General features: G+C 50.3%; 2 protein-coding genes and 1 long non-coding RNA gene across 4 annotated transcripts; 1 reads left to right on the top strand and 2 right to left on the bottom strand.

Annotated features, from left to right (window-relative positions):
• Positions 1–12,099: 12,099 nt before the first annotated feature.
• M1AP (meiosis 1 associated protein) lies at positions 12,100–79,170 on the top strand. Its single transcript, XM_050946086.1, has 10 exons — positions 12,100–12,168; positions 18,963–19,273; positions 36,036–36,218; positions 47,295–47,475; positions 57,045–57,218; positions 62,426–62,576; positions 65,698–65,839; positions 71,782–71,988; positions 76,765–76,923; positions 77,796–79,170. The coding sequence occupies exons 2-10, from the start codon at positions 19,013–19,015 to the stop codon at positions 77,940–77,942; spliced, it is 1,605 nt and encodes a 534-aa protein (XP_050802043.1). The 5' UTR covers positions 12,100–12,168; positions 18,963–19,012; the 3' UTR covers positions 77,943–79,170.
• LOC127047651 (uncharacterized) lies at positions 54,723–77,862 on the bottom strand. Its single transcript, XR_007773436.1, has 3 exons — positions 77,776–77,862; positions 62,271–62,357; positions 54,723–56,352 (listed from the first exon to the last, which is right to left on the bottom strand). It is a non-coding gene; the product is annotated as an uncharacterized LOC127047651 (long non-coding RNA).
• A 7,145-nt stretch (positions 79,171–86,315) lies between the features above and the next one.
• DOK1 (docking protein 1) lies at positions 86,316–107,020 on the bottom strand. 2 transcript variants are annotated; one of them, XM_050946085.1, is made up of 5 exons: positions 106,914–107,020; positions 99,118–99,414; positions 92,296–92,401; positions 91,599–91,771; positions 86,316–87,986 (listed from the first exon to the last, which is right to left on the bottom strand). In XM_050946085.1, exons 1-5 carry the CDS (start codon positions 106,974–106,976, stop codon positions 86,877–86,879), a joined length of 1,749 nt encoding a protein of 582 aa, XP_050802042.1. In that variant the 5' UTR covers positions 106,977–107,020; the 3' UTR covers positions 86,316–86,876. The 2 variants fall into 2 exon arrangements, with proteins under 2 accessions (XP_050802042.1, XP_050802041.1); XM_050946084.1 differs by lacking the exon at positions 106,914–107,020 and having other exon boundaries at positions 99,118–99,504.
• Between the last annotated feature and the right edge of the window lie 10,076 nt (positions 107,021–117,096).

Raw genomic sequence — 117,096 nt, 5'->3', positions numbered from 1 at the left:
CACCAGCATGGATTTTGCTCCACTTGCCTGGTGCCTTATCTTGGCTGCTTCACTGCTCCTAATCTGCTCATTCCCAGCATGATAGCAATAGGGGTATCCCTCATTTCTGCTAGCTCATTAGGCACTGCACCATAGTCAGAGCCTCATTTTTATGCACAAGTGTTTATAAATGGGAAACACTGGAGAGAAGCATAGCTAAGAGGAGAGGAAGGAGCCGTGCATCTTAAGCAAGTGAATGAAATTTTAAACAGCTGGAGTATCAGAGGGGTAGCCGTGTTAGTCTGGATCTGTAAAAGCAGTGGAGAGTATTCTCTAGAATGGGAGAATCTAGGTCAAAGACTGATAAAAGTGTGGGTGGATTAAAGACAGCAGCAACAGACCTTTACCTTTCTTGGCTGTCACATTGGCTTTCCAAGATTAGTGACAGATGCAAGGGGGGACAGTCTAAGCTTCATTTCAAAACCTGATGAGTGGTCAGCAACAATGTTAGATCTTCAAAAGCTTTCTGGAATTGATCCTTAAAATGCTTCTTTCATTTGGAAGTAGGAAGCAGGGCCGGCGCTACCATTTAGGCAGCCTAGGCAATCGCCTAGGGCCCCAGAATAAATGATGGGCGCCATTTTGCCGGAGGGGCAGCAGGCGGCTCCGGTGGAGCTGCCGCAGTGGTGCCTGCAGAGGGTCCGCTGGTCCGCGGCTCCGGTGGAGCTGCTGCAGTCGTGCCTGCGGACGGTCGGCTGCTCGCAGGCATCACTGCGGCAGCTCCAGCGGAGCCGCGGGACCAGCGCGCGGGGCGGTGAAATTGCTGTCCGCCTAGGGCACTCAAACCCCTAGCGCTGGTCCTGGTAGGAAGGCATGCAAAAGGGGACTGGGGAAAGGTCTAAGAAAAGCCTCTGCAATGAAGCAGTGGGATAGAGTAGCTCTAGTTATAACACTGAGTATTTTCCTTATTCTGTTGGAGTTCCTTGCTGAGTGTTGGAAGAATTGTAACCTAGCCTTTGACTCCTTCCTATTGTCACACTCAATTAGTACAAAAAAGAAAAGGAAGTTCAGTCCAGTGAATGGGCAGGGTTTTGCTGAGAGCTGGAGAAAACATGGGAGCCTTATAATGAACAGGCAGAGCAATATGAGCTTGGTATCCACAGGAAGAACACTCAGGAAAGGATCTGGTAGCTGGGAACTGAAACAAGAAACCTTCAGAAAAATTAATGTCTGTTCTAAATGAGGAAAAGATGGTGCGATTGGCATGGCACTCTAAGCTAGTAGAAGAAAAAATTCCCATGGGCAAGCATGCTTCCCATCCCTGACCCACTCAGGAGGTGTTTGGGAAGAGTCTAGGTAGGAAAGCACTTCACAGACCTTAAAAGCAGAAAAGATCATTACAATAATCTAATCTGAACGCTTGCATAACACAGACCATAGAATCTCACCTAGTAATATCTGCATCAACTCCCTATTTTGTGGTTGAATTAGAGCAATGTTTTTTGTTTTTAAATAGAAGACATCCAATCTAGATTTACAATTAGATCCAGAAAGGGGCCTGAGACTTAGGGCTTGTCTATGCTACCATGAAGTTCAGACTGTGGGAGTGTGAATAGCAGTGCACACAACCATGCTGCACAGTAACTCCCGCTGTGAACACTATAGGCACATACTAAAGATTCCATCTTTCATTAACATACTCCTCTTCAGACAGGACTACATTATTGCCAGCTAGGAACCTTGGAGTCTGTGCCACATCACCCACATGGGAGAGCTGCAGCACCACACTCTGATTGATGCACACTGCTATTCACTGCAGGGCAGTGTAGACATAGCTGCAGTGTTTAAGGTTGCCAACTTTCTACTTGCACAAAACTGAACACCCTGCCCTGCCCCTTCCCAGAGGCCATGCCCCTGCCAGGTCCCTTCTCCAAGGCACCGCCCCCCACTCACTCCAACAGGTTCAGGTGGTGGGAGGGGACTCTGGGCTAGGGCAGGGGTTGGGGTGCAGGAGGAGATGAAGGCTCCAAGTGGGGGCTCTGGAGTGGGGCCAGTGATGAAAGGTTTGGGGTGCAGGAGGGGCATCTGCGCTGAGGCCAAGGGATTCGGAGTTTGGGAGGGGGCTCTCAGCTAGGGCAGAGGGTTGAGGTGCAGGATCTGGCCGGGCGGCGCTTACCTTGGGCAGCTCCTGGAAGTGACCAGCTTGTCCCTCTGGCTCCTAAGCTCAGGGGTGGCTCCACATGCTGCCCCTGCATGCAGGCACTTCCCCCCGCAGTTCCCATTGGTTCCCGACCAATGGGAGCTTGAGTCAGGGCATAGGGCAGGAGAAGCATGCAGCAACCCTGTGACCGCCCCTCCACCTAGGAGCCAGACATGCCAGCCACTTCTGGGAGCAGCCCAGAGCCAGGACAGGCAGGGAACCTGCCTTAGCCCCGCTGCACTGCAACCAGACTTTTAGCAGCCTATTAAAATTTCCTGGTTTGCTTTCAGTGGTCACTCAGAGATCTATGCCAATTCTGATAGACTCCTGGCCAATTCAGGAGGGTTGGCAACCCTAGAGTTGCATTGTAGGCACCCTGCCACCTAGTGGAATCCAGAGCCCCAAGCTCCCTATACCATGCAGGGGAGAGTTAGGCACATAAGATTAGGATTCATAAAAGCCAGAAAACTGGGCAGACAGCTGCCTACACTTGCCATTGGAAATGCTGAGGGGAGGGGTGTGGCCTAAATCCTTCCTTTCAAAGGGAATTAGGTACTTCCCTCTGGGCTGGTGGGGCCGCCTCCCTCCACTCTGGATTCACAGCTGTGAACCGCCTCCTGGAGTTAGGTACCCAAGTCAGATCAGCCCTTTTGCACAAAATGATGGTGGGGCCACCACTCCCTCATGCCCAAGTTCCCAACCCAAGGGGTTAAAGCACTCCCCTGGGATGTGGGGAACATGGGTTCACATCTCCACTTTGAGCTTCCGGTCCCTACTCTGAGCTGGCAGTCTCCCACATGAGTGCCCTAATCACCAGACAACAAGTGGGTCTCTCCATTTTGATTCAATACCTAAATATTCACTGGGCCAGAGAGTGAAAATGACTATAGCCCAGTGCTCAGGGCACGAGAAGACTCAAGTTCCAGTCCCTGCTCCAATGAATATCTAAATGTTTCATACAACTTGGAAGATCTTTAACAGGAAGCTTGAGAATGACTTACCCCTACAGTCTGATGGTAAGGGCACTAATCTAGGAAATGAAAGATCTGGGTTCACACTCCCTGCTCTGAATCAGGCAGTGTGGAGATTTGACTCAGGGTCTCCTACATTCTCTGGCTATTGAGTGCAGTAAACACTAGGTGTAAGAGGGAGCACCACCTCTCTCATGTTTTGTATGGGGCCCAGTCTGGTAGGTGACCTCTGAGCAGGCCTACCAGCTTGGGCCTTGCAGGTGGATAGCAGAGAACACTTCGCTTAAGGATCTTACTGAGGCTTAGGGGCCAAGCTGCTTGGCAGCATAAGGATTTAGGAACCCATAGGGTTAGGAGACACCTGAGTGTGAGTTTTGAGAAGCTAAATGTTGGATGTAGGTCCTAAACTGGCAATTAGGTGCCTAAATCACTTTGTGGATCTAGCCCTTAAAGACTCCAAGTGGTGGAAGATCCAACACATCCCTAGACAAATTGTTCCAATGTTACTGTCACTGTTAAAATGTGAACCTTATTTCCAGTATGAATTCGTTCAGCTTCAGCTTCCAGTCATTGATTCATATTCCATTAGATTAAAGAGCTATCAGAAATATTCTCCCCTTCTAGGTACTTACTGACCATAATTAAGTGACACATTAACTTTCTCCTGGATAAACTAAATTGATTGAGCTTTAGTCTCTCACTACCAGGTATGTTTTCCAGACCTTGAGGCATTCTTATAGCTCTTTACTGAATCATTGACAATTTGTCAACATCCTTTTAAGAGTCCTGCATTTAGGATGGAAGAATCCCATGCACTGCTACAGACTAGGGACCGAATGGCTAGGAAGCAATTCTGCAGAAAAGGACGTAGGGGTTACAGTGGACGAGAAGCTAGATATGAGTCAGTAGAGTGCCCTTGTTACCAAGAAGGCTAACAGCATTTTGGGCTGTGTAAGTAGAAACATTGCCAGCAGAATGAGGGACGTGATCATTCCCCTCTATTCAGCATTGGTGAGGCCTCGTCTGGAATAGTGTGTCCAGTTTTCTGCCCCACACTACAAGAAGGATGTGGAAAACTTGGAAGGAGTCCAGTGAAGGGCAACAAAAATAATTAGGGGGCTGGAGCACATAACTTATGAGGAGAGGCTGAGGGAACTGGGATTATTTAGTCTGCAGAAGAGAAGAATAAGGGGGAACTTGATAGCTGCTTTCAACTACCTGAAAGAGGGTTCCAAAGAGGATGGATCTAGACTGTTCTCAGTAGCAGCAGATGACAGAACAAGGAGCAATGGTCTCAAGTTGCAGTAGGGGAGGTTTAGGTTGGATATTAGGAAAAACTTTTTCACTAGTGTGTCCACAAATGCACACACTATCCAATAATAATCTCATTAGTATTACCACTACATCCAAAGATCAAGTTAGCTCTCTTAGTCACTCCATCCCACTGGGAGCTCATCTTCAGCTGGTTTCCACCATGACCTTAAGTCCTTTTCTCAGTAACTGCTTTCCAAAATACAACCCCCGCTCCCCATCCAGCAACTGTGACCTGCATTCTTTGTTCCTAGATTTATGATGTTGTATTTGGCTATATTGAACAACATGCATTTCAAGGAGCCCCATTTACTTAGTGATCCAGATCACTCTGTATAACAACTGACCTGTTCCAACATAATTTACTAAACCACCATTTTTTATGTCATCTGCAATAGATTTTACATTTCCTTCCAGATCATTGATAAAGTTATTGAAAAACATTGTGCCAAAAAGAAAGCCCTGGAGGACCCCACTAGAAACACGCCCACTGAATGATGATTTCCCATTTACAATTACTTTTTGAGACTAATAGCTAGTTTTTAAAATGTGCCAGACTGATTTTGTACACTACTACGTTTTAATCGGAAACTTGGGTGGTACTATGACCAGGTTTAGACTACAGACTTATATCAGTATAACTATATCACTCAGGGGTGTGAAATCCACATCCCATAGCAATGTAGTTCTACCGACTTAAACCTCCCCACCCCATATACAGCGCTGTCAATGGGAGAGCATCTCTCGCTTATGTAGCTTCTGGCTCTCAGGGAGGTTCAGTACCTATGCCAATGGGAGACGCTCTCCCTTTAGTGTAGGAGCGTCATCACTAAAGCGCTACAGCAAGCCAGCACTGTACATAAAGATAAGCCCTAAGTCAAATGCCATACAGAAGTCTAAGCATATTATGTCAAAATAATTATCAGTCAAACCTGCAATCTTATCAGAAAGAGCTCACTTTTTTTGCCAAGAACTTTTTTTCAGAAATCCATGTTGGGTATTATTTATGCTGCCGTCCTTTAATTCTTTACTGTCTGCATGGTGTGTTTCCATCATTTTGCCCAGGATCTATGTCAAGCTAACCAGCTTATGGTGATCTGGATCATTCTATTTACCTTTTTAAAATATTGGCACAATTTTTTTCAAGTCTTCTAGAACTTCTCCAGAATTACAAGGTTTGTTTACGAACAAACAAAAAACCCCACAAACCAATGGCTCAGACAGCTACTTGGCCAACTCTTTTAATACTCTGGATGCAAATTATTTGGTCCTTTAGAAATTGCTGTTTAACATCCTACCTAGATGTTAGAATAGAAAGAATATAATTATCACTATAAGATACAAATACATCATCATGTATTGATCAAATTGATAAACTAAACAGCAATAAGTCACCAGGACCAGATGGTATTTATCCAAGAGTTCTGAAAGGGCTCAAATGTGAAACTGTAGAACTATTAACTGTAGTCTGTAACCTATCATTTAAATCAGTTTCTGTACCAAATGACTGGAGGATAAGTAATGTGATGCCAATTTTTAAAAAGGGCTCCAGAGGTGATCACGGCAATTACAGGCCAGTAAGCTTGACTTTAGTATCAGGCAAACTGGCTGAAACTATAGTAAAGAAGAAAATTGTCAGACGCATAGATGAACATAACTTGTTGGGGAAGAGTCATCATGGTTTTTGTAAAGAGAAATCATGCCTCACCAATCTACTAGATTTCTTTGAGGGGATGTACCAATGCTACCTTTGGTGGGCCACTTCTGAGAATGCCAATTCAGGACAAATTGCTTAGAGCAGGGCAGTTACAGCCCAAGGCTGGGGTTCCTTTGCACACCAAGGCAAACTAAACCAGCCAATCAGAGAAGACTTTGGTTTTACCCCACTGGCTAACCACAAGTCACACAAGCGATTCCCTTAGACACTCCAGTTTCCCAGTATCACCACCAGTGCCACTCGTCCTGGGGATGAATGGTTATGAAAACCAATATCCCAGTAAAAGAAAAAAGGTTCTCCCGATCCCAGAGGACCAAGCCCCAGACCCAGAACAATATACAGATTAGATCTTTAGAATCTGAAATCTAAAGGTTTATCCATAAAAGGAAAAAGTATAGATGAATTGGTTAAATGGAATCAATTACATAGAGTAATGGCAAAGTTCTTGGTTCAGGCTTATAGCAGTGATGGAATAAGCCTCAGGTTCAAATCAAGTCTCTGGAACATCCACAGCTTGGATGGGTCATTCAGTCCTTTGTTCAAAGCTTCAGTTTGCAGCAAGGTTCCTCCAGAAGTAAGAAGCAGGACTGAAGAGAAGATGGAGATGAGGCAGCTGCCTTTTATAGTCTCTTCCAGGTGTAAGGACACCTTTTTTCTTACTGTGGAAAATTACAGCAAAATGGAGTTTGGAGTCACATGGGCAAGTCACATGTTCATGCAAGACTCAGTTATAGACTCATAGGTCAGAAGGGACCAATCTGATCATCTAGTCTGACCTCCTGCACAAGGCAGGCCACAGAACCCCACCCATCCAATTTTATAACAACCCCTATCCCAGGACCGAGTTATTGAAATCCTCGAAAATGGTTTGAAGACCTCAAGCTGCAGAGAAACCACCAGCAAGTGACCCGTGCCTCACGCTGCAGGGGAAGGCGAAAAACCTCCAGGGCACCTGCCAATCCGCCCTGGAGGAAAATTCCTTCCCGACCCCAAATATGGCGATCAGCTAAACCCTGAGCATGTGGGCAAGAGACACCAGCTAGCACCCAAGAAGGAATTCTCAGCAGTAACTCAGTACCCATCGCATCCAACATCTCCCCGCAGACCATTGAGCAGACCTGTCTGGTGGTAATTCAAAATCAATTGCCCAAATTAACAATCCTATCATAACAGCCCCTCCATATACTTATCAAGCTTTGTCTTAAAGCCAGGAAAGTCTTTTGCCCCTACTACTTCCCTCGGAAGGCTATTCCAGAACTTCACTCCCCTAATGGTCAGAAACCTTCGTCTAATTTCAAGTCTTTACAGGCAGCAGACATTGCTCACATGCTATTTTGAATGTTCCCAGGAAGACTTCTTATGTGGATTGGAGTCTCTCAAGGTCCATTTTCAGTTAAGTGTTCCTTGACTGGGCACTTAATTTGCAAATTCTTTTCTCAAGAAGCTGACCACATGCTTCACTAATGCTATTTAGAATTAAACACACTGAGATACAAATACATAGGCCATATTCATAACTTCAAATACAAAAATGATACACACATACAGATAGCATAATCACAATCAGCAAATCATAACCTTTTCATAGACACCTCACACAACAACCTTTGTACAATATTTGCTGCAAATATATAACAGTGGTTGCAGTTTATGTCAGTAACATCACAGGGGGTCAACAAGCATGTGGACAAGGGTGATCCAGTGGATATAGTGTACTTAGATTTTCAGAAAGCCTTTGACAAGGTCCCTCACCAAAGGCTCTTAAGCAAAGTAAGCTGTCTTGAGATAACATGGATAGTTCTCTTATAGACTGGTAACTGGTTAAAAGATAGGAAACAAAGGGTAGGAATAAATGGTCAGTTTTGAATAGAGAGAGGTAAATAGTGGTGTCCCCGAGGGGTCTTTATGGGTACCAGTACTGTTCAACATATTCATAAATGACCTGGAAAAAGGGTGAACAGTGAGGTGGCAAAATTTGCAGATGATACAAAACTACTCAAGATAGTTAAATCCCAGGCAGACTCCGAAGTACAAAAGGATCTCTCAAAACTGGGTGACTGGGCAACAAAATGGCAGATGAAATTAAATGTATATAAATGCAAATTAATGCACACTGGAAAACATAATCCCAACTATACAAATAAAATGATAGGGTCTAAATTAGCTATTACCACTCAAGAAAGAAAGATCTTGGAATCATTGTGGATAGTTCTCTGAAAACATCCACTCAATGTGCAAGTGGCAGTCAAAAAAGCAAACAGAATGTTGGGAATCATTAGGAAACAGATAGATAATAACACAAAAAATATCATATTGCCTCTATATAAATTCATAGTATGCCTGCATCTTGAATACTGCGTGCAGATCTGGTCACCCTATCACTAAAAAGATGTATTGGAATCAGAAAACGTTCAGAAAAGGGCAACAAAAATTATTAGGGGAGTGGAATGGTTTCCATATGAGGAGAAATTAATAAGACTGGGACTTTTCAGCTTGGAAAAGAGACGACTAAGGGGGGATCTGAGAGAGGTCTATAAAATTATGACTGGTGTGGAGAAAGTAAATAAGGAAGTGTTATTTACTCTCTCTCATAACACAAGAACTAGGCATCACCAAATGAAATTAATATGCAGCAAGTTTAAAACAAACAAAAGGAAGTATTTTTTCACACAACACACAGTAAACCTGTGGAACTTCTTGCCAGAGGATGTTGTGAAGGCCAAGACTATAACAGGGTTAAAGAAAGAACTAGATAAATTCATGGAGGATAAGTCCATCACTGGCTATTAGCCAGGATGGGCAGGAATGGTGTCCCTAACCTCTATTTGCCAGAAGCTGGGAATGAGCGTCAGGGGATGGATCACAATGGTTACCTGTTCTGTTCATTCCCTCAGGGGCACCAGGCATTGGCCACTGTTGGAAAACAGGACAATGGGCTAGATGGACCTTTGGTCTGACCCCGTATGGCCATTCTTGTGTTTCTTTCCGAAGACAGGAAAGAAATATTTATTGAACACTTCTGTTTTCTCTGCATCATTATTGGCAATTTTTACATCCCTATCTAGAAACATACCTACACCATTGCTAGGATTTCATGTATTCATCATATATTTTAAAAAGCAGCCATGTTGTCTTTAACCCTACTGTCTCTACATTTGTCACTGATATATTTAGCTTCTCTTATCTATTATCTGCATTTTGTAATTGCTAATTTACAGTCATTGCTATCTATTTCCCCATTTTTCCCTTCTTAATCAATGATGCCTTCTTTTGTAATTGTAGAATTGCGGGGAGGGAAGGCAGGGTCTGGCAGCTAGTAAAGTTTCCTTAAACAGCTCTTACTTATAATTCACATTGGCAGGAAAAAATTAGAACAAAACAATCAATTTTGCCCCTAATTGTTTCAGCTTTGAGAAGGTGACTCTTTTAAAACTCCATGTATATAATACAGATGTGGCCCATCTTCTGTTGCATGTAACAAACTTAATTTGGTCAGAATGAAGTCTAATATAGAATTGCCCCAAGCCAAGTCTAATACTTTTTGTGTTAGAAGGATATCATCTATACTTTTTTTTTTAATTTTTTTTTTTTTTAATTCCAAGGACATTTTACTGGTGGCAGCATGACACCTCCAGCACGTGCCTCCAGACTGAAATCCCCCCTACTAACACAATTTTATTTTATACACAATTTATACACAGGGGTGTCTGACAGGCCCTTTCCCCCATTCAGACCCACTGGTTACCGCTGCCACCTCATACATTTGTACACTGCAGATACTGGCAGCACTGTGTTTAGGGGAGGTACAAACCTATTCTTCCCATTTACCTTCCCTGCCTCAGCATGAAGGGCTCACGGGTAAGTGCAGCCCACAGAGAGAGGGGAGGTTGGATGCATGTGGGAGGTGTGTCAGTGTATTTGTTGCAGGGGGGTAGGACAACAGAGTGGTTATACAACCCCCACGATTTACCCACCCTGACTGTGATGAGCACAGCCCATGGAGTGAGGAGGAATGTGTGTAGGGGGGTCCACAGGGTACTCTACTTACTGCTGGAGCACCTCCTCCTGGCCATGTCTGGGGATTAGTTCTTCCAGTCTGACACCCCTTCATGCGGTAGCTCACTCCATCTTTCTCAGTCTTGCTTTCTTGGGACTTGACTGCCCCCTCCAGCCAGGTCACTGTAGTTGTTCCCTTCTCGGGGGGTTGGGTGTATCAAAGTCTCTCCGGACCCATTCTCCCAGGCAGCCTTCGCTTTCGCTGTCTCTTAATGGCTAGCAGGGAACCCAGCCCAAAGACCTTACAACAAGCAGCCATGGTCTGCACAGCCCTGAACCTTACCACTGCATCCCTGGGCTGCTTCCTACCCTGCCGTCTCTCCCCCAGTCCCCTGCAGCTCTCAGCACCTGGGCTGTAGACAGGCCCATCCACTCCCTGTCCAGCTGCACTTCATAGCTAATTAGCACTTGCTCTTGGGGCTTCTTGTCCAGGTGAAGCCTGGGCCTTTAACTGGCCCATGTGGGCACCTAACCCCGTCAGGGCTGCGTGGTGGCCACCCCTGCAGGATGTCAGTGTATGGGGGAAGGGAGGTGCGTCTAGGAAGGCTATAAACCGCCCCCTCCCCCCCACACTATATCAGTCTGCCTGGGGCAGGGCCGTCCTGGGCCGAGCACAGCCGGGGGCAGGAGGCTGCTGGAATGTTCCATGGGCCCCGCCGGGGGGTTTCACAGCGTGAGGTGGGGATTGCGCTGCTGTGGTCCCACCCTCCGCAGCCCCCAGGGGAGGCAGAGGCGGGTGGGTGGCCGGGCCGTACGCCGCCGCAGCCTGAGGTAAACACCTGGGAGCCTGGCAGCCGCGTGGGGCCAGGGCTGGACCTGGGCCACGCCGCGCTGAGGCAGCCGCTGGCCCTCTCCTGGAGCCAGAGCACCCGGCGCTGCCAGCAGGGACGGGTCAGTTCCACGCGTGCGCCGGCCACGGGGCCCTGGTCACGCCTGCCCTGCAGGCCCCATCGGCCCGGCGGGCTGGGGAAGTACTGTGGGCTGGGTTCCCCCACGGGCTCCAATCATGGCTGCCACAGGCAAGTTTGCCCCACCATTTTGAGACCAGGTTAACCCCGCAGGTTCCTGTCACAGCGGCTGCAGGCTAGGTCAGTCCTGCAGGCTCTGGGCACGGCCCTGGGCTAGGTTACCAGGGGAAGGGATCCAGGGCACTGCTGCAGGCTGTGTTACCCCACAGGCTCTTGTCATGGCTGCCTTTCTCGCTGCCTCAGACCAAACTCACAATCGCTCCCTGTCTGGAGAATAAAATTGAGGGAAACCCTCCCTTCTGCTAGTTCCCAGTGTGTGGATGAAGAGAAACAGACTCTTTGTTAATCAGCAAATTCCCTCCAGCTGACTTCAAACCAGCTGAGCACTAATTAGAAAACACCCTGTGTGGATTGAGCCCAGGGAAGCCACTGCTCTCAATCAGGAGAGGGTGTCAATCATCACAGTAGTATGGACACTTAAAAAATGTGTTTAACTGTGCAGCACAAAACTTTGTGTCACTTCTGTGCTAGGGCTTGTCTGCTGCAGGCTTGTATGATGTGCTGCAGCATTCTGCTCTGAGTTTAATACCCCAGGGCCACGCAGAGGGGGGGACAAGTGGGGCAATTTGCCCCAGGCCCTGGGCTCCGCAGGGGCTCCCCCCGAGAATGCCTGAGGTTCCCTCCCCGGCCCCAGCCCGCCCCTTTCCCGGAGCCTCCGCGGATCCAGCAGCATCCCTGAACAGTGCTGCAGTATGGCTCTGGAGGGGCCTGAGCTCCGCCCCGCTCAGAGCCACGTGGTAAGGGGGCAGGGCTGCGAGCTCCGGGATGAGCTCAGCTCCCTCCGCTCGGCCTGTAGCTCGCAGCCCTGCCCCCTTATCACGTGGCTCTGAGCGGGGAGGAGCTCAGGCCCCGCCGGAGCCATGCTGCAGCTGTCCAGGGACGCTCCTGGATGCGCTGAGGCTCCAGGTGAGGCGGTTGGATAAGGGGCAGGGAGTCCTGGGGACAGGGAGGAGGCAGAGGTTGCGGGGGCAGTCAGGGGACAGGGAACGGGGAGGTTGGATTGTGGGCTTTCCGAGGGTCTGTCAGGATTCAGTGGGGGGGTGGAGAGGGGTCAGGGCAGTCAGGGGACAGGGAGCAAGGGGGGGGGGGTCTGTGAGGGGACAAGGAGCAGGATGGGTCAGGGATTCTGAGGGGAGCAGTCAGGGGGCAGGGAGTGTGTGGGGGTCAGATAGGGGGCAGGGCCAGGCTGTTTGGGAGGCACAGCCTTCCCTACCCTAAAGCTCATTCAGCAGTTTGAGGCTTGCAGAAGAGCCAAGCTGTTAGCTTTTCCATTAGGGCTACCATCCCTTTCACTTCTCAAATGCCAAATTATAGTCTATATTTAATTTCAGTGCCATAGGGTGATTCATGTCAGGGGAGGGTAGCTTCATTTAAAATTAGCCACTGGGGGAGGGATCACATGAGAAGAGCAATATCCTTCCCAACCCTACCAAAGGAGACCCCCCACCCCTGCAATCCCTGAGGCTTCAGAGGGGTTATAAATGCTGGAGGCAAAGCGGGGTTTGAGGTGGAGGCTGACAGTTTGTGACCCCCTGAGGGGTTCTGACCCCCAGTTTGAGAACCCCTGGGTTAATTTAATGTTAGCCCCATGTCCATTCACATGCATGTGCTATTTTGAGCATTTCAGTTTTCACAACATAGTTTTCATCCCAGATTCTGGAACAAGCTCAAATGCTCAGTTCGTGGAGTATGTACATAAGCTAGACTAAAGACAAACCCACAATAACTGTCTCCAGTTTGTGAGGGACCCTATGGAGCCAGTCTCTAGGAAACAGATAAATGCATGGAGCTTAAGTCCATTAATGGCTATTAGCCAGGATGGGTAAGGACTGGTGTCCCTAGCCTCTGTTTGTCAGAGGGTGGAGATGGATGGCAGGAGAGAGATCACTTGATCATTACCTGTTAGGTTTACTCCCTCTGGGGCACTTGGCATTGGCCATTGTCGGTAGACAGGATACTGGGCTGGATGGACCTTTGGTTTGACCCAGTATGGCTGTTCTTATGTTCTAACCTAAATGAACCCAAAGTTATGGAGAGGAATATGAGTCAAGGAAGCCAGCAGAGTATCAGAAACCTGGAAAAATCTCTGACTGGATGGTCTCAGGTGTTTGGTCACAAGCTGAGGTGGTTCAAAAGTTTTGGACTTTTTTTTAAGCAGAATTTTTTATTGTTTCTTTAAACAATCAAACACAGCAAGCAGCAAATATTTGGCCACACACTTCTGAAACCCCAAACCATATTCAGGTTTTGGCAGACTAATTTCAGCTTTTCAATTAAAAAAACCACAACAAATTTTGAAGGAAAGCAGACATTGTCCGTGATTTTTTTCTGCTTTTTAAAAACCCCTAGTTTTCAATCCAGAAAAAGTTTTGACGGAAAATAATTGTCCAAACCTTTTAATGAGCTTTAGTGCCTTTTAGTATTAGCTGATTCTGAGAACCAGTGATACCTTGTAAAGAAGTTTTCTCAAAACTGGGTTTGTGCTGAGATGCAGAAAGTTTATTTTTCCCAGGGCCGCCCGTGGTGGGGGAGCAAGTGGGGCAATTTGCACTAGGCCCCGCAGGGGCTCCCATGAGAATATAGTATTGTATAGTATTGCAATTTTTTTTATGGAAGGGGCCCCCAAAATTGCTTTGCTCTAGGCCCCCTGAATCCTCTGGGCGGACCTGTAATACCCAAACAGTCCCCACTGATGCAGTACTGCTTTCTGAAGCTTTTCTCCTTTTTTAACAAACAAAACAGCAAATGCAAACCCATGTATTAATGTGATATTTAAGGCTGAAAATGGAAACACCAGGCAGTAAGGCAATCAGGACATTAAGATTCTCAGGCCGGTGCAGATGCTCAGTACACTGCGGTGCATTTAAGCCTTTAGGTGCAGTACAGGTCAATTAATACTATAGTGATTAACTTGCTCTGTATATTTTATATATGTGGATGGTTCTCTCCATTTCCATGAGCAGAAGGGATTTTGATCCAGTAGACTCTAATCAATTCAGATTTTTATAAAACTCTCAGTATTGCCAATCCCAAAAGTTTTTTTTAAATGTCAACCCCCAAAAAATCATGAGGGTTTTTTTTGTTTTTTTTTTTCAGAAATTAAGGCATAATTTTTGGTCTGTCTGCTGAGTTGTGTTCCTCTGCCTGCTCCCAATGTAGGTGTAACCATTACTGTCTTGTCAACATTTGCAAATTTACAGTGAATAAATTGATTTAGGTTCCTGCTGCAGGAGGACCCAACACAGTGCAACATGTGGCGGCTTGTGCTCTGGAAGCTGGACCTGAGACCCACCAAACTCATAAGATAAAGGGGACAAAAAACATCCACTGGATGGAAGCAGCTTTTAATTAGAGCAGGCTCCAGGCAGCACTTACCTGGAAGGGTGTGCTCAGAGCTTTACAGACAAGTGAAAAGCCAAGTCCCTGCCCTGCAAACTTACAATCCAAATGAAAGAGAACACAGCAAAGAATGATAAAGTGGGGAGCACTGATGACGGAGCAGTTGCAACAGGGCAAGATGTTAATTAGCATACATGCATTTTAGCTTATTTTATATTATATCTATATTAGGGCTGTCAAGCAATTAAAGAAATTAATCCTGATTAATCATGCTGTTAAACAATAGAATACAATTTATTTTAAATATTTTTGGATGTTTACTACATTTTCAAAAATATTAATTTCAGTTACAACACAGAATACAAAGTGTACAATGCTCACTTTATATTTATTTTTATTACAAATATTTGCACTGTAAAAAAAAAAAAATTGTATTTTTCAATTAACCTCATACAAGTACTGTAGTGCAATCACTTTATCATGAAAGTTGAACTTACAAATGTAGAATTATGTACAAAAAACTTGCATTCAAAAATAAAACAATGTAAAACTTTAGAGCCTACTAGTCCACTCCGTCCTACTTCTTGGTCAGTCAATCACTCAGACAAACAAGGTTGGTTACAATTTGCAGGAGATAATGCTGCCTGCTTCTTGTTTACAAAGTCACCTTAAAGTGAGAACAGGCATTTGCATGGCACTACTGTAGCTGGCATTGCAAGATATTTACATGCCAGGTGCCCTAAAGATCCATATTGTCCCTTCATGCTTCAACCATCATTCCAGAGGACATGCTTCCATGCTGATGATGGGTTCTGCTTGATAACTTTCCATAGCAGTGCGGACTGACACATGTTTATTTTCATCATCTAAGTCAGATTCCACCAGAAGAAGGTTTATTTTTTGGTGGTTTGGGTTCTGTAGTTTCCACACCAGAGCGTTGCTCCTTTAAGACTTCTGAAAGCATGCTCCACACCTTGTCCCCCTCAGATTTTGGAAGGCACTTCAGATTCTTAAACCTTGGGTCAAGTGCTATAGCTATTTTTAGAAATCTCACATTGGTGTCTTTTTTGCGTTTTGTCAAATCTGCTGTGAAAGTGTTCTTAAAATGAACATGCGCTGGGTTGTCATCCAAGACTGCTATAACATGAAATATATGCAGACTGCGGGTAAAACAGAGCAGGAGACATACAATTCTCCCCCAAGGAGTACAGTCACAAATTTAATTGACACATTATTTTTTTAACAAGCATCATCAGCATGGAGGCACGTCCTCTGGAATGGTGGTCGAAGCATGAAGGTCGATAGTATCAAGAAAGACAGTCTCATTCAAATTCATGAAATCTATGTATTTCAACACTTCATTCACCTCAGTTTCTCTCTGAAACCAGCACAAGATAAAATTCCTTTTTAGGATTTTTGACTGCATCAGCTAGGTTTTGCCTCCTGGTAAAGGAGAGAATTGGGAGGAGGGGGTGTAGAGGAGCCTCTTCTCAAAACAAAAGAATGACAACCAAAGATTGTCCTCAGAATAGGTGAGGAAGTCATTTCAATCAAAGATCTAGGAATGCCTTTGGGAGAGCAACCTGGGTATTCTGTATTTTCATATGAAATAAGATCAAGTTGTAAGTCAAAGCAAGATATTTGTACCTGCCACCAGCCCTGAAATCATAGTCTGGCAACTGAAAGTCAAGTTGTTCTCTTTCTGCCTTATTAACACTGACAAAGATCCCAGAATCTGAATATAGCAGTTTTGTTGACATTACAGTAAAACCTCAGTGTTAGGAACATCGTGGGAATGGAGGTTGTTTGTAACTCCGAAACGTTTGTAACTCTGAACGAAATGTTATGGTTGTTCTTTCAAAAGTTTACAACTGAATATTAACTGAATTAATTTAATACAGCTTTGAAACTTTACTATGCAGAAGAAAAATGCTGCTTTTCCTTTTTTTTAGTAGTTTACATTTAATAAGTACTATACTATATTTGCTTTTTTTTTCTTTTTTGGTCTCTACTGCTGCCTGTTTCCAAACGAGCTGTATGGTTGACTAGTCAGTTCATAGCTGAGGGAAATCTGGTTAGTTCCATTGGTGCCTGTAAGAAATATACTAGCATATCTCCTTAACAAATCTTTAAAAAGTACATGACTCAGCAGAATTGATCAGAAAACTAAGAACTATTACAGAATGCAAACAGGGACAGATTCTGACCAACATCACACCTCAGTAAATCCATCATAACTTAGTTATTTCACTGGAACTAATGTGCATTTGCACAACTGTAACGGGTCAGATTCTGGCTCATAGGGAATAGATATGTACAGTTAAATGGTATATTATACAATCACTTGTCTGAGCACAAGGACATCTGAATACTTTTCTATTGTTGCTATTAGCAAAATATCTTAATTTTAAACAACTTCAATATCCTAGAAGTTGCATTGCTTGGTTTGAGCAAAAACATTTACATTTAGTGAGGTAAAAGGAGATTTTAGACAGCACCTTTGTGTTCCTGATGAAGGAAGGAAAAGGTTTTTGTTTTTAACAGGAAGGTGCTAGCCCTTATGCCTAAGGTTTGTGTGTGGAGAGGAAATGGGGGCAGGGGAGGAACTGAGCAGGAATAATTTAAGAACTGCACAGGATCCTAAATGAATTTTCTGCTTTTAAGCCAAGCCCTGGAGTGTTTACTCTGGGCCTGTAGCTGTGTTAATTTATGGCACACACTTCCTGCCCCCAGCCCTCCCCTCCCTCTTAGTCTACCCGCCATTTTACTACTCCCCACTCACACTGACCACTACAGCCTCAGAAATACCTTTGCATGGTCCCTGGGAAAAGGAGAACAGTGTCGCAGAAGTGGATGAGCCCCACTTTGTAGTGTGGGTCTCCCCATGTACACAAAGGTCTCCCTGTGAGGGCACAAACTGACCTTTACAGTGGCAAAATACCTACTCGTGTCATTAGGTGTCTTGTGAGAGTGAGGTTTTCAAGATTTGGCCCTTTGAATACAAGACTCGTAATAGGGGCATCAGCTACTACAATTAAGGATGTTATAAATTAACACAAATTTAGTGAGCAAAACATATTTTAAGTGGGTTTATATTCCCATTTTTCTCCTTCAAGCGTCTGTTGTTCAAGCTCTCATGCAAAAAACCCACTGTCTCTCTAACTTGAAACACCATGCCAGTTGCAGTAAGTTAAAGGATAACATCATAAGTAGTCTGGAAGATACATATGAAAAACTGGAGTCTAGGAATGTAGGCATTAGAGATAGAAGCCCTTTTGGGTTCATCTATTCCATCTTCCATGGGCCAGAGCAGAACTGTTTTTTACTATACACTTTTCAGGACTTTGTCCAATCTATTTTTAAATGCCTCAACCCCTTTCTTTGGGAGACAATTCCTCATGTTACCAAAGTTGTTCCCCTCTCTCAATATAGAAAAATACTGAGCCTAAAATTTCCTTTTCTTCAATTCAACCCTTTACTCCTGTTGTACCCCCTTGAATGACTCTAAATGGGTTATTGATTATTTTCATTCTCAATTCCTGTACTGTACACTGGTCTCCTACCCCTCCCCTCCCCTTAGTTACCACTTAGCAATGCTACAGTTTTCTTAATAATAATACCTGGCTCATACATAGCATTTTACATCCATAGATCTCAAAGTGCTCTACAAAGGAGGTAAGTAGCATTGTTCTTATTTTACAGATGAGGGTACAAGACTAGATGGACTGTTGAGCTGATCCAGTTTGTCAATATCTGGTAATGTGGTGCCCAGAACCACATGTCACTCCAGTTGCGGTTGCACCAGGGCTGTACAGAGCGGGGCCCAGAGGAACTTAGGAATTGCCATAATGGATCAGCTCAGCAGTCCATCTTTTCCTGTATCCTGTCTCTGACAGTGACCAGAGCCAGATGCTTCAGAGACTGGCCTGAAAACTGCTGAAGGCTGATGTGGAATAAGCTGCCCTTTACATAACTATTAGGTCTCGTCTTGAGCTCTAAAAGATTGGCTCAAGCTCTGAAGTACAAGACTTCTTCCTCCCTGTCTACAATGGAAGGCTTAGACATATGCAGTCCAAACTTGCAATGTCTTTTGTTGTTGCTGTATCATATTTTAAACTCAGGTCTCGCTGCTACATCTTACTCCCTAGGCTAATCCCTCCCACTAAGGAGCTGGGCGTCAGGCTGTAGTTCCCCAGAAGGATTAGCTGCATTTTCGAGGCTAAATCGTTTGATTTTCATCTCTCTCTAGATGCACTGATATTATTGCCCTGCCATACCCTAGGCTGAGTTCAGGCTGGATTTAGCACCATATCTCAGGATGACAGTCTCACTCATTCCTGTTTTCTGTTTTTCCTTCTCAGAGGCAGATGGGTGATTGGACAGCTGGGGCGCTGTTTCTTGTTTGGATGCCATGAATTCCAGAAAACCCCTTTCAGAAACAAGGAGAGGGTACACTGCTGGCAAAGCTTATGCCACTGCACACTCATGGCAGCTCCCACAAATCCTTATTGTGGATGTCAAGCCACCCTTTTGGGCCAACACATGTTCTAAACTTTGTGAAGCCCTGGAAAACTTCTTCTGTCTAGCATGCAGTTTGGCAGGTCCCTGTCGCATCCCATTGCTGAGCCTATATGTGGTACAGAACCAGCACGAGTGCCTCCTTCCCTTTGTGGTGAGTGTGAAACAAGGGATCTTACAGACTTAGGATTTTAAAGGCTGTAACAGATAACAGATACATGCAGTTTAGCATAGACAATTATGATTAATTAGAAGGTGTTATATGTAAAGAAGTTGATCATCCTCTGAATCACTTTTTATGGGTTTCATGGAAGTGAATCTTAAAGGAGGGATTTGAAAGGACAGGGCCTAGTGGCCAGATGAAGTTGGCTGCAGCAAGGGCTGGGTTCAATATTTAGGGGCTCCTCTTAACACTACTACACAGAGCCAGCTCAGTCATCTGGGAAAAGTTCACACCAGCCTTGGCGCCTCTAAGAGGCAATGCTTCCCCTCTCGCAAGCATTGCGTCTGTGTATAACGAACGAGAAGTTTTATTAAAAGGGAAAGGGAACCAAGTATTAGTTTGGGAAAACACCACAACCACATTCAAAAACATGCAGTCATAAGGCAAACACCCTTGCAGTGGCCTTTGCCTTCATTTTTCATCTTGGGGCATGAGCCTTACAAACAAATGTTCCTTTAACATGCCACTGCCCTCCCCCTTTACTGCACCCCACTCCCAGTTGCTGTCCTTGGTCAGCGAAGACCCAGAATTCAGAGATGTGTTCATGGGAGTTCACCTCCCACCCTGGAGGGACTCGGGGAAAGGTGTTGCAGCCTTTCACTCTGCATTGCTGCTGCACCATTGTTCACTCCATGGCCATTGGCCACAGTACCGTCACTTTCTCTGCCACCACCTGCCTCTCTACTGCCACCTCTTTAGGTCCTACCCCTTAACCCAGTTCTCAGTGATTTCAGCAATTAGTGAAAGAGACTGCTGTGAGGTTCCACTGAAACACTGCCCCACACTAGGCTTAGCACTTAGGCCTGGTCTACACGGGGGTGGGGTGGTGTCAATGCAAGATACGCAACTTCAGCTACGGGGATACCGTAGCTGAAGTCGATGTATCTTATTCCGACTTACCTCCCATCCTCACGGCACGGGATCGACGGCCGCGGCTCCCCTGTCGACTCCGCTACTGCCGCTCACTCTGGTGGAGTTCCAGAGTCGACGGGGAGCGCATTTGGGGATCAATATATCGCATCTCACAAGATGCAATATATCAATCCCCGATAAATTGATCGCTACCTGCCGATACAGCGGGTAGTCTAGAGGTACCCTTAGACCTGGTTATCAGTGGTTTCAGGTCTAGTGATGACCTGAGAAAACAAATGACTCAATTGATTCTAATCAGTTCTGCCTTTAAACAGTGGAGAGGGGGAGAGTTAAATAGTGTCTAGGACTCTTAGGCAGAGCACACACCACCAGGTATAAACACCTGTCCCTTTTTCCACTGGGATTTGGTTTCCCTTCCCTGCTTAGTAAGTGAGGGTGAACCCCTCTATCAGGACAGGCTAAGCCCATTTCTGCTGCCCTTTACTAGTACAATAAGGATAACAACATTTCATTACCCCTCCATTCAATACTAATGTGATTTGTAACTCACCACCGGCCAAAATCCATCACTTTAGCAATGCAGCTGTCTGCTGAATAGGTAGTGTAGGTGTTTGTGTGCAATTATGATCTGGTTCTTAAGTCTTTTCCCCCAGCTCATCACTGATGTCAGGAGAGAGCTCATTCAGACCCTGTCTACAAAGTTATTATATGTAAAAAACTTAATCATCCTCTGAATCACTTCTTATGGGTTTCATGGAAGAAGTGAAATCTTAATGGCGGATTTGACAGAAGAAGGCAAAGTGGCTTGGAACCCCTGAGATGTGCATATGCCACAACTGAGTCCTCATGTAATTTTACTGCTGTAATCCTTATCCTTCTCCCCATCTCCTGCTGACAGTTGGGTAATCCTACTCTGTGCATCACATCCGAAGTTTGATGGCAAGCCCACTGGGCAGGGAATTTGCTTTTTCATTTGCTCTGTAGAGAACCAGGTCAGTCTAAGCACTGCTCTAAACTGTGCCAGCTAACAGTTCCCCCACAGCTAATCTGCCAGGGATCACCGGTAGAGCCTTGCAACCCAATGGACCCCAACTACAGGGATCTGGTTCAGGTCGGGTCAGTAAACAAGCTGAGTCTGTCAGGGTCAGGTAGGCTCTGATCACCTTCTTCTGTTTGTAGAGCCCACATGGTAGCAGTTGTGTGCCTTGCTCCTGCAGGATGCTGCCACCTCACGCTGTTGTGTATGCGCAGTTGAGTGAGTGTGCCAACACATCACAGCAGCTCTCACTCTGCAGCACACACAGTACAGCAAGGCTGCAGCAGCCCAGAGGGGTTATGCAGCCACACCGGCACAGACTCCATGGGCAGGAAGTGTCCAGAGATGGATCACAGCCATGAGGTATGGGAGTGGGAAGCCCCGACCAGGCCAAACCCCAAGGATGAGGCAGCAGCACTGAAACAGGTTCAGGGGGAAGGATCAAGTTTGGGTCAGGTCTGAAAACTACTCAACCCTCTCGGGTCTGGATACAATTCAGGTCAACTTGTGCTCAGGCTGGGTTTGAATCAGGCTTTAAAATTAGGCCCAAGCAGACCTCTAAGTACAGCAGTGCTCTGGACACATCACTTTCTTCCAGCCATGCCACACATCAGATGAATCTTCACCTGTGCTAAGATCCTCCTCCAACAGCTCTCACTTTGACTATATAGCAACTCTTCATCTATGGCCTATGCAGACTTTAAGGTGAGAATGGAACATTTGATCATCTGGTTTGACCTCCTGTATATCAAAGACAGTAACACTTCACCCAGTTACCTCTGTATTGAGACCAATAATTTGCCAGAAATGCATCTAGTCTTGACTTAAAGACTTCAAGAGATGAAGAATCCATGACTTCCCTTGGTAGTTTGTTCCTGTGGTTAATCACCTTCACCGTTAAACATTTGTGACTTATTTCTGATTTGAATTTATCTGGCTTTAACTTCTAGCCATCAGTAATTGTTATGCCTTTCTCTGTTAAATTAAAGAGACCTTTAGTGCCGGTTATTTTTTCCTCATGACGATATGTACACACTGTAATCAAGTCACCTCTCAGTTGCTAAACAGATTGAGTTCTTTCACTCTAAGGCATTTTCTTTAGCTCTCAAATAAATTTTGTGGCTTTTCTCTACATCCTCTCCAATTTTTAAAATGTTCACACCAGAACCGGATACCATATTCCAGGATTGGTCTCACCAGTGCTGTATACAAAAGAAAAATTACTTTCCTACTTACCACTCCCCTGTTTATACATGCAAGAATTGCATTAGCCTTTTTGACCAGCAGTTCCCCAAATGGCAGCATGTTCTGAATATCACTCTCAGTCTTTCCCATTACACCCCAAAGACCTCCACCGGATCTCTAGATCCATTTCAGAATACTGTTCAAAATTGCCCTTCTTATTTTAACCCTCTCCATAACTGCACCAGCCTACTTTACCGACCTGTTCTTCCTTTACTCATCTTTTCTTAGCCCTCTGTCTCTCCTTCCACCCGACCTTACCACTGTTGGCACAAGAACTTTCTTCTCTGCAGCTTCTGCCATCTGGAACAGTCTTCATCTCTCTCTGCTCATGAACTCTATTTTGAATTAAATCTCATCAAGAAATTTCAGGGTTCCTCTCCCTTGCCTACACCCCTTAGTTTCTCTACTTAGCCTATAAAGTAGCTTTGACTGTCCATTTCGCTTCTTCTCCCACACATCTCTTACAAGTGGAACACTCTTCCTGAACTCATCCATGAGGTCACTACTCTCTCCTCATCATATCCCCCTTCTGCTATGCTACCTCTTGGACTCGGGGCAAGAGGCCCCCAGAAGCACCAGCCCTCCAATCATGTGGGCTGAAGCCTACCAACTTCCACTCTGGGGTTGGCCCATAGGACTTCTGTTCCTCTTTAGAGGCAGGAGCAGTGGATTAGGGACACCTTTGGAGTCTCTGCCATCAGCAGCACTGTCACAGCACAAAAGAGAGAGGTATTGGGGTGCAACTGACATGATAGAGAGATGCAGGGAAGAGAGAACACACAATACCAATATATAAAGGGAGGGTAAACAACAAAATACAACTGTCTGGAGTGGGCAGAAAGGGAAAGGAGCACATTAAAATTACACTGGGACAGGGTGTGAGGGTTGGGTAAGATAGTTGGAGGAAAATCAGAAGTGAAATTAAAATAAAACAAAACCAGACATGGCTCTTTGACATTTTGTGTATTTATCATCTGTCTGTAATGGTTTCTCTGTCTCGTCTAGTCACACTGCGAACTCCTCAGGGCAGAGACTGTGTGCTCTGATGTTTCTGTGCAGCACACAGAACTTTGGGACCCCAGTCTCAACTGCAACCTTTGGTGCTTCCATAATATACATTACTTCTGTTAAAATCCTGATAGGGAACTCTGGGTGCTACTGTAATACAGATACTAATTGTGGCTAAATTGAGAGGCAGTCAGTGATTACTCAATAAGGACAAATGCAAAGTACTCCACCTAGGAAGAAACAATCAGTTGTACGCAAACAAAATGGGAAATGACTGCCTAGGAAGGAGTACTGCCGAAAGGGGTCTGGGGGGGTCATAGTGGATCACAAGCTAAATATGAGTCAACAGTGTAACATTGTTGCAAAAAAAGCGAACATCATTCTGGGATGTATTAGCAGGAGTGTTGTAAGCAAGACACGAGAAGTAATTCTTCCACTCTACTCTGTGCTGATTAGGTGTCAACTGAAGTGTAGTGTTCAGTTCTGGGTGCCACATGTCAGGAAAGAGGTGGACAAATTGGAGAAAGTCCAGAGAAGAGCAACAAAAACAATTACAGGTCTAGAAAACGTAACCCATGAGGGAAAATTGAAAAAATTGGGTTTGTTTAGTCGAAAAGAGAAGACTGAGAGGGGACATTATAACAGTTTTCAAGTACATAAAAGGTTGTTACAAGGAGGGAGAAAAAATTTCTTCCTTGCCACTAAGGATAGGACAAGAAGCAATGGGCTTAAATTGCAGCAAGGGAAGTTTAGGTTGGACATTAGAAAAGACTTCCTAACTGTGAGAGTGGCTAAGCACTGGGATAAATTGCCTAGGGAGGTTGTGGAATCTCCCTCATTGGAGATATTTAAGAATAGGTTAGACAAACACCTGTCAGGGATGGTCTAGATAATGCTTAGTCCTGCCATGAATGCAGGGGGCTAGACTAGATAACCTTTTGAGGTACCTTCCAGTCCCATGATTCTATGATTATTTATCACTATGAACAAAGCCACAATGCTTCTGCAAAGCCACCTGTGCATGATGTTAGCATACAAAACTGCACCTATTAACGTATTACAGTTACCCTAGTCTTCCTTCCACCTTCCCTCAATTGTCATAGTAATTTGTTACATCTACTCTTAAAATAGTTAGTAAAAGGATACCCAGAGCACTGGATAGGCACTTTATTAGTGTAGTTAATAAAAATAGTAAGCTCCTCAGGGCAGGGACCAAAACCTTCCCCGGGTCTGCAGAGCACCATGATGCCTTTATCTTTACTGGAGTCTCTAGGCACTGCAGCAATAGTGTTTGTATTCAGTCTCATCTGGACTGTTTTGATATTGTCCGGTGCTCTGTCCAGCTATATGTTACTCAGAACTTCAGCAAAAGGCAGCCAAGTCCATCTGTTTTCTGCCTACACCAGTAGATGCCTATACAATATTTCTATACTCTGATACAGCTCAGTAGCCACACATGCACTGACACCATTGAGTCACTTTCCTGTGAAAGCATGTTAGTTCAAGTAAACTTGCTGCTTGCCATGGGCAGTGGGTATTAAAGGCTAGGCCGTGGCCCCGACCAAGTTCTCTCCAGCAGGCCCCCACCCTCTACCCTGAAGCCAGTGGGGACTCAGCTCCAGTAGCCTGGAGCTCGGGCCTGCCAGCAGCCAGGGTAGCACTGGGGTAGGCCCATGGGGGCCAGTGGCTCAGCCAGGCACTGGGACTGGCCTGGCAGTTAGGGGGCCAGGGGCTTGGCCAGGAGCTGGGGTTGGGCCAGTGCTTGCGGGAGGGGCATACCAGGGCTCCTCCAGCCTGGATGGTGGTCCTTGGGTGTTCTCTGGTCATAGGCGGAGGGGTCTTGGGGCTCTAGTGTGCGGGGGGCAGTGCCTTGGGCAAAAAGGGTGGGGCTAGTGAGCTAGCCTTCCTGAAGGGGGGGTTCACCCGTCGCCCATGCTGCCTGCAACTCAGGACAAGCTTGATTTAAGACAAACTCTACTGACTTTAAATGAGTACACGCAAGCCTGTCCTCATGGGACTGCATCTCTAGAGTGTGAGCATTCTCTGTTAATTACACTTAGGTATTACACAGTGTATCATTTCCAGATTGCAACAGAGCTAAAGCATGACCTCGATTTCACCTTCCTGTCAAGTCATGCCTCACTGGTGTGCTCTAGCTAAGTCATGTGCATCCCTCGGGCCCACACCACCCAATTTAGGGAATGAGCTCCCTTGGCTTCTGCTGTCCCCATCATGTTATTTTATAAACCAAACGTAATTAGAGACCTAGTGCCTGAAGAGGACTGTCCTGGCAGCAAGTAGCAGGGAATCAAAATAATAATTAAAGAAAAATAGTAATAGACCGAGCAAACTAGAATCTGGTCCAAGAGGTGACTATAGCTGAATTCCTCAGTAATAGCTACCATACTGAAATTAAATTTAACATCCTTGTAGTGGGGAAATGCCAGAGAAACCCACCACAGTAGCATTTAACTTCAAAAGGGGAACTACAGAAAAGTGAGGTAACTCTTTAAATGGAAATTAAAAGGAACAGTCAAGAGGGTGAAATGCTTGCAAACAGCATGGAAACTATTTAAAAACACCATAATACAGGCTCAAACTAAATGTATACCCCAAATTATAAAAAAAAACCCACAACAAAACAGTAAAAGGACTGAAAAATGCCACAGTAGCTTAACAGCAGAATAAAAGAAACAGTTAGAGGCAAACAGGCATCCTTTAAAAATTGGAAGTCAGATTCTACTGAGGAAAACAGAAAGGAGCAAAAATGCTGGCAACTCAAGAGTATAATTAGGCAGGCCAAAAAACAATTTGAAGAGCAACTAGTTAAAGATCCAAAAACTAGCAATATTTTTTTTTAAAGTACATCAGAAGCAGGAAGCCTGTCAAACAAGCCCTGGGGCCACAGTACAATTAAGGTGCTAACGGGGCACTCAAGGAAAACAAGGATGTTGCAGAGAAGCTAAATCAGGGGTGAGCAAACTACGGCCCAGGGGCCACATCCAGCCCTCCAGCTGGTTTAAACCAGCTCCTGCCTGGGAGCTGGGTCTGGGGCTTGCCCTCCTCCCACGCTCCAGTCGGGGACCGGGGTCAGAGGCCGAAGGCACACATGTGCCAAGGCTCCCAGAAGAAGCAGCATGTCCCCCCATTTGTCTCCTACATTTAGGGGCAGCCGGGGGTTCCGTGTGCTTCCCCCCCCCCCCAAGCACCACCCCCGCAGGAACTGTGGCTAATGGGAAAGTAGACATAGGGACTTACTGGTACAGGGCTGGATTGGGGCCGATTTGGCCCCCGGAAGGGGCGGGGGGGGGTCAGAGCTAGCCCTGGCCTACCCTGTACCAGTAAGTGCCCTCCCCCTCCCCCACCGGGGTAGCAGTGGCAGCCAGGTGCTCCGGCAGAAGTTTAAAGGGCCCAGGGCTTGGCCGCTGCTACCGCCCTGGGCCCTTTAAACTGCTGCTGGAGCCCTTGGCTGCCGCTGCTACTCCAGGGCTCTGGCAGCAGGTATCCAGGGGCTATTTAAAAGGACCAAGTCTCCCCCGCCTCTACTGCCCCGGGCCCTTTAAATAGCCGCCGGAGCCCTGAGGTAGCAGCCGCGGCTGGGCTCCAGCAGCTATTTAAAGTGCCGGGGTTGTAGAGGCAGTGGGAGCCCCGGGCCCTTCAAATAGCCCCTGGAGCCCCACCACTACTCCAGGGCTTTGGAGGCTATTTAAAGGGCCCAGGACTCCCCTGCTTCTACTGCCCCAGCCCTTTAAATAGCCCCCAGAGCCCTGGGTAGGGGCAGCGGGGCTCCCGCGGCTATTTAAATGTCCCAGGGCAGTAGAGGCAGCGGGAGCTCCGACCCTTTAAATAACCCCTGGAGCCTTGCTGCCGCTACCCCAGGGTTCCAGCAGAGGGGCTCTGGTGGCAATTTAAAGGGCCTGGGGCTCCAGCCGCTGCTGGAAGCCCAGGCCCTTCAAATTGCTGCCTGGGGAAGCTGGGCCACCCTGGTACGGCGCACCGGCTCTTGCCAGTATGCCGTACCTAGGCGTACCTGCTTACTTTCACCTCTAGCTGCAGGGGTGGTGCTTGTGGATGGGGCAGCGTGCAGAGCCAGCTGGTCGTGCCTCCGCATAGGAGCCGGAAGGGGGACATGCCGCTGCTTCTAGGAACTGCTTCAGGTAAGTGCTGCCTAGAGCCTGCACCCCTGACCTCCTCCTGCACCCCAACCTCCTGCCCCAACCCGGAGCCTACTCCCACACCCTGAACTCATTTCTACCCCACCTCATGAGCCTGCATTCCAAGCCAGAGCCCTCACTCCCCCCATGCCTTAACCCCCTTCACCAGCCCTGATCCCCTCCCGCCCTCTGAATGCCTTAGTCCCAGCTTGGAGCACTTTCCTACACCCCAAATCCCTTATTCCCAGCCTCACCCCAGAGCCCACACCTCCAGCTGGAGCCCTCCTACCCACACCCCTACTCCCTGCCGCAGCCCAGAGTCCTCTCATGCACCCTAAACTCCTCATTTCTGGCCCCACCCCAGAGCCCACACCCCGAGCCAGAGCCCTCACCCCCTCCTGCACCCCAACCCCCATTTTGTGAGCATTCATGGCTCACCATACAATTTCCATACCAAGATTCATAGATTCATAGATTCATAGACGCTAGGACTGGAAGGGACCTCGAGAGGTCATCAAGTCCAGTCCCCTGCCCTCATGGCAGGACCAAATACTGTCTAGACCATTCCTGATAGACATTTATCTAACCTACACTTAAATATCTCCACAGATGGAGATTCCACAACCTCCCTAGGCAATTTATTCCAATGTTCAACCACCCTGACAGTTAGGAACTTTTTCCTAACGTCCAACCTAAATCTCCCTTGCTGCAGTTTAAGCCCATTGCTTCTTGTTCTATCATTAGAGGCTAAGATGAACAAGTTTTCTCCCTCCTCCTGATGATACCCTTTTAGATACCTAAAACTGCTATCATGTCCCCTCTCAGTCTTCTCTTTTCCAAACTAAACAAACCCAATTCTTTCAGCCTTCCTTCATAGGTCATGTTCTCAAGACCTTTAATCATTCTTGTTGCTCTTCTCTGGACCCTCTCCAATTTCTCCACATCTTTCTTGAAATGCGGTGCCCAGAACTGGACACAATACTCCAGTTGAGGCCTAACCAGCGCAGAGTAAAGGGGAAGAATGACTTCTCGTGTCTTGTTTACAACACACCTGTTAATGCATCCCAGAATCACGTTTGCTTTTTTTGCAACAGTATCACACTGTTGACTCATATTTAGCTTGTGGTCCACTATGACCCCTAGATCTCTTTCGGCCATACACTTCCTAGACAGTCTTTTCCCATTCTGTATGTGTGAAACTGATTGTTCCTTCCTAAGTGGAGCACTTTGCATTTGTCTTTATTGAACTTCATCCGGTTTACCTCAGACCATTTCTCCAATTTGTCCAGATCATTTTGAATTTTGACCCTGTCCTCCAAAGCAGTTGCAATCCCTCCCAGTTTGGTATCATCTGCAAACTTAATAAGCGTACTTTCTATGCCAACATCTAAGTCGTTGACGAAGATATTGAACAGAGTTGGTCCCAAAACAGACCCCTGCGGAACCCTACTTGTTAGACCTTTCCAGCAGGATTGGGAGCCATTAATAACTATTCTCTGAGTATGGTTATCCAGCCAGTTATGCATCCGCCTTATAGTAGCCCCATCTAAATTGTATTTGCCTAGTTTAGCGATAAGGATATCATGCGAGACCATATCAAATGCCTTACTAAAGTCTAGGTATACCACATCCACCACTTCTCCCTTATCCACAAGGCTCATTATCCTATCAAAGAAAGCTATCAGATTGGTTTGACACGATTTGTTCTTTACAAATCCATGCTGGCTATTCCCTATCACCTTACCACCTTTCAAGTGTTTGCAGATGATTTCTTTAATTACTTGCTCCATTATCTTCCCTGGCACAGAAGTTAAACTAACTGGTCTGTAGTTTCCTGGGTTCTATTTATTTCCCTTTTTATAGATGGGCACTATATTTGCCCTTTTCCAGTCTTCTGGAATCTCTCCCGTCTCCCATGACTTTCCAAAGATAATAGCTAAAGGCTCAGATATCTCCTCTATTAACTCCTTGAGTATTCTAGATGCATTTCATCAGGCCCTCGGGCCAAAAAGTTTGCCCACCTCTGAGCTAAATGCATAGGCACCAACTCCATGGATGCTCCGGGGCTGGAGCACCCCTGGGAAAAATTAGTGGGTGATCTGCACCACCGGCAGCCAAGCTCCCCTCCCCGCCCCCCTGCCACACCTCACCTCCGCCTCCTTTCCTGAGTGCACCGCATCCCAGCTTCTCCCCCTAGCTCCCAGCATGCCACAAAACAGTTGTTTCGCAGTGTAACAAGTGCCAGGAGGGAGGGGGGAGAAGAGGGATCATGGCATGCTCAGGGGAGAAGGCAGGGAAGAAGTGGGGTGAGGATTTGGGGAAGGAGTCCAATGGGGCAGGGAGGGGGTGGAGTTGGGGCGGGGACTTTGGGGAAGGGGTTAGAATGGGGGCAGGGCAGGAAGGGGCATGGCAGGGGTGGAGTCAAGGCAGGGCTGGGTGCAGAGCGGGGTCGAGCACCCACTGGCGCCAGCAGAAGTTGGTACCTATGGCTAAATGAATTATTTGCATCAGTCTTCACTGCAGAGGATGTAGGAAAGATGAGATCCCCACATCCAAGCTGTTTTTTGTTTAGCTGACAAATCTGAGGAACTGTCCCAGATTGAAGTTTCAGTTGAAGAGGTTTTGGAATAAATTAATCCAGAGGTCAGCAACCTTTCAGAAGTGCTGTGCCAAGTCTTCATTTATTCACTCTCATTTAAGGTTTTGCGTGCCAGTCATACATTTTAACATTTTTAGAAGGTCTCTTTCTATAGGTCTATAATATATAACTAAACTATTGTTGTATGTAAAGTAAATAAGGTTTTTAAAATGTTTAAGAAGCTTCATTTAAAATTAAATTAAAATGCAGAGCCCCCCAGACCAGTTGCTGGGACCCAGGCAGCATGAGTGCCACTGAAAACCAGCTCATGTGCCACCTTCGGCACGCATCCCATAGATTGCCTACCCCTTACTTAATCAATTAAACAGTAACAAGTCACCAGGACCAGATAGTATTAACCCAAGAGTTCATAAGGAACTCAAATATGAAAGTGCAGAACTAGTAACTGTCATATGTAAGCTACAATTCAAATCAGCTTCTGTACCAGATGACTGGAGGGGAGCTAATGTAGTGCACATTTTTTAAAAAGACTCCTGAGTCGATCCTGGCAATTACAGGTCGGTAAGCCTGACTTCAGTACCAGGTAAATTGGCTGAAACTATATTAAACAGCAGAATTATCAGACAGATAGATAAAGATGGTATGTTAGGGAAGAGCCAGCATGGTTTTGTAAATGGAAATCATGCCTCACCAATCTATTAGAATTATCTGAGGGCGTCAACAAGCATGTGGACAAGGGTGATTCAGTGGACATAGTTTACTTGGACTTTCAGAAAGCCTTTGATAAGGTCCCTCACCAAAGTCTCTTAAGCAGAGTGAGCTGCCATGGGCTAAAAGGGGAGATCAATAACTGGTTAAAAGAAAGGAAACAAAGGACAGGAATAAATGGTCAGTTTTCAGAATGGAGAGAGGTAAATAGCAGGGTTTTCCAAGCATCTGTACTGGGACCAGAGCTGTTCAACATATTCATAAATGATCTGGGAAATGGGGAGAACAGTGAGTTGGCACAATTTCCAGATGAGACAAAACTACTCAAGATAGTTAAGTCCAAAGCTGAATGCAAGATTTACATAGGGATCTCACTACACTGAATGACTGGGCAACAAAATGGCTGGTGAAATTTAGTGTTGATAAGTGCAAAGTAATGCACATTGGAAAACATAATCCCTACTCTACATACAAAATGATGGGTTATAAATTGGCTGTTAGCCCTCAGGAAGGATTTTGGAGTCACCGTGGATAGTTAAGAACATAAGAACGGCCATATCGGGTCAGACCAAAGGCCCATCTAGCCCAGTATCCTGTCGTCCAACAGTGGCCAATGCCAGATGCCCCAGAGGGAATTAACAGAACAGGGAATCATCAAGTGATCCATTCCTTGTCACCCATTCCCAACTTCTGGCAAACAGAGGCTAGGGACACCATCCCTTCCCATCCTGGCTAATAGCTATTGATGGACCTATCCTCCATGAAAACATCTGCTCAAACTTCAACAGCAGTCAAAACAAGCTAACAGAAAGTTAGGAATCATTAGGAAATGGATAGATAAAGCAGAAAATACCATAATTCCACTATATAAATCCATTGTATGCCCCAACCTTGAATAGTTCATACAGTTCTGTTGCCTCATCTCAGAAAAGATATATTAGAATTGAAAAAGGTGCAGAGAAGGGCAAAAAAAGTGATTAGGGGTATGGAGGAGTTCCATGTAAGGAGAGATTAAAAAGACTGGGACAGTTCATTTTAGAAAAAATATAACTGGAGACGAGGAGGGAATATGATAAAGTAAGTGTTATTTACTGCTTATGTAACACAAGAACTAGGGGTCATCCTATGAAATTAATAGGCAGCCAGTTTAACACAAACAGAACTACTTTTTCCACACAATGCACACTCTGTGGACCTCATTACCAGAGGATGTTGTGAATGCCAAAAGTATAACTGGGTCACAAAATAATTAGATAAGTTCATGGAGTTTAGGTCCATTAATGGCTATTAGCCAGGATGGACAGGGACACAACCTCGTATCTTTAAATCACCAAATGCCAGAAGCTGAGACTGGACAACAGGGGACGGATCACTCAAAACTACCCTGTTCTGTTCATTCCCTCTGATGCATCTGGCATTGGCCACTGTCAGAGACAAGATAGTGGGCTAGATGGACCATTGGTCTGAACCAGTATGACCATTCTTACGTTCTAACTTGCCATCTAACTTGCTGAGAGTTGGCTTCCAGGTTCTTTTTACTGCCTCTGCCTCATTTAGCTTTCCTCCCCTACAGTTAGGGGAAAACACTAATGCTTTCCATTAGTGCTGCTTCCTTTATTTAGAAAACAAGTATTGTGTTGGGAAAGGGTTCCCTTTAAACATGATATTGTGGACCTAAATGTGGAATTGTGCATTCATAAATGTCTTTAATCCAATTAGAAAATGATTATGCCAAGCAGGTCAAAGACTCAAGTCTCCCAATAAGAACAACAGAAGATTGGGAACAAATACAATGGTATTTTGTTTGATTTGGAGCTTTGGGATTAGGAACTAATCCATTGTTCATTCGAGGTATTCACTAGTCTGGGCCCACTAACTCAAAGCTGCACAACGTTACAGATTAAAGCCCCTAGAACATTAATTGCAGTTTAACATAATTTACTTTACAAGAGAAGGACTTTGGAGTGAGCGCATAAAGCTTTGACCTGGTTTTTAACAAAGCAGAGGTTCAAAAAAATAATTTCTAACTCAAACTAGGGCCTGCAGAGGCTTACTGGGACTCTCCAAATTCCTGGATCTCTAAAATGTGTCTATACTAAAAACCCACTTGATCTGGGAAGAATTAATTTTTTCTGCCAAAATTTGAAGTGTTATTTAGGTCCAGAGTCTGATACTTACCAATACTGAGCAGCATCATACTCCTCAAGGACCCCACTGACATTAGTGGAGACTCCCCAGATTGAGTAGTGAGTACCATTACTCACATTAAGAACAAGAGTACTTGTGGCATCTTAGAGACTAACAAATTTATTTCAGCATGAGCTTTCGTGAGCTACAGCTCACTTCTTCGGAGGCATAGAATGGAACACACAGACAGGAGATATTTATACATACAGAGAACATGAAAAGGTGGAAGTACGCATACTCACATTGGGTATCATAGAATTATAGAATATCAGGGTTTGAAGGGACCGCAGGAGGTCATCTAGTCCAACCCCTGCTCAAAGAAGGACCAATCCCCATTTAAATCATCCCAACCAGGGCTTTGTCAAGCCTGACCTTAAAAATCTCTAAGGAAGGATATTCCATCACCTCCCTAGGTAACCCATCCAAGTGCTTCATCAACTCCTAGTGAAAAAGTTTTTCCTAATATCCAACCTAAATTTCCCCCACTGCAATTTGAGACCATTACTCCTTGTTCTGTCATCAGGTACCACTGAGAACTGTTTAGATCCAAACTCTCTGGAACCTCCTTTCAGGTAGTTGAAAACAGCTATCAAATTCCCCCTTACTCCTCTCTTCTGCAGACTAAACAATCCCACTTCCCTCAGCCTCTCCTCATAAGTCATGTGCTCCAGCCCCCTAATCATTTTTGTTGCCCTCCGCTGGACTCTTTCCAATTTTTCCACATCCTTCTTGTAGTGTGGGACCCAAAACTGGACACAGTACTCCAGATGAGGCCTTACCAATGCCAAATAGAGGGGAATGATCACATCCCTTGATCTGCTGGCAATGCCCCTACTTATACAGCCCAAAATGCTGTTAGCTTTCTTGGCAACAAGGGCACACTGTTGACCCATATCTAGCTTCTCGTCCACTGTAACCCCTAGGTCCTTTTCTGCAGAACTGCTGCCTTGCCACTCAGTCCCTAGTCTGTAACAGTGAATGAGATTCTTCTGTCCTAAGTGCAGGATTCAGTAATTGTCCTTGTTGAACCTCATCACATTTCTTTTTGGCCCAATCTTTTAATTTCTATGGGTCCCTTTGTATCCTATCCCTACGCTCCAGAGTATCTACCACTCCTCCCAGCTTAGTGTCATCTGCAAACTTGCTGAAGGTGCAGTCCACGCCATCCTCCAGATCATTAATAAAGATATTGAAGAAAACCAGCCAGAGGACCAACCCTTGGGGTACTGCACTTGATACTGGCTGCAACCAGACATGGAGCCATTGATCACTACTCGTTGATCCCGATGATCTAACCAGCTTTCTATCCACCTTATAGTTCATTCATCCAGCCCATACTTTTTAACTTGCTGGCAAGAATACCGTGGGAGACCGTATCAAAAGCTTTTCTAAAGTCAAGGAATAACATGTCCACTGCTTTCCCCTGATCCACAGAGCCAGTTATCTCCTCATAGAAGGCAATTAGGTTAGTCAGGCATGACTTGCCCTTGGTGAATCCATGCTGACTGTTCCTGATCACTTTCCTCTCCTCAAAGTGCTTGAATAGCATCAGAATCTTGCTCTACATTTAATGTTAATGGTCTTTAGCTTCAGAAAGCTAGAGAAGCACTTTATTATTGTTCTAGATACTACTCAGTCCTGTCATGAGTGCAAGGGACTGGACTAGATGATCTCTTGAGGTCCCTTCCAGTCCTATGATTCTATGATTGTCCCTGACTCCACAGTGGCTTCCAAAACAGATTGCTATTTGGTTCCATGGGCTAATGGAGACTGAAGGACAAATTCAAAAGTGAGTCTAGGAGTTTAATGTACATTTAGCAGCAATTTAGACATACTATGGGCCAGATTTTACTATAATTCACTTACTGGGTATGTCTACGGTAGAGAATTTGTTCCTATTGTAGTTTGACATATTTGTAAATGCTAATCTAGACATTCCACAAACTCTAGGATTCCCTACTACGATTGACCTCAGCCAGCTATATCTAGGCAAAAGTTGTTAACCTCTGTCTACATTAGGAAAAGCTCACAATTCGGTACATGTGTTAGATACCCTTGAACATAGGCGGCACGTATAATAAGCTGGGGAAGGCTGTGCCTCCCCAAAGAGCCTTGCATGGTCCTTCCCCAAGGCTGCCTCCTGCAGCTAATTGGCCCCAACCCAGGCAGGCTGCTCCTCTTCCAGGAAGCCGTGTGCCAGGCGCTGTGGGGCTGGGGACACTTGGGTGACCTGGGGCTGTGGGGGTAGGGGACTGTAGGCTTCAGGGGAGAAGAGGGTGTTAGGGGTGGGCTGGGCTGGGAGCTAGCTCCTTGAACCCATGGTTTACCCACCACCCTGAATGGATACACACAACGTATAAATGCCTATCATCGCAGTAACTAAGCATCATATCCTTATATATCACCTGTACGTGCACCAAAACACAACCAGTTGTAGTGGGATGCAGCTGCACTCGTGATTTGTGCCTCTGGAGCTATATGGATGGACAGACTGATTTAGACAAGTGGTCTATCTAGGCCACTATCCTGTTTACTGCAGTAGCCACTACCAACTGCTCCAAGGAAGGAAATTCCACAGCAGTCAGTTAGCCATGGAATAACCTGCCCACAGGGGAAAAAACAAACAAAAAACTTCCTCCCAGCCCCTAATTGACTCATGTCCTGAAGCAAGAGGGTTTATAGTCCTCCCAAAACTCTTGTTCTTTTTAAAATCTTTACAATAACAACTTTGGATAGTCTTGTGATCCATATCACTGTCCAATCCTTTTTGAACCCTGTAATCTTGGGGCAATGTGTTCTACAACCAAACTGCATTGTGTGAAATATAATTGTTATTGGATTTTAAATGTCCTCTCTTTAATTTAATTGAATACTGTTTTGCAGCAAGTAAAAGGGAGCTTTCCTCGGCTTCAGACCTGCATTTCAGAACTTCGCTCCTTACCAAGAGAAGGCTCTTTCCAACAAAAGGGAGACAGAGTGATGCAGGCTTTGCAGGATGGGCTCCAGCAGTTTAAACAGTACACCAGACATATGCTAGCAGGAGGCTCAGTGAACAGTTCTGTTGAGGTAAGTAGAGTTCTGGGGAGATAGTAATAACCATCAAGTGCAGTCCATCCGTATATTTCAGGTGTCAGTCACTGTGGTAGCTAAGTATCAGAGGGGTAGCCGTATTAGTCTAGATCTGTAAAAAGCAGCAAAGAGTCCTGTGGAACCTTAAAGACTAACAGACGTATTGGAGTATGTGGTAGCTAAGCATCATGAGAGGAAGTAAGTAGCATAAAACAATTCCAAAAAGAGGAACCCCATAGCTTGCTCTGCAGGATGCCCAAGATCTCATGTCACATACAGATTCAAGTCACTCATGGAATATGGCCCTAGCTATAAGAGGGAAGACAACCTGATGACAAGCATTAGCTGATTATTTTAACTTCCCATTTTGTACACTGTTAATCTCCAGGCATCCAAGACTGGATATTATTTAAAGTTGATTTTATTTCTTATGAGATCATAGTAAAACACACTGTGTGTATCTGCATACAAGATACTTTTTTATATGACTTCCCTGCCGGCCTACATTTACATTCTAGGATCATGTTCTGCCTATATTCCCTGGATGGAATTTCCACTGTCAATGGGACATTTGTGCAAAGATCCTAGTTGTGGCTTAAAGTATGTTCACAGTTCATTAAAACATCAGTTCAAATGGAAAAGCATTTTATTGTGGGATTAGTTGGCACAGTAGCAAAGAACAGGAAAAGCCTACAAAAAGATCATTATCTTAGCACAATCTTTAAATCAATTTTCAGTACAAAAAGTGAATAGGATCAGTATTTGGAAAACAGAGAAACTTTATAGTCAGCATTTAATTCTCTCAGCAGCAGCTTGAGACTTCCGTAGGAATCCTTGTCCCATGCATACAAACACAGATCATCTACCATTTTGCATCTTTTGTGTCCCCTCTTATTCATTGCCTCTCTAAAGTAAACAGCCCCAGTCTTTTCACTCTCTCACTATATGGAAGATTGTTGAAGCATCTAAACGTAATCTCCCATCTCTGAATCCATTCTGTTTCTGTTATAGTCTTTTTGAGATGCAGTCACCAGAACTGAACACATGATCCAAGCAGAGGCTATCCCATTAATTTATATAATGGCATTGTAAATATTATTTCTCTAATAATGCCATATAATACACATTTTTTCTATCCTTAGATGCAGATGTGTAGGTTGTTTTTCATTCTTACATAATTTTGCTTTCTTCCCCCTCCTATTTTCCCACTTACCCCCATTTGGTGATGAGATGATAAAGGGATTTGGCAGGGAGGAGGGGAATAAGTGATGGGTTTTAATTTCTGACCATTGTGATTCTGATTTGGGGTGTTTATTTCAGTGTTGGAGGGCAATATAGAGTAGGTGTAATTCAGGGGATGATACAATTACCGTCTCTAATTACTTGAACTGCAAATACGTGCACAGCACAATCTTCCATTGCTGCAGCTGAGGGAATGGGACAGTTAACTACAATATTAAATGATCTACAGATGTAGGTGGCATATATTCCACTAGATTCTTCCTGTTCCTCTGGTTTGTTAAAATTAGTCCATAATGTGTTGTGCAAGCACACATTACTGTGCAATTTTCACAGAGGATTTCTGGTTTCTGTTTTTCTGGTATACACCATAGTACAAAAGGCTATCCATGTGTATAAGACTGTAAAGGACTGTGGCCTAAGTTTTCAAAAGTAATTATTGACTGTGGTTCAGTTTTTGAATGCCCAACTTGAGACATCTGAAAAAGACGTAATTTTCAGAGAGCAGGTGCTCAGTACTTCTGAAAATCAGGTTCTTTTTCATAAATTCAGAGATTATAAAACCAGAAAGGATCTCTTATCTGACTTCCTGCATAACAGACCATGGACTTGATTTCACCAATGATTCCTGCTTCAAACCCACATTTAGAAAGATATCCAGGGTTGGTTTAAACACCTCATGTGATGAGGAATCCACCAGACCCCAACAAAAATTGTTCTAATAGTTAATTCCCCTCACTGTTCAATTTAACTTTATTTCTACTCTGAATTTTCCTAGCTTCAGCTTCCAGGGATTTGATCTTGTACTGCCTTTTTCTACTAGATTACAGAGCCCTCTATTTTTAAGGTATCTCAAGTTAACACCCAAAAATCACTATTCACTTGAAAAGTTAAGCTTGTATTTTTAGAGATCAATAGCAGCGATGCCTATATTAAGGTTGTGTAATGCTGACAAACCCTGGTTGTTAGGGGGTGGGATTGAACCTGGGACCTTGAGAGCTAAATGCAGGAGCCTCTACTGCAGGGGTTCTCAAACTGGGGGTCAGGACCCTTCAGGGGGTCGCGAGGTTATTACATGGGGTGTTGTGAGCTGTCAGCCTCCACCCCAAACCCCGCTTTGCCTCCAGGATTTATAATGGTGTTAAAAATATTAAAAAGTAGTTTTAATTGATAAGGGGGGTCGTACTCAGAGGCTTGCTATGTGAAAGGGGTCACCAGTAAAAAAGTTTGAGAGCCACTGCTCTACTGCATGAGCTAAAAGCCAGCTGCCTCTTAGCTAAGCCTGTAGAGCAGATTCATTCCTCTCTAAGTGATCTCGGTGCCACTAGAGGGGACAGAACATCACACTCAGGAGGTATGTGGGTTACAGTGGCATATATACCTTCCATTGTAACCTAACTTTTAATTTTGTCTCAGTTTGGCAAACTAACCGTTTAGACTGAAATAGACTAGGTTTCAGCTCTGGTTCAGATGGTTGAAAAATAATAATAATAAAAAAAAACAATTAGAGCAAAAACAATTAATCTGTTTCCAAGAACAAGGCTAGTGAAAAACAGGTAGTTTTGCCAATTTTCTACCATTTACTGGAACAGCTCTAGCATCTCCATGGGTTGGAGCATGGATCTCAAATAGTGAGATAAGACTGGAGCCAGAGGGATGGACTTTGAATCCTCATAAAAGTCCATCCAGATGTGTTCATAATCCTTTGGGGGTACGTGGGGGAGGGAGAAGGAGGCAGGAGAGAATCGCTATTTGCTAGCGGAGGACTGCCCACTGAGAACCAAAGGGGACTTGTGATGGGGTGCACCACTCACCGCTTGGCTGGCACCTCCTCCTGCTCACTATAGAGATTAGCTCTTGAGGCCAACACCCCTTCCCATGGTCACATGCTATTACGCCTTCTCTCTCTCAGGTCTGCATCTCCTCTCTCATCCCAGGACCCACAGCATCCTCTTCATGACTCAGCCTTCTGGCCAGGTCACTCAGCATTCCTCCTTCCAGGGTATATCAAAGTGTTTCCTTCAGCAGTCTTCCCATTCACTGCCTCAGGTACCATTCCTTCAGTGGCTGGTTGGAGAACCCAGGCCCATCGTCTACTGCGGATTCACAGAATCATAAAAGGTTAGGGTTGGAAGAGACCTCAGGAGGCCATCAAGTCCAACCCCCTGCTCAAAGCAGGATCAATCTCAACTAAATCATCCCAACCATGGATTTGTCAAGCCAGGCCTTAAAAACCTCTAAGGAAGGAGATTCCACCACCTCCCTAGGTAACCCATTCCAGTGCTTTGCCACCCTCCTAGTGAAATAGTGTTTTCTAATATCCAACCTAGACCTCTCCCACGGCAACTTGAGACCATTGCTTCTTGTTCTGCCATCTGTCACCACTGAGAACAGTTTGGTTCCATCCTCTATGGAACTCCCCTTCAGGTAGGTGAAGGCTGCTATCAAATCCCACCTCACTCTTCTCTTCTGCAGACTAAATAAGCCCAGTTCCCTCAGATTCTACTTGTAAGTCATGTGCCCCAGCCACCTAATCATTTTTGTTGCCCTCCGCTGGACTCTCTCCAATTTGTCCATATCCTTTCTGTAGTGGGAGGCCCAAAACTGGACACAGTACTCTAGATGTGGCCTCAGCAGTGCCGGACAGAGGGGAATAATCGCTTCCCTCGATCTGCTGGTAATGCTCCTCCTAATGCAGCCCTTAGCCTTCTTGGCAACAAGGGCACACTGTTGACTCATATCCAGCTTTTCGTCCAGTGTAATTACCAGGCCCTTTTCTGCAGAACTGCCGCTTAACCAGTTGGTCCCTAGCCTATAGCAGTGCATGGGATTCTTCCGTCCTACGTGCAGGACTCTGCACTTGTCCTTGCTGAACCTCATCAGATTTCTTTTGGCTCAATCCTCTAATTTGTTTAGGTCACTCTGGACCCTATCCCTACCTTCCAGCATATCTACCTCTCCCCTCATCTTAGTGTCATCCACAAACTTGCTGAGGGTGCAATCCATCCCATCATCCAGATCATTAATGAAGACATTGAACAAAACCGGCCCCAGAACCAACCCCTTTGATATCGGCTGCCAGCTAGACATCAAGCCATTGATCACTACATGTTGAGCCCAATGATCTAGCCAGCTTTCTATCCCCCTTATAGTCCATTCATCTAATCCATACTTTTTTTAACTTGCTGGCAAGAATACTGTGGGAGACCGTATCAAAAGCTTTGTTAAAGTCAAGGTTTATCACGTCCACCACTTTCCCCATATCCACAGAGCCAGTTATCTCATCATAGAAGGCAATCAGACTGGTCAGGCATGACTTGCCCTGGTTGAATCCATGTTGACTGTTCCTGATCACCTTCCTCTCCTCCAAGTCCTTCAAAGTGGATTCCTTTAGGACCTGCACCATGATTTTTCCAGGGACTGAGGTGAGGCTGATCGGTCTGTAGTTCCCTGGAGTCTCCTTCCCTTTTTTAAAAGATGGGCACTATATTTGCCTTTTTCCAATGGTCCGGGACCTCCTCCAATTTCCATAAGTTTTCAAAGATAATGGCCAATGGCTCTTCAGTCACATCAACCAGCTTCCTCAGCAACCTCGGATGCATTAGATCTGGACCCATGGACTTGTGCATGTCCAGCTTTTCTAAACAGTCCTTAATCTGTTCTTTCACTACTGAGGGCTGCTCACCTCCTCCTCATACTGTGCTGTCCAGTGTCACTAGGTTGCCTCCCCCGTTCAGTAAGGGTCCCACACTTTCCCTGACCTTTTTCTTGTTGCTAACATACCTGTAGAAATCCTCCTTGTTACCCTTCACATCCCTTGCTAGCTGCAACTCCAATTGTGCTTTGGCCTTCCTGATTACACCCCTGCATGCTCAAGCAATATGTTTATACTCCTCCCTAGTCATCTGTCCAAGCTTCCACTTCTTGTAAACCTCCTTTTTGTGTTTAAGATGAATGAATATTTCTGTTAAGCCAAGCTGGTTGCCTGCCATATTTACTATTCTTTCTGCACATCGGGATGGTTTGTTCCTGGGTTCCAGCCCAGGGACTCTACAACACGCAGCCAAGATCTGTTCAGTCTCCAACTTAGCTGCTGGGCTGCTTCCTACGCCCGCACTACCCCCTATCTAGGGTTTTTCAGCCACTCTACTCCCTCCTCCCAGGGAGCAACCAGAGGCTACTTCTCTCTAGAGCCCCCAAACACACCTCCCTTCTCCCAGAAAGTAACAGCAGACTTCTTCCCTGCAGCCCCTTTCCTGCTATCAGCTCCGTAGCTTTATAGAAGCCCTGCCTGTTCTCACACAGGTGAGCTTCCCCTAATTAGGGCTTTCCTCTCAGCCTAATAGATGAATTGGCCCACCTGGCTGCCATTAACCACTTCAGAGTGAGTGTGGGGTGGACACCCCATCATAGGACTCAGTCACCAACTGGACATGGCCCACTCACCAGAGGGGAGCTGCTCCCTGACTAGCCTCCTGCCAGAAAGCATTTGAGGAATCCTTTGCTCATGTTCTGGCAGCACAGCACTGGCATTTACCCATCTGTCTCCTCTGTACAGCAGAAGCAGCAGCTGGAACAAAGGGCAGAGGGGTAAATCAACCCAGCTCTTTCCCTAGAGCTCCTGGCAACTGCTCCTTGCTGACAGTTGACGTGCTGCCCCTAAATGCCATGGAACCTCTCTGAACTCTTCCCCATTCCTAGGAAGCAGCTCCACTTAAAGGGTGTAATAGACTTATAGACTTTAAGGTCAGAAGAGACCATTAGGATCTTCTAGTCTGACCTTCTGCACAACAGGCCACAGAATCTCACCCTCCCACTCCTGCAACAAACCCCTGACCTATGTCTGAGCTACTGAAGTCCTCAACTTGTGGTTTAAACACTTCAAGGTGCAGAGAATCCTCCAGGAGGTGACCCATGCCCCCCTCTGCAGAGGAAGGCGAAAACTCCCCAGGGCCTCTGCCAATCTGCCCTGGAGGAAAATTCCTTCCCGACCACAAATATGGTGATCAGCTAAGCCCTGAGCATGTGGGCAAAACTCACCAGCCAGACATCCAGGAAAGAATTCTTTGTAGTAACTCAGATCCCACCCCATCTAGTGTCCCATCACAGGTCACTGGGCATATTTACCGCTAATAGTCAAAGATCAATTAATTGACAAAATTAGGCTATCCCATTATACCATCACTTCCATAAACTTATCAAGCTTAGTCTTGAAGCCAGCTATGTCTTTTGCCCCCACTACTCCCCTTGGAAGGCTGTTCCAGAACTTCACTCCTCTGACGGTTTGAAACCTTCGTCTAATTTCAAGTCTAAACTTCCTGATGGCCAGTTTATATCCATTTGTTCTTGTGTCCACATTGGTACTGAGTTTAAATAATTCCTCTCCCTCCCTGGTATTTATCCCTCTGATATATTTATAGAGAGCAATCATATCTCCCCTTAGCTGTCTTTTGGTTAGGCTAAACAAGCCAAGCTCTTCAAGTCTCCATAAGACAGGTTTTCCATTCTTCAGATCATCCTAGTAGCCCTTCTCTGTACCTGTTCCAGTTTGAATTCATCCTTCTTAAACATGGGAGACCAGAACTGCACACAATATTCCAGATGAGGTCTCACCCTTGCCTTGTATTACAGTACTAAGACCTCCTTATCTCTACTGGAAATACCTCGCCTGATGCATCCCAAACCCACATTAGCCTTTTTCACAGCCATATCACATTGGCAGCTCATAGTCATCCTGTGATCAACCAATATTCTGAGGTCCTTCTCCTCCTCTGTTACTTCCAACTGATGCGTCCCCAGTTTATAACAAAAATTCTTGTTATTAATCCTTAAATGCATGACCTTGCAATTTTCACTATTAAATTTTTATCGTATTATTATTACTCCCATTTACAAGGTCATCCAGATCTTCCTATAGGATAGCCTGGTCCCTCACTGTATTGGCAATGCCTCCCAGCTTCGTGTTATCCTCAAACTTTATTAGCACATTCCCACTTTTTGTACCAAGGTCAGTAATAAAAAGATTAAATAAGACTGGTCCCAAAACCGATCCCTGAGGAACTCCAATAGTAACCTCCTTCCAGCCTGACAGTTCACCTTTCAGTATGACCCGTTGTATTCTCCCCTTTAACCAGTTCCTTATGCACCTTTCAATTTTCATATTGATTCCCATCTTCTCCAATTTAGCTAATAATTCCCCATGTGGAACCATATCAAATGCCTTACCAAAATCGAGGTGAATTAGATACACTGCGTTTTCTTTGTCTAAAAGGTCTGTTACCTTCTCAAAGAAGGAGATCAGATTGGTTTGGCACGATCTACCTTTTGTAAAACCATGTTGTATTTTGTCCCAATTACCATTGACCTCAATGTCCTTAACTACTTTCTCCTTCAAAATTTTTTCCAAGACCTTGCATACTACAGATGTCAAACTAACAGGCCTATAGTTACCCGGATCACTTTTTTTTCTCCTTTCTTAAAAATAGGAACGATGTTAGCAATTCTCCAGTCATACGGTACAACCCCTGATTTTAGAGATTCATTAAAAATTCTTGCTAATGGGCTTGCAATTTCATGTACCAGTTCCTTTAATATTCTTGGATGAAGATTATCTGGGCCCCCCGATTTAGTCCCATTAAGCTGTTCGAGTTTGGCTTCTACCTCGGATGTCGTAATATCTACCTCCATATCTTCATTCCCATTTGTCATCCTACCATTATCCCTAAGTTCCTCATTAGCTTCATAAAAGACTGAGGCAAAGTATTTGTTTAGATATTGGGCCATGCCTAAATTATCCTTAATCTCCACTCCAGCCTCAGTGTTTAGCAGTCTCACTTCTTCTTTGTTTGTTTTCTTCTTATTTATATGGCTATAGAACCTTTTACTATTGGTTTTAATTTCATCATGACTACTATTCCACCATGTTTCTGTTATCCCTATAATATCTGGTTTCACTTCCTGCACCAATAGCTCTAGTTCCTCCATTCTGTTACCTAGGCTCCTCACATTAGTTTACAAATGTCTTAATTTTTGCTGTTTGGCTTCTCTCACATTCTTTACCCAGTTAGGCACAGACATTCTATCACCACTATCACCTATTAGACTGGTATTTACACTACCCTTCCTCCTTATGTGCTTTCTCCTACCCACTGCTGTATCCTTTCTTACTGCGTTTTCTTCCCTCTCAATGTTAAAATCTGGCATGGAGATTACCTGGACATCTGCCAGCTATCTCCCCCAAATTCCTAGTTTAAAGCTCTCTTAATCAATTGTGCCAGCCTCCATCCTAGAAGTCTATTTCCCTCCATGCTCAGATGAAGTCCATCCCGAGAGAACAGTCCTCTGTCCATGAATTCTTCTCTATGGCCATACATCCCAAAGCCCTCCTTATAGCACCATTGCCTGAACCATCTGTTGATCATCATAATCTTGTCACATCTTTATTGCCCTTCTCTAGAAACAAGCAGAATCCCACTGAAGATCACCTCAGCCTCGATTTCTTTAAGCGTCTTCCCCAGTCTGGCATAGTCTCCCTTGATACATTCCAGCAAGAATCTAGCCGTAACATTCATTCCCACCTGAAGGACAATCAGCGGATTCTTTCCCGCTCCCATTAGAATCCTTTTCAGCCTCAGGTCCACATCCCGTATCTTAGCACCAGGCAGACAGCACACCCTTCTATTCTCTTGATCAACTCTAGTTACGGGCCTGTCTGTTCTTCTCAGTAAGGAGTCCCCAATCACGTAGACCTGCCTTTTCCTGGTGTCAGTGTAATTCTCTGGTCTATCCCCTGCTCCCACTGGCTGCAAGTCGTCTCGATTCCTATTGTCCCTTGCAATCCTCCGCAACCCATCCCGTATCCTCCTGGGGCTTATATTTGGTGTTGTTATCTCCATTGACTCTTCCCCTCTTCCTATAGGACTAGCAGCTCTTCTCGTCTTCCTTGCCCTCTCACCTTCAGCGACCACCTGCTGTGCCCCTTCTTCATTTTCCAACTCTGCAAACCTGTTCCTGAGCTCTATTTCTCCTTCACTAGCCCGTCTTTTCCTCTGCCTGGTTCTCTTAGTCACATGCTTCCACCGTCCACTTTCCTCACCCAGCAGTTTCCCCTCAGAGTTCTTTGGTCCTGCTTCCATCTGCAAGTCTGAGCTTTTTCCTTCAGCCTCCTCATGTCTTTACTCCATCATCCACTTGAACCCCCTTCTAAATTCAACCAGAGTTTCCACCTGCATCTCCAGTCCTTGGATCTTTTCTTCCATCAGCTCGATCAGGTGGCACTTCAAGCAGACAAAACTCTTTTCAGGTACCCCCTCCAGGATCATGTACATGCTGCAGCTTCCACATCCAGTCATCTTCACTGTGTCTTCCACTGTTTGGGTCACTACCACTGCTGCCTCTGCATCTGTCATAGCCTTCCCACCTAAGTCCTGTTAGTCCGAGAAACACAAACCAAACCAAAACACCACCACCCACAGCAACAAAAACCTCCAACGAGCACCAAAACACTACCAGACCGCTACACACTCCCTTAACTAGCCTGGCTCTCTTAGCCTTCCCCTCAAACTCCCGTTGCAAACTCCCACTCAAACTCCCCTGTTTATAGCTGTTTGCTGACTCCTGTGCCACTGCAGCTGTCTGTACTGCTGCCTGACTGGCTGGCTACCTTTATAGGACCCCTAGTCAGAGAAGCCCCACCCCCTAATCAGGGCTCAACTTCTCTCCCGGCACACTGCCCCTACCAGCCTCCACACATACAAATAGAAATGCCTACAAATACCTTCTCCTCCAACAGAACTCCCATTCCCATAGGGTCCTTGGTGGGCTAGGCAGCCTAGTGGTTAGTGCCCACCCAGTGGTGGGAGGCAGGGTAGGGAAGCCCAGGCTCACCCACTCCACCAGGCTCCAACCCAGGGCCCTACAAGGATCAGCAGCATTTGGGCTCTGAGGGGACCCTTTGAGTTACCCTCCCTGGATCACTTCCTACCGCTGCTTCCTTCCTCCCCTCAGCTTCTGGTCCCAGATGAGGCAAAAGAAACCAAACCATCAGCCCCTAACCCAGATCAGCATAGAGTCCTGTTCCCTGAAGGAGGCTTCTCCAGCCACCTTTGTCAGGAGCCTTCAGGGTAGGTCTGTCCTCTTCCCAACCTCCCTTCTGAGCTGGGCTGCTCCCTTTTCAACCCTGTCTCCAGCTGAAGCACGCTTGGCAGGGCTCCCTGGGCCCAGTACTGTCCTGTCAACCTTGTCTGGCTCAGTTTGGGGTTTGCATACCCCATCACAAAGGGAGAATAACTTAATATAGAAACCATTTCAGTACTGACAACTCCAGCCATTCCAAAATCATGAGTCAGGCTCCATGAAAACCAATTGCCTTAAAAATCCTTTTAAAGTAATACATGTTGAGCTCTTTCTGTATATCTTCTCTATTTTTGAGTCTTCTGAGTACACTCACATAACATTTTCAAGCTTTTCTCCACAACCATGAGGACTGGATTTTTTTTTTTAAGTGAAAGAGATATTCATGTAATCACCTGACTTCAGGAGTTGATGAAATAGATCATCTCTCACCGACTCACAATCAAATCACAAGAACTTGCAACAGTGCCATTTTGCAAAGCAAGGTTACATCAGCACTTAATGATAGCGATCCCTGCACCACACCCTGCCATGGTGTCACATGGCCCTCTTTGGGCTCCCTGCACTGCATGGGGGCAGGGGTTCTAGATGGACCACTAGAGGGGCTTCCCTAGCTACTGTATTCTGCTAAACAGCAGCTGGGTTTGATATCTCTAGCAGTTGGAGGCAGCTACTGCATTAGATCTGTGCCTTCTGTTTCAGATTACAGTTTTGACTAGTCAGCCAGGCAAAGACATGGTGAAACAACTGGAAACAGGGTTAAGAGAGATAGACCTGGTGAGTCTGCGGAAACTGCAGATCATAGAGATCTCACAAGGAGACTTGCTGGAGTCAGCGGATGTGGAGTGGCACATACATGCTGAGGAAGAGGTCAGCAGTGATGGTAAGTGCAGAGAGGGAGCACAATGTGGTTATGCATTTGGAGAGCAATACAATCACCAGATGTCCTTTTAATGTGAGAGTGGCTGCTCCTCAGTAGCATGTAACAAACCTCACAGGTGGGATGTTGCTGAACCAACAGAGACTTTTAAGGAAGGGCAGGCAAGTTTTGTACCACTGCATTCCCCAGGGAGCTCCACAGAGGGTGGGCAGCTTTAATTCATGGCCTGGGTTCTCTTGGAGACTCATCTTCAAAGCTTGATCAGAGGATGTGCTGAATTAGTGCATTTCTTGGGTGCTCTCATCCATACTACCTCTCCAACTGCCCTCCTATTTTCTGGGCAACACTAACTGGCTCCTGGTCTCTCGGCAAAGGGGGTTGTGTGTGACTTGCACTAGTCCCAGATTTTCTGCCAACCGGGGCACATAACACAACTTACTGGGTGGAACCAAAGGAATTACTAGAGCCCCAGGGGCTAAATGTTATTTTGGCTGGCTGCAGTACTGCTAAAGCACGCTTCCTCCTAATCTCTAGGGGCATTCTCAGCAATGGAAATTGAAGCAACAACAATAATAAATTGCAGAACCAGAAAACCCTATTCATTCCTGTTCGTAGCTTCCTGCTTTCATAGTGAATGGGTACAAGCAACTCTCTAAACAAGCAATTCAAAGAGTTATATTCAGCAAGAGAAATCCTGCACCACCGCTGAACTTGGTGACAAAAGCTTATGAAACAGAAGGCCAAATTAATTGCACTCTCATTTAGGTATTTGGTCTGACAAACTCTTTCATATCTCCAGTTAGCAGCTGATGTTTCAGTTAAATTCGCCTTCCCAAGGCCTGAGGAAATTACTGGATTTATGTAAGCAGCGTTTGTCAATAGCAAAGGTTTGTACTCTGCCTGCTCTCACAAACCTGGGCTGCAGCACAGCATATACTGAACACATTTTGCCACAGGCAACAATCTGTGCCCTTGACTGCACTCATTCTACCCCACCTCACTGTGCCAGTGTTGACTAAATCACATACTGCTCATCCCAGAGCTGCTAAATTATACAACCAAGCACTTAGAAAGCCAAGCTCACTGTTTACCATCCCCTCTTCTCCCAGGGTTCTCAAAAGTTGTCTGTCCTAAAATGATCTTCCCTTTTAATGGAGTAGCTATTCAGGGTTCTGCAATGTTTGAAAAAGGAGGCCTTAGGGAGAATGCTCATCGTGATGGTAATACACCCTGAGCAGATAAAAAACACCCCAGCTCCCCCTACTAACCATTACCAGTAGAGCTGGGAATGAAGAATAAAGAGGAGGATAAAGGTCCCACAGTTCAGGGTATCATTACACTGAAATATTTAATATAGCCAGGAGTTGGAAGAACCATAAACTGAATTGAAATAAATGAATTTTGGAAGGGCTTGAGCCATACAGTTCCAAAACTGATGTGTTCACTGAAAGTGTCTGCTACCGTACAGAGGGGAAGCGTCTGCGTGGCTGAAGAGTACAGAGTTCAGTCAGTGAGGGAGCAATGTTAGCAGGTGGCTCTTGATAGGAGAAACCGGGACTGCTGAACAAAGGAGTGGATTAATGTTCTTGATAAAAGTGTATGCTTGAGCCCTGTTGTATTAACGTAGCTGGAATAAAGGGCCCAAAGAGTCAAAAGTGTTAATATGACCCTGTCACTCTCCAACATTAAAGAGTGTTGAACAAGGTTTGGGGGTTGGAATAGAGACTTTGGTGTGACATCCTGTCCCTTTAAATGTTTGAGGACTCTTCCTCCCCAGTTAAGCCTCACTTTCAGGTTAGTTTCGATAAAGCATGCCCAGCGAATGCCTCTTCCCACCCCACTCTGCCCCAGCCCACCTCTTCCTGCCCTTGCTCCACCCTCCCCCTCAGCACCTCCTGCCCGCCGTTGAACAGCTGATCCGCAATGGGCGGGGGGGGGAGTGGGGAGGAGCTGATCGTGGGGCTGCTGGTGGGTGCTCCAGCCCCAGAGCATCCATGGAGTCGGCACCTATGTCTCAGGCTGGGCAGAGCTGGGTCATCTACCTTGTCTGATTGTGCTGGTGCCATTTGGTACACGGGACCTCAGGATTAAATCAGTGCAACAGCTTCAACAGGAGACTGAGGGAGTCCTCACATCAGACTATGCCATAGCCCCATTATTTGAGCACTCCCCTGAAATGTGACAAATCCCTGTTCAAATCCCTTCTCCACCTCAGGTGCCATAGGCACCTAACGCAGGAGAGGGCTCACACCTGAGAATTCCTAGCATAGATAGGCACCTAAGTCAAGGCTGCAGGGAGCCACCTATCTCCATGAGTGGAGTAGTGCTTAACACCCCACACTCTGGTCACCATCTCCTACCCAGTAGCTTAGGCGGCTCCCTGCCTAGCCTACTGGCTTCTGTGAATTGCACTCTAAGGTGCCTCTCTCTCTCTCCTCATGTGTTGGATAGGAGCCTCAGCACCAAACTCAAGCTTTGTGAATCACAGTATTTTTCTAGGTGCCTAAAAACTAAGCACTGTGATGGTCTGTGTCAACATCTAACTCTGTTAGTATCCAGGCCCATGTGCTTCACAAATATTCAAGAATTTAGCTTCACAATACCCCTGTGAGATTAGGTTGTCGTCGTCATCTTCTCCTTCCCCTTTTCCCAGCTGGCTGGGATCGGGTGGGGTGCCATATCAGTCTTAGGTGGTGGTATTATCCCCATTTTACCGCTGGGGAACGGAGCCACACATTTAAAGTCAAAATTATCAAAGGAGTCTGCTAATTCTGGGTGCCAAACTGAGACCCGAGGCCTGATTGTTCATTGTATTTTGCATTTAATTACACTTCATATGTTCAAAACACAGCTCAAATTAAATTCCATTGCAGTTGTGAGTGCTCAACCCTTCTAAAAACCTGGCCCCTTGTATCTCACACTGGGGAGCCAGAAAATGAGAAAACACAGTTAGTGGCCATCTGAGCGTTCTGGCTTAAGTGACTTGCCCAACATTGCATAGGAACTCTGGGGCAGAGGCAGGGATAGAATCCAGTTTTCCAGGATGGCATTCAGTTGCCTTAACCCTGAGACTATCATGTCTCATACCATCCCCTGCCTCATTCTCTATGCATATTCCAACTTCTGCAACAAATGAGACAAGGACATCAGCTTCATTCACTACGTAACCTCTGATTTTTCCATCTGAGCTTCAAACTAAGGTTTCAGCCCATTACAAGCTTCTGTTTTCAAGATTCTGGATTACCTCCTCCAGCTCAACTTCCAAGGCCTTCCCATTGGGTCTCTCAGCGTCCATTTAGTTGCCATATCAGCATCTGATTCAAACTCATACAGTGTTCTCTCATTCCACTGTTTCAGAATTTCTAAGGGTATGTCTACATGGCAGCAGGGAGATGTCATTCCCAGCATGGGTAGACAACTTCTCACTAGTGTGCAAAAAACAGCACAGGCAGCAGTTCAGGCTAGCCTAGGGTGACCAGATAGCAAGTGTGAAAAATCGGGACAAGGGGCAGGGGGTAATAGGAGCCATATTAAAAAAAGCCCCAAATATCAGGACCATCCCTACAAAATTGGGACATCTGGTCACCCTAGGCTAGTCACCTGAGCCTGGACCCAGAAGGTTGGCCAGGCTTTGACTCGGGCAGGTAGCCCGAGACTCTGCCCATGCTTTAATGTCCATGCTGCTATTTTCAGGGTGCTAGCTTGAGTGAGACTAGCAGGAGTCTGTCTACTTGCACTGGGAATCTCACCTCTCAGCTGCAATGTAGACATACCCTAGAAGGACTGGTTCGTGCCTATCCCCTCCATTCAGGAGTTTTCCCTGTCTTGGGACCTTAATGTAGCTCTTGTGGAACCTTTACTGAGCATTACCAAACCATTTGCTAATGGGGGTGGAGTAAATAATTATGTCCCAGAAAGGTGCTTCATCCATCTGTGCATTTTTCATAGAAACAGCCAATGTAGAAGCTAGAAAGCTAATAAATTCTTCATGAGTGTGGAGAACCATCATCTCTCTCTGTGTGAGTCAGGGAAACGCAATATAAATTTATGCTTTACAGATAGATGAACAAGAAATGGCTCTGTGCAGGTAATTGCTCTTCAAGAATGTAATTAGCAGCATTTCACTACAGTTACCACACTGAGGTATGGCCAACTGGCCCATTTCTTTCTAGTAAGAGACAATGTTGAGTTTCCTTTTACTAAGCCCATACGTTTTGCCAACACGATTACAGTACATAGGCAGCCGCATTGCTACTAGAGAAGAGAAAGGCAATTCATGTTTATTGAGAGAGGAGTGACAACATTCCCCAATTGCACACATGCAGCGTCACGCATGCCATTTATCAGAGAGAAGCTCGTGCATTCCCCAGTGCTTTGTCTGCTGAAGAGCTAAGGTTGTCTCTAGTCTATATTTCAGAGCACATATGTTAGCCAATGCTCCAAACATTAATCATTCCTCCAGCATAAAATGGTGCATTCACCAGCTCTGAATTATTCAGAGAGGAGAGAATACGACTGGCAGCATTGTGGGCATGAAGCTGACTCACCCAGCAATGCTGTGCATACAGGGTACTCTCCAGCGAGGAGCCCAGATCCTTCCCTGGCCCTTTCCTCCTTGGCATGCCTTAGGAAGGAGTTCACATACACTCTGGCACTAATTTCCATCAAGGAGGAGTCCACATACTTGCCATTAACCTGTGTGCTCAGCATTCCTTGGAGAGAAGCTGCAGTATTCACCAGTGCTATGCTTCCTGGGGAGGAGCTGTCATTCCTGCAGCACTGTGTGCAGGTACTCCTCAGAAAGGAACTCACACAGTCAACAGTGCTCTACTCCTCAAGGGACGGCTCATGTGTTTTCACCAGGATTACATGCTCAGTATCCTTCCGAGGCAAAATGAAGCACTTGCTGGGGCCAGGTGCGTGGAGTCTCTTTGTGGAGGGAACGATGTATTTCCCACCATCTCAGGCAGGGCTATGAGAGGAGCATTATCAGCTCTTTACCCTTCAACATAAAAATGGCCATACTGGGTCAGACCAATGGTTCATCTAGTCCAGAATCCTGTCCTCCAACAGCGGCCAGTGCCAGGTGCCCCAGAGGGAATGAACAGAACAGGTAATCATCAAGTGATCCATCCCGTCGCTCATTCCCAGCTTCTGGCAAACAGAGGCTCGGGATACCTGATATCCAGGTTTCCTAAACGAACAGCTGGCCTGATGGGCATGCTTGTGACATTGCTCACTTATCCTTCAATTCCACCCCTTAATTGTGAGCTCTTCAGAGCAGAGACCTGCCCCCTATGCCTGTCTTACCCACAGGTAAAGGAACTTCATTAAAATGTTCCCAAACTGGGTCTCTTTCACGGCCTGCTGCCATTATAGGTTTTCCCTTCTAGTAAGAGAATGGTATGGTAGATCTCAAATCAATGAAGGCTATCCTCAAAGACCTCAAGACTTCTGGAATATGCTGCTCAAACAGAAAAGGAGTACTTGTGGCACCTTAGAGACTAACACATTTATTTGAGCATAAGTTTTTGTGGGCTACAGCCCACTTCATCAGAGGCATAGAATGAAACATATAGTAAAAAGATACATATACGTACTGTGATAGACCCAGGCCAGTTGGGAACAGCAGAGTAGTCCTGTTGGTATCCAGGAAGTGGGTGCGCAAAGCCCGACCACTACTAAAGGACCTCCCCGCAAGCCTAAGGGGGAGGATCCACAGGTCTGTGATACCAAATAAATACGTGGGACAACCAATGAGAAAACCAGGATCGGGAGTGAGGTCATAGGGCTAAATGAAGGGAACCTGATGGGGACACCGAGCAGAGAGCCCCGGACAGCGCTCACTGCTCCTCAAAGGCGTCAAGGGAGGAACAGCAGAGTAATAGAAGGGAGATATACTGGCCACTGGATAAGCAGTTTTCTGTTCCCTGAGTGACCAGATCAGGGGCTGCTCCAGGCTAATGGGAACACCTGACTCCAATTAACCTGCTAAGAGTCAGGTGAGGCTGTTAAGCACCTGACTCTGATTAAGGCCCCTCTGATGTTATAAAAGGGCTCACTCCTGTCAGGCCAAAGAGAGCCAGAGGAGAGGAAGTGTGTGTGAGGAACCGGGAGCAAGAGGCACAAGAAGCTGAGAGTGAGTAGGCATCCTGCTGGAGGACTGAGAAGTACAAGCGTTATCAGACATCAGGAGGAAGGTCCTGTGGTGAGGACAAAGAAGGTGTTGGGAGGAGGCCATGGGGAAGTAGCCCAGGGAGTTGTAGCTGTCACATAGCTGTACCATGAGGCACTCTAGACAGCTGCAGTCCACAGGGCCCTGGGCTGGAACCCGGAGTAGAGGGCGGGCCCGGGTTCCCCTCAAACCTCACAACTCCTGATCAAACACAGGAGGAATTGACCTGGACTGTGACTTCTACCAGAGGGGAAGGTCTCTGGGCTGTTTCCCGACCCACAGGGTGAATCTTTGAGGCAAGCAAACCACCAGTAAGTGCAGGACCCACCAAGCAGTGGTGAGCTGGAGCCGGTTCCCACCAGTTTGCAGGAACCGGTTGTTAAATTTAGAAGCCCTTATAGAACCCATTGTTCCAGGACAACCGGTTCTAAAAGAGCTTTTAAATTTAACAAAAGCTCAGGCAGCTGTCCACCCAGCCCCCGGCTTCAGCTCACGTCCCCCTCCTCCCATGAACGCTCTGCCCTCCTTCTCCTCCCCGTTTCCTGCTTCCCGTGAATCAGATGTTCACGGGAAGCCTGAAACAAGCAGCAGGCAGGTAAGCTGGGGGGGGGGGGGTACGAGGAGGGCTCCAGGGAGGAATGGCATGACCCAGTCTGGCTTCGGCTGAGCGGCTACCTCCGGCCGAGCGCCCCAGCTCGGTCCTGGCCAAGCACCCCGCAGCTCCGGCCTGGTCCGGGCCCCATGGTGCTGGTCCCAGCCGAGCGGCTCTGGCCTGGCCCGGGGAGTCGGGGCCCGCAGCACCGGTTCTGGCCGAGCCGCTCCAGACAGTGTGGTAAGGGGGCAGGGAGCAGGTGTTGGAAGAGGGCAGGGGAGTTTGGTGGGTTGTGTGGGGGTGGATGGGGTGGTCAGAGGGCAGAGAACAGGGGGACTGAATGGGGTCTCGGGACAGTCAGGAAGGAGCAGGGGTTGGATGGGGCAGTGGGGGGCAGTCAGGGACAGAGAGAAGGGGTGGCTGGATGGGGCAGGGATCCCAGGGGGCAATTAGGAATGAGAGGAGGGGTTGGATGGGGCAGCAGGGGACAGGGAAGGGGGGTGGATGGGGCATCAAGGAACATGGGGAGTTGGATGGGGCATGACCCCCTCGTGGGGTGAGGAGGAGGGAACCTGTTGTTAATATTTTGGCAGCTCATCACTGCCACCAAGGTAGAGGAGGAACTTTGTCACAATACAGAGAACATGAAAAGGTGGAAGTTGCCAAACCAACAGCTTCACTTTTGTTTCTACTGCCTGTCCCTCCCTTCTCACATTTATCTCCAGACTTCTTCTCCTTGTCCAGATCTATTCCACCCCCAATTATCTTCTCTTCATTGAACTTTTTGAAACTTTGCACTTTTAGAGAGAGGTAAGGGATTGACTCTGTGTACACAAACTGGCAGAGGGACAATAGGGTTAAGGTCTGTTATTTCTCACCTCTATCTATATTTATTTATTTAAAAACATTTTTGCTGTTAACAAGCATGTTATCTCTGGAGAGAGAAATCCATACAGTTTTAAGAAATGCAAAACTAAGCATCTCTGATGGTGTCTTCTAGACTGAGCACTGAGTCCCATTGGGTAGATAGAAAGATTAACCTAAATAATCTATACAGAAGCCCCTGGAACTCCATAAAATTGGGTCCCTAATCCATGAACTATTGGATTCACAAAACTTTCTTAAACATTACATGAATATATTGTCTCATACTATAGAATTAGAATTTATAATCCCTATTCCATGATGAGGAATCTTTGAGCTATAATGTATCTTAATTAAAACTATCTTTAGATAAGTTTTGTCCTCAAAAAGCATTTTATCAAAAAAATCCCATTTTTTATTTTTTTAAAATCATTGATTTTTATCCACCCCGCCATGGTGAGCCAGGGCAGTGAGAGGAGCCTTGTGTTGTGCCACCAGAGAAATCCTTGGTGTCTGACTTTGCTGGAGTTGAGTCAAGTAGCTCCCTGGATAGTGCTCCGCGCTGGAAGCAAGTATATCTCAGGCTCTGCCATACATGCTGCTGCAGTTCCTGTAGAGTTTCCATGCAGATGAGTGGAATGTGTACAGTATTTAGTCTAACCATTTAGTTTGAGGCACAGTTGAAGAACTGTCTCTCGGAGTTCAGAATTCTGCGCATTTCTCTACTGAATCCAAGTATCAGATTATCCCTTCTTATAAAGTGGGCAGACTGAGACTGCATGCTAACTGGCTAATGGTGATTTCAACCAAGCAGTTATGGGACAAATACTGCCTGGCTTGAAACTACCATTGATGGGCAGTATAGGAGGACTATGACCAGCATTAGTCAGGAAGACCTAAGTTCTAATTTCAGCTCTGTCATTGACTCTATAAAACCCTTTGCAATTTTCTGCCTCAGTTTCCCCATCTGTAAAACAGGGCAATGATACCTACTCTCCTTAGGAGTTGTGAGGCTGAGCCAGGGTCTACTTTAAAACTCCCAGTTCTATCCCATGAACTTACTACCTGCATGTGTTTTTACCTTTGCCTTGAACACTGTTTTTTTGCCATGTAAAATATCCCAGGCTGGTATGGTGAAGGCCCTTGTAACCAGAAGTGTAGAGGCATACATGTGCATAAGCAGCATGGCCTAGGGGAGCACTCCTTGTGTTCAGGCATGGACTCCTCTTGCTGCAGCTGTTGGGCTTCCCTGCAAGAAAGAGAAGCTGGTACTGAAGCCATTGTGGCAAGCGAAGAGGAGTGGGTTGAGTGCAAATGGGGTGTGTGAAGAGGTGCTGGGCAGGGTAACCCTTCTGAGCAGGAGCCACTGCTCATTAGTGAAGAAAAGAGGGGTGAGTGGAGCCCCACTCTAGGAGTGCAAGGCTGCTGTCTCCTGAAGCTCCTCGGTGGGGATGCTAAAATGGCCAAGACGTGCTCAGATATCCTTGTTTAACGCTGATGGTGAGCTGCATCACTTGGGGTACAGAGAACCAGTAAACTAAAATAAGTGGGCCACATTCGCTCCTCAGTTACACCCCGTAGCCCCTACTCCTCAGCAAGCCCCTCTGTCTAATGGGGAGAATGTCCCCTCCCCAGGAGACTAAATGAACAGATGGCTTGAGAGGATTGAGAACCTTTGATGGAAGGTGCCATTTAAGTACAAACAAACCGGGAGTAAGGAAAGTATATGAGCCATTGAGACACCAACACACCTGCTCAGAGTGGCCACAGATGGCTTGTACGGTTCTGAGGCCTCTTCCCAACTGGGAGAGCCTTGGGGACTGTCCTAGTATAATTTTGACAAACATCTGTCTGAGGCGGTGTAGGTATACTTGGTCCTGCCTCAGCACAGGGGGATGGTCCCTTCCAGCCCTAAATTTCTATGATTCTCTCCTTCTACAGACAGTGCGATCCTGGGGATGGATATTGACCTTCAGACCATAGAGAATGACGTTGTCAGCTTGGAGACTTTCTTTAAAACCTGGCTTCATGATCATGGCACAGACAGAGAGCAGCTCCATCTCCTCCTTCCTTCAGGAGACTTCCGTCACTTCACTGCCCCCAGGACAAGTCTAAGTATTTCATCTTCTCTCCCTCTCAGCTGTGACCCGCTGACTCTCACTGGCCCACAGATCATGCAGGCCTGGGGCACAGTCACCACCCAGCAAAGTGACAGAGTCAAGCATTCTATTGTTGGCTGCAGCTAATACCATAGTTGAAGCTGAAAAAGGCAATTGATTTAGACTGCCCCATTTTCAGGTGCCATCATCATGCATCTCCATTGGGACTGAAGTGTCTCAGGTCTGATTCTCAGTTACACCAGACTCCTTTACATTCTAGCACCATAGAGGTGCCTTGATGTGAATGTCCATTTACACCACCTCGGCAGCCCAAAATGCGCCTTATTACAGTGTAAAGGAGCCTTAGTGTAGCAGAGAATCACATCCTCATGAGGAAATATTTTAGAAAATGTGACCCAAGTTGGTTCCGCTGGTTTTTAAAAACATAAGAACGGCCAGACTGGGTCAGACCAATGGTCCATCTAGCCCAGGACCCTGTCTTCTGACAATGGGCAATACCAGACCTTCAAGGAGAGTGTACAGAACAGGGCACTTGGCGGGATGCACCCGTCTTCCCTTCCTGGCTTCTGGCAGTCAGAGGTTTAGGGTCACCCTGAGCATGGCTCTGCATCTCTGACCATCCTGGCTAGTAGCCACTGATGAACCTCTCCTCCATGAATTTATCTAGTTTTTTTTTGAACCCAGCTATACTTTTGGCCTTCACAACATCATAGAATCATAGGACTGGAAGGCACCTCAAGAGGTCATTTATTCTAGTCCCATGAACTCATGGCAGGACAAGGTATTATCTAGACTATCCCATGGCAACAAGTTCCTCAGGTTGACCATGCATTGTGTGAAGAAGTACTTCCTTTTGTTTGTGTTAAACCTGCTACCTATTAATTTTATCAGGTGACCCCTAGTTCTTGTATTGTGGGGAAGGGTAAATAACCCTTCACTATTCACTTTTTCCACGCCTTTCATGATTTTATAGATGATTTATGTTTGACAGTGATAGAAATAACACTTCCTGTGCTGATATATTATGCTTAGTGGGGGCCAGAGCAGCATGTAAATAGGTGTCCTCTTACAAAATGGTTCAATCTGTTCATATAGTACTGAAGTAATTGTCAGATGGTTGAAATTTGGAGCTATCAGAAGTTACGTATTAGTGGGAGTACAAAGTAAAGTCAGTAAGGAAAACGCTATTTTCCTTACTGGTTTCACTTCAGTCTCTCAATGCCATCCACAACACCATGGGCAGCCCTCCCCTTAATATCCACCACCCACCCTCAAGAGGTTCTTCTTCGAGTAATTGTTCACATCGATTCCAATTAGGTATGCTCACGCCAAGTGCACAGTTGTCGGAAACGTCTTCCCTTAATCACTCCCTGGAGCAGCCCCCTCATGGCGCTCAGTATATGACCCTGCCAACCCGATCCCCTTTCAGTTCCTTCTTAACGTCCGTGGTGGTGTTGGAACTGCACTAGCTTGCTTGCCTTCAAGTCTTCCTTTAGCCATTCTTAGTTCTTTAAAAATGTTCTTTATTTTCTTGTTTTACTTATTGTTAGTAGTATAGATAGTGAGTGGATCATTTTCCCCTCACCTCACCTTGGGCTCCAGGGCATGCCTCAGGCCCAAGGATTTAAATCTTGTGATCTATACAAGAAACCTATGCCCATCAGTGACCCTCAACTCGTGCTTGAGGTGTCTAGGGGAGGTGCACCAGTCCAAGCGCTGCAAGGCTTTCAGGCCTAGAACTAGGAAGGAACATGACTTCTGTTTGAAACAACTACTAATGGGAGTTGCACTCTGTCCTGCAGCACCCAGCCGCCAAGCCCTGGGCCCAAGCTCAGTGCGGAGCACCCTGGCATCGGTCTGCGAACCAGTACCGAGAAAGAACTCTAGTGCTAGAGACCTTCGGTACCAAAGATCCCCAGCACTGCAGCACCGTGCGGCGCCCCAGCACTGGTCGACATCCCCAGTGCCCCGGCACCACAGCACCGTGCAGCGCCTCAGCACCGGTGGACATCCCCAGTGCCCCTTAAGTGCCATACGAAGGCCGACAGAGGGCGCTCTCCTCAGAGATGCCCCAGGGGAGGGACTTAACTTCCAAACAGCAAGACCCCGTGCTGTCGACTCTGGCGATCCAGTCGGCACCATTGAGTCTGGCATCAAGTGACTCTCCAGCGGAGCTCGACTTGGTGCAGGAGTTGGAAGCCACCTCCATCCCATATACTTTCGAGGCAAACCAGCAATGCTAAGGCCATCTTCCTCTCCAGATCGGCATCATTCATGGTCTACTTCACGCCTGGCATCAGTCCCCGTACGTGACAGTAAGATGCAGGGAGCACATCGCTCAGGATCTCTGGCACCGGGGAATCAGCACCAGTCACAATTGCCCTTCATCAGCTGGCACCGTGATACGGCACTGGAACATAGGAGCGGCTCCCAAGCACCGGTCTAAGTCACGGGAAAACTGGCACTGTTCATCTACCTGGTTGTCACGGCACCGATCTCTGACTTCCTCCTCTCAGCACCAATCGCCAGTGCAGGGATCCTCAGGACCACTGTGGTCGTCGCCCTCAGATTCTGAGGATGGCCTCTACTACACACAGCATAGTAGGCACAGGTTGGACAAGCACGGGAGACACGCTCCTTCATCCTGGCAACCTCAATGGCCACCTGCTGCACAATGGCCTTTCTGGGCTTACCATCAGGCCCAGAACACCCCTTCCAGGGTTTCTAAATCGGTTGCACCGGGACATCAACAGGCACGGTCACTGGTGGACAGAACCATCCCTCCTAGGACAGAGGTGGATCTATCCAGACCACCCCCGCATACTACAGAGAGCACATTAGAACCGGCACCAGATCCATCCACATCCAAGGTCCCGTCAGACCACATTGAACCACTTGGCACATGGTGAGCCATGATGACCATGTACCTCCACTGGCCTCTTCATCTTCACCTGATGAAGCGTTGGCCAGGGTGTCAACTTCAGGTCCTCCGCCCATCAATCACAGGGCCCACCAGGACCTACTCTGCTACATTGCCTGTAATATGGGCCTACAGGTGGAGGAAGTCATTGAGCCAGAGAACCCGATGGTGGACATTCTTACATTGGAGGGCCCTTCCAGAGTGGTGTTGCCAGTAATTAAGACTATTGGCAACAATTATAGTGCTTTGTGGCAGACTCCAGCCTCCATTCCACAGACTGCCAGGGATATGGAAAGAAAATGCTTCGTTCCCTCTTAGGGTTATGAATTTTTGTTCTCCCACCCACACACTTGCTCCCTTGTGGTCTCTACAGTGAATGAGAAGGAGCAGCAGGGACAACAAGCACCAGCTCCTAAGGCCAAAAAGGCCAAATGGATGGACCTCTTTGGCAGAAAAATTTATGCCACAGGGTCTCTACAGCTGAGATAGCTAACCAGCAAGGTATCCTCAGCAGGTATCATTTTAACTTGTGGGACTCCATGTCAAAATAAGGAGTTACTGCCCACTGAGTCAAAGGCTGAGTTCTCAGCTCTGGTTGAGGAGGGGAAGGCAGTTGCCAGGATATCCCTGCAGGCCTCACTTGACTCGGCTGACTCCGCTGCATATACCATCACCTCGCGGATGGTCATGAGGAGAACAGCTTGGCTCCAAGCATCCGGGCTTCCCCCGAAGTTCAGCAGACCCTGCAGGACCTTCCCTCTGATGGAGGGGGTGTTTTCGGATCAGACAGATTCAAGGCTTCACAGCCTTAAGAATTCCAGGGCAATGATGAAATCTCTGGGGATGCACAGACCTGCTACCCAGAGAAAGCCTCAGCCTGTGCAACAGCAGAGGCAATACCAACCCCAACTGAGGCAGGATACTTACTGCCAGAGGGGCAGGAATTCCAGGCATTGGCCTTCCAGCCCTCCCTCAGACCAAGGGCAGAGCCCGACCAAGCCATCCTTGGGACGCAAGCAAGGGTTTTGAAGGGACACCAGAGGACGGTGTACCAACCATGATTACAGATCCTTCCCCCCATTTTTTGAAATGTCTATCCCACTTCTACCATGCATGGTCCCATATAACATCAGACTGCTGGGCTCTTCACACAGTAGAAGTGAGATATTCTCTCCAATTCTACTCCTCTCCACCCTCCCATCCCCCTTCCCTGTCCCTCTTCAGGGACCCCTCTCACGAGCAACTCCTTATCCAGGAGGTGCAGGCGCTCCTTGCCACAGGAGCAGTGGAGGAGGTTCCTCAGGAGCTAAGGGGCAAGGGATTCTATCCCTGTTATTTCCTAATTCCCAAGGCAAAGGGGGAGTCTCAGAACCATCTTAGACCTGCGAGGACTCAATGAGTTCATGGTAAAGTTCAAGTTCCACATGGTCTCCCTGAGCACAATTATCCCTTCCCTGGATGTGGGGGACTAGTACGCTGCCCTCGACATGAAAGGTGCATACTTCCACATAGCCATCTGGCCACCCCACAGACACTTCCTGAGGTTCATTGTCAACCACATACATTATCAACAGCCCCCCAGGTCTTCACCAAGTGTATGTCAGTCATCGCAGCCTCTCTCTGAGAGAGACAGATGCAAGTGTACTCCTACTTAGACAATTGGCTTCTGTGAGGGTGCTCCAGGGAGCAGGTGGAGTCCCACATCCAGTTAGTCAGAGACCCCTTCCAGAGCCTGGGTCCCTTCCTCAATGTAGACAAATCGATGCTGTCACCTACCCAGTGACTAGAATTCATTGGGGCTGTACTGGAATCGGTTCAGGCAAGAGCCATCCTGCCACAACCCAGATTCCAAACATTGTCTCAAGCAGGACAAGGTCTTGCTCTTTGTTTCCCCCTTCTATGTGAATGACTTATGAAGAGAGACTGACTAGAGAGGTGACACTGTTTAGTGGCCTGCTCCTGGGATGAGGAGCCAAGTGCTCCTGAGTTCTAATCTGAGCTCTGCTGCTGGCACACTGTGCCTTTTATTGAGCTGACTCAGCAGTCCATCCATTTTCAGGAAATCATTTCTGCACATGCCTAAAAATGTCTTCTCTGTTTAAAATGGGGGTAATTATTTTTACCTACCTTGTGAGGGAGCAGGGATCGTTCATTAGCTAGACAGTGTTGTCCTTGTGTCCCATACTTCGGTTTCATTGTTCGCTGTGTAGTTGCCTGTCAGTAAACAATATTATGTTATTAGTTGTTATATTTCCAGTCATCTTTGCCAAATCTCTTTGTAGCATGTGTGAAATGTGATATTCAGGAGAGACTGCTTAGCCCAGCTCTGCTTCCTGGGGCAGCTGATGTCACAGTAAGAACAGATGATGTCAACACACCATACCAGATGGCAGCCTCTCCAGCTACAACACTGTATAAACTCAGAGTCATAAAGTACGTAATGCACAATCCCTTTCTGCAAGAGGTGCAGAGTTTGTTTAAACGAGGAGTCCTTGTTTTTGCTGATACAGACTTAACACGGCTACCACTCTGAAATCTGTCACCATGCAAGAGTTTGTTTAGTTTCTCACCGTTATGAACACCACAGCATGTCAGCTATTGGGGAATTAATGTTACACTGAAACCTCATTAGCGTGTCACTCGGCAGGAGTATGATGAGTAGAGTTCTAAAGGCAAGGAACAGGTCCTGACATTACTAGACTGTATCTCTGCATATCTATCTGGGAACACCATCCTACTAGCTGCCTTCTGCTGACTATCACATCTGCTCAGAGCTGAAGCAAGGTCACAGAGCAGTGATGGTGCATCCTTCAGCAACCTGCTGACAGGGACTGTTAGTGAGAAACCCCACAGATTAAAAACGAGGACTTGTGGCACTTTAGAGACTAACAAATTTATTTGGGCACACAAGCTTATGCCCAAATAAATATGTTAGTCTCTAAGGCGCCACAAGTACTCCCCGTTGTTTTTGCTGATACAGACTAACATGGCTCCCACTCTGAAACGTCCCACAGATTAAGTGAATGGAACAATCATCTCCCTGTGATGCAAGATGCAACCAGCCGCACAGCATGACACCATGCACAGCAGTATCAGGATGCTTCTGCACTGTCACTGGGTGGTGGTGTAAAAACCAAAGTGTTCATTGCACCACAAGACATGCCAGGTAGCACACAGCCCAGCTTCCAGAACAACAGAAATCCCAAGCACAGCCACAATCCAGCAGTAGTTAAAGCCCAGAGAGATGAGGCTGTCCAAGACCCTACCTGCACTTCCCACAGATCCTACCTCCCAGTGCCACACTCAGGCATGCCCCCTCACCTCCTTCTCCCTGCTGTCTTCCCTATCCTTGCCCGAGGGAGGGGTTTGTATTTTAAAGTCCTCAGACTCCTCCCATCTCCTAGCAGGCTTTGCCATAAAGGGAGACAGCCAGGCCCTCCCTTCCCCCACTCTGACAGGAGCCTCACATGGCTTGCTCCTACTGTGCCCCATGTCCTGAATCCAGCCTTCAGGTAAGAAACAATACTGCCCGAGATCTACTCCCATTCCCTGACACCTGGTGGTACTTTGTGGTACTGAGGAAAGGGGAGCTCTGAGCCCCAATCATGGGGTTCTCCATCATAAATAGGGAGTAGGAGTGTAGATTACTATTGAGCTCTGATTTGTTCTTCAGAGGCCTTTTCCTCACTCCCCAGTGACAGCTTGTCCTGTAGCGCATGGCATGGGAAAACTGAATCTCAGGAGACAAGCGGGGAGACAAAAAACCACAGAAGGAAAGAGATGCAAGAAACAACAGGAGGATGGGCTATTTGTACAAAACAATGTCGCCAGGTGGCCCATCTCTGGCTTCTCCCTCCCTCTCCAGAGTTCAACTCACACTGTTCATTTACCAAAGAATCCTGTGGCACCTTATAGACTAACAGATCCAGACTAACACGGCTACCCCTCTGATACTTGTTCATTTACCTGCATTGAAAAGATGGAGTCACGTTATGAGCAAGCTGCATCTGACAAAGTGGGTATTCACCCACGAAAGCTCATGCTCCAAAACGTCTGTTAGTCTATAAGGTGCCACAAGACCCTTTGCTGCTTTTACAGATCCAGACTAACATGGCTACCCCTCTGATACTAATCTTGTCACGCACTCTTAGGTTACGGACTGAACAGGCTGAAGCCAAATGCTTTTTGAGAGCCAGAGCTCCCCCTAGTGACTGGAGCTTAGCAAATGACGATGCCGTGACATCATTCTGCAAAGGAAAAATTAGCAATTAGCATAGGAGGACACCAGACAAGCAGATACTTGAGGCAGTTATTCTACCACCAGGTACAATAGCAGGAAAAACTCCCAGCTGTAAATGTAGTACAGATACTTTGTCAGGCTTTCCAGGGCGGAATCATGGCCCCCAGCCCCTGTTGCAAATGAGTTAGTAGCTGGTCCCACATACAGTTTGGCCCTGAACAGTCCAGTGTCTGTGTGACATGGTGATGGGAAAGCTACAAATATCTGAATAAGGCAGTGCTATTTTTCTCACGCCTCCAAGTCAAACTTACACTTCTCCTTCCCATCAGGCAGTTGTTCCAGTAATAATAATTAATAATGATAATAATAGAGACAGGTTCTTTTCTGTGGCTTGTGCATAGAAGGGATTTTATTTAATTAATGAACAGCTTTGTATGCAATGATTTTACAATCCCTCCCAGTCACCTTTGTATAAATTTGTGATTATACCAAAGATTCATTAAAAAATACTTAGAACATGTATACAACTGTACATGTACAAAGCACTTACACATATCGACTAAACAACCCTTTCCAACCACCCATGAGGCTATAGAGAGAATACTTCAGACACCACTAAAAAGCAGCAACCTCTGGGGTGAGATACAGCAGCTGTTTAATAGCACACAACATCAGAGTTTAGGATGGAAAGTGAAGGAGAATCATGATCCAGCTGAAATTGATTAGGAAAAAATGTCATTGCCTGAGCTGGGATGTGTCTGGGACACATGAGTGATTAGTATTTACAGTTCATACAAAAGAGGGCACTATCAGTCACATAGTGTGAGGTACTTGATTCTGTGCTGACCAGATAGAATAGCAAATCCTGCCTTCGTGCAGCAGCTCAGTTTTACTCTGAGCTCTCCCAGCAAAGTAGTGAGCAGACCCAGCAGGATCACGGCAGATGGTGGTATGACTGCTGGTACCAAGGACTGGGGGTTGGATTCCCCCATCCACCCGCAGCAGTGTGTATTTAGGGCACTGGGTGTGGGTTGGGTCCCCTCCAGGAAGGTGAGTGTTTAAATCACTGGCACCAGGTGTGGGTTGGATACCCCCACCTCCAGTGAATGTTTAGGCCATTGGCACCAGGTATGGGTTGGATTCTCCACACACACACACACCCCAGTGTGTCTTTAGGGCACTGGCACCAGGCATGGGTGGGATCCCAGACCCTGCACCACCACCACACCCCAGGAGTAAGTGTTTAACAATCAGTTTCTTTTGCTATGGGTTGAGCACAGACAGTCTTCACCAGGTTGCCCTTTGTTTTTGCAGGGCTCTGAAGGCTGAAGGGGTTTGTGAGTCAGCGCTGTTTGGGCTTCCCTTCATCATTAAACCTACGAGTTGTTGGCAGCTGGATTGGGATGAGCTGGAGATGAACCAGCACAACTTCCATGCTCTGTGTCACAGCTTGCTGGTGAGTGCAAGCAAGCTGCGGTCTGCATGGGATCTGTGACTGGGGAAAAGGCAGGCATCAGTCTGGGGGGAAAGAGTCCAGCCTGCTCCAGGAGAGCTGTCCCAAGGACCTGCAGCTTCTGTGTTTAGTCCACAGCTGTGCCTGAGAGTTCTTCCAGCAGATGCACTGGAGCTATTCTACAGCAGATGGCCAGAGACAGAGGGCTCTTCAGACTAGCAGACAGGTATCACAAGTACCAATGGCTGGAAGCTGAAGATGACAAATCCAGACTTGAAATAAGACACACATTTTTAACAGGGTGTAATTTCAGAAAGGGGGGGAAAGTGATCCAGGCACCTATTATTGTGACCTCAATAGTATGCAAGGTTTTAGAACAAATTTTGAAGGAAAGAATATTTAAAGACATGAAGGTAAATGGAAAATAGGATGAAATGCAGCTAGATCATGCCAGACTAACCTGATATCTTTCTTTGATAAGATAACTGATTTCTTAGACAAGATAAAAGCCGTAGATCTAATCTATCTGAACTTCAGAAAACCTTTTGATACAGTGCCACATGAGAAATTATTAGTTAAGGTAGAGAAGATGGTAACGAGTACAGGAATTGTAAGGTGGGCAAGAAGCTGGAGGAAAGGGAAATGACCACAGGCTGGAGGGACATCACTAGTGGAGTTCCTCAAGGACTGGACTTGGGACCGAAGCTGATGTAATATTTTCATTAATGAGATTGGTACAATAGGCAGGAGTGTACTAATGAACCATAGAAATGTAGGGCTGGAAGGGACCTACAGAAGTCATCAAATCCAGCCCACTGTACAGAGATAGGACCGAGTAACCCTAGACCAGCATTTCTCAAATGCAGATACCGTGGCCGCATGTGGCCACCAGGAACTTTTCTTGTGGCCACAGCCTCCTGGGTGGTGATTGGGGGGGGTGGAGGGACAAAGTAGCGACACCTCCCCATCCCTGTTGCTGCTGGATGCCCCAGCTTGGTGTTGGTTGCTGGGGCCACCAGCAGGGGTTGAGCCCTGTCCCCCTCTGGAGACATCTGGGGCACAACACTGGAGGAGCAGGCAGCAGGTGAGTTCCCCACCTTCCCATGGATGGTGGGGCTCAAGCTTTGGGCTTCTGGGGTGGCAGGACAGAAGGCTCTGTCCGCAGGACTTCAAGCTCCAGCCCTTTGCTGCCTCCTCTAGCCTCCCACTATCCCCTCCCATCGCCTCTGGCCCCCACTACCTCCCCTGACACCCCCATCCAGGGCTTAATTTGTCCCCAGGATTTCCTGGGCTGGGTAAGTCTGCTGTGAAAAGTGATACCTGTTAACATCACTTTTCATAGATTTTAAGGCCAGAAGGTACCATTGCGGTCATCTAGGCTGATCTCCTGTATAACTCAGGCCATAGACCTTCCTCAAAATAATTCCTAGAGCAAATCTTTTAGAAAAACATCCAATCTTGATGGAAAAGATGGGGGAGAATCCATCACAATTCTTGGTAAATTGTTCCAGTGGTTAAAAATTTACACCTCAGTTCCAGTCTGAATTTGTCTAGCTTCAACTTTCAGCCATTGAATCGTGTCATACCTGTGTCTTCTAGGTTTAAGAGGCCATTATTAAATGTCGGAGAAAAACTCAGTTCTCGCTTTTTGTTTGGGTGCAGCAAAATCAAATACTTTATATTAACTCCAGAAATTGCAATAGAGGGAGGGAGTGCCCTAGGACACTGGGTCACCCCAGTCCCGGACAGGTCTCTCAACAGGTAAACAATTACAGCAAGCATTTATACCTTTGTTACAGACAATAACAAGCAATAATACAGACAATAATGAGCAACAGCTGCATTTTGTTTATACATAGGCTATCCTGCTATCTTATTTGCCCCATGTTGGGCGCCAGTCTACGTATTTAATTATCAGTGCAAGGTCGTGATAACTTCTCACACAATTCTTTCCTACTCGCCCCACACAATCCTCGCTTCTACAAATCTCACGTCATTAGGGTTACAATTAGCCTAACTCTTGCTAACAGACTGACATGCATTAAGATCCTCTACAAATCCTTGTCAATTCTTTCCCTTCTTCCACATAAATATTTGTTCCCCGTGTAGATACTTGCAGACTGTGATCAAGTCACCCCTTAACCTGCTCTTTGTTAAGCTAAATAGATTGAGGTCCTTGAGTCTATCACTACAAAGCATGTTTTCTAATCCTTTCATCAGTCTTGGGGCTCTTCTCTGAACCTTCTCTCATTTATCAACATCCTTCTTCAATTGTGGACACCAGAACTGGAAAACAATATTACATCAGTGGTTGCATCAGTGCCATATACTGAGGTAAAATAACCTCGCTACCCCTACTCACGATTCCACTGTTTATGCATCCCATATTGAATAGTACTGGACCCAGGACTGACTCTTTTGGGAACCCACTAGATACAGCCTTCCTGTTTGACAGCAAACCACTAATAACTGCTCTTGGGGTATGGTCTTTTAATTAGTTGTGCACACATCCTATAGTAATTCATCTAAACCACATTTCCCTAGTTTGCTTATGAGAATGTCATGAGGACTGTGTCAAAAGCTTCACTGAAATGAAGATCTACCGCATCTTCTGCTTCCCCCTATCCACTACGCCTAGTGAACTTTGATGATGACACAAAGTTGGGAGGCATTGTCAACACAGAGGAGGACAGCAATATCATTTAGGAAGAAATGGATGACCTTGGAACTGGAGTAACAGTAATGGGATTAAATGTAGTAATACAAACTGTGAAGTCATGCTGCACTTAGGGACTAGAAGGAATTTCTGCTATAAGATGGGGACTGATCAGGTGAAAACAACAAAGGAGGAGAATGACTAATGCACCCAAGTCTATCATAAGAGATGGATGGCAGGAGAGAGATCACTTGATCATTACCTGTTCGGTTCACTACCTCTGGGGCAGCTGGCACTGGCCACTGTCAGTAGACAGGATACTGGGCTGGATGGACCTTTGGTCTGACCCAGTATGGTTGTTCTTATGTTCTATGTTCTTACGTTATATTCTTATAAGATGACTATGATCCACCAATGTGATGCAGCCATTAAAAAAGGCAAAGAGAACTCCTAGGATGTATGAGGTGAGATATTTCCAGTAGAGATGAGGAAACATTAATCCCATTGTACAAAGCACTGTAAAAACCTCATCCAGAATATTGTGTACAGTTCTGGTCATGCATGTTCAAGAAGATGAAATCAAACTGCAGCATGTGCAGAGAAGAGCTAGTAGGATGTGTAGGGGAATGGTGGGCTGTTTTGTGAGAGAAGACTAAAAGAGCTTGCCTTGTACAGTCTAGCAAAATGAAGCCTGAGAAGGGAAATGCCTGTTCTCTATAAATCCATCAGGGGCTTAACTGCAGAGAGGGAAAAGAGCTATTGAAGCTAAAGCACAGTGTTAGCAAAGAATAAATGGGGATAGATGGCTGAGAGTAAATTTGGGATGGAAATTAGAAGATTTCTAATCCTCAGAGGAGGGAGGTTCTGGAACCGTCTCCCAGTAGGAGTAGTGGGGACAAGAAACAAAACTAGTTTTAAGATGGATCTTGATAAGTTTATAAAACAGACTGTATGATGTGGCTTCCTGACTTCAGTGCCCCAGGGGATCCCTTTCACTCCTATGTTCTCAATTAATCACTGGAACATAAGAACAGCCAGACTGGGTCAGACCAAAGGTCCATCTAGCCCAGTATCATGTCTCCCAACAGTGGCCAATGCCAGGTGTTTCAGAGGTAATGAACAGAACCAGGGGGGGCAGGTTTGTATAATTTCTGGTGGTGCCCAGAATGGGTCCAAGTCCTGCCCACCCACACACACACACACACACACACCTGCCTAAGGCTCTGGGAGGGAGTTTGGGTGCAGGAGGGGTTTGGGATGCAGGCTCTGGGAGAGAGTTTGGGTGCGGGAGGGGTGTAGGCTCTGGGAGGGAGTTTGAGTGCTAGGTGCAGGCTCTGGGCTGGGACAGGGGGTTGTGGTGCAGGAGGGGGTTCGGGAAGACGTTTGAGGTGCTAAGTGCAGGCTCTGGGCTAGGACAGAGGGTTGAGGTGTGGGAGGGGGTGCAGGGCGTGGGGCTGGGCCAGGAATGAGTTTGGGGTACAGCAGGCAGGCTGCTCCAGGGCTGGGGAGGGGAGTCAGAGAGGACTCCCCCCAGCCCTCTCCCTGCTGGCAGCAGCGAGCTCCGGGGAGGGAGCCCTCCCCGGTCCCCCCAGCATTACACTCACCCAAGCCCCACCAGGCTGCTGCTCAGGAGGTCCAGCCAGGATAAGCTCCCCTCCCCTCAGAGTCGCCTGCCAAGCGGGGGGCTGCCATGCACTTCCTCCCTCCACAGGCACAGCCGCCGCCTCAGCCTGCCCCCAGCACCACTCCTTTGCAGCCGTCAACAGCTGGCGAGGAAGCGCAGCGTGGAACTGCAGGGGGCAGCAGCCCGCTGCCCAGCGCAGGCAGGGACGTTTTGGGGGTGTGTGCAGGGGCGGCAGGTGGGGCTGAGGGAGAGACCTGACCCCGAACATTGGTGGAGCCGGGCCCCCAGACTCTGAATTTGCTGGAGCCTGGGCACCATGGACCCATACAATTCGCTGCCCCTGAGCAAAACAGGTAATTATCAAGGGATCCATCCCATCGCCCATTACCAGCTTACCAACGGCTGCAGTAGATTCTCCATCACTGGAAACTTTCAATCCAGCTTGGATGTTTTTCTAAAAGATCTGCCTAGTTCACCTAGGAATTAATTCAGGGAAATCTTTTGGTCTGTGCTATGCAGGAAGTCAGACTACATGTTGAAAGTTATTTCCTCTGGCCTTGGAATCTGAATGAAGCAGTAAAAAGCAGAGTTCCGGATCCAAGCCTGGGGAGCAGGGTCTCTCTTCCAGTTGCTATACAATTCAACAGCAGGGCTATTTTCAACAGTCAGTCTGGGTGATGGAGCCTGTTACAACCTGGCCCGATACCACTCAGTATGGTCACCAGGTAGTGGGTAGACGCAATCACTTGGTCCCACATGCTTCTAAGCCAATTGGGTCAGGACAGAGTCTAACCTCTGTTACTAGACCTGGGACTATACTGCACATTCCGGGGCTCAGACCTCTCTTGTCTGAGATCCTCCTTTGGGACATGGGGCACCACTGCCCACTCGCCCTAGACCATTAAAACAGTGTCGGGAACCAGCCAAGCCCTCCTACTTGCTTACACACACTTCCCTGGAGCGTCACTCAGGCTGTGGTGATGCTGGGCTTCTATTTTAACCCCTGCAGAAACAGTGCGGCAGGAAAGCAAGGAACACAGGCTTAGTAAAGGGATTTCTTGACCACAGAAACTTTACTCTGAAAGTCCTCAAAAGTTACAAATCTTTGGAAACAAAACAAAAAGTCCTGAGACACCCCTTCTCCTGCTCTCAGCTCACCCCTGAGTCTGGAGTTCATCCCTTCTGCCCTCTCTCTCCTTTCCCCCTTCTTAACTGTGGTGATGGCCAGCCCCCCCTGCCCAGAGCAGAACCCCCTCTTACGTAGCCTGTTCCATTGCCATGTGAACCATAGGGATGCTCCAGCCTCTTCCCAAGTACTAGGCCCATCTGTACCAATGTTCCATTGGTTCTTAGGGGTTGGGCTGCAGATGAGCAACAGAGTCATTAGTGGCTCCAGATTGTAGCCTTGTTGGCTTCTCTGTGATAGTCCTTCAAGGCAATGGCAAGCCCCTTCCAGAAAGGGCGGTGTCTCAAAAGCAATGCAATAAGTCGCACCCAGGCAACTTTAGAGTTGAGTTCAGCACCTAACACAAAATGGAGTTCATAATCTGACACAGATCTATTCGACTCTGCTACAGAGCCCCTCAGCCCCTGCAATGAGCTGGTGCTAAGGGAGGCTGCCAACCCTGTTTCACTGACAGAATTACTTCTGGCTTTTGATTTCAGAAGAGGGACTGGATGCTTTTGGCCAAACGTGAGCCACAAAGTGTGAGTCCAAGCTGGAGAATCACCGTGAATTCCTACTATGTCATCATCCCCTCTGACTCCTTCACGCTGCTCGTCAAAGCCATTGCAGTCAGAGAACTCCTGCTGCCATGCAACATCCCAGCCCTCCCTGCTGACCTTCCAGAGACAGCACTCAGCACCATAGAGGCAAGTGACGAATGGCTGCACACAAGTTTAGATAAAGAGGCAGTGCAGGTTCTGCAAGTACAGGATACCAGCTGACTAGCAGGGAATGGTACATCCAGACAAGACATGTCACCTATGTGCAAGACGTGTTGGGTGGGGCCCTATCCCTCTATTGCCTTGGAGTGCAAGGTCCTCACACCCTCTCACTTGCATTGCAGGTGCAGGCCTATTGACATGAATAGGATTAGCATAAATAAGTCATTCCCCCCATACTCTTCCTCCCCTCATGGGTTCAGGCTCTTGCATTTTCCCAATACATGTCTGGAAGCAGAGCTTTGCTTGTATTCCTGCTCTGCTTCCGGTGCATAGAATAGCTGGGAAACCCAGGGCCCTGCTCTTGTGGCCTGGCAGGTGAGCGAAGGAGGAAATGGTTATCTAATGTTTTGGTTAGTTTCAGCTAGGAGCATCCAGGGCCCTCAGCAGGATTTAGAAAGGCAGCCAGTCTGAGCAGCAGAGCTTTTCCAGACCAGTGGAGAAGCCCTTTCTGAAAACTGTAAAGACCTGTGTATGAGAGGAGACAGACGGAGAGACCTGTGTCCGAACACCCACGTGTGAGGACAGAGAGCAGAGGGGCCTGTGTCTGAACACCTGTGTGTGAGGGGAGCCAGAGAGGTCTTTGTCTGAACACCCATGCGTGTTTGGAGCCAGAGAGACTTGTGTCTGAACGCCACTCTGAGTGGAGATGGAGAGGCCTGTGTCTGAATACCTGCGTGCATGAGGGGAGACAGCCAGAGGCCTGCATCTGCACACCCATGTGTGAGGGCAGAGAGAAGGAGAGGACAGTGTCTGAACACCTGTAAGTGAGGGGAGCAGGAGAGATCTTTGCCTGAACACCCGTGTGAGAGGGAAGCTGGAGAGGTCAGTGTCTGAATATCCGTGTGTGAGGGATCCAGAAAGGATTGTGTCTGACAGAGTGACCAGGAGACTGGTTTTCAACCAAAACACTTGGTCAAAAAGCAGTTGACTGTCCAGTTGGCGGCTCTCTGCTAGCCTCAGCATGGCTCCTGGCAAGCCTCCAGCATGTTCCCCCATGGCCAATGGGAGCTGCAGGGGCAGTGCCTACGGATGGGGCAGTGCGTGGAGTCGCCTGTCCGCACCTCCATGTAGGAGGCAGAGGGGGGACATACCGCTGCTTCCAGGGGCTACTTGAGGTAAGCATCGCTTGGAGCCTGTACTCCTGAGCCCGCCCTCCCCCACATCCCAGCACCCCTGCCCTGATTCCCATCCCGCACTCTGCACCCCTCGATCCCAATTCAGTGCACCCTCCTGCATCCCAAACTCCTCATCCTCAGCCCCACCCCAGAGCCCACACCCCCATCTGGAGTTCTCACCCCCACCCCCATACCCTAACCCCCTGTCCCAGCTCTGATCATGCTCCTGCCCTCTGAATCCCTTGGTTCCTGCCTGGAGCACCCTCTACACCCCATACCCCTCATCCCGAGCCCCACCCAGCATCTGCACCCCTCAGATAGAGTCCTCACCCCCCTCAAACCTTAACCCCCTTCTCCAGCCCTGTGCCCTCTCCCATGCTCGGAACCCCTCAGCCCCAGCCCAGAGCCCCCTCCTGCACCTCAAATCCTTCATTCCCAGCCCCACACCAGAGCCCGTACCCCCAGCTGGAGCCCTGACCCCCCCGCATCCCAACCCTGTGCCCCAGCCCAGAGCTCCGTTCCACACCCTGAACTCTTTATTTCTGGCCCCACCCCAGAACTCACACCTCCAGTCCAGAGCCCATATATCCTCCCACACCCCAACCCCCTGCTTCAGCCCAGAGCCCCCTCCCATACTCCAAACCTCTCAGCTCCACACCTCACCCCAGAGCCCTCTCCTGCACCCAAACCCCTCATCCCTGGCCCCACCCCAAAGCCCTCACCCCAGCCGGAGCCCTCACCCCCCCTCCCACACCCCAACCCCCTGAGCCCGCTGATAAAATGAGCAAGTGAGTGAAGGTGGGGAGAGTGAGCAACAAAGGGAGAGGGGGGATAGAGTGAGCAGGGGCGGGGCCTCAGAGAAGGGGCAGGGCATGGGCGAGGCCTCAGAGGTCAAGGGTGTTCAGTTTTGTGCAAATAGAAAGTTGGCAAGTGGCAACCCTAGTGTCTGAACCACGCGTGTGCGAGGGGAGCCGGAGAGGCCAGCGTCTGAACCACGCGTGTGCGAGGGGAGCCGGAGAGGCCAGCGTCTGAACCACGCGTGTGCGAGGGGAGCCGGAGAGGCCAGCGTCTGAACCACGCGTGTGCGAGGGGAGCCGGAGAGGCCAGCGTCTGAACCACGCGTGTGCGAGGGGAGCCGGAGAGGCCAGCGTCTGAACCACCCTCGTGCGAGGAGAGCCGGAGAGGCCAGTGTCTGAACCACCCTCGTGCGAGGAGAGCCGGAGAGGCCAGTGTCTGAACCACCCTCGTGCGAGGAGAGCCGGAGAGGCCAGTGTCTAAACCACGCATGTGCGAGGGGAGCCAGAGAGGCCAGCGTCTGAACCACGCGTGTGCGAGGGGAGCCAGAGAGGCCAGCGTCTGAACCATGCGTGTGCGAGGGGAGCCAGAGAGGCCAGTGTCTGAACCACGCGTGTGTGAGGGGAGACAGCTGGAGATGCCTGTGCCTGAACACTTGGTCTGTCACTCCTCACATGCACACACGAGAGGCCTGTGTCTGAACTCCTGTGTGCAGTGGCGTAGCCAGGTTCTAAGTGCAGGGGGAGCAAACATAAAAAAGGTGCTCCCCCTTGGCTCCTCCTCTGGCCACTCCACGCCCCCCCTGCTGGCTCCTCCGGCCACGCTGCAGCCATGCTGTGTACCCCCTCGGAGGAGCTTGGTCCCGGAGGTAGCTAGGCCAACCTGTTTCAAGCCTACCCCAGGCCTTGCTCTTGAGCATTACTGCCCGGCTGGCTATCTACTCCTCGCCGCCTGCTATGCTGCGCTCAACTCACAGCTCCAGCAGCGCTACCACGGCTGGCTAGCGTATATTATTCACTGTAATTCTCCTCCTTGCTGGTCAGGTTAGCCCCTGTGTTTCCCTCATTCAGGCTGGGGACTCTCTGGGGCAGGACGCCTTGGTGAGGGCCCTGCGTAAACCTCTCGTCCAGTATCCATCGCATAGCGCAGGCAGGTGAAGAGTGAATGGGTCACAGCAGACGTAGCCCGGTGGCAGGAACGCGGGACAGGTCCCCCAGCAGAGCGCACCAAGAGCTGAAAACAGGCGCGTCTCCCAGTCTCTGCCATTATTCCTCCCTCTCCGATGGGCTCTCCTGGGGCACCACCGACCCCTCCACACCCTCACAGGAGGGGCTCGGTCTGCTCCACCCAGCTTCCATGCAGGAGAGGCCCCAGCCTGACGTGGCGCTCGCAGCTGCTTCCTATGCCCGGGAAGCGCCCCTCAGAACGTGGCCAAGGAGCCTGAAGCACTCCAAACCGTGCAGGCCTCGTCAAGTCCCCCTCCACTCATTTTAAATGCTGCACCACAGCCTCCAACGGCCAATCCCGCACCCGGCACGTGCTGCCACTGCCGCCTCACCTTCCTCCACCAGGCCACCGCGGAGTTAGAGGTACGGATTGGCCCCAACTGCGCCTGCGCTCCGGATAGTGTCACTATGTTCCCCTTCCCCTGCTGCACATGCACCTCGGTGTCCCCGCTGCTGCCTTCCCTCCTGGATCATGTGCCACCACGAGTCCTCTGAGCCTCTCCCCTGTCCCTCCGCAGGGAAGCGGAAGTGCTTCCACTGGACATGATGGGACAGGAGGGAAGTGGCCCAATCGGGATCAAGCCAGCATGGGGTGGCCATGATGATGGAGGCGAGAAGGCGCCGGAGCCGGTAGGAAGGTTGAGAGAGAGGAGACCTCAGAGCGGCCCCCTAGGGAAAGGAGCAGATCCCCGCCCTCCAGTGCTGGGAGCCCTGTTCCAGTACCAGGGCCAGGCCCCCTGCGGGTGGCACTGCTCAGGTGGCACTTTGCACCCCACCGCCCAGATTGCTGGAGCAGCAGCACCTGTGCCTAGGCAGCGGAAGCACCTCCTCCCATCCCTCACTTTCTTCTCCCACACTCCGAGCCGGGCGCCCTGCTGCAGCCCCTCCAGGCCGTGAAGCCGCTAGCACTCTGCCTAGTGCCGGAATGTCTTGAGCTGCCACCACAGCAGCTTCCCCGCTCCCACCGTCAAGCTGAGCCGCACCGCACAGGGACCCAGAGCTCCGGCAGCTGCCTCCCAGACACCCCGCTCACTGGCTCGCCCGCCGCTGACCTCACTGGAATCGCTCATGCCCACCGCCGGCCTCACCTGGGGGTTCTTTATTATAGGGGTGCCTGCTGGCGCCATGGTAACCCCTAATTAAGGCGCCGCTTTTGAAAAATGTGCTGAGGGGAAGCGGCTGCTTCCCCTGCACTCCGCTAGCTACACTACTGCCTGTGTGTCATGCTTGCTCAGGGACAGCAGGCATGGTTACCAGGCCCAAAGGCAGAGACACATGCTCACAGGGGAAGTGACATCTGGCTTATACTAAGTACAAGCCGCTATCCATGTGGGGCGAGGGAAGGCCCAGATAAGGATCAGACCTGCACAATTTCCATCAGCTACTGTGGTGGACCTGTTGGGTCCCTCTCTGCCCGGAATGACTGGAAGGAGTGCACGTCATTCAAGCGGGGAAGGAAGGTAAAAATCCTCACATCCATTTTCTGCCACCTCAGAGCAGGAAGCTGGATGCTGGGCACTCACGTGCTACCAGCTGGGACCTGTGTGTCACTTCTCTCTGAACAGAGTGCCTTGAACAATCTGGAAGTAGAACCTAGATACAACCCCCTCCATGTGAAAAGCAATCTCTACAAATACCTGGTGAGCGAGTTCTCCAGACCCCAGTACCGGCAGCAGGCCCAGCCCAAGGAGCATCACCCAGGAGAGCGGCATCACTCCAGACAGGTACAGGTCTTGCCCACTGGTTGGCTTGGGGAAACCCTACTCTGCCTGAGCACTGACCAAGCAGCTGAGGTGCTGAAGGCCCTGAGCAGACATTATGCTGGGAAGGAGGTGGAAACAGGCAGAAGATATGCGCAGGGCCGCCTGCTGCTCTGGGGTGATACGCAGGTCCCTCAGTCAGCTCTCACAGGTGCACTAAGCACATGCTCACAGTAGCTTGTGACTAAGGGGTGTGGCAGCTTCCCCTCTGCCAGTAGTTCTCAAACTTTTGTACTGGTGACCCCTTTCACTGAGCAAGCCTCTGGGTGTGCAGGGCCACACAGAGTGGGGGGGGGCAAGTGGGGCAATTTGACCCAGGCCCCACAGGGGCCCCCACGAGAGTTTTTCAGGGCCCCTGGAGCGGGGTCCTTCACTGGCTCTGGGGGCCCCGGAAAACATTCATGGGGTCCAAGTCCCCATAGCTTCTTCCACTCTGGGTCTCTGGCGGCAGTTTGGCGGCAGGGGGGTCCTTCCACTCCAGAACCCGCCGCCGAAGTGCCCCGAAGACCCGTGGCGGGGGGGTCCTTCCACCCCGGGACCTGCTGCCGAAGTGCTGAGTCTTCGGTGACAATTTGGCGGCAGGAAGACCCCAGGCCCCCTGAATCCTCTGGGCGGCCCTGTGAGTGCGACCCCTCTTATAAATTAAAAACACTTTTTAATATATTTAAACACCATTATAAATGCTGGAGGCAAAGCAGGATTTGGGGTGGAGGCTGACAGCTCACGACCCCCATGTAATAATCTCACAACCCCCTGAGGGGTCCTGACCCCCAGTCTGAGAACCCCTGCCCTGAGCCCTCCGGAGACAGTACTCACTGTGTGTTCCTGCGTTACAGCACCTGAGCAAAGCCAAGGCCACGGTAGCTCCCCTTCCTCTGGCTCCCCCGCCGCCCAAAGCATTCCGATCATCTGCTGCAAGGAAGGACGCCTGTGAGCTTGCTCTCTTCTCCAATGAAGACAGTGAATTCCTGGGGAGCATGTAATGACAAGGGCCTTTCTCTATTACAAGCCCAAGTATTGTGAGACCCCCCACCCACACACGCCGTCCTACCCCGGCGCACACGCACAGCAGGCCCCCACGCACACATTCATATCACTAGGCACTCACAGCTCAGCCTGTTGCTGGCCCCAATGCTTGCCAAGCACCACACGTGCCAGCACAGGACAAGGTCAGGCATGTGCTGGGCCTGCTTGGCCTTGCTGTGAAAGATGCTTCCCACCGTTCAGTTTCTTGTTATTCTACAGTTTTGTTAGTTGCTGAGACAGTCCCCAGGGAGCCTGCTCCCCATGGACCCCTCTCTTGCCATGACACCCATTGCTACCCCACACAGCACCTCCCATTCATGTCAGTGCAGCACACCACGTAGCCTCATTGGATGGGTTCTGAGAACAAGCATGCACATGCTGGCATAATCCCGAAGCCCAAGGACCAGGATTTGCATGCTAATGCGGGGAAGAGATCTTGGGGCGAGCGGTGACCACAGGCCTCCATGCAAGGACCTTGGCGCATGCAGAGGTGCTCGCCAGAGGCAGCTTGGGGACTACTCCCTGCACAAGCTGCAATGCCAAGCAGCTGTAGCCCTGCCCGAGCAGGCTCCTTGAGCTGGGTTACAAGTTATATCTGAGGTCCCCTGAGTCCCAGGGCAGCCCCACACCTCCCCCCAGTGGCACACAGCCAATTGCAGGTTACTCAACACACCGCCATGATCCCCATGTCTTACACCACGGTCTCCAGGAGTCAGCAGCAGAGACTGGCAGTTCCCTGGGCTAGAACCCCTGCTCCCAGGCCACTCCAGCTGGGAAAGATCCTTCTCTCTGTGCCTCTCTGAGTCCGCTGGGGCTGGGCTGCAGATGGACAGTGATGGAACCACAGCTTACTGTGGTCAGCTCCCTGCACAGAATTCTGGCTACAGGGCCAAAGGGATGGCGTGGGATTTCCCTGACACCTTCTCCCCAGTACACAACTAGGGGCTCGTCCACCAGAATTTCAGCTCAGGTGCCAGTTAGCAGTTCCCGGCAAAAGCAGATGCTAGGGAGACAGTAACTCCCTGGCCTAGCACAGAGCTGGCCAGAGCTTTGTGTTTATTGGACTTTAGGATAGTTTCCAATTAGGGCATCACTGGGGTTCCTTGCATGACCATCTGAGCACCCAGGAGCAGTCAGAGCGCTGTGTACAGGCCAGAGCAAGTCTGAGCCTCCACACTTTTATGGTTCAACAATAAAATTATTTAGCATGATGACACCTACATTGCCTCTAGTGGATAATTCGCACCTTATAGAGCATTCCTACCCTTGTCCTTGCTCTAGGGTGACCAAATGGGATGAAGAAAATATCGGGACATATGGGGGGGGAGGGGAGTCCCACCAGCAGAGCAAAAAACAAAAAACAAAAACACACCACGGAGTGAGAGAGAGAGAGAGAGAAAAAACTCGGAGTCCTGCCAGCAGAGGGGGGAAAAAAGAAAAAAAAGAAAAAAAAAAAAAGCAGAGTCCTGCCGCACAGCAAAAAATAGAGCGCGGAGTCCCACTGGCAGAGGAAAAAAAAACCAGAGTCCCACTGGCAGGGCGGGGAGCAGAGTCCCGCCAGCGAGACAAAACCAAACCAAACCAGGAGTGCGAAATACCGGGACAAACTGCATCCCGACCAAACATCGATCGGGACGCAAGACAAACATCTAAAAATCAGGACAGTCCCAATTTTATCGGGACATCTGGTCACCCTACCTTGCTCCCTCGCCAGACGGCACCAAGTGAGGGCAGCAGGGTCTGTGCAGTGCCATGCACAGTGGGCCTCAGGCAGCGCTCAGAACACTAGGGTGCGCTGCAGAGCCTGTATAGCTCTGAGCCAGGTGCCAGCCAAGTAGTGGGCCTTGCTGGCCTCTGTCTCCCTCCCGCCACATGCCAGGCCGGGGGACAGCAGATGCTGCAAGGCCAGGGCACCTCTGACACAAGCAGACTCTGATGGAATTGCCATTAGCCCGAGCGGTCCTATCACAGGAGCAGCCGGTCCAGTCCCTCGGCAGGCACCAAGCCGCCAGTCTCACCCTGGCTCAAGCTCAGCTGGAAATGAGTGTGCTACTGAGGCAAGGGCTTGACCTTTTAACAGTCTAAAGCTAAACACAGCAAAGATCAGGCCTGGTCCTCCTGCCGGTGCTGGCTGCAGGAAGCTGTGCCCCCCAACCAAAAACCACGGGGAGGATCTCACTGTCGCTCCCTTCCGAACATGAGGTGGGGCACATCCTCCAACAGCTGCTCCCCGCCCTTCAAATCCTGTCTTGCTGTGACCCTCCCCCTTCAGCTCACTTTGCTGCAGCACTTTGTGGCAGGGACCAGCTCCTCTCTGGCTCTCTGCAGCTCTCATTGGCCAGGAACCACAGCCAATAGGAGCTGCTGGGGCAGCACCTGCGGACAGGACAGCGCGCCAAGCTGCCTGGCCACACCTCCTTGTAGGAGCCGGATGGGGGACATGCCACTGCTTCTGGGAGCTTCCTGAGGTAAATGCTGCCTGGAGCCTGCACCCCAACCCCCTGCCCCAGCCCTGATCCTCCTCCCACCCTTTGAAACCCTCAGTCCCAGCCTGAAACATCCTTCTTCACCTCAAACCCCTCAGCCTCATCGCAGAGCCTGCACCCCCAGCTGGACCCCTCCCCCGCCCCCACCCCTCTGCTCCAGCTCTGATCCCCCTCCTGCGCTCCGAACCCCGGAGCCCCAGCCCACAGCCCCCTCCTGTACCCCAAATCCCTCATCCCAGAGCCCGCACCCCCAGCCACAGCCCTTATCCCCCCACACTTCCACCCAGAGCCCCCACCCATACTCTAAACCCCTCGGCTCATCCCCAGACCAGAACTCCCTCCTACACCCCAAATCCCTTATCCCTGGCCCCACCCCGGAGTCCACACTCCCAGCCAGAGCCTTCACCCCCTCCTGCACCCCAACCCCCTGAGCACACCCAGTGAAAATGAGGGAAGGAGGGTGGGGTGTGTGTGGAGTGAGCGAGGGCGGGGCCTCAGAGAAGGGGCAGGGCAAAGGTATTCACTTTTGTGAGTAGAAAGTTAGCAACTCTCATGCTATCAGCAGCATCTCAGTCTAGCTCTGACTTAGGGCTAGAGCTGGGTCTAGTGAAGCAGGTGCAGTGCTACTGTGAAGGTCATGGGCCCCGGGGGCGACAATTGCAGTCAGTTGTGGAGGCTGGGTGCTACCGTAACATAGATAAGGAAGTTTGATGTGCTAGGACAAAGTCTGAGTGCATCCAGGCTGCCCACAGTTGAGGCTTCTGAGAAAGCAGCTGGCACCTGGCTACTCATCTGATTCTGAGACACGAGGAAAGTGGGTGGAGGAGCTGCCAGCTCCAGATCATTTCTGCTGCAGAAATAAAAACAAATCTCACTCTGGTGTTAGCCCCTCCTCCCCCTTACACTCCGAGACATATTCCTCAAGTAAAGCAGCTGGCTACATTCAGCATCTAAGTTCCTTGGTGCAGGGACAGTGTCTCCTTTCTCTCTGCAAAGCACCCAGACCACATGTTCAGAGAGAATCATGGCTGCTGGCTACATGAACAACTGCACCAGTGAGCTGCAAATTTCTAACAGGCTGATAACCTGTTCCAAAGATGCCAAAAAAGTTATTTCTCCCACACTGAGCAGAAATTAGTTGAAGGGGGAGGAGGCAGAAGCCACTTCCTACCATATTTTAATTTTAACTAGGGCTGAAGTAGCTTTAAATAGAAGACAGGAAACCAGACTACATAAATGCAACACAGAACCTTTCTCCCAGGCTCGGAGTTTAGCAGAGATCTCCTGAGTGCAAAGATAGAAGCAGTTCTTACAACCATACAAAGGGAAACCAATGCCTCCTCGCACTGAGACCTCATGGAAAAATCTGCAGAGGAACACCCCTGCCACTGTTATAGAGTCAGAGACTTTAAGGTCAGAAGGGACCATTACAATCATCTAGTCCAGTGATTCTCAAACTTTTCTATAGGTGACCCCTTTCACACAGCAAGCCTCTGAGTGCGACCCCCCCCCCAATAAATTAAAAACACTTTTTTATATATTTAACATCATTATAAATACTGGAGGCAAAGTGGGGTTTGGGGTGGAGGTTGACAGCTCACGACCCCCAGTCTGAGAATCCCTGATCTAGTCTGACCTCCTGTATAACAGGCCAGAGACCTGACCCAAAATAATACTTAGAGCCGATCTTTTAGAAAAACAGCCAGTCTCAATGTAAAAATTGTTAGTGATGGAGAATCCACCTCCCCTTGGTAAATTGTTTCCATAGTTAAATACCCTCACTGTAAAATTACACCTCATTGCCAGGCTGAATTTGTCTAACTTCAGCTTCCAGCCATTGGACGGCATTATATATTTCTCGGCTAGATAGAAGAGTCCATTATTAAATATTTATTCCTGTGTAGATACTTATAGACTGCGGTCAAGTCACCCCTTAAACTTCTCTTTGTTAAGCTAAATAGATTGAGTTCCTGGAGTTTTTCACTATGAGAAAGGTGTTCCAATCCTTTAATCATTCTCATGACTCTTCTCTGAACCCTCTCCAACTTATCAACAGCCTTCTTGAACTGTGACATCAGAACTGGACACAGTATCGCAGCAGCGATCCCATCAGTGCAAATACCGAGGTAAAATAACGTCTCTACTCCCATTTATGCATTCCAGGCTCACATTAGCTCTTCTGGCCACAGCACTGCACTGGGAGGTTATGGTCAGCTGATTATCGACTATGACCCCAAATCTTTTTTAGAGTCACTGGTTCCCAGGATAGAGTCCCCAATCCTGTACGTATGGCCTGCATTCTTTGTTCCTAGATGTACACATTTACATTTAGCCAGATTAAAATACAGTGTTTGCTTGTGCCCAGCTTACCAAGCGAGCCAGCTTGCTGTCCCAGTGACCTGTCCACTCCATTATTTACCACCTCCCTAAGCTTTGCATCATTCTCTCATAACGAAGATGGGACCTGTCCAAAGTACTGCAGGTCCCTGCTGTAAAAAAGAGCACAGGGAAAAGGGCCAGCTGTCTCAGTCACTCAGCAGAGTCCAGTGGCTTCCCCCACTGCTTTCTCATCAGCCCACGCTGTGCCCAGCTGCTGCACAGCTCCACCAAAGCACACACTCCATAGGAGCACAGAGCAGGACCCAGCTTGTACTATTTGCTACCCCACCCCTTATGCAGCCAATCAGCTGTCTTGGCATCAGCCGCACGTTGTGTCAAGGTCAAACTGCGCTGCCCGGTGACGCTGGGTCCGTTTCCTGAGCGGATACTGTTAGGTTAGGCCCTGAGAAGGCACATGACAAGTTCAGATTAAACCCTCCAATGTGTGTTACTTCATATTAATCAGCCCTGCATCCCAGCTGTGCCCGCCAGCATGCTGCCTTTTCCCTCTGCCAGTCCCTCAAATTCCTCACAGGCTCCTCTGGGCGCAGCTCCCCTCAATATCTTTGTGCCATCTGCAGAGTCACACGTCCCTTCTCCAGCTTGTTAATAAGTATCTGAAACCACCGTCTGCCCCCTGGGGCCCTGCTGTGACCCCTCTGCTCTGATGGAAACGGACCATCGATCCCTACTCTGTTCTGAGCCTTCTGCTCCAGGGCAGAGATTCGCCCTCCCCTCACAGCGACTGGTTCCTCACCAGCCTCCTGAGAGAGGCTTTGCCAAGGGCCTTTTGAAAGTCTAAATAACAATTTTATAATTCTATTTCATTATCATTTCAACCGCCTTCCCCTGCTCGAAGTCCAACAGCTCTAACTCCCAGGATCCCCCAGTATCTTTTGTGAAGATGGAGCCAATATTTGCTCCTCTCCAGTGCAGCTGTTGCTTTAATAAGACCAAGCTGGATGAGCAAGCATCTCAGAGAGGTGATTAAGAAAAAGCAGAAAGCCTACAAGGAGTGGAAGATACGAAGGATTAGCAAGGAAAGCTACCTTAGTGAGGTCAGAACATGTAGGGATAAAGTGAGAAAGGCCAAAAGTCATGTAGAGTTGGACCTTGCAAAGGGAATTAAAACCAATAGTAAAAGGTTCTATAGCCATATAAAGAAGAAAACAAAGAAAGTAGAAGTGGGACCGCTAAACACTGAGGATGGAGGGGAGGTTAAGGATAATCTAGGCATGGCCTAATATCTAAACAAATACTTTGCCTCAGTCTTTAATGAGGAGCTTAGGGATAATGGTAGGATGACAAATGGGAATGAAGATATGGAGGCAGATATTACCACATCCGAGGTAGAAGCCAAACTCGAACAGCTCAATGGGATGAAATCAGGGGGGCCAGATAATCTTCATCCAAGAATATTAAAGGAACTGGTACATGAAATTGCAAGCCCATTAGCAAGAATTTTTAATGAATCTCTCAACTCAGGGGTTGTACCGTATGACTGGAGAATTGCTAACATAGTTCCTATCTTTAAGAAAGGGGAAAAAGCGATCCAGGCAACATTAAGCCTGTCAGTTTGACATCTGTAGTACGTAAGGTCTTGGAAAAAATTTTGAAGGAGAAAGTAGTTAAGGACATTGAGGTCAATGGTAATTGGGACAAAACACAACATGATTTTACAAAAGGTAGATCGTGCCAAACCAACCTAATCTCTTTCTTTGAGAAGGTAACAGATTTTTTAGACAAAGGAAACGCAGTGGATCTAATTCACCTCGATTTCAGTAAGGCATTTGATATGGTTCCACATGTGGAATTATTAGCTAAATTGGAAAAGATGGGGATCAATATGAGAGGTGGATAAGGAACTGGTTAAAGGGGAGACTACAACGGGTCATACTGAAAGGTGAACTGTCAGGCTGGAGGGAGGTTACTATTGGAGTTCCTCAGGGATCGGTTTTGGGACCAATCTTATTTAATCTTTTTATTACTGACCTTGGCACAAAAAGTGGGAATGTGCTAATAAAGTTTGCGGATGACACAAAGCTGGGGGGTATTGCTAACACAGAGAGGGACCGGGAAATCATACAGGAAGATCTGGATGACCTTGTAAACTGGAGTAATAGTAATAGGAAGAAATTTAATAGTGAAAAGTGTAAGGTCATGCATTTAGGAATTAATAACAAGAACTATTGTTCTAAGCTAGGGATGCATCAGTTGGAAGTAACAGAGGAGGAGAAGGACCTCGGAGTATTGGTTGATCACAGGATGACTATGAGCTGCCAATGTGATATGGCCGTGAAAAAGGCTAATGTGGGTTTGGGATGCATCAGGCGAGGTATTTCCAGTAGAGATAAGGAGGTGTTAGTACCGTTATACAAGGTATGGGTGAGACCTCGTCTGGAATATTGTGTGCAGTTCTGGTCCCCCATGTTTAAGAAGGATGAATTCAAACTGGAACAGGTACAGAGAAGGGCTACTAGGATGATCTGAGGAATGGAAAATCTGTCTTATGGAGACTTGAAGAGCTTGGCTTGTTTAGCCTAACCAAAAGACAGCTGGGGGGAGATATGATTGCTCTCTATAAATATATCAGAGGGATAAATACCAGGGAGGGAGAGGAATTATTTAAGCTCAGTACCAATGTGGACACAAGAACAAATGGATATAAACTGACCATCAGGAAGTTTAAACTTGAAAATTAGACGAAGGTTTCTAACTATTAGAGGAATGAAGTTCTGGAACAGCCTTCCAAGGGGAGTAGTGGGGGCAAAAGACATAGCTGGCTTCAAGACTAAGCTTGATAAATTTATGGAGGGGATGGTATAATGGGATAGCCTAATTTTGGCAATTAATTTGTCTTTGACTACTAGTGGTGAATATGCCCAATGGCTTGTGATGGGATGTTAGATGGGGGTGAGATCTGAGTTACTACAGAGAATTCTTTCCTGGATGTCTGGCTGGTGAGTTTTGCCCACATGCTCAGGGTTTAGCTGATCACCATATTTGGGGTCAGGAAGGAGTTTTCCTCCAGGGCAGATTGGCAGAAGCCCTGAGAGTTTTTCGCCTTCCTCTGCAGTGTGGGGCACAGGTCACTTGCTGGAAGGTTCTCTGCACCTTGAAGTCTTTAAACCATGATTTGAGGACTTCAATGGCTAAGACACAGGTTAGGGGTTTGATACGGGAGCGGGTGGGTGAGATTCTGTGGCCTGCATTGTGCAGGAGGTCAGACTAGATGATCATAATGGTCCCTTCGGACCTTAAAGTCTATGATTCTATGATAAGACTTCATGGACTTGCACATGCGAATGAGCATGTATATGCCACTCACAATGTCCCAGCGGAAATCTGGCCTTTTTCCTTTGCCCAGGGGTACAACACCCCTGGGAGCCTGACATGGCATCTCTTCCCTCTCCAAGAACAGGCATGTGACACAGCACCCCACCTCAAACATGCCACACATACAGATTCTTCAGTTTTTAAATTTAAGATTTTAATATCAAAATAAAATTTTTAGAAAAATATTTTGGGATGGGTGCCGGGGTGCAGCCTGCTAGTGCTGTGGGCCACTGAGACAGTCCAAAGGGAGTGGAGGAGCATTTCAGCAGCAAAAGGCCCCAGTGGAGCCATGTGCCCAGGAATTGCATGATCCCAGGGTCATCATGCCCAGATATCATGGTGATGGGTGCCCTAGAGATGACAGCCCCATCCTCCCCTCTCAAAGTGTTACGTGGTAAAGGAGCCAATCCCGGCACATAGGTACCACAGTCAAACGTCTCTCCCCATCACCAATCATAGCATCCTCCAGGGAAAGTCTCCTGGGAATCACCCCACCTCCTGCTTGGCACAGGAGGAGGAGCAGTCACCAGCTAGCTCACAGGGCAGAGGGTGACAGGCAGCCCAGCACAGTCCCCGGGCCCATCCTGCAGGGACCCAGAGAGGACAGCACCCTGCATGGCTCCTGCTGGATTCTGGGCCCCATGGCCCCTCCCAGAGGAAGATGCACAGTAGGGGCTGCAGCACAAGAGGTTATATCTCTCCCAGGTCTTCGTAGATGGGCATTAGAACATTCTCATCCACAGACAGCTCCTGCCCTGGCACCCGCAGGGGCTTCAGCACCTGGCTGTACAGCACCTCGTTGTTGTTGTTGTTGTTCGAGCCGGATCTGACACCTGGTTTGTCGGGAGCCAGGTTCACACGCCATTTGCTGGGCTCTGGGTTCCTCTCAGCACCTTTGGGAATGAACACTGATTGCGGCTTGGGGGCAGGGATGGGCTTGGGACCTTTGGGCCCGGCTTTGTGCTGGAAGGCAGGCACGGAGTAGTCGTCAGTTCTGGGATTGTAGGGATACTCATACCCGCCCTCGTCTTCGATGCCCTGCGTGCGCCAGGCCTCGCCTGTTGGCCGTGCCTCATCGTAGATAGAGGAGTTGGCAGGCACTGGGTGTGGGGCCCGCCCCTCGGGCTCATCATAGATGTGCTCCCTGCATTTCAGCCTCCTCTCAGCTTGGCTGTTCCCCGCTGGCTGGACCCGGTCGTACAGGCCTGAGTACAGAGAGCCAGGTTTCCTGAGCTTCGCCTCCTCCTGGGCAGGGCCATGACCCATGGCTCCACCTCCAGGCTTGCTGTCGATGGGGTCTGAGTAGAGCGGGTCCAGCCTGGCTCGGACGCCCTTCACTGCATCCATGGGCTCTGAGTACAAGCTGGCTGGGTCCTCAGAAGGGAGCACGGCCCTGGGTACCTTGGGCAGTGGGGAGCGTGGGGGCGTGCTGGGGTGAGCAGGCTTGGGTGGCACCGGGGGCTCTGGGAGAGTGCGAGTCTTCAGCAGGGCTATGGTGTCCCTCTCCTCCGGAGCAGCACTGAGCTTTGCTGCCAGCCCAGCTTTGGGCACCGTTGGGCCATCCCCCTCGGCAGGCAGCTCCAGGCTCAGCGAGTCAGCCAGAGCGTTGCGGATCAGCACCACGCTGGGGCAGTCCAAGTCCAGGGAGTCGCAGCTCTGTCTGTTCTCCTCTACCTGGGCTTTCTGCTCCCGAATGGAGGCCTCTACTAGCTGGAAGATCTCGTTCCCCTGCTTGGTCTCAAATGTGAAGTTCCCAGGCCCAGACTCACAGCGCCTGCCAGCTTCGAAGGAGAACATCACCTGCCGGGGAGAGGTAGAGGGTCAGTGTCCCAACCAGCCCCTAAGAGCCTTCCAGCAGCCCTGAGCCCATGGCTGCGGGCACTTGAGCCAAGGGACAGAGCAGGACAGATCTCTCAGCTCTGGCATCCTCTCCCTGGACTCACACTCCATTCCTGAACCTCAGCCCAGGCTCTAGGGGCAGGTGATCTCGCATTTGCTCTCGCTGGGGCTCAGCCATCACACAGAGAAGAGAGCAAGGACCCTGCCTATAGGGCTGGCAGCCTGGGCAAGTCAGCGGGGCCAGAGCTGCAGCACGGAGCATGCTCTGTGCTTGATTCCCGTGAGTAGAAGCACCACAGGTGTTGGGTAGCAGGATCTGGGCACAGAGAGAGGGCAGCTCTGGAGGGGATTCATTAGGCCCTGGAGTTGAGTCTGTTGCTGATGGGATGCAGCCACAGATAAGGAACAGATGGAGCTGGAGCTGATATCAGTTTAGGAGACCTGGGTGCAGGAACAACTGCAGCAAGACTCCTGGCATCTTCTCCCCTCACAACGGCCTGTGGGCACAATTCCTGGCTTCCACCTACACACCAGTTCCACTCTCCACCCCCAGCTGCCAAGCCACCCCTGCCTCAAACCCATCTTCCAACTCAGCCCTTCCCTGATGCCCCTAAGAGACCACAGCATGCAGGCATCATGAATCAGGCCCTATGTAAATCGCTTTCTCTCTCTTCTTCCCCACCCTCTAAATTTATGGTAGCATCCCAGGGGTTGAATTTCATGGGAGACGCATGCAATTCTTCCAGCAGCAAGGAGGGAGAAGAATGTATCCCAGTTTCCATCTCCCTGCTGAGGCCATGGTTGCTCGTGGGGGGCTTAGTGAGCTGATCCCATCCCAGAAAAGGGTGAGATGGCAGGCTGGTCCTACCCTGGGGAGGAAGTGGGGGGGGGCAGAAGGGTGTGTGTGTGTGTCTGTCTACATGGAGCCAGCTGCCCAGCCTAGCCGGGGGCAGGGTCTGGTTGGCTCCACACTGAGCTCTGGCCCAGGCTACTGCTACTTCCTGTCTGTCCAAAGTGCTGACAACGTACAATTAGCCAGCTCAACCTGCAGCAGCCCCCAGCACACGCAGGGGAGACACCGCAGTGCCAACTGGTGAGGAGCTGAGACCAGAGCCCTGCCCCAGCAGGGGACTGGAGTGAGAATGAGATCTATGCCTCCCGCCCCTATCCTCTCACTGGGGCAGGGCCCCCTCATACCTGCTTGTATTCCAAGCAGCAGATCCACCCTTGCCAGCAAGCACTGCAGTGTCTCCCTTGCATCTGCCAGGGGGCTCTATGAGGCAGGCCGGGGCTCGTAACTGCTCTGCATTGTCAACCCTGTCCCCTGTCTTCTAACAGCCAGCGAGGAAGCAAACCCCCCAGGCAGCTAAATTAGCTCAATACCATGAATTTTCCAACAGTGCAGAGGCAGAAGTGGGAATCCCTGCTCCATCTCCCTGCTGTTGGCAAAATTCCTGAACTGGCTAATCTCAACTTCCCTGCAGTCTGTGAAATGGGTTCACACAGGGCCTTAGCCAGGAGGTCTCCTGAGTGGACCTGGTGACACTGCACTCCATGTTCTTCACAGTGATATGATGATATGATTATAGCATAATTCTGATGTATTTTATGCAAAATAGGTCATGTGATATTTAAAAGGTTGTGATTTACTGAATATAATTATCCTATTTCTATGGAAGTATCATTTTTGTATCTGAAGTTAGGAATATTGTCTATGCATCTATTACAAATGTGTTTACACACGAGGAACACCCACTAGGCAAGACTGTCAATCTAGATGGCTGGTTGGGAAAGGCCCAATCAAGTTAATGAACAATTTGGGAGAACAATAGGCCTTAGAAGGAGTTTATTTCCGGGGGGAGGGGGGAAGAGAGAGAGAGTTGTGTCTTCCTGAGGTCGCTACAAATGGCCTCTGAGCAATGGCTGCTGTGGCACTACAGGGACATGTAACCTGGTCACCTGGTGCTGGACTCCATCTTGGAATACCAGTGTATTTCCACGGACTGGCGTGGGAATCAAGCTTTGAGACAAAGGATTCCCGCCATATGCAAAAGCTATTTAAGGCAGGGGAGTGACATCATCACAATTCTTCACTGACCCCCACCTCAAAGAGACTCTTAGAACAAACGAACAAAGACTGAACTGGGGGCGGGGGGTGTAGACCCAGGGTAGAGGGATTTTTAGCCTGTGAAAGGAATACCTGGGATTTTTAATCTGTAAGCGAGTGCCACTGGCCCCTTAAGAATCTCTGCAGCCTGCTTGAATCATCTTTTAGGGTGAGAATTTGCTACTCATATGCAATCTCTTTAGTATATTAAGCTTAGTTTGTGCGTTTTGTTTATTTGCTAGGTAATCTGCTTTGATCTGTTTGCTATCCCTTATAATCACTTAACATCTACCTTTTGTAGTTAATAAACTTATTTTTCCTTTGTCTTCTAAAATCAGTGTGTGGGAGTCATAACCTTGGCAGAAGCCTGTTGCATATCTTTCTCCACACTGAGGAAGGGGGCGGATTTCATGAGTTGGGCTGTACAGATCTCTGTGCAGCGCAAGACGGTGTCATTTTGTGGTTACACTCCAGAGCGGGAAGTGCACTTGAGCAGCTGGGCAGTTCCTTAGCTGAAGCAGCTGCAGTACATAGAGATGCTGTAATCAGCTCTGTGTAAAGGGAGCCCAGGCTGGTGGATCGGGGGGCTCAGTGGTATCCCAGTTCCAGGTGCCACTCCGTGGGGAACCCATCACAGACCTCCTAACCCCCCCACCCCGCAGCACCACTACGGTCTGGGCCAGCTCGGTGCATCCCCTAGCAAGCCAGCATGCCATGAGCGCGGCACCATTTCAGTACCACACCAAGAGCTGATCTCCTGCAGGGGGGCCTGGGCAGAGGCAGGACAGGGGGCATCTGCTGAATGAGGTTTGGCAGCTTGGAATCAGTCTATTTCCCCCTGACCACACTCATGCTATGCCATTTCTGTCCCCGAGCCTGGCCCTCTGGCTCATGCCCAGAGTCTCTCAGGCTTGGAGGAGAAGCTGCTCAGGTGCTTCCGCACAGTGTCTCCACTCAGCAGACACACACAGTCTCCAGTTCACTTCTGGTTGATCTGGTGGAAACAGCAGCAGCACACTTCAGCTACAGGATACATCACAAGTTCTATAAGCAGCTTCTCTCAGGCAACCACTTCCTCCCCACCCGCTCTGGGCGAGCAGGGCCGAGGACACAGAGCCAGGAGCTGCATGAAGCATGGGGACAGCAGCACGATGGACCCAGAAACTCCACAGTCGCCACAGCCAGGTGGGAGAAGGGTGAGGGGCAGGGACAGTCACAGCGTGGGCCCCTGGAGGCAGGAACACCCCCAGCACGACCAACCCTCAGCAATTGTTAACCAGGCACCTTGGCCGCTGCTGTCAGGCTGCACATGGAGTGCCGCACCAGGTCAGGCCTCAGCACTTCAGCGTAACAACCCTTTAGTGCCAGACAGCTTGTGGGCTGGGGAGCAGAACATCCTTTTGCTAAGGGGATGGTATTAAGGCAGCTGGTGCCCGGGCGCTCACCCTGGATCCTGCCCCACCCACCTTGTCTCGGCCGTATCTCCTGAGCAGCCTGTAAGGCCAGGTGTAGAGAGTTTCTTGTGTCCGGGGTTCCTTGAGGATCAAGCTGTCCTGCTCGGCTTTGAGCATGTAGGCCCCATGCAGCGCACACCGCTCTGCCGCCTCCGTCCTCTGCACTGTCACCCAGAAAGCGTTCACTGCCGAGAAAGCCAGTCACTCACAGGGACAGGGCAGGGCAGAAAAGCCAGCACCCCCAGCCACCCCCAACTCCCAAGGACAGGACAGGGAAACCAGGGACACCGCCAGGACCATGGACAGCACGGGGTGAAGACAAGGAATCCAAGCCCTGCCCCACTTTCCCCTGCACCAAGGGGAGAGTGGGGAAACCAGAATATGCACCGCCCCCAAGGGGGGAGGTAGGCAACACCCGGCCCCCAGGACAGAGATGGGGGCAGGCCAGCGACACGGGCCCACTATGAGGAGTGCAGCTCAGGGTGAAGCACTGCAGGCAGGAGGGAGGCATCCCAGCTCCAGACGCAGCCCAGTCAGACAGGTCACAGCAACTGCCTGAAGGACGAGACTATCCCAGAGGCCAGGGCAGCTTCATGCCAGGCAGTGAGGGCTGCAAGCTCCCCCTGCAGGACCACGCTGGAAACAAACCCAGGATGCAGGGGAGCAGCCAGCGCCACCGGAGAGGAGCCAAGGGCAGGACAGGCCCTACCTTCTTCCCGCGAGTAGTAAATCGAGTTCACTGCCATCTCCAGGGCCGGCGCCCCCGCCTCAGACTCCTTGCTGCACCCAGGCCAGGCTCCATTGGTAGAGTTCCCCTGCAAAGCAAGAGAGGCATCAGCACCCAGAATCACACTCCCAGCTAGTCCCCCTAGCCCCCATGGGCCACCTCACAGTCATCCCCACTGCCCCCCACAGGCTGCCTCACAGCCAGCCCCACTCCTCACCCCATGGGCCACCTCACAGCTGGCGTACTCTGCCCCCTATGGGCTGCCTCACAGCCAGTGCCCCTACCCCCCCGACATGCTGCCTCACAGCCAGCCCCCTTCTACCTCCCCCCAAGAGCCACTTTATGACCGGCTCTCCCCGGCCCATCTCACAGCCAGCCGCCCTACCCCCCACAGGCTGCCTCACAGCCAGCCCCCCATCCGTACCCCACGAGCCGCCTCACAGCCAGCCCCCTCTCTCTCCCCATGGGCGGCCTCACAACCAGTCCCCCTGCTCCCCACCCCACGGATCACCTCACAGGTCCTCCCTTCCCTCCCACGGGCTGCCTCACAGCCCTCCCCCTGCACCCCATCCCCCAAGAGCCACCTTATGACCGGCCCTCCCTAGCCCTCTCTGCCCCATCTCACAGCCAGCCCCCCCTCACCTCCTCACAGCCAGCCCCCCATCCGTACCCCACAGACCGCCTCACAGCCAGCCACCCGCTCCCCCTGGGACACCTCACGACTAGTCCCCGCCACCACCCCATGGTTCACCTCACAGCCAGCCCCCTGCTCCCCTGGGGCTGCCTCACAGCCAGTCCCCCACTCCCAACTCCACAGCTCCCCTCACAGGTCCCCCCTTGTCCCCTACAGGCCACCTCACAGCTGGCCCACTCTTCCCCCATGGGCCGCCTCACAGCCAGCTCACTCTCCTCTCCTCACGGGCCACCTGATGGCTGGGCCCCCCTGCCCCCTACAGGCAACCTCACAGCCAGCCCCCCTACCCCCACCATGGGTCACCTCAGCCAGCTCTCCTGCCCCCACACAGTCCACCTGACAGCTGGCCCCATTCCCCACCCCACGGGTTGCCTCATGGCCGGCTCCAGCTCGCCACCCCACAGACTGCCTCACAGCCAGCCCCCCACCCATACCCCACGGGCCACCTCACAGCCAGCCCCCCATCCGTACCCCACGGGCCACCTCACAGCCAGCCCCCCATCCGTACCCCACGGGCCGCCTCACAGCCAGCCCCCCGCTCCCCCTGGGACACCTCACAACTAGTCCCCGCCACCACCCCATGGTTCACCTCACAGCCAGCCCCCTGCTCCCCTGGGGCTGCCTCACAGCCAGTCCCCCACTCCCAACTCCACAGCTCCCCTCACAGGTCCCCCCTTGTCCCCTACAGGCCACCTCACAGCTGGCTCACTCTTCCCCCATGGGCCGCCTCACAGCCAGCCCCCCATCCATACCCCAGGGGCCGCCTCACAGCCAGCCCCCCATCCATACCCCAGGGGCCGCCTCACAGCCAGCCCCCCATCCATACCCCAGGGGCCGCCTCACAGCCAGCCTTCCTTCTCCCCCATAGGCCATCTCACAACCAGCCCCCTACAGACCGTTTCACAGCTGCTCCACTCTACCCCCCCATCACCTGCCTCACAGCCAGCCCACTCTGCCCCCCACCAGCCGCCTCACAGCCAGCCCCCCGCCGGCCGCCTCACAGCCAGCCCACTCTGCCCCCCACCGGCCGCCTCACAGCCAGCCCACTCTGCCCCCCACAGACCGCCTCACAGTCAGCCCCCTGCCCCCCACAGACCGCCTCACAGCCAGCCCCCTGCCCCCCACAGACCACCTCACAGCCAGCCCACTCTGCCCCCCACCAGCCGCCTCACAGCCAGCCCACTCTGCCCCCCACAGACCGCCTCACAGCCAGCCCCCTGCCCCCCACAGACCGCCTCACAGCCAGCCCCCTGCCCCCCACAGACCGCCTCACAGCCAGCCCACTCTGCCCTCCCGCCTCACAGCCAGCCCACTCTGCCCCCCACAGACCACCTCACAGCCAGCCCACTCTGCCCCCCCGCCTCACAGCCAGCCCACTCTGCCCCCCACAGACCGCCTCACAGCCAGCCCCCTGCCCCCCACAGACCACCTCACAGCCAGCCCACTCTGCCCCCCACCGGCCGCCTCACAGCCAGCCCACTCTGCCCCCCACCGGCCGCCTCACAGCCAGCCCACTCTGCCCCCCACAGACCACCTCACAGCCAGCCCACTCTGCCCTCCCGCCTCACAGCCAGCCCACTCTGCCCCCCACAGACCGCCTCACAGCCAGCCCCCTGCCCCCCACAGACCGCCTCACAGCCAGCCCACTCTGCCCCCCACCAGCCGCCTCACAGCCAGCCCACTCTGCCCCCCACCAGCCGCCTCACAGCCAGCCCCGCTCCCGCACATGGTTCACCTCACAGCCAGCCTCACTACTCCAGTCCCACCACACACTCAGCACCCCTGGTTTACCTCAAAGCCCCTCAGCCTGGCCCTGAGGGACTAGAGCTGTTCCATACACCCAGCCTCCCATCCCACACAAGTCAGCAGCAAAGAGGAGGAATCTGGGCCGAGGCTGATTGGAAGCAGAATGGGATGGAAGAGGCTGCTCCTCGCAGAGCACTTGCAGAGACCCGGCCATGCAGCAGGACATGGGGGAGGTTTGGGTATCATGTGTGACCCAGATCATGAGCCAAACGAGTAACAAAGAATCTTTCCCCGGCCATGTCCCAGCGCATCCCACAGTGCTGACAGCCTGGCTCCAGCGGGGCCCTCTGCCAGCTCCAGCCAGACTTCCATCGGATACAGCAGCAACATTGGTGGCACTAAAACGTGACCTCCTGGCTTTGGATACAGGCAAGATCGAACATGACTGCACCTTTCTTCGACTTCTGACACAGCTGCCCCGAGGGGGTGCCGAGCCACCTGAGTGAACCAGCTGGAAGAGATGGTGTCCACTGTACTACTGCCTGTCACCACTCTCCAGCAGAGCCCAGCACAACCCTGGGCAATGGCTTCTCTTCCCCAAGGCCAAATGCAAGTGCAGACTCGGGAGCAACGTGTTCAGGTGGTTTCCTGAGGGATTCTATTCAGGGCAAGCTGAGTTCACTCCCCGTGGCTCAGCACGAGGGACCCCAACACAAGTGCAAAATGGAAACCCCAGGAGGACTCACAAACACCCTGACATTGCCCAGTTTCTGCCCACGCAGAGAGACATTCCCAGCACCACTGTAAATAGTCCCTGCCGCTCAGAGGGGAAGCGAGCGTTTCTAATTCAACATATGGAGAACTGAAAGTGCAGCTCACACGCTAGTGGCAGTGGGAGAGCCCCATTTTGCAGCAGGGTCTCGTCAGGGGTTTGCACAGGGGAAAGGCTGTGGGTGTCACCCCACAAGCACAGAGGTCCCTGCTCTGGAGAAACCCTGCGCACCATGGTGACAGGCACAGGGACTGCACTAAGGGGGACGGTTTGTTCCAGTGTTAACAGTAATGCACAGGTGACCAACTGCACAAGCCAGGCTCCGTGTGTGTGTGTGCTGAACACTACTGCTCTAGGTTGCGGCACATGGGATTGGACCGCCAAGTGTACAATATTCCTGGGGGCCAGGCTGTTGTAGTGTCTGCGGATCAATATCACTCCTAGGGCTTGATTCACAGGGCTAAAGGCCAGATGGGCCCATTGGATCATCACGTCTGACCTCCTGTGTATCACTGGCCATTACACTTCACCCAGTTACCCAGCCTTCTGTGAAGCCCAGTCACTTGTGCTTGGCCAAATCATCCTCCAGAAAGGCCTCCAGTCTGGATGTCAAAACATGCCTTGCAGTGAGAGACTTGATGAGCTTAACCTGTTTAGCTTAAATCTCTCATGGAAAGGCATTTTCTCGAGCCCTCAAATAATTTTTGTGGCTCTTCTCTGTAACCTCTCCAATTTTTCAAGCTTCTTTTTAATACATGAATGTCAGAACTGACACCGTGTTCCCACACTGGCCTCTCCAATGCTGTCTCCCTGCTCCCCTCTTTCACATCCACAGATCCCATCAGCTGGTTGGCCACAGCAGCGCACTGGGAACTCATGTTCTGTGCTTCTTCTCACTGACCCCTAAACCCTTTTCAGAGTCGCTGCTTCCCAGGTCGCAGCCCCCCAACCCAGAAGTGACCGCAAATCCCTGTGTGAACGGAGTACCGGGGCGAAGTAGCACTGCTCTGCGATAATGCGATAAGCAGGCTACTGGAATATGACTGTAGTTAAATGGGGCACTAGAAGCACAGCTGGCAATGAGGAAGAAGGCGGCTCAGGATAAACTACCTCTCACCTGATGGCTGTTAAGGGACAATACCCGACCCATTAGCTTTGAAGGTTTTACCTCCATCCCGCTCAACCTCAAAGCCGGTTTTGTCCAGAAGGGCCAAAGCTGGGAACTCAGACAAACACACAAAGGCTGCAGCAGGGTTTAAAAAGGGTGTCTCCCTCTCTGGCAGGGAGGGGGGATGGGTGCTGGGGGGGACGAGAGGGAGACGGGGACCTCATGGGCTGTCTGGAGACCCTAGGCCTGTCTAGCTCAGCATTACAAAATGGGCAGGATTTAGATAAGATGCACACACGCAGATTGTTGTTTTAAACCCCCTGTGTTCCCTAATGTTCTCTTCCTAAGCAGGCTGTCTGGTCTCATATTCACTGCTGGTCACACATCCCCGAAGGGAGAGCCGCAGGTGCTCCCCCTAGCCAACCTACTGGGTAAGCAAAATTAATAGACCAGGCCTTGCGCTGCAGTAGCATGCATAAGAGTGGGAGACCTGCCAAATTTCACCCCAGGAGAAGTGACAGCACAAGGCCTGACATCTGAGGACGCACCCTGAGAGCCCACCCAGGGGACAGAGGAGCAGCTGCCAGTGTTCAGAGCACAGTTATGGCTGTCCAGGCAGGGAGTGGAAATGTTTGTTTTGCTGGCCTACAGGGAGGGGTCAGGACTATGGGAGTCACTTCAGCCTGGGGCCTCAGCTTCCATTTCTTCAAGGACGAGGCAGGGTGCAGTGGGGAGGCTGCTGTAAATGCCATGCTGCAGCCTTGGCTTGGCACTAGAGACTATTTCTGGCTGCAGCCGTGGGCTGAAGAGATTGAATGGGGAGCAGAAGATGGAGACTGGGGGAGCTCCAGGCACCAGGGGGCTGCACGGCACAGGGTACAGAGGGGACATCCAGATGGGGAGCTTGGCCCAAACCCCCATGGAACGGGCATCTCGCTTGCGCATCCCCAATGCAGGGAGGATCGTCTATCCCAGCATGATGTTCCTTGGTACACAGGGCTCCCCAGTGACCCACATCCCAAAACACTCCTGGCTCCCTCCCCAGCACAGCAAGGACTCTGCCACTACCAGCCACTAGAGGTGGTGAGATCAGAGAGGAAACCCCTCAGAAGGTGTGATGTTATTGATATAAACTGGGACCATATAGAACATGGTTTGCAACCAAGGTCCTGTAGTGGCACCAAATCTTATGTAAAGGGGGATCATATAAGGTGTCTAAGACCAGGTTACAGGTTACTGGTTATGATTATGCTGTCTGTATGTCTTTGTCATTTTGTAGTTGAAATTACAAGTATTGGCTCTATACTGTCTGTACTTCAACTTTGTGCTGTAATTCTGGGAGATACCCCAGACAAGTTGGTGTTAGCTCTGCCTAGCCTGCTTGATGGCCCATTAAGGACCATCAGCTACACAATTGACCCATTGAGAGGAGGCAGATATGCCTTGTAACTCAGCAGGGTGTGCAGGAACTTGCTCATGTGACTGCAGACTTCATTTTGCTGTAATTTTCCAGAGAAAGAACAAAGAAGTGTTCTTACACCTGGAAGTGCCTATATAAGGCTGATGCCTCATCTCCATCTGGTCTTCAAACCTGCTTCTTACCTCTGGAGGGACTTTGCTACAAGCTGAAGCTCTACACAAGGGACTGATGACCCATCCCAGCGGGGGATGTTCCAGAGACTTGATTTGAACCTGCAGTTTACTCCATCACTGCTACAAGCCTGAACTAAGAACTTTGCCATTACTGTATGTAATTGAGTCCATTTAACCAATTCTAGCTCTCATCTCTATCTTTTTCCCTTTATGAATAAACCTTTAGATTTTAGATTCTAAAGGACTGGCAACAGCGTGATTTGTGGGTAAGATCTGATGTGTATATTGACCTGGGTCTGGGGCTTGATTCTTTGGGATCGAGAGAACCTTTTTCTTTTTTGTGGTGTTGGTTTTCATAACCGTTCATCTCCAGGACGAGTGGGACTGGTGATGATACTGGGAGACTGGAGTGTCTAAGGAAATTGCTTGTGTGACTTGTGGTTAGCCAGTGGGATGAAACCGAAGTCCTTTTTGTCTGGCTGGTTTGGTTTGCCTTAGAGGTGGAAAAACCCCAGCTTTGGGCTGTGACTGCCCTGTTTGAGCAATTGGTCCTGAATTCGCACTCTCAGTTGGGTCCCGCCAGAACCGCATTGTCACAGAAGGCCCTGGGTCTCCCCCAGCAGGCACTCCTTGGACACCACTCACAACAGCATGGCATCCGGCACCCGTGCCACCAGGTTTATGTGGCCAGAGGCAGCAAGGGTCTGGTCCTCATGGACGTGGGGCAGCAGATGTTGAGGGTCCTCTCTCCTGGGAGTGGGAGCATATAGCCCTGTTGGGTGGACAACGGGTGCGTTCCCAGAAAAGAGGTTTGAGCAGCAGGACCGCCCCCCCACGCACGAATGGGAGCAGAGGGGAAGGTCCCAGCCCCCCTCGCCTGGCAGTACTCACCGAAAAGGCGATCTCACACAGCTTCTTCACCCACTCCACGCTCTGCTCCTTCTCTGCAGCAAACAGGTAGCTTCTGTCGCTGGTCTCCAGGCGGAAAACAGCCGTGCTGTCCTTGGGGCCGCTCTCCGGCACGGACGCCACGCTGACACAGTCTGCCAGGCGGATGATCTTTTTGTCCAGCCGCTTGGTGCTGAGTTTCTCAGCTGGGGCCCCTGGGTCCTTGCAATCAAAAAACTCCAGGCGGGCAACCCCGTGTTGGCTGGCTGGGTACAGCACAAACCAGTTCTTCTTCCATCTCTGCAAAGGCAGCACAGCATGGTCAGCACAATGGCCTCTGCCCCCCACACCCAGACACAAAGGTCTGTAACCCATCTGTACAGAGTAAGGACTCCCTCACTCTTGGTGCAGGTCTGGCTGGGAGAGCAGCTCACACTCAAGTCATGAGGAGATTCCAGCCTGAAACAGAACCTGAGGTCCATGTGGAGCACAGCAGGATTCAATCCCAAGGCCCTCTGGGCTGGCAGGGACAGGGAGCCAGGGGCTGACACACACTCCTCCTGGCTGCCAGGAACTGCAGGCAGCAGCATTTCCCCAGCCCCACCAGCTGGTCCCCAAAATGACCAGCCATGGATGTGCATGGGGAAGGTGCCGGAGGCCTCAACTCTGGGGAGGCTTCTTCAGAGAGATCAGATAAAGGCACAAGAGCTGGACAGAAGCGATAGGGGAGGGGCAGGTGGGGTGCTGGACTGGAGCAACTGGAGAGGGGCAGGTGGGGGAGGGGCACTGGACCAGGGCAATGGGGGAGGGGCAGGTGGAGCACTGGACTGGGACAATGGGGGAGGGGCAGGTGGAGCACTGGACTGGGACAATGGGGGAGGGGCAGGTGGAGCACTGGACCAGGGCAATGGGGCAGGGATGCTGGATTACGGGGGTGGGGGAGGGGCAGGCGGAGTGCTGGACCAGGGCAATGGGGGAGGGGCAGGCAGGGCGCTGGACTGGGGCCATGGGGGAGGGAAGGTGGGATGCTGGACTGGGGGGGAACTGTCCTAGCAGAGTTGAGCGAAGAGGGAATCTCTCTCCACGCATGGCAAGTAGCAGTGCTTACGCCCAGGCCTGGACTGCGTGCGCTGGGTTTGCCAGGTCCAAGCCAGCAGGAACTCTGGTTGGTGCACACAGGAGCTGAGTGCGGCCTGGGAGGCTCAGCAGGAACTTGGCCTGCTGGATCCAGCTCCCCCGTTGCAGATCTGCCCATCCCACAGACCCAGTCTGCTCAGCAAGAAGGGCCCCAATTCCAGCAGTGCCATGGTGTGCCCGGCCTGGGGAGCTCATCCCGTGGTGTCATGCACCCTGGCTCTTTCCTGGACACACTCCCTACCCGGTCCATCACAGCACAGCAGCCTCCAGGAGGTTGGCAGAGTGGCACCAGCTGCACTGGCCCTTGGTCTGGACCTTTGGGGATGGTCAGCACTTCCCCTCTCCTCAGAGGGCCACCCTGATCCTGACCCTTCCTAGCCTCTAACTGACTCACGGAGAAGGAGCTCCAGCCCCCCAACCAACCCCACACTGGGACAAGGAGGAACACATCCCAGGCAACTCTGTTCGGCTCTCCCTGCACAGGAGCCCCCAGTCACGCCCCCAGCCTGCAGATGGGGCAGGATCTCAGGGCTTCTCTGGGTCATTGTGTCACACATCCCACCCTCCCTTTCCACCCCCCTGGACTCCATCCCCTCCCTATACTCCCTGCCCCCTCCTATCCCTGCTGCTGACTCTGGGGACAGGAAGAGGAAGTATCTGTGTCCTCACTTGCTTCCTGCCAAACTTCCCCAAATCATCAGGCACCCAGCGTGAGAGCCGGGGGAGGGGCAGGGGAGAATGAAACCCACATAAGCCGCCAGAGCCCCCCATCAGCACCACACACAGTCACAGCTTCAGACTAGGCTGGGGAGGGACAAGGGGGCTGGGGCAGGTGCTGCACGATCTCAGCACACAGAGATGTGTCCTGGGCTGGGGAGCCAGTTACACCACAGGCTGTGGTCTCCTGTCGCACCTCAGGTCCCAGACTCCTGCTGCCTCGGACAGGCCCTGCCCCCCATGGTATCTGCCCCAGCAACTGAGACGCTTGAGCCAACAGCCTCTGCAACAGATGGGGGTGTCAGACAGGCAGAAGGTTCCTGAGGGGGGATTCCCCATTGCTACAGCCTGCACTGCTTTGCTCCTGTGGAGCCAGAGTTTACTGCCCTTCAAGGGCAGGGCACAAAACCAAGAGGATCTACTGACCCTTGCTCCTACACAGCCCAGGGCAAGAGGGGAGGGCTCTGGGTTGGTAGTCGGGGATCACTACATAAGAACAGCAATATTGGGTCAGACTAACAGTCCACCTAGCCCCATATCTTGTGTCTGACAGTGGCCAGTGCCAGACGCTTCAGAAGGAGTGAACAAACCAGGGCAACTGTTGAACGATCCATCCCGTCATCCAGTCCCAGCTTTTGGCAGTAAGAGGCTTAACCAGAGCATGGGCTTGCGTCCCCGACCATCTGGACTAATAGCCAGTGATGGCCCATCCTCCACGAACTTCTCTAATTCTTTTTTTGAACCTAGTTACAGTTTTGGCCTTCAACATCCCCTGGCAGCTGCCAACAAGTTCCACAGGTTCACTATGTGTTGTGTGAAGAAGTACTTCCTTATGTTTTAAACATACTGCCTATTAATTTCCTGATTCACATGTTCCCTATTTACGTTCTCCACATAACAGATGCCCTCTATCATATTCCCCCCCCATCCCCAATCATTTCTTTTCCAAGCTGAACAGTCCCAGTCTTTCCTCTCTCTCCTCATACGGAAGCTGCTCCATAACCCTAATAATTTTTGTGGCCCTTCTCTCTACTTTTTCCAGTTCCAATATATCTTTTTTGAGATGGGGCAACCAGAACTACATGCAATATTTAAGGTGTGGGCATGTCATGGTTTTATATAGAGGCATTATGATAGCTAGTAGACAGAAAATCTCTTTTTCCTAATGTTCCTAACGTTGTTCGCTTTTTGGACTGCTGCTGCACATTGAGAGGATGTTTTCAGAGAACTATCCACAATGACTCCAAGAACTCTTTCTTAAGTAGTAATAGCTAATTTAGACCCCCTCACTTGTTACATATCATTGAGATGTTTTCCAAGGTGCATTACTTTGCATTTATCAACACTGAATTTCATCTGCCACTGCGTTGTCCAGTCACCCAGTTTTGTGAGATCCCTCTGTAACTCGTCCCAGCCAGCTTTGGGCTTAACTATCTTGAGTAGTTTTGCCACCTTGCTATTTACCCCTTTTTCCGGATCATTTATGAATATGCTGAACAGCCCTGGTCCCAGTACAGACCCCAGGGACACCACTTATTTACCTCTCTCCATTCTGAAAACTGGTCATTTATTCCTGCCCTTTGATTCCTGTCTTTTAACCAGTTACTGATCCATAAGAGGACCATCCTTCTTATCCCAGGACTCTTTATTTTGGTTAAGAGACTTTGGTGAAGGACCTTGTCAGAGGCTTTCTGAGAATCTATATCCACTGGATCATGCTTATCAACATGCTTGTTGACTCCCTCAAGGAATTTCTAATAAATTGGTGAGACATGATTTCCCTTTACAAAAGCCACGTTGAATCTTCCCCAACATAACGTCATTATCTGTGTGTCCCATAATTCTGTTCTTCACTATAGTTTCACAATTTGCCTGGTACTGAACCTTACCAGCCTCTAATTGCCGGGATCACATCTGGGATCCTTTTTTAAAAATTAGTGTCACATTAGCTATCATCCAGAAGCTGATTTAAGCAATAGGTTATACACCACAGTTGTTAGTTCTGCAATTTCACATTTGAGTTCTTGGGCGAATACCATCTGGTCCTGGTGACTTATTACTAATTCATCAATTTTTTCCAAAACCTTCTCTAATGACACCTCAGTCTTGGACAGTTCCTCAGATTTGTCACCAAACAAGAATGGCTCAGGTGTAAGGCTCTCCCCCAAATCTTCTGCAGCAAAGATCAAAGCAAAGAATTCATTTAGCTTCTCCACAATGGCCTTGTCTCCGTTGAGTGCTCCTGTAGCACCTTGAAAAAAGAACAGGAGTACTTGTGGCACCTTAGAGACTAAAATTTATTTGAGCATAAATAAATTTGTTAGTCTCTAAGGTGACACAAGTACGCCTGTTCTTTTTGCGGCTATAGACCAACACGGTTACTACTCTAAAACCTGTAGCACCTCGATCATTCAGTGGCCCCAGTGACTGGACAGGCTTCCTGCTTCTGGTGTACTTAACACTCACACCCCCCTTTTTTTTTTTTTTTTTAAATGTTAAGTCCACCGCTAATTGCTGAGTGGTGCACAGGACAAGGGAAGGGCTGCCTTTATTCCTGACAGCCCACAATCCCAGGAGCAATATAGAGAGAGGACACGGCAAACCAGCCATTCCACCTATGGGGCGGCACAGAGACAGCGGACGCAGGGACAGGGCCTGAGCTCGCATGACTGGCAGAGTGCAGGACAATGTGATGAGCAGGGCAGAGCTACACCAGGCCTCATGCTGCCAACCACACTGGCCCAATACGAGTTCCCTTGGTGCATCCAGGAGGTCACAGCCCACAAGGATGCTGGATATTTGGTGTGAGACTGCACTCTACCCACCTCCCACAATGCCACGGGCACCTGCCATCTGTGCAAGCCGAGAGACTCACCAAGGCTGCTGCAGAAACCCCTGGGTCATGCTGTGAAGTTCAATGGCACAGAAAAGTATCAGCCCAAGACAGTGGCCTGCTAACATCAGGAACACGGGGACAGGAGCAACAGATTTCCAGAGACACAAAACCAGCCCTGCCTTGCCTCGTAGGTCAGTACATCCAGTATGCATCCCAGAGCCCCTCGCATGGCTGAAAAGGCGCCAACGCACCTGAGCTGGCAGCCTGGACGAGGGGTGCAGCAAGGGCAGCGTTACCGGAAACACACAGCAGAGAGGAGACGCTACCAGGCAGAACAGGTAGCCGCTGTCTCTGCCATCCAGACCAGGAAGTGTGGAAGGGCAGGAGGGGTTTTCCTCCTGTCCCCAGCATGGCCTCTGCAGATCTGCAAGCCAAGCTCAGTGCTGTTGGGACCTCACACAGGCTCAGCACAGCCACAGCACCAGTACAACCTACTGAAAGCCAAACTATCACCATAGCAACCCCAACCCCATCAGAGCCACCCCAGCTCAGTCGAGCCATTAGGACACCCAGGGTGACCACCCCCCGAGCAGACACAACTTAGGCTCTGGCCTAACACCTCAAGAGCCCAGTGAGGGAATAGCACTGCCCTGCATAGGGAGATGGGATGGGGACAGACATCACGGAGTGATCACAGGAAGCTCAACACATGAGCACCTGGATAGACGGTCCAGCCGGGGCCTGCAGGCTAAGCTGCGTAACTGGGTGACAGGCACGGACAATATAAGAACATAAGAATGGCCCTACTGCAGGCCAACCGGAGCCACATGTGGCTCTTCAGAAGTTAACACGCGGCTCCTTGTATAGGCACCGACTCCAGGGCTGGAGCTACAGGTGCCAACTTTCCAGTGTGCTGGGGGATGCTCACTGCTCAACCCCTGGCTCTGCCACAGGCCCTGCTCCCACTCCAGCCCTTCCCGCCCCCTCCTTTGAGCCTGCAGTGCCCTGGCTCCTCCCCCCACCCCAACCTCCTGCACCCCCATGAAACAGAAACAGCTGATCAGGACATGTGGGAAGGGAAGGAGGGGGCAGGAGGGGCTGGGAGCGGGGGAGCTGCTGATGTATTACTGTGGCTCTTTGACAATGTACATTGCTAAATTCTGGCTCCTTCGCAGGCTCAAGTTGGCCATCCCTGCCCTACTGTATCAGACCCAAGGTCCATCTAGCCCAGTATCCTGTCTTCTGACAGTGGCCAGTGCCAGGTGCCCCAGAGGGAATGAACAGAACAGGGAACCATAAAGTGATCCATCTCCTGTCACCCATTAACAGCTTCTGACAAACAGAGGCGAGGGACACCATCCCTGCCCATCCTGGCTAATAATCACTGATGGTTATCCTCCATGAACTCATCTAGTTCTTTTTTGAACCTTATTATAGTCTTGTCCTTCACAACATCCTCTGGCAATGCGTTCCACAGGTTGACTGTGCATTGTGTGAAGAAATACTTCCTTTTATTTGTTTTAAACCTGATACCTATTAATTTAATTTGGTGACCCCTAGTTCTTGTGTTATGAGTAGTAAACAACACTTCCTTATCTACTTTCTCTACACCAGTCATGATTTTATAGACCTAAATCACATCTCCCCTTAGTCGTCTCTTTTCCAAGCTGAGAAGTCCCAGTCCTACTAACCTCTCCTCACACAGAAACCATTCCATATCCCTAATCATTTTTGTTGCCCTTTTTCAAACCTTTTCCAATTCCAATATATCTTTTTTGAGATGGCACGACCACATCTGCACGCAGTATTCAAGATGTTGGCATACCATGGAGTTGTATAGAGGCAACATGATATTTTCTGTCTTATTATCTATCCCTTCCTTAATTACTCCTAGCATTCTGTTCTTTTTTTTGATGCCTCTGCACATTGAGCGGATGTTTTCAGAGAACTATTGACAATAACTCCAAGATCTCTTTCTTGAGTGGTAACAGCTAATTTAGACCCCGCCATTTTATATGTACAGTTGGGATTTGTTTTCCAATGTGCATTACTTTGCATTTATCAATATTGAATTTCATCTGCCATTTTGTTGCCGTCACCCAGTTTTGCAAGATCCTTTTGTAGCTCTTCACATTCTGCTGGGTCTTAACTATCTTTAATAATTTTGCATCATCTGCAAACTTTGCCACCTCACTGTTTCCCCCTTTCTCCAGATCATTTATGAATATGTTGAATAGGACTAGGCCCAGAACAGACCCCTGGTGGACACCACTATTTACCTCTCTCCATTCTGAAAACTGACCATTTATTCCTACCCTTTGTTTCCTGTCTTTTAACCAGTTACCAACCCATGAGAGGGCCTTCCCTCTTACCCTGTAGCAGTTTACTTTGCGTAAGAGCCTTTGGTGAGGGCCCCTGTCAAAGGCTTTCTGAAAATCTAAGTACACTGTATCCGGGATCCCCTTGGGCCACATGCTTGCTAAACAAGGACTTGTTACACTTTCTCCAGGCAGAGGGGAACAGCAGAAGGGCCAGCAGCCCCAGGAAGGTGTGGGGCTGCTGAGACAGGTGTCTGGCCCTAGGGGGAGAGTGGGGGTCACACAGGCAGGTGTCTAGGGCCCAGCAGGTACCAAGGGTGACCCTGAGGTGGGGGCAGGGAGTCACATCCTTTTCCCTCCTCCCTGGGGAGCCCTCGAGCTCCATGCCCAGGTCTCCCTACAGACCCCGGCCTGGCTCAGCCCCAAGGAACGGGACCCCCCCTCCGCCCCACAGCGGGGCCGCCCCGCACGCGGCCCCCAGGCTCTGGCGGGAGCAGCTGAAGGTGGGGGACAGCCTGAGGGCTCGAGCCCGGACTCCTGGGTTCTACCCCCAGCGCCGGGGGGGGCCCCCTCCCGGCCCCAGATCCCGGCCGCGCCCGGAGCGACCCCCACCGAGCCCCCCGGCCCCGCCCGGAGCGACCCCCCCGCGCGGCGCCCCGACCCCCCGGCCCCGCCCGGAGCGACCCCCCAGAGCCCCCGGCCCCGCCCGGAGCGACCCCCCCGCGCGGCGCCCCGAGCCCCCCGGCCCCGCCCGGAGCGACCCCCCCGCGCGGCGCCCCGAGCCCCCCGACCTTGGCCCCGAACTTGTGGCCCTGCTGCACGTAGAGCCGCCCCTCCTTGGCCGCGGGGTCCATCGGGCGGCCCGGGCCCCGCACGCTCCGGCCGCGGCTTCCTGCTGCTCTGCCTGGGTGGGGCGGGGCCGCGGGGCCTGTGGCGGGCGGGGGCGGAGTGACCCGGGCTGTGACGGGGGCGGGGCTCTGTGGAAGGGGCGTGGCCTGCCCGTGGGCGGGGCTCTGTGGAAAGGGGCGTGGCCTGCCCCAGGGGGAGAGTGATGGGGTGAAGGGGCGTGGCCTACCCCAGGAGGGAGGATGGGGGGTGACCGGGGAGGATGGTGTGGGTGAAGGGGAAGGGCCTGCCCCAAGAGGGGGGATGGGAGTGACCTTGGGGAGTGAAGGGGCAGGGCCTGCCCAGGAGTGGGGGATGGGGAGTGACCCAGGGTGTAACTGGGGTGGGACGGGACCCCCAGTGGGAGATGCTGCTATTGGCAGACCCTACAGCCAGGGCAGAGAAAGCCCCGTGGGATGCTCTGCTCGCTGTCCCAGGTTAGCACTTCATGTCTGAGCAAAGCCCCCAGCGGCCTGCAGGGGGGCTGGGCTCAGAACTAGACTGCGGGAAGGGGAGTTACTGGTAGATGTTATTAAACTTACATTTTAAAAAGTTGGTTTTCCCCAGGAAGCAGTTCCAGATACGTGTATTGCGGGGGGGAGCTTTGGGGATGTTCCTGCTCCCAGCGTGTGCTGAGGCTACTGTGCTGAGGCCTTTTAAAAAAGAAACTACAGGCTGGCTCGCTTGTCTTCAAATCTGGGTAAAATCATGGAACAGCAGCTAGGTAGGGTGACCACATGTCCAGATTTGGCCAAGACTGTCCCTTTTTTAAGCCCTGTCCCAACTTTTTTCGCAAAAGTTGGTGTTTGTCCCATTTGCTCCAGCCGACATGACCAATTGACAAGAGCAAACAGACAGAATGACCACTTTTGCCTGGGGGGGCGGGCAAGGGGTGTGGTGCAGGAGGGCCAGTGGCGATGCCAGCTCCTTCGGGGCGGGGAGAGGCAGGACTGATGTGGGGTCAGGCAGAGTCCCAGCGACAGTCTCACGTGGATGTGGGGGGCAGGCAGGGTCCCAGCGACCCCAGCCTCACGCCGGAATTGCGAGGAGGCCGCAGGCCAGCCCTGCATGGTGTCCTGAGAAATATGGTCCCCCTAGCTAGGGGATCCAGTGCGTGAAGAATGAAAGGGCGGCTGCAGAGTTAGTTTCCATACAAGGATGTTGATTGTAATTAAGGCTTGTCACTCAAGCTGGGTGTAGGTTTGGGGTCAGAGCACATTTGGTTGATGAAGCTGCCTGCCTAGCTGTCACAGTTCTGTAAGAGAGGCAAGGTGAGCAAGGTAATAGATTTTTGTAGTGGGGTGGTCTTAACGCGGGCCCCAGCTGGCCCTTATAAAAAGCCTGTGAGACAGCAGGGCCAGGTTGCTTGCAAAAAGGGTCCTGGGAGTGAAGGTGGGCCGGGGAGAGCCAGGGGAGCTCCAGGACCTGGTCCAAGGTCCATACATGTATGGGAGACAGAGGAAGGTAGCAGGTCTGACCCCCTTGCCTAGGATCAGTGGCTTTTACACTGCAGTCTGCCCCAGGGAGTGGGGGCTGGGTGATGACTGGCAGTAGCCCAGACTGAGGCAAGGTGGGGATTAGAGGGTTGGGGGCTCCCCATCAAGGGAAGGCCCATAGACACTGGTGGGGGGTATTGCCAGGGAGCAGCCCCAGGGTAAAGGGGCACTGGGGTCTGGTAGGGACACGGGGGGGTGGGGGCAGGAAAAGTGGGACACTGGCCTGCAGAGGGGGCCCAGGCTGGAAAAGACCTAATTCCCTGAGATGACCAGCAGGCGGCGCTGCAGCAGTGAGTCACACACATTTACATTTGTATTGGAACAACTTCTGCGGGGGGAGAAAGTGTTCAGGTGCTACACAGAGCTCTGATTCAGGGCCCTGTGGCTCCAGAGCTCGTCTCTCACTGCAGCAGCTGGTCCAATAAACATCACCTCCCCCCCTTGTCTTGCTAATACCCTGGAGGAACACAGCTACTCTGAACATTTTTGTAGGCCATTTGACTAAGTTGGCGGCTGACCTGGTGACAACTAAGTGCCCCCTTGAAGTCAGAGGCCATGCTGCAAGTGGCCCACCTCAGTTTCCCCTCCTCAGTGACTCACAAAAGGCTTTTACAAGTCCCTTAACAGCAGCCCTCTACGGATTTTGGTTTATTAATTAATAAACATTCCAAGTGCAGTTCTCAAGCCCAGCCATATACCTCTGTCTCTGGTCACTCCCAGCCTCTTCTGCCTGGAGTCTCCCTCCCCAGGTGTTAGAGTTCCTTGCTGGGCCTACTTGTCCCAGCAGCCTCTGCGCTCCCTGAGCGGTCTCACTGCAGAGCCAGCAGCATGGCTTCTTCCTGCTGCTCTTCTAGGGGAATCAGCTGATTTCTGCTCAGCTGTGCCCCCCAGGAATCAGGGTTGGCTGACCCCCAGAGCTCTTGTCCGTGAGGGGCAAGTCACCCTGAAATACACCAAACCCTTAGACCCTTGCCCAATGCCAGGGCACATTCTACAGTCGTTATTTCTTCCGTCACCCCTTGGTCTGTTTTTCCAATGACTATATCTCTGGCTGGTTAAACCCAAGAAGCAACTGGGCTGGCAACCTCCATCTCCACTACTGGGAGAGAAGCCCATGCCACTCGTCCACCGGCATTTCAATTTGCCACTCCAAGCCCCCTTGCATCTGTCTAGCTCATCTCTTTCTTGTAGGACCTGCTGCTTCTCCTCCTTCAAAATACCAAGTTCCTGATGGTACTTCTCCTTCAAGGCTAGCAAGACACTAAGGTCCTCTCCTGTCAATACTGTGATTAGCCCCTTTCCACAACCAGCAGGCCCGTCCTGCCAGTCCCTAGCCATGTTCATCCTTCGGGCATGTCCTCCAGGGCCAATTCTCCTTGGCTCAGTGTCCTTTTCTCACACCCCAATAGCAGTGTGCTCGCTAGCGGGAGGAGCTGCGGTGTCCATCACCACCCCCCTGCTTCTGGCTCTTGCCTGAGGGGCTAACATGTTTCTTCAAGCATGCAAGCAACTGCTCCCTCCTTGAATTCTCGCTCCATTGGGTGCAGCATTCTCTTTTTACACCTCCTCTTTTGCAAGGCCCTGGACCTCATTAGAATTCTTTACAACACGTCCTGCCTTCTGTTGTAATAATTGAGATGGACTGTAGGGGCCCAAAGATTCAGTGGTGTTAATATGACTCCAGCACTGTCCAACATTAAACAAGTTCAGTGTTTGCCACACCGAGATCTCAGCCTGCTTAGTCCCAGGGCAAACACCCCATTAAACATCCTTTGAACCTTTTATTACAGATACAGAAAAGGAAAAACAGTTAAAGCCTTTGAATTATAAATAAGGCTATGATTTTGTCATGGAGGTCACGAAAGCCATGGAATCCGTGACTTCCAAAGACCTCCGTGACTTTGGGTGGCTGGGAGCTGCAGGGTCCCGCTACCTCCTGCAGCAACAGGGAGCTGTGAGGTACTCCCACCACCTAAGGCAGTGAAGATATGCCACAGCTCTTGGCCGCTGTGGGCAGGGGGGGTACCCTACAGCTCCCTGCCTTTGTGGGTGGCAGGGGGACCCCTGCAGCTCATCTATCCTGACACCTCCATGCTACCCCGCAGCTCCCCATCACCACCACAGAAGGGGCTCCCTGCAGCTCCCCTGCCCATGGCAGCAGGGCGATGCCCACAGTTCCAAGCCATGGGTGAAGGGGGAGCCGACAGCTCTGACTACTGGCCACATGTTTTGTGCCCCTTGGAGGATGCTCAACCTGCCTCCTTGCTCCTCTCCTTTTCCCTTTATATGCTCACAGTTCTTAACGCAGCAGCCCCTGCTGGCATGCCCCACCGCTCACCACTGAAGACACCTGGGGGAACCATCCACCTCCGCACTGCCCTTGTACTCTCTTTCCCAAGCCTACTCCACTGCTCCCACTGCCCAGTGGGCACCCTGCTTTTCTGTGTCCAGGCCTCCCACATCTGATACTGCAGGTGCTTCCTTCTGCTGGCACCAGGGATCTCCTGGCCATCGCTGCTGGACACTGCGCTGCCTGCTGACGCTGCAGGGGCTGCTAGATCCCCTGCTACAGCTCAGCCAGTGGTCAGACCACAGCCTCCATTTCTCTTTCCCTTGATCATCCCAACTCCCTCCTGGATGGGAGAGGGGTCTCTGCTCCTCCCATACACCACCTGTCACCAGGTGGCTGCCACCTACACACTCCCTTGCAGCCTGAGGTCGCTCTGGAGGGGCTTGCCTCAACACACAAAAGGCTTGTACAAGCCAATAACCGCAGCCCTCCTTAAGGGCTGTGTTATTAAAGTCACAGACATCCATCCATATACCTCCTTGTCAAGCCACTTCCAGGCCTTTCCTGCCGAATGTTGGATGGGTCCTGATCTACACTGGCAGCTTTATAAACTCCAGTTCTTGTAGTCAGTGAATTAATGGTCTGCTCGCTCCCCCGTCAGATGTCTGCTGGAGCCCAGAGATACCGCCATCCCCAGCCACCCTCAATGCAGACGTGCCCCCCTGCCTCCCGGAGGTTCAGCAGCTCCCATGTAGCCCCAAGCAGCAGCCGCACCCCATTCCTCTGGAGTGCTGAACTGTAATATACTGGGCAGCCAGAAGACGGCGCTGTGCGTCAGACCTTGTGGGAGCGACCCCGAGCCCTACCTAGAGGTTATGGGGTCCCAGGATGGACCCAGCGGGCTGCAGGGAGCCATGACCAGCCTGTGGCTGCTACAGGGACATGGCACAGGCTGTAGGGAGGGGAGCTCGGGTTCTCCCAGTCTCATCCCCAGGCCAGGGTCCCCGTGCTGGGGTGTGGCAGGCGGCTCCTCCCTCTCGCAGCTGGGAGGCTGATGCAGATGCAGCACCCAGGGGCATGCAGAGCTGCCGCCAGTCTGCGGGCGCTGGAAGAGAAGCTGGGCTGCCTCTGTGCAGGGTGGCAGGCAAGTAGCTCCTGCCGATGTGCCGGTGCATCTCTCTGGCCTGCAAGTGCATGGCTGGTCTTGTAGCTGCAGGCCCAGCCCCGAGCCTCCTGCCTGCCGCACCCAGGGCCCCAGGCAGCGACCAAGGTGCCAGTCTCAGCTAGACCCCCACCCCTTGTGGGGAGCAGCCCCTCCCCCCACACCACCCCCCAGGTGGAGCCTGCTCCCCCTGCGCCCCCACACCACCCCCCAGAGAGGAACCCGCTACCCCTGAACCCCCACACCACCCCCCAGAGGAGAGCCAGCTCCCCCTTCCTCTCCACACCACCCCCAAAGGGGAGCCTGCTCCCCCTGCACCCCCACATAACCATCCAGAGGGCAGCCTGTTCCCCCCTCCCCTCCACACCACCCACCCAGAGGGAAGCCCGCTCCCCCCTCCCCCCACACCACCCCCCAGAGTGGGACCTGCTCCTCCTGTGCCCCCACACAAACATCCCGAGGGAAGCCCCCTCAGCCTGAACCCCCACACCACCCCTGAGGGGAGCCTGCTCCCCCCTCCCCTCACACACCACTCCTGAGAGGAGTCTGCTCCCCCTGCACCCCCACATAACCATTCAGAGGGAAGCCCCCTCCCCCTGAACCCCCACATCACCCCTGAAGGGAGCCTGCTCCCCCCTCCCCTCACACACCACTCCTGAGGGGAGTCTGCTCCCCCTGCACCCCCACATAACCATTCAGAGGGGAGCCCCCTTCCCCCTGAAGCCCCACACCACCCCCTAGAGGGGAGCCTCCTCCCCCCCACCCCATTCAACCTTTCAGAGGGGAGCTCACTCCCCCCATGCCTCCACACAACCCCCCAGAGGGGAGACCACTCCCCCCACAACCCCATACAACCCCTCAGAGGGGAGCTCACTCCCCCCATGCCTCCACACAACCCCCCAGAGGGGAGACCACTCCCCCACAACCTCATACAACCCCTCAGAGGGGAGCTCACTCCCCCTGTGCCTCCACAGAACCCCTCAGAGGGGAGCCCTCTTCCCCCCACACTCCCATACAACCCTTGAGGGGAGCCCGCTCCCCTGTGCCCCCACACAACCCCCCAGAGGGGAGTCCCCTTCCCCCCACACCCTCATACAACCCCTCAAAGGGGAGCTCACTCCCCCGTACCTCCACACAACCCCCCCAGAGGGGAGCCCCCTTCCCCCCCACAGCCCCATAGAACCCCTGAGGGAAGCTCACTCCCCCATGCCCCCACACAACCCCCCCAGAGGGGAAGCCCCTCCCCCCCATACAACCCTTGAGGGGAGCTCACTCCCCCATGCCCCCACACCACCCTCCAGAGGGAAGCCCGCTCCCCCATGCCCCCACACAACCCCTCAGAGAGAAGACAATAGCAAAAAGCAAGGGGAAGGGAAAACCAAATGCAGACCCGGATGGGGCTACCACCATCCCAGCCTCCACTGCACCCCTGTTCATCCATGGATTCTGGTGCCTAGCCTTGCACGCCAGCCCCTGCTCACCCAGGGCAGTGGCTGGCACCCGTCTATCACACATCATTCCTTGTGTTGCAATGGGGCCGGGTAATACCCTGACTCGTCCGTAGGGGCAGGTGGGGGAAGGCCCCTGGATCACTTGAACCGTGAATGATAAGAACCCTCAGATTTTACATCTCATGAGACAGGCACTTCCAGTGGCCAGGGCCAGATTAACTCTTCTGTGGGCCCAGGGCTATTAGATTTTGTGGGTCCCTGTATACAAGTCTGTTTCCTGGGAGGGAATTTGGTGCAGAAGGGGGCTGGGGCAGGGGATTGGGGTGCAGGAGCGGGATTCTGACCTGGGGCAGGGGGTTGGGATGCAGAGTCCAGAAGGGAGTTTGGTGCAGGAGGGAGCTGGGGCAGGGGATTGGGGTGCAGGAGGAGGATTCTGACCTAGGGCAGGGGGTTGGGGTTCAGGAGAGGATGCAGAGTCCGGGAGGGAGTTTGGTGCAGGAGGGGGCTGGGGCAGGGGATTGGGTTGCAGGAGGAGGATTCTGACGTGGGGCAGGGGATAGGGGTTCAGGAGGGGATGCAGAGTCTGAGAGGGAGTTTGGTGCAGGAGCGGGCTGGGGCAGGGGATTGGGGTGCAGGAGGGAATGCAGAGTCTGGGAGGGAGTTTGGTGCAGGAGGGGGCTGGGGCAGGGGGTTGGGGTTCAGGAGGGGATGCAGAGTCTGGGAGGGAGTTTGGTGCAGGAGAGGGCTGGGGCAGGGGGTTGGGGTGCACGAGGGGCTGCAAGGTACTGGATCTAGTCTGGAGACGCTTACCACAGGTGGCTCCCCAGCTGGCGGCGTAGCAGGGCTCAGGGCTCCTGGAAGTGGCTGGCTGCTGGCACGTCTCTATGCGCCCCTGGGGGGAGGGGGACAGCATGTCTCCGTGTCCTACCCGCAAGTGTTGCAGGGACAGTGCTGGGGGTGGGGGCACTGCGCAGAACCGCCTCCCCCACCTCGCCAGGGGCTGCAGAGATGTTCCAGCAGCTGACTGCCGCATAGGGCTATGGCAGGCAGCCTGAGTGCCCCAGAGATCACTGCCCATGATTTATTTTTGTGGGGACCACCTTGAGCCGGGACTCCGGGCTGCAGCCCCTAAAGGCCCTGCCTTAATCTGGCCCTGCCAGCGGCACCTGCCCCTAGCACCGCAGTGGAGCCAACACTGACTGCCTGAGGCAGCGCCCCCTACTGAGCCTCCACCCTGCTCCCTGCAGCACAGCGCCCCCTAGTGCCACACTGGGGCATTGGGGCCAGCACTGACTGCCTGGGGCAGTGCCCCCTACTGAGCTCCCAGCCCACTCCTCTTGCAGCACAGCGCCCCCTAGTGCCACACTGGGGCATTGGGGCCAGCACTGACGACCTGGGGCAGTACCCCCTACTGAGCTCCCAGCCTGCTCCCTGCAGCACAGCGCCCCCTAGTGCCGCACTGGGGCCAGCACTGACTGCCTGGGGCAGTGCCCCCTACTGAGCTCCCAGCCCACTCCCCTTGCAGCACAGCGCCCCCTAGTGCCGCATTGGGGCCAGCACTGACTGCCTGGGGCAGCGTCCCCTACTGAGCTCCCAGCCCACTCCCCTTGCAGCACAGCGCCCCCTAGTGCCGCATTGGAGCCAGCACTGACTGCCTGGGGCAGCGCCCCCTACTGAACTCCCAGCCTGCTCTCTGCAGCACAGTGCCCCCTAGTGCCGCACTGGGGCATTGGGGCCAGTACTGACTGCCTGGGGCAGCGCCCCCTCCGCTCCCTTAATGTCCTTTGCCAATCATTTGTTGGATCTACTAGTGAGTAACACCACTCGGTGTGACAAGAACATACCACCACCAGCAGGGCACCAGCTGCCTGTACCATGCACACACGTCCAGCTGCCTGACACACTTATCTGGCGTCTGAGTGCCTCACGACACCTAATGCATTTACCTTCCCGGGCCCTTGGCAGGCAGGGCAGTGCTACAGCCTCGCTGAATGCATGAGGAGTGAGACTCAGGGACTGGTCCTATCTCTACAACCACCAACCCCCCCACCAAATCATGAGATTTTGGGGCCCAGCAGTCCCACATTACCCCACCACAATTCTGCATCCCCCCTTCTTCCCCAGCCCCTCACCTGCTCCTTCTGCAGATGTGGAGAGCTGATAATACTGCTTGCCCAAGTCACACAGCAGTCTGGGCAGGGCATGAACTGACCCCGGGAGTGCCTAGCACCTGGCCCATGCACCAGACAGAGCTGGCTGCTCCCCGCATGTTCACGCATACACTATACTCAGCAGTGCACTGTCACGCCCCGCATGCGCGCACGCACACATTATATGTACAGATGGCAGTGTCTGCATACACATGTGCACACACTATACACAGCGCTGACAGCATTCTACATGCACACACATGCACACAGGCACTATATACAGAGCTGGCACACACATGCACACACACTATACACAGACCTTGCAGTGTTGTTATACCCAGCTGTGTTCAGAACTTTGCCAAAAGGTCGCTGCTTGGGCTGGAATTCTCCCTGTGGGGGACCTGCCCTTTTTTAAGTTAAAAGTTTCAGCAAATGCAGGTCAGCCACTCCAGATAACATGGTTAGGAGAAAATGCTGTTTTGCTGATGTTAAAACACCCATAATCCATTTAAGTGAAGTTATCGCACCTCCATCCTTTGGATCAAGGCTTGACGTTTGGCCAAGGGGGTCTCCCAATCTCAGGGATCTGCTCACACTCAGTGCAGACTTGTTAATGTTTGGCAGCTGAATATTTGTCTGTTGCTCTTCCTGATCTCAAGGGGCTCAAGTGGATAAGTTGTTTAAACAACTGTAAACAAAGAATGACTCTTAATGGAATGATGTCAGATGGGAAGGAGGTCTCAGGTGGGGCTCCAGAGATCTGTTCTGGGCCTGGTGTTATTTTACATTATAGCATGGGAGGGGACTGGCACTGGTTAGGCCTCAGCTGGAGGACTGTGTCCAGTTTTGGTCACTAACATATAGAAAGGATGTAGAGAAACTGGACAGGATCCAGAGGCAAGTGACAAAGATGATCAAAGGGATAGAATGAGCAAAGAAAGGCTGAAGAAAGTGGGTATGTTTAGTCTGGAAAAGAGGAGATTAAGGGGGAACATGAATACTTGGAAGGCTGCCATAAAAAAGATAGAGAAAAGTTGTTCTCTCTTGCCACAGAGGGCAGGACAAGAGTTGATGGGGTCAAACTACAGCACAGCAGATTTAGATTAAATCTCACGAAAAACTTCCTCACTGTACAAACAGTAGACCATTGAACAGGCTGCCTAGGGAAGTCGTGGAAACTCCTTCGCTGGAGGTTTTCCAAAGGAGGCTTGATAGCCACCTGTCTGGGATGGTTTAGACCAGGGGTCAGCAACCTATGGCATGCGTGCCAAAGGTGGCACGTGAGCTGATTTTCAGTGGCACTCTGCTGCCAGCCTGGGGTTCCATCTGCTGGCCCCCTGCCAGCCGGGGTCCCGGCTGCCGGCTCCACTCAGCCCACTACTGGCCTAGGGTACCGGCCACTGGCCCAGATCTCTGCTCCTGGCCTTGGCCTGGTGCTATGCAGCCGCCCCCAGCTGTGGCCCACTGGCCCCAGCCTGGGGCAGTGAGGGGTGCAGACAGTGACAAGAGGGGGCACAGCTCAGCACCCCCACCTTAAAAA

Source organism: Gopherus flavomarginatus, chromosome 3 (genome assembly GCF_025201925.1).
Source record: "Gopherus flavomarginatus isolate rGopFla2 chromosome 3, rGopFla2.mat.asm, whole genome shotgun sequence".
NCBI classification, from domain to species: domain Eukaryota; kingdom Metazoa; phylum Chordata; order Testudines; family Testudinidae; genus Gopherus; species Gopherus flavomarginatus.
The sequence above is the reverse complement of the archived record's forward strand: the minus strand, read 5'-3'. Positions and strand labels throughout refer to the sequence as shown.

Excerpts from the sequence above, each read along its gene's own strand:
- M1AP (XM_050946086.1), top strand. The coding sequence starts at position 19,013 with ATGAATTCCAGAAAACCCCTTTCAGAAACAAGGAGAGGGTACACTGCT. Across the intron at positions 36,219-47,294 it reads CAGTGAACAGTTCTGTTGAG|ATTACAGTTTTGACTAGTCA; the intron begins GTAAGTAGAGTT and ends CTTCTGTTTCAG. Across the intron at positions 62,577-65,697 it reads TATAAACTCAGAGTCATAAA|GGCTCTGAAGGCTGAAGGGG; the intron begins GTACGTAATGCA and ends TTGTTTTTGCAG.
- DOK1 (XM_050946084.1), bottom strand. The coding sequence starts at position 99,489 with ATGGGTTACAGACCTTTGTGTCTGGGTGTGGGGGGCAGAGGCCATTGT. Across the intron at positions 91,772-92,295 it reads TTACTACTCGCGGGAAGAAG|TGAACGCTTTCTGGGTGACA; the intron begins GTAGGGCCTGTC and ends CTTTCTCGGCAG. Across the intron at positions 87,987-91,598 it reads GGAGATACGGCCGAGACAAG|GTGATGTTCTCCTTCGAAGC; the intron begins GTGGGTGGGGCA and ends TCTCCCCGGCAG.